Here is a 119268-nt window from a genome sequence, read left to right on the forward strand (position 1 = left end):
GCTCTCCCCCCCCTTAACCTCAGGGCTGTGGGGCCCTGGGGACCATCAAGCTCCTGAGGACTGTGAGTCAGGGGTAGGAAAGTGACCCCAGGAAGTATTCCCAAGGTAACTAGGGACAGCTTATCCCAGATCAACCAAAGAATTTCCAGGGAGAGCAGAGGGTCCCAGTGGGTAGCAGGAGGAAGGGACGTGCAGGTGTGCCAGAAACGCGTGAGTAAAAGGAGGGGGTGGGGCAGGACTACCCTTGAACCCCTTTCCACACTTCTGGAAGCCCAGCAGCTCTTAGAGGCGGCCGCGGAGTCCTCCCTGCTGTCCAACCAGCCCGCCCAGCCCCAACACGGCCACTTGCTCTGCCCCCCTCCCCCAAGGAATCAATTACAGCAGCATTTTTGGTGTTTCTGCCAGGTGCCCTCCAGGTGGGGCTGACCCAGTCCCTCCAATGAAAGATTGTTCCATCAGGATCCGGCTCAGGAAGGAGACTCCTGGCTTGGTCACTGACTCAGGAAAATCCCTTCTTTGGAGTCTCACTTTGTCCACCTGTCAAACTGGTAGATTCAGTATCTTTATCAACCCTCCTGCCCCTAGGCCAAAAAAGAGGCTTGGTATGTTTTATTTTTTCTTGGAGAAATCTCACCTTCAACGTGCAGGGCTTTCATTATAGACACTTAATGAAAACAACAGCAGTAGAAACTCACGGCTTAACTGCGATAGTTGGGAAGAGAGAGAAAGAGGGGGAGACCGGACGAGGTGGGGACGGGGCTGTTTATGTCCCAAAGTCCCTGGGGTTCCCTGACCTCCTGGGAAACTGGGGTCTAAACTCCTTTGCCACCAGTGCACTCAAGTCAGGGAATACCAAAAACAAAACAAAACCCTAAGTGGAGTTCACGGCACCGTAGTGGATTATAGGAAGCTAGGAAAGGGCTATTTCTGGGCCAGTGCTGGCCCGCAGAGAGTTCTTCCACACAGCTCACGCTGGAGGAGAGGAGGAGGGGGAAGGCTCTGGGGAGACCAGCCCTTCCTCTAGGCAGCCTCCAGGGGGGCCATGGTGCCCCCAGCGCAGGTACTGCGCTCAAATGAGTGGGATGGGAAGAGTGAGGGCTGGGCACAGCCCGAATTTAGCTGGCTTGCACGGTCACAGGGCAGAGTGGCCAGGGGACTCCCTCGAGAGGTTGGGGTTGGGCCTCCAGGGGCAGTACCGGTCCTGGAGCCTCCCTGGACCCCAGGAGCCAGCACCCCCCCCCTACTTTCCTCATTGCAGCCCTGATCCTCATCTCTGAGTCACCCTTTGATGAGGTTCCGTTTCCTGTCTGCACCCCGTTATTAAGTGGACCATTCCTTCTAGACTGTGTACTCGTTACTGCTCTGAGAAAACCATAGGCGCAGCCATAGGAAGGGTAAGGGTTCTGTCGCAGGCCCAGCCCTGACTCAAATTTAAGTTACTTCTTTACTGTGGACCCCGCCCACCATGAACAGCCCCAAATCTCTACACCCCTCACCCACCTGGCAAATCAGGGAGGGCAGAGCTGGAAGGGCAGGGCAGGAGACCTTGGGGAGGGGTCACAGTGGTGACGGCCCCAGCCCCAGCCCCTCCCTCCAGGGCTCCCGCTGGGGAAGAGGGCTGCCATGGGCACTCACAAACTTCTATCACTTGTTTGAACACGATGAACACATGTTGATTGCACAGAAATTAGGAAGTACAAATGGGCAGAAAAGGATTAAAAATCGCCGTGATTCTACCTGGAGATGATCCAGTGTTTCATACCCTCACTCTACGTACTGTTTTGTAAGCAGCTGTTTGCACTTTTTAATGCATTGTATCTTTAAGGTCAAAAGAGCCATTTCCACATCATTTTCTTTAATGACTACCCTGTGTGTCTTGTGAGATGCTCGTTTCACCATTTCCTTGGTGGTGGCGGCCATCGGCCATCGGGATTGTTTCTGTATCGTGAAGAACACTGCCAGAAACATCCCCCAACCATTTAGCAATACTTCCCCACAACCTGCTCAGCTCCAGGCACCCTCTGGGAATTGGGCATACAGCCACTTACAAAACAGAGACCTGTGTAGACACATCTCTGGCCATATCCTTGATTAGTTCTTTCGGCTGCTGACTGGATGGGGGCATTGCTGGGCCAAAGGGCACACCTTAGCTGGGACTCACCCTCCAGAAGGATTGCGCCTGTCCGAGTGGCTCCTCTGAAAGCCACTCTGGGGCAAAGCCTGGTGGCCTTTCTGCTCCAGATCGGCCTGGCAGCAGGCGCAAGCATGACCCCAGGGGACAGAGCAGGCCCCAGAGGAAGCTGGGGGGAGGAGCCCGGTTCCTGGGTCTGTGCCGCCGTTCCACCACCCCTTGGGCCAGCGCTTCGCTGGGTGGCTGTTTTCCCAGCCCCAGCCTGGGCTCTTGGGTCTGGGTTATGGAATACAATTTTTGAAATTGGGTCACCCCCAACAATCCAGAGCTAGTGAGGTGTCTCCCCTTCCCAGCTCGGAGGCAGCCCTCCTACGAGGATTTGGGGAGGGGAGAAGACGCCCTGGCTCCCACCCCAGGACGCTGGGGGCGGGTCCGGGCCAGGCCCTGCCCCCCTCCCCAAGGCCTCCGCCCCTGCCCTTCCAGCGCTGCGGGCGGGCGCCCAGGTAGCTCGGGAGCCCAAACCTGTCGGGCCGGTTTTGAGAGCCGCGGGGACACGGGCTGGTGAAGGATGCACGGCCTGCCCCGCGCTCCGTCCGCACCCCCGGCCGCCTGAGCCCCGTCCTGCCTGCCCCGCAGTCCCCCGGCCGACCCCATGAGGCGCGTACCCGGCCTCCTGGCGCCCCTGCTTGGCCTGGGGCTGGGGCTGGGGCTGGGGCTGATCCTGAGCTCGCTGGGGGCAGGGGCCGCGGACTGCAGGTCCTTCGGCCGCGCAGAGCGCCTGGTGTTCGCCCCGGCGGCCAGGGTCCGTTGGCTGGCTCCTCGCGACCGCCCGCCGGGGCCCCTGAACCCCCTGTACGGCACCGTGCGCCGCTTCCTCTCCGTGGTGCAGTTCAACCCCTTCCCCGCCGGTGAGTGCGCCCCTCCCTCGGGCGGGCCTCGGAGGTAGTGGGTTCCCCCTCGACCGCGGGGCGCGCCTACCCCGTCAGCGGGCAGTTGGAGGGCAGGGTCCCCAGCCTTCCTTCCCAGAAGTCCCCGGGGGCCCACGGGCATCACCTGGAAATCTTGCTGCGTGACCTTGGGCAAGCCCTTTTCCTCTCTGAGCCTCAGTCTCTCTGTCCTCAAATAGAAGAAATTACATTAGAAGTTCTCAAAGACCTGGCTAAGATTTTTCTCTGGGTCTAGGGGTGCTAGGGGTTGGGAGGACAGGAGGGGCTGCATGGCCCCTCCCAGCCTGTCCCTCACCTCTTGAGGGGATAGGCTGCTAGGCCGGGCCCCTTCTCTGCTTTAACCAGGCTTCCGGCTTCTCCACCGCTGGGCCCACCTGTCGGGTTCTGGAGGAGGGGTCGGCCGGGCCTCCTCTCAGCCACTCCCACCTATGGCAGCCCTCCCTCCTCCGGAGGCCGGGGCAGGAATGCACAGGGCTTCTCCTAGGGTGCCGTGGCGGTGGGAGGAGCCCTTCCAGAGAGCCCACCTTGGCCTGGCAGTGAGGGTGGACACAGGCGCAGGGCAGTTGCTGTCCTCAAACGCCCAGTTTGACTCTTTCCTCAGAGTTGGTAAAGACCTTGCTGAATGAGCCGTCCTCCGTGAAGGTGGATGAGGTGAGCCCTGGGGGGCGGGAGGGCGGGGTGCGGAGAGCAGTGTGGGGTGAGCATGAGGGGCAGAAGTAGAAAGGCCTCCTCAGCTCAGGCCACCTTGCTGGGTGTCCCTCAGGGTGGGGGTCTCCGGCATCCCGTCCCCCCCTTCCATTCACGCTGTAATCCGCGGGCCTAATTTCCAACCGCAGCTCTGCCATTAACTGGTCCTGGGGTTTTGCAGTGAGCAAACCTTGACTTCAGTTTCCTCCTCTACGAGATGGTAAATAACAACAGGGACACCACGCACTTTGCATGGGTTCGAGGAGACGTGTGCAAAGTGCCCGCTGTGGGCGCATCCCCTCGCCTTCTGGTTTCCCTGTGCAGTCAGACCGGAAGCCGCCGAGTTGGGAGGGTCAGGACAACCCCTCACCCTTGCCCCCTTGCCCAGGTGGTGCGGTATGAGGCTGGCTACGTGGTGTGTGCTGTGATCGCGGGCCTCTACCTCCTCCTGGTGCCCATCGCCGGGCTCTGTTTCTGTTGCTGCCGCTGCCGCCGGCGCTGTGGGGGCCGCGTGAAGACGGAGCACAAGGCCATGGCTTGTGAGCGAGCCACCCTCATGGCCTTCCTGCTGCTGACCACCCTCGTGCTACTGTGAGGGGCGCCCAGGCCAGGTGGGAGGTGTGGGCTGAGGTCCAAAGTGCTCGTGGGCATCCAGCAAGCCCCTGCCTCCTCCCCCATCCTTGCAGCATTGGTGTGGTCTGTGCCTTTGTCACCAACCAGCGCATGCATGAGCAGATGGCCCCCGGGGTGGAGGCCGTGCCTGAGACTCTGCTCAGCCTCCGGGGCCTGGTCTCCGATGTCCCCCAGGTCAGTGCCCAGTAACCCCTCACCCCCACGAGCCTGCCTGAGCACCAGCCCCAGGCGGGGCAGAGTAGAGTGGGACCTGCAAATTAGAAAGGGTGCCCCTTTCAACAGGCGCCTGACTGCCCCCTGCTGGAGAGTTGTTATAATACATAAGTGCACCCAGGGCATCCTCAGGATGGCCACCCAGCTGTGTGGGGAGTCCCGGGAGGGCTAGGGAAGGGACAAGAGGGGGGCTGTCAGGTGACAGGGAAGAGCAGCCTTATGACCCTGTGTTTGCCTAGGAGCTGCAGGCCGTGGCACAGCAGTTCTCCCTTCCCCAGAAGCGAGTCTTGGAGGAACTGGATGGTGAGGGTTATAGCTGGCTGACAGGCTGGCCAGCCTCTGGGTCCCCCTGCTCAGGCCTGCCTTGGGGGCCCTCTCACCCCTTCATCCTGGGCTCCACCTGGGCACACCCTTGAAGAGACAGGGATTGGGCCCAGCTGGGGAGCACAGTAGTCACCGCGTGACAGGACCAAGAAGCCAGGACCTCCCCTGCAGAGCCCAGTGCAGGGCCTGGGGAGGCTGGCTGGATGGGTGAAGAGGGCCCCTCGGCTTCTGGGGGCCAGCCCTGCAGACGACCCTGTGCTCCCCAGGTGTCGGCAAGAGCATTGGGAGCACGATCTACACCCAGCTCAAGAGCACCGTGTATGAAGTGCTGACCTCAGTGGACAGCCTGGGCCAGGGTGAGTGGGCCCAGTGTCCTGGGTGGCTGCCTCTTGGGGGCAGGCCCCACCCTCGCTCAGCCTTGGATTTCTCTCCCCGCCTCAGCAAGCCCGACCCCTGACTTTCTGATGGCTGTATCCTGGGATCCCTCCTGGCCTCCCTGCCCACAACCTGGCTAAATGTGCCCCAGGGCAGTTTCCATTAAAACTGCGGAAGTTAATGACCCACATCCCTTTGGCTGGGGGGAGGGGGGAGATGTTCTGTGCCAATAACAGTGGAGACTGCTCAGTCCAGAGCGGTGTCTCTCAGCCCTGCAGCTCTCTATGGATCACCTCCAAGCCCTGAATGCCACCTTGGTGGAGCTGCGGGAGGGCCAGCGGGACCTGGAGCCAGCTGTCCGGGAGCGCCGGGAGCACCTCCTCACCCTGCTGCAGGAGCCTGGCTGCCAGGACTGCACAGAGGCCCAGAGCCGAGCCCGTGCCCTGGAGCTGGGAGCTGACTTTGACCAGGTGCAGGCCCAGGACAGGGCCGCTTGAAACGGGGGTGGGGGCGCTGCTCTGCCTGCTGCTCCAGGAATCCCTGGATGCTTCCTGAGGCGGACTCCTGATCCCCTTCCTCGGCGGCTCCTCCCCTCTCCAAGGATTGACGATGGTCGTCCTGGCAACGGGGGCAAGAGCTTTCCTGGGCCACGCGCCGTACTGTGAGCTTCGTGTGTCTTAGCTCCTTGAGTTCTCCCTGCCACCTGGGGAGGTGTTCCCCATTTGCACACAGGGACACTGAGGGTTCCTCCCATCCTCCCTCAGGGACCCCCCCTCAGGCCTGTCTATGGACTTTGTCATACCACCACCACCCTATTTCAGGTGTCCCCAGTGGACGATGTCCTGCATCGGCTGAAGGGTGTCCCAGAGGCCAACTTCTCCAGCATGGTCCAGGAGGTGAGTGCCTGCCCAGTCTACCTGACTTCCCCATCACCTGGGAGCTCACAAGTGAGGGATCTCGTTTTCCCCCTTTGGGGTGGGAACCCAGCTGAACCTAAGACTTGGGTCAAATCAGGGCCTTACCTCCCATATGGCTCCCTGGGCTGGAGGCTCATGATGCCGGTTCTCAAGTGCACGCTCTCTGATGGGAGAGGCTGGCCTGGAACTCAGAAGGAAGAGCTGGGCCCCTCAAGGTGGGGGGGGGGGGTGGCTGGGGTGGCAAGGGAGAGAGGACAGAAGCCGAGCCCTGGAGGTACAACCTGTCATGCAGATGGGCTGTGGGGGAGGGTGCGGCATGAGTCAGCACCTGTGACCCAGGGCCTGGAAAATGCCAGAGTTGGGGAAATGGTGAGTCACCTGTGCTGGGCGGCTGGCGCGGAAGTTCCCGGGAGGAAGAAAATGGGAGCTGAGGCTAGGAAGAGTAGGTTGGGGCTGGACTGTAGGGACCTAGGCCTGGCATGCGTGGGATGGATGGAAGAGAAGAGCGGATGGCTGGGAGGCTGCCGCAGTCTCGGCAAGAGAGGTGGGGAGAGCAAGGAGGGGTCTTCCAGGAGCAATGTTTTGGGGAGCTGAGTCAGGCTGGGCTGAAGGAGGAGAGAAGAAGCCATTGACCAAGAGAACAAGGAGAAGCCTGTTTTCTCATTTCCTGAGCTGGGAGCACTAAGAGGGATGCCCCGCCTCTGGGCCTGGTGATGTCAAGGGTCCCTGAAGCTGGGACAGCAGGTGGGAAGTGGGAGGCACAGCTGCCTTTGTTCTGGCAGGAGAACAGCACCTTCAACGCACTCCCGCTCCTGGCAGCTTTGCAGACGGCCAACGTGGTCAAAGGTGAGGCCCTGTCCAGGGGCCACCCCCACCAGAGACTTGTCGAGAGGAGGAGGGGGGCAGTGGGGGTAGGGTGGAAGGGGAAGGCTGTCCTCCATCTGGGCCTGGTCAGAGAGTGGGCCCTCTCCGCGGGTCCCACATGTTCTTCCTGCCCCTCCCACAAGTCTCTGCTGCTTTGGGCAGAGCTGAAGAAGGTGATAGCCCAGAAGCCTGAAGGGCTGAGGACACTGGCCGAAGAGTTCCCAGGCTGGGAGGCAGCCTCTCGCTGGAGCCAGGCGCTGGAGGAGGTGGAACAGAGTAGCCGCCCCTACCTGAAGGAGGTGCAGAGATATGAGAAATACAGGTGCCTGGGAGTCCATGGGGTGGGGATGGGATAGGCAGCCCAGCCTCTCAGCCACTGTGGGCCTGATTTTGAGCCCCCATCAACCCCTGGCTGCACTAAGCATCTGCCTCCATTTAAGCCAAGACCCCTTACTCCTCGGGCCTCTGTCTCCACCTTGGCTGTGTGCCCTTGGGATCTGAGCCTGGGGACCCCGTAGGAGCAGTGGGGCCCCACCCAGCCCCTAGGTCCTATGCCAGCCCATCCTGGTGCCTCCCTTGTCAGTGACACCGCACCCTCTCTGCGGCAGGTGGATTTTGGGCTGCGTGTTGTGCTCTGCGGTCCTGCTTGTGGTGGTCTGTAATCTGTTGGGCCTCAACCTCGGCATCTGGGGGCTGGCTGCCAGGGAGGACCCCGGCCACTCGGAAGCCAAGGGCGAGGCTGGAGCCCGCTTCCTCATGATGTAAGAAGGGCTGGGGAGAGGGGAAGGGTCTTTCCCACTGGGCTGCCCAGATTCCTCTCATGCCCATGGACAGCTCCTAGTGTGGCTACAGAAGCAAGTCCTGGGGATCAAGAGGCTGAGCTCTACCTCTGCCTCTGGCACCGATTCACTGGATGACTCCGGGCAAATTATTCACCCACCCGGGCCTCCGTGTCCTCATCTGTATACAAGGGTGGACTAGAGCGGGAATGGCAAATAAGAAGCATTTCCCCCTTCCACACCAGTGGCAACTATAGTAACCAGCGGGCACCCTTTCCCACTGAGTCGAACGTAGCCTCAGAGTCCTTCTTAACCCAGTATCTAGGTAGTACTACCAATAGGAGGTGGCACCCGAGGTAGAATCTGCCTGACCCAAGGGGCGAGTGGAGACTGAAATGCAGCCTTTGTTCTATTCTCCAAGCCTCAAACCCTGGCTTGGGGCTGTGCCTGTCCCCCAGAGAAGCCCTACAGGGCAGCACTGGTCCTGTTCAACCCTTCTAAGTTGCGGCCCTTGCAGGTGGCTCTGTTGAGGGCTGAGCTCTGGAGCCAGTCTCCTCCATGTGCCTTAGTCTCAGGGGCGGGCAGTCCTGTCTCTTCCAGCGAAGCAGCTACCTTCTCCTCTAGGTTGCTAGGGCCAGCCAGGACACCCATGATGAGGGGAGTGGGGGAAGGGGGAGGGGAACAGCCAGCAGTTCTGAGCTCTCCCCCCTGGCCCAGGAGGCTGAGCCCTCAAAGGGCTCTGCCCTGGGGCCGACTCGCTGACCACGCTGGCCCCCGGATGTGGCGGGACAGAGGGCGTGGTCCAGTGCAGCTGGCCTCTCTCTCCCATCTCAACCCTGTCCCTCTGCCTTCCCCCAGGGGTGTGGGCTTCAGCTTCCTCCTTGCCGCACCCCTCATCCTCCTTGTTTTCGCCACCTTCCTGGTGGGCGGCAATGTGCAGACGCTGGTGTGCCGGAGCTGGGAGAGCAGAGAGCTCTACAAGGTGAGCCTGCCGTGTTCTGCAGCCCAGAGGGAGGTGGAGGGGGTTGAGGGCACAGCAAGGGGTTAGAACGAAGTGGGAGCCAGAGGGGGAAAGGGGAGGGAGGGACAGGAGGATGGCTGGAGATGGCCAAGGAAAGGCAGGAAATGACAAGTGGAAAAGGGGTGAGAGAGAGCAAACCCGTGAGTCCCTGGAATAATGCCCAGGCCCCAGGACAGGCATCCCAGGGGCTGCACCCAGACCCGAGTCTGTCTGTTCTCCTAATACTGAGTCTGCAAACTGGAAATCCTGGTTCTCCAGTGCTTCTAGTAGGTGAACCAAGGTGCTGGCCCAGAGAAGTTTCCCTGCAAGGAGTTAACGGCCCAGGGGTGATTTGAGTTAGAGGCAGGTTTGGGCTGCAGTCACAGGGTCGTGGTCTCTTCTGTGCCAAGGTGGCATGGGACCAGGCTCTAGGGGAGCTGGGATGGCCTTGCCCTCAGCCTATTTCAGGCCCATTCCTCTTTGCCCCTTTTCCAGTTTGCAGACACCCCAGGGAACTTGCCCCCATCCATGAACTTGTCTCAGCTTCTTGGCCTGAAGAAGAACATCAGCATCCTCCTGGCCTATCAGTGAGTGGGATGCTTAGGCTGGGGGACAGGGTGTGAGGAGCAGCTGAGGTGGGTGATGTCAGCCCCCACCTGCTGTCCTTTTCTCTTGTCTTCGATGCCCATTACTTCTCCCCAGGCAGTGCAAGGAAGGGGCCGCGCTCTGGAGCGTCCTACAGCTCAATGACTCCTATGACCTGGAGAAGCACCTGAATATCAGCCAGGTGAGGGAACCTCCTGGAGGGCTGTGGGGATTCTTTCCTGCAGAACCCCTTCCTCTGGCCTTGCCTCTGTGGTAGGCCCATCTTATTGAACTTGAGAAGTCTGCAGGAGCAATCGAGGTGCCTCAGGGACAGAGGCCCCAGGTGAAAGCTCAGAGCCTGACCCAGGGCGAGAGCCCAGGGAGGCTTCTAGGGTGTGTGGGTGGATGGATGAGGGCCTGGAGGCCATGACCGGCTCTGAGTGCTGTGCTCTGGGAAGAAGTGAACACAGCTGAGGTTGTAGTAGGAAAGGATAAGGAGAGTGAAAGAGGGCTAAGGTGTGCGTGTCCTGGCTGAGGACAGGCATTGGTTGGGACACTGCAGTCAGTAGTGGGGTGGTTGAGAATGGGGTATGACAGTGAAAATGACGGTGATGAAGTTGGGTGTCCCTGGGGGAGGGCTCACCAGAGGCCCTTGGCCAGGCTCACACAGCCAGTAGGTGGGCAGGGTTTGAGCCCTGCCCTTCAAGCCTGTTCCGTTAACCACTGGACTTTGCCAGAGCTTGGTGTATAGAAACCATATCCATACTGGCAAGAGACAATTCTAGGACAGAGAGAAGGAATGGCTGCTTCACCGGAGGGGATGTATTTTGAGAATGTCGTTTTTCTAAGGGTGCACAGAAGCTGTAACATATTCCTTCCTTACCTCTGTCTGCACTTAAGTGAGGTGGGGAGAGCCGCCTGGACTCCCAAGGCCCCTGGGGAGCCTTTCCCAAGCATGTCCTGGGAAACCCCGATGTCTCCCCCCTGCCTCTCCCCCTGACCCACACTCCTACCATGCTAACTCCTGATTCCTCCTCCTCTCCAGAAACCCTTCCAACTCCTCTTAAATCTACCAGCCCTTCTCAACCCACAGCGTAGCATAGCCAAATGGTTCAGATTTCAGTTCCAACTCCGTGTCTGAAAGTGTAATCTTGTGTACTTTGCACACTGCCTTAGCCGCCTCCCCTTTCTGCATCCCTGGCAGACGAAAGGTCCACAGAGCAGCCACATCCCAATGTGAGGCCAGAGATACTGCCCCATGGATGAAGGCTGGCCAGGGAGGACTGCAGCAGGGGACCCGGGCAGAAGGTGCCCCTGCTCTGCTAGCTGGACGTCATGGTTCTCAGGGGAGGTTCCAGCTCACAGAATAGTGTGGACGAGCTTCAGGTTCAAAAGGACTGGGCAGTCCTTCAGGGCCATGTGCAACACACCAAATGTGATCTTAAGAGCACTTGTCTTCAAAGGAGATAAGAACGAGCTGATGATGCAGAAATAAATATGACAAGGTGTGCTTTCCAGGGCACCAGGAAGGCTCTGCTCGCCTTCAAGACTCTCCTGTGTACCTGTCTGTTATGCTATACCTGTCAGGTATACCCTTGTGCCTGAAACACTGCCATAGGACCCCCGCCTCTTCAAGGATTAGAGGGAAGCAGTGCGGCAGGATAGGGAGGGGTGAGCGGGGCTGGGTTCTGTTAGCTAACTTGCTATGAAATCTTGGGCAAGTGAATGTTCCTCTCTAGCCTCAGTTTCTCATCTGTTAAACATTGGGGCTGAATTTCATGCCCAGTCTCTTCTAGCAATGGTTGGAAAATGCCAAGAGTCCCTTTTGTTTTTTAATGTTTATTTATTTTGAGAGAGAGAGAGAGAGAGAGAGAGCACTCAAGCAAGCAGGGAAGGACCAGAGAGAGAGAGGGAGAGACAGCATCCCAAGCAGGCTCTACAGCGTCAGGGTGAGCCTGACATGGGGCTTAAACTCACGAACTGTGAGCTGAAGTCAAGAGTCAGACACTTAACTGACTGAACCACCCAGGTGCCCTCAAGAGTCCCCTTAAACTGTGGTCTCTCTTGGAAATGTGACTGTGTTTCCCCACTCATTCACTCATTTGTACGCACTCAACAAACTTGTATTGTGCCTGCCACATGTGAGTCTCTGCTCTACACTGAGGGGCTGGTACAGAATGGGCAGACAAGTTGCCACTCTCCTGGAGCTGATGGCAATAAACAAGCCCACAAATAATTTCAGAACAACAGATACTTTGAAGACCTTAACAAGGGTGATGTGATAAAGTTGGGCCAGGGAAGCTATTTCATATTGGGTTGCCAGAGGGTCTGTGTTTCTGTCCGTGAGCCAGATAGATGCAGAGGAGAGCTAGGTCTTGGTGGGGGTGGGTTGGAGTAGGGATAGGTGGGAAGCAGAGGCCTCCTGGGAGACTGTCTGGGGCTGGGAGTAGCCAAGGTGGGGGCCTTGGATATCCAGAAGGAGGGCCCTGAGAGCTTGGGGACCCCTCACCTAGGATAGCAGCTCTGGGGTCCTGGTTCAGCAACTGGGCACGCCCTCACCCTGTCCCCCACCCCCTCAGTATACCGCCAAGCTGCAGCAGGAGTTGCAGAACCTTAAAATAGACATGAAGAATCTGGACCTGCTGAGCCCAGCCGCCCACCGGGACCTGGAAGCCCTGCAGAGCAGTGGGCTGGAGAACATCCACTATTCCACCTTCCTTGATCAGGTCAGCAGGAAGCACCTCAGTCCAGACCATGGAAGAACAGAGGGGCTTGCAGAGGAGCTGGGGTGGGGGGTGGTGTATTGTCTCATCACAGCCCTCCATGTTCCCTTCACCTCTCCACACGTCCCTGGGGCCTCTTCCTGTTCGGGGTGTCTGCACACCATGTGCCTCAAGCCTGTCCTGGAGCCACCATCTGGGCTGGGCCGGAAGGAACGTGCTCCCACCCAGCAGCGTGTGTCGCTGTTCATGGTCCTGAACCCACTGCTGTGGACAGTATGCAGGTGGGAGGAGGCCTCTTCGATGGGTTACACCAGAGGGCGCCTCGTTTTTTCCCCTTCTATCCTAATGGGAAATGCCTGATTTATTTTACAGTTTCAGGTCAAACCCACTGTGACCAACGTGTCACGATAGATTCAGCTCGTTTGGGGTACTTCTGAATAGACTGTACCCCAGTACAGGGCTGGAGGAGCCATAGTGCATCCCCTCTTGGCTTCTCCTGTCTATCTCCAGATCCAGAAGCCTGTGGTGAACACCAACGTGGAGAAGCTGGCTCAGGAGCTGGAAGGACTGGCCCGGACCCAAGTGAGAAAGACCCGAGACCCCACTGGGCAGGCAGAAGTCAGACAGAGAGAGGCCTGGGAGGAGGGAGATTGTGGGAGGGCTTGGAGGGCATGAAGGCAAGGACAGAAGATTGAGGGCTCCCACCAGTGACCTTTGAGGCTCTGGATCCCCTGGCTGGGCTTAAGAGCTTGGCAGAGTCGGTTCTGACTCAAGCTCTACCTACCACCAATGGCTGTGTGGCCGTAGGCAGGTCATTCAGCATTTCCAGGCCTCGGTTTCTTCATCTGCGAAGTAGATTATCTTCCACCTCAGATCACATGGAGTAACTGCTCTGACATCACACAGTTGGGCAAGCGTTTCTTAGTGCACACCGCTCAGGGAATCTGCTGGGACAGGTGTGAGGACAATGCGACGGACCAGATATCACGATAGTTGCCCTCGAGGAGCTTACACGCTATTGGAAAAAAATAGCATTTTGTATTTATAAGTATTTAAAGCTTAAAGAGTTCTCTTCAAAACATAGACCCCACACCAACTGTGCATGATGGGTAGACAAGGAGTATTCCTGTTTCAGCAGATGCCACTGCAGCTCAGACAACCTCTGTGGCTGACTTAGGAGCACCTAGTCAGCTCTGGGTGGACCAAGAACTTGGGCTTAGTGCCCCCAAACCTGGATCAGGCCCAGGAGCTTAAGGTGGCCTCGGTTTTCTGCCTCTGAGCCCAGCACTTTCCACATCTTCTCAGTATGTCTGGCTGAACAGTTGGGTAAAGAATGTGTTGGCGAAGGCTGGGCTGTCCCTGGCAGAGTGCCATTCCCATCCCTGTCTCCCCTCAGGGCAGTTCTGTGCTGGGGCAGCAGCTGCAAGAGGAAGCCCAAGGGCTCAAAAACCTCTATCAGGAGAAGGTCCTCCCCCAGCAGAGCCTTGTGGTAAGCTTGGAGGCCCAGGGAGCCTGGAACCTGGGGAAGAGGAGAGGCAGGGAGGGGTAAAAGAGGAAGGAAGGGCCGGGAACCCTCCTTTTCCACCCATCCCTTCCCTTAACCATCCCTGCTCTCTTCTCCACAGGCCAACCTCAACCTCACTGTCAGGGCCCTGGCATCCTCAGCCCCGAATCTCCAGGTGGCTGCTGGGGAGGGGGAGGGGGAGGGGGAGCAGGTGGGCAACAGAGGGAAAAAGGAAGTCAGGGCCTTGTTGGCTTGGGATGTCATCTGCTCTGCCCAGTCCCGCTGGAGGTTGAGGGTAGAGGGTGGGAAGAAATGGGGGTGGATGAGCGGATCCTTAAAGACCACCATCTTTTAGCCTCTGTGTCCTTAGGGCCTAACACCACCCCCCCCACCCCCACCCCCCGCCAAGGTGAGTATGTGTGTTTTACACGTTGAATGAATGAATGGGTGAATGAATGCATAGCATCTCGCTGAACGAGCAGGGCATTAAGTTAAGCCTCTCTTCTCTTCAATCCCCCAGACAGAGACCTCTCGTGTCTTGGACAATGTCATTTACCTAAAAGGACAGCTGCCTACCTGGGCCACCAGTATCTTGAGGAATGTGAGTGGTAGATGGGCAGAGGCAGCGGGGCTGCTTCCTAGTCAGAGATGGGCTGAGGCACTCAGGCACACGGAGCTTCTTCTCCATCCCTGTCCCCTCGCCGTGGCTCCCAGGAAAGCCAGCTCGGCCTGCCCTGTCCGGCATGGGGCGCGGGGTTGCTGGTTCCTGGAACACCTGCCAGTCCTGGACTCCTCTCTGTCCTGCAGGAAAGTGAGTGTTTCCTGACCCGAGAGATGGGTTACTTCTCCCAGTACGTGGCCTGGGTAAGAGAGGAGGTGAGTGGGGGCTCAAGCTCTCCTGGCCTCAAGCAGGTTCCCAGCACCACCGGCTCTTCACACTGTTACATCCCGCCTCTGCCCTGAGAGCCCTTCGGGGTGCCCTAGGCCTTCAGCATTGAGCCCAAACTCCCAGATCTGCACCCCTGCTTCCTGGCTGGGTTCTGTTCACCCAGCCTCTGCCACAGCCCCTCTCTGAGGCCTGAATGTGAGCTGGGCTGGCCCTGGCTCTCTAGAACATGCCCTCCACACCTTGTCACCATACCCTTCCTCAGGCCGGTCCCTTTGTTCAGCTCTCCAAGCGCACCTCCTCCTGCAGGCCTGGGCTGACCACAGCCTCTGCAAGCTATCTGGCACCCACACTAGGCAGGTGGGGTCTTGTTCAACCCTGAGTATGTGTGTGTGTGTGTGCACATGTAGCAGTGAGTGTGTGTGCGTGCACAGGGCCGGGCACACAGTAGGGGCTTAACAGAGGCTGGTGAATGGGATGGAAAAGATAAGAGTGGAGCAATGAGCCTATGTCAATGTGTCCTCGTCTCTATGTCCCTGCATCCATGTGTCCGTACAAACTGTGCAGTGGCTCCCTACGGGGTCCCTGGACCTAACTCTGTTCCTGTCAACCTCTTTCTCTGAATATGGGGTGTATACCTGTGGGTCTGAGTGTCTCTGCATGTACCTGCCTCATGTTGACCCCACAGGTGACTCAGCACATTGCCACCTGCCAGCCTCTCTCCCGAGCCCTGGACAATGGCCGTGTGATCCTGTGTGACATGATCGCTGACCCCTGGGTGAGTGCCTCAAGCTCATCAGGGCTCGTGGACGTGGAGGCCCCAATCGGAGGGGCGGCGTGAGCAGGGCACGAGGTGAAGCAGGACTCTTGCCTCCAGGCCTGCCCACCAGCCCTTCCCCTCAGCCCGCACCCCTCATGGAGTCAATGGGAGGACTAAGGGTACAGAGCAGGGTGGGAAGACTTTGCTGCCTAGCCACAGCAAGCTGACCTCACATCCTCTGTTCTAGAATGCCTTCTGGTTCTGCCTGGCATGGTGCACCTTCTTCCTGATCCCCAGCATCATCTTTGCCGTCAAGACCTCCAAATACTTTCGTCCCATTTGGAAACGCCTCAGGTGAGGAGGCTGCCAGGACTGAGGAGGGGACATCAGGGGTCCAGGAAGGCGTCCTTCTAGTTGCTGGGTTCTACCCCCCGGCACACCCCCTCCTGAGGCCTCCCAGGCTGAGGAGGCTCATGCCTAGCCCTGAAGAGACACACCCTCTGAGGCACTCCAGGTCCAGAAAGTTCTTTCGTATGTCTGCCCACATCCTTCTTGTTGCAAACACATCTACCCAGCCGCTGCTTTTAGGAACTCTTCCTACCCCCTGGAGAGCTTCTGCAGCCAGAAAATCAGGGCTCTGGGCTTGTCCCTGCGTCAGGGCCAAGGGTCTGTGCCTGGGTGCTCACTCACTCTTTCTGCGATGTCATAGCTCCACCAGTTCTGAGGAGACTCAGCTCTTCCGCATCCCCCGGGTCACCTCCCTGAGGCTGTAGGACCCCAGTAGGTGAGTGCCAGGAGTGGGGGGAAGAAGGGAAGGGAAGGGTGTGGGACCCGGGGTCTCTAGGGCCCAGGAGGGAGGGAATGTTCTGGGACTTGACAGGGTCCGAGTGTTGGATCTGGCCCACCCAGCCTGAGCCCTGCCCCCCGCCCCCGCCTCACCCGTTTGGCTCTTAATCCATAACAGGGATGTTTGCTGGCTGCTCGGTGATGCCTGATGCCGCCTGCCTCCCTCCCCTTTGACTCGGACTGGACCAGAGGACACCGTTGCTCTTGCTCTGAGCCCAGACTGGCATCAGGCTTGGATTGTCCCTCAACTCCAGTTACCTGACCCCATTTTGCCTATTTCTTTCCCACCCCCTTGCTGCTCATGGACCCCTTTTTTCATTATCAAATGTACACGTGACTTTTGGTGAGCTACGGGAGCCAACAGGTTCTTCCAGGTGTCGAGCCCTTACCCTCCTCGCTGCAATATATTAGCGCCAGGAAGAGCCTGTTCTCCATCTATTGGAACCCCTTCCTCAGCCCCTGGGGTGAGACGACGAGGCCCCGCCCAACCCCATTCTGTCACCATCTGTCCCGCCCCCTGTCCACTCCTCTCTAAGCTCCTGCTCCTTTTACTCATCTGACCCGCCCACCTGTCCCAGCTTCACTCTGCTCCAGCCCTTATGTCCTCTCCCCAGGGAAGCCCTTTTCCCCACTTTGTCCCCTCTCTACCTTATCCCGCTACCTTGCTGGTACCCAGGGACCCCCTCCTGCCCAACCAAACTAATCAGGTAAAGCCACCAAGTAGGCCAGGGGCCACCAGAGCTCTGCCTCACAGCTCTCGAGCCCTCCACTGCCCAGGGACCTGGACCCTCCACGGGTCCTGACCTGGATTTCTGGCCCCCCCAGTAGGGCGAAGGAGGTCTGTTTGAAGGCTGAGCCCCTTGCCCGTACCCTAGGTTGGAAATAGTGCTATTTGTCCTGCAGTTCCTCTCTGAGCACTGGTTTTCTAGGAAGGGACTTGGGACCCCAGAAAGTAGCCTCTTCGACAGTCCCCACCCAGCTTTCCCGGAAGAGATCTGGTGACCACAACAGGATTTTTCCCTGTGGCCCTTACTCCTTCTATCCTATGCATGTGGCCTAGGGTTATCCCTAGTCCATCCCTGTGCCCTCTCTGCATGCTGGATGCTGAGTTCTAGAAACAGGGAAAGGGAGGAGGAGAGAGAAGAGATGGACAAAACCTCGGATCCATGAAAGTGTTCTCACTTCCTAAGCCTTGGCCTTGGATCTTTAACACCAGCTTTCCCAGGCTACAGCCTGGTGTTTAGTGAGTTTTTTTGGAGAGGAGAAGCCAAGGCCTCCTCTGACCATAGACATCCAGGATCACCCCAGCAATCAGCAGGTGGGGAGTGGGACCCACTCTGGGAGCAGGCGGACCTGGGCGCACATCCTGGCTTTAATGCTAGGTGGCCAGGACACCTTGAACATGTTATGTGTGTTCCCTAGACCTCAGCTTCTCCATTTGTAAAGTGGAAAGAGTAGTCACAACCAGCTCCTAGAGCTGTGACGTTGCATGGAAAGCCCGTAACAGGAGTCTGCCACAAAATAAGTGCTCAAATGCTGCTTTTTTTTTTTTTTTTTTTTTTTTTTTTTTTGCGCCATGACTGTTCTGGGCCAGGGGCCCAGCTGGGTCTTGGCAGGTACGAGGGAGGAGGGAGATGGGTCCATGTTCAAAGGCGCAAAGCCCCTTAAGATTGTAGTCTGCTGAGTTTTGGAGGGTGTCTATGTTCAATTGCATCTTACAGAGCAGCAATGGATTGGCTACTAGAAAGTAGGACGGTGCATGCACAACGCGCTGTCATTATTGCAAGCACACTCCAGACAGGCATCCTTGAATGTAGCACAGTTGCTTCTCTTTGGCTTTTCCCCGAAGCTTCTTTGCCTTGTCTCTCATCCGTTGGCCTCTGCAGGGGAACCGTGGCACCCTGCATGTTAAGAATGAAGTTGATGGGATAAAAATAGAAAGAGGACGATTAAAAATCATTTCTGGTTCTCCAGCAAAGCTCTCTACCTTGTCCTTCACATATGTGTGCATGCTGCACATAGTTATTTTAATAACTCCCTGATACGGATCCTCTTTGAGTCTATTTCTAGTGTCTGTTGTTTCCCTTGGTTCTTGTTAGTTTTGTCTGTCTCCTCACATACGTGGCGATTTTCGACTGAACGCCACACATTCTATCGGAAAACCTGTAGAAAGAATCTGAGGCATAGAATGAAGTTAGTCTACCTCCATGAGGATTACGTTTACATCTGGCGGACGGCTTGGGATTTAGCAAACCACGGTTGTTTTAATCTACTTTCAGGACTGAGATGATTTGCAGTCCCTTGGAGTGCTGGTCTAGTTCCAGCTCATTTGTTTTCTGGGGGTGAATTCCCCTGGGGTCCCAACCCAAAGCATGAAAGATTTGCCAGGCACCCCCTCCTCTTGATGGGCCTAGTTTTTACCTCTTTAGTCCCAGAGGCTAACAGCTCTGCTCAGCACTTTTGGAGTGTCTTCTGGGGTCAGTGGTCCTCCCAAGGAGGAAGTAGCCCCAAAGCCACGTGTCTCTGGGTTTCCTTCTTTTCCCAGATCTTGTCTCTGATTCTTTACTCCCTTGTTTGTTCTCTGATACCCCCAATCAAACTTTTTTTTTGAAAAAGTATATTTTGAGTAGATTTTAAGTTGTCCTTAGTTGAGAATTCAGGCCAAATTACCTAGTTCACCCTGATCAGAAGTAGTAGTTCTGCAAAATTAACTGATTCCCGCCGCCCCCCGCCACGACTTGGGAAAGGCTGCATTTGAATTTAGAATCCAGAAACCTGGGCCCAGCCAATTGAACACTGTCCAAAGGAGATTAGTTTGGAGAATATCACTGTAGGCTCTGGTAACTGGGGATGGGGGTGGCACTCAGCAGGTGACAGAGAGACCAAAATAGCCACAGAGAACAATATATTACATATTCTCCCAGTTTTAAAATGCTGGGATCCCAAAATGCTAATCCTACTTTACGTGTGAAACAAAGCCCCTTTGTGGTCCCATTCTCACTTCTCACGATGTTCCCTGAAGGCGATGGGGACTTTCATCCTTGTTTCACCGTTGAGCAAATGAAGCTCTGGAAAGCTATGTGGCCGACTCAAGGTCTCACAAGTTGAAGCCAGACTTTGGGTTCAGGTCCCCTGATCCTGGTGGCCCTGGAGGTTTCCTTCTGGGCATGCTGCCGGTCCCCATTCCCCAAGGGTGTGTGTGGGAGGGAGGCCCTGTCTCCAAGGAGATTTGATCCAAGTGTCCTTGCTGTCCCTGTGGCAGCAGGGATGACAGATGGGAGGCCCTGGGAGTTCTGCCAGATGCTCCAGCCTGGCCATCCCAGAGCACAGGCCCCGTGGGCCACGAGTGCCAGATTCTGCCAAAGAAATGCCACATGGGCCAGGCCGTCTGAGGTCCCAGGTGGCTGGCCAGGACAGTTTCAGCTGGCTCCAGTGTGCAAAGGACGGCCCACATGGCTAGGGGCCAGCCCAGGCTACCTGAGGGGACAAAGAGAGTTAACATGTACTGAGTTTCTGAGTATGAACTAGGAAGTGTGCTAAGCACGTCACGTGAATCGACTCAAATGCAGGCAGTTATTGACCTATTTATGGGTGAGAAAACTAAGGCAGGGAGACTGGGGATGAGCTGAGTAGAGGGGGCACAGCTTAACCCAAGGCATCAACTGATGGTGGCATTTCAGGCAGTATCTGAATTCTCTGGGGTCAACCTGAGGCCCGGCTCCGGGGAACCGTGGCCAGTGTCCCTCTTCTCCACCCTCCCAGAGTCAGGACCTGCTTTTCTCTCCTAGTGCTCAGTCTGCCCAGGCCTAAACTCCACGGACTGAACTGGGAGGTCGGTGGCCAGCCTGGCCCACATACCATGTGCTACCGGATTGAAGCCTCTTCCTCCTGGTCCCCCATCCTTCCGTGCACTTCCTGACTGTGCCGCTCCTGGAGCAGTGAGCAGTCACACTCCCCCAGCTTGCAAATGCTGACCAAACACTGCTGTACCCGAGAGGAAAGTGGGGCGTGTGCAGAGATGACCCCACCCCAGCCCTGACCTCCGCCCACGAGTGATGCAGAATTTCGGTGACCCGAACCCTCGCCACACTGAGGACACCCAAGAGTCCATCGCTGAGGTTAGACCAGGGAGATTTTGAGGTGAACTAAGTCCGAGGAGGGTGTGGGATGCCCACCCTTGGCTTCAAGCTTCAGAGAGAGCTTCACGGTGTCCCCTGCAATTTGGGAAATCCAGTGGACTGATGTCTCGCCTCCACCTGCACACTCTAGAGAGCAGAAGACAGGCTGGCTGCTTTGCCCGCAGAGCCAAAGAGAGGCCTGCTGGCCCAGGTGACGGACCGTGCGAGGGGGTCAGTGTGGGCTCTCAGGCCAGGTCCCAGGAGGCTGCCTGAGGAGTGAACCGACCAGGGACGAGAGCCCCCTGGGGCCCACATGAGAGCCCAGTCAGGGGGGTGGCCCGGCTCTGGGGCCCCGTGGAGTTGCCTGCAGGAGGACAGGTACAGCTTTAAACCTCCCAAACCAGAGCGCAGTTCCAGGCCGGCTCCTGTTCCTGCCCAGTCACAGCCCCCGCCACCTGCCGACCACGGGCGCCACCCTACCGCCAGGTGAAGTGATGGAGAACCGTGACATCTCCCCACCAAGCAGCTTCCTGGGTCCCCTGGGTTTCCATCCCGCCGCTGGAGGGTGGGCAGCAGAAGAGATTTCAAGGACCCGTGGAAGACACAAATAAGGTGACGGTAGCTTTGCAATTCCACAGCTGTGCTGGCTCAGCGTCATGGTGACACCCTGAGTGCTGTGGCGACCAGGGGGGCAGCCGACGTTTCTAGAACGCCTGTGAGGTGGGGATTCCACAGGTGTGGCGAGACTCATCTCCACCCAGGGGGGCCTTGCTCACAGACAGAGGCTCTTGGTGGGGTGAGGGCCCAAACCCTGAAACTGTACTGAGGATCTCAATCTCTTTCTCTCTCTCTCTCTCTCTCCCTGCACCACCCCTTGACCAGGGGCCGGCAGAACCAGGGGCCCCCCAAAAAAGGGCCAAGGGAAAAAGATATAGACTGGGGGTTCCATGGAGTCAGGTTGGGAGTGCCCAGGGACGAGGGCTTTGAACTTGGGACTGGAGTGGAGAGAATTGTGAGCAACAACTGAGGAAGGTCCGAAAGACCCCAAGACTCCCGGGCGGAGGTGGGGTGGGTCCCTTGCCAAGGTGGGACTGGCCACCTGAAGGTGCTCACCACTGCCTCCTCTCAAACGTAACCCAACGAAGCAGCCTTCCCCAGGGCTTACAATGATCCCTTCCTTTCCCCCTTCCAAATTCCCCCAACCTTGGGTTCCCCCTCCTCCGGGCCAATGTGAGGAAAACCACAGCTGAAATCCGTCAGGCTGAAGTGTCTGCAGCCCACAAGGCGAGGCTGTCTTGCAACCTTTCTTCACCTTTTTTGGGTCTGATACACTGCCAAAGAATCTTTGGAAACTCCCAGACTCCCTCCTGGGGAAAATTTGCCGGTGCCCGATGCCCGCCAGCCCGCGCCTCGGCCCTGCTGAGGCCCAGTGAGGAGCCCTGCTCCTGGACGTCCTCCAGCTCCATTGCCTCCTGCCCTGTCTCATTCTTGCATTGCCCAAGGGTCCAGTGGAGGGGCCCAGCCGGAAGGGCCTGGGGCTCCGGAATAGCCCTCAGGGCATGGGGGGGGCGGGAGAGGGGAGGAAGGGGCACACGTGGTCCAAATGAGTGTTGTGTGAGGGACGCGTCCTTGCCAGCAGGCAGCTGCAGTGGGAGGTCCCCAAGGCCCGTGGGCATGGGGGCCTGGCAGGGGAGGGCAGCTGTCCTGTTTTGTTGCAGCTCAAAGCTCCTTACCTTGGAAGAAAGCATCCTGAGTAGTGAAAGTTCAGTGGGCGTCCCAGGTAGCATGTGGGTGATTCTGCGGAGGGCTGTGCTGGTCTGGCCAGGGGCTTCTTTGGTCCAGCCTCCTCACACGATGCCACGGGTAAGGCCAGGCCTACCCTGGACCACGTGGTAGGTGTTTCCTAGCTAATGTGTGGAACATACAAGGCGGGGCGGGATCCACCTGGTCACGTTGGGATGAAAGGAACAGGCTCCGTGTACCGGCTCTGTCACTTTCTAGCCTATGACCCTGGGCAAATCCTGTAACTTTTTGGGGTCTCTCTTTCATCATCTGCAAAGTGAGATAATGGCCTTCCTCCCAAGGCCACTGTGAAGACAGAATGTTCAGTGAGTCCCTGCTTGTGGGCGCTTTCTCAGAATACAGGTGGAGCGTGCAAGGACTTGGCCCCAGAGAGCCTGGCCCCTGACAGACAGCCTCTCACCCTCTTCCTGGGGCTCCTGGCCTGAGGTCCAGCCTGTCCGGCAGGGCAGGACCCCTGGGCTGTCTCCTGTGCCGGAAGCAGTCTTTCTTGCCTCAGTGGGTCAACAGCTCCAGACTATTTTCCTCCCCAGAGGATCTGAAAGTTGGAGCTAATTGGCTGGCTAAAAAAAAAAAAAAAAAAAAAAAAAAAGGAAAAGAAAAAAAGAGAAGGGAGGGCAAGTGCTCCCATGCATGCTGCAAAGGAGGGGGGTGTCTCAGGCTCTGTTTCCATGGGAACCACTGGCACAGGCTGACTCCTCGGGGTGCAGAAAAGGGAAACTTGGCGGAGGTTTTGGGCACCTGGCTCCTGGGTGGTTTCCCGGGACTGAGCAAGTGGCCAGGACTCTGCCCTCCTGAGGGGCAGGAAGGATCCCCTCCCCAACTCAGCGACCCTCACCCCCTTCCTCCACTTCCGCCATCTCGCAGTAGATCTGGCAAGGTCCCCCAGCCTCCCTGATGTGGTCCCAACCTCGGACCCAGCTGGAGACAGAGGACAGGCCCTGGAGAGACAGGCTGTCTTGGCAATATAAGGAGCTCAGGAGGGCTCCCCACTGCAAGGCCCCATGTGGGGTAAAAGGGAGGCAGTGGAAGGTGGAGGGACACACGAAAGAGCTGGAAGGACCCCTGTGTGTGACCCACATGATGTGGTCATGGTGGCTGTCACCCGTTCCAGTGATGAGCCCCCATCAGGGCGGCCACTTCCAACCCAGCGACCCAGAATGATGTCCCTAGAAAGGATGCCCCAGCACCAGGGGTGGCCGGAGGATGTCTGCAGGGCAGCTGGAGGGGCACCGGGAAGACCCCAAGCCTCGGTGGAGCCAGATCCCTCTTCGCAGCCCATATCCCCTAAGATGACCCGGGGTTGTCTCTGTGTGGGGGAAGCAGGGAAGGGAGGGGCTGGCCTGTTCTGGAAATGCCTTAGGGGAGGCTCTCCAGGCTCCCTGCCCAACACCCCGTCGGCGCTGGAGCTCTCCTCCCCACCCCCCCTCCGCTCCCAGTGGAGGCTCTCTGCACCCACCACTCCACCCCCCTGTGACCAAGGTAGGGGAGCAGAGGGTGTGTGCGTTAGAGAAAGAGATAGACAGCGGGGGAGGCAGAGAGAGAGAGACGCCAGCCCCGCAACAGGAGCAGAGGGGAGAGCCAAGAGCCAGGCAAAAGGGGCTTCAGCAGGCTCAGAGGGAAGGATTAGGAACCATTTATACCCAGAGTGGGACAGAGAGCCCGGGAGGGGGACTGAGAATTATCAGAGAGGGGTGGGGAGGGAGAGAGGGAGAGAGGGGGAGGGCGGGAAAGAGAGTGAGAGGGAGGGAGGGAGAGGGATTGAGAGAGGCAGGAGGCAGAGCAGAAGGGGTGGAGCGGGGAGAAGCAGGCGGGGAGGGAGGGGTGGGCAGGGGGCGGGCGAGGAGCCGCCCGTAGCAATTACGTCTGGGTCCAAGCAAACATGAGGCAGCTGCCAGCCGGGCCGGCAGTCCTGTTCTCAGCTGCGAAGAGGGGAGGCCGGCAACAGTTTCCTTCAGCGCCCAGGATGCAGCGGGCGAAGGTAGGCGCCGGAGGGGCTGGGGGCTCGCTCAGGGGTGGGGAGCGAGGGCTTCTGAGGGTGGCCCCGGACCGGGGAGCCCTGCTGTGCTTCCGCCTTTGACCTCGAGCCCTGTTGTCCCCTGTAGGGTCACTTTTGGAAAAGTAAATGTTGGGCTGTCCTGTCTGGGAGGCTAGACTTCTGGGGCCCCCTGTGGACTGGAGAGGCTTTAGGTGATTGTGGCATAGAAGTTGGACAGAGGAGGAGCTTGGGGTCAGGCAGGTGGCTGGTCCTGCTCAGTTGGGTCCCTGGGGCAAGTGCCAGGGCCGCTGACCCTGAGCCTGGGCCCCCAGCCCTTCGCCACCGGTGGGGGAAGGCTGAGCGCTGGGAGGGGGTGGCCTAGGCTTGAAGGCAGGGGCATGAATACATCTTTTAATTGTTCAAATAATTCATGAACGCCACTTCCCGCAGGGCTTAGGAGCCCCCTAACAGGGACACATGCTAATAGTTCCCACTCTGCGGGGCTGCTGGGAGGTTGGAAGAGAGCAGGTGAGGAATATGCCTGGGATAGAGCTCAAGAGCTAGTGGCAGAGTATTGGGAGGCTGAAGACTAAGTGAAGAAGAAGGAGGGAAAGGAAAACAAGCTGAATCCCAGAATCCCACACTCAGAAAAATCTGTCCTGATGCCTTACAAGCTCCTCACATGTTTGGGACAGTCTTGCTTGGGAAGAAGGAAGAGGCGTCAGGCTTGGATCTGGCCGCTCGTAGCGGAGCACCCCGACTAACAGAGGTTTGAACAGGGTTGGTCACGTTTCTCTCTCAGGCTCAAGTCCAGAGGGAGGCAACAGAGGGCTGGCACGGAGACCCCACGGCCAGCAGGGACTCAGGCTCCATCTGTCTCACTGGCTTCCATTCTTGAGGTTACCTTAAAGTCCAACATGGCTGCTGGAGCTCCAGCCAGCACATGTAGGCAGCAGGAAGTAGAGAGAAGGACGGGCAAAATGACTCAAATAAGATCAGGGTCTTGTGAGCAAGGGAGGATAGACATTGGGTTGACATCTTGCGCTCTCCCCCGACCTTCACCTCCCCCCCCCCCGCCCCGCCCCCCAGAGGTGGATTCCTGCCTCTCTTTCACCCATGAGGACAAGCAGCCCAGAGTTCCAGGCCACACTTCCCCAGAGCCGGGCCACCCCTGGCCTCTCTGATCCAGCTCCCAGGGGCGACAGGAGGACCAGCCGCGGTGATGACATGAAACCCTTCAAGCATGGCGACAGGGCGCGTTGAAAGATGCTTTCTCTCCTGTCATCGCGGATCCCCCCAGCAGCCTCCAGGGCAAAAGCGGAGAAACTTAGTGCCCTGTCACCGGCATATGTGCTCTGCACTCACCACACACACACGCCACAGCCAGCACAGGTCCTGTGCAGGCATAGTACGCACCACACAAGCGTGCCCTGTGACTGCGCCCACAGCTGGCTTGTGCCGCACGCACGACCAGCCCGCACACAGCGGGAGGGGTTTCTAGACTCAGGCCGCACACAGGTGCACGCAAGCCTGCTCCATCCACCAAACGGGAGACAGTCCTTCCTTTCCTCTGCTGGCCCTACCTGCCGGCGGTCACTCCCTCCCTTCCCCTGCCTGGTGAGCAGAGTCCAGCAGGCTCCCAGGCCCCTGCGGATCTCACTGTGCCTTATGCCTGCCGGTGGCCTTCCTGTGGATGGCCTGGCCAGAGACTGGAACGGGTGCCAGGCAGGGACAGAGGTCCCAAGGGAAGCCACCACTGAGTCCCTCACCAAGGTCAGCAGGGGGACTGGGGAAAATAATCTTCCTCTCTAGCCGGGACCGCAGTTCAGAGCACAGGCTGGTGTTGGCCCGACTCCTTTGCCCTCAGCTGCCTGTCAGTCATGGTCAGTGGCTGCCCCCAATAACACCCCATGGGTCCCTTAGCCTCTCCATGCACTACCCAGTCCTTTGTGGATCCTTACGACGCCCCAGGGGGGCAGGCACTGCCCCTTCCCCTCCTGCAGACACTGAGGCTCAGAGAAGGGAGCAGCCTATGCAGCGTGAACCCCGCAAGCTCTTAGGGGAAAGGAACAAACAGAACCACAGGGTCTCCCGTGGCAGGCACGAGCTGCCGTCCTAGGTTTTCAGGGAGTGATGTCTTCGTGGCCCGGCCTATGCAATAGGAACAGCTATCTGCCCAGCTTCCAACCTTCTTGCAGGCCACTTACGGGAGGTGGGCCCGAATTTGTTCACCCACTTTCAAAGATAGAGATCAAAGCCCCGAATTGAGATAGGGTTCGAAGTGCCTCTGACTGTTGCCCAAGTGGGGTCTGAGAGAAGGGCAGGTTGAGGGGCAGGATCGCTGAGGTGGCGGCTTCTCCCTGCCTGGCCTCTCCAGCAGGGCCTGCACCTGCATTATCTCCCTGGACCCCCGTGCAGCCCACAAGGTAGCTCTTGGTATTGTACCCACTTTATAGATGAGGAAACTGAGGCCTGCCCTAGATTGCAAGCTGAAATGTGTTATAGCTGGAATTCGAACCCTGCTCCCTCTTCCTCCAGAGCCTAGTTCCCTAGGGCTTGGTGGGAGGGCTGGGGACGTCCTGGGAAAAGACTACAAAGGGAGAGTGGCATTCTTGTAAGCAGGAAGCTGGGGGAGTGCCCCATCCCAGCTGGGGGCTGGCTCCATGGGTTTGTGGCCCATTGTTCCTTCTGAAAACTTCAGTGAGCACTCAAGCCAGACCCCACCCCTGGCCATGTCCCCTGGTTTAGCCATGTGACCTTGAGCCAGCCCTAGGTCCCTTTCCGGGCTGCAGATCCAGAACTGCAAAGGAAAGGATCCCAATCTTTCGAAATCAGGATCCCTTTTCTTATCAAAATCTTCCACAGGAGTGGGAGGTGCTCAGCTGATTCAGGCTGGCTTGGGGCCCATCTGCTCTCCCTACCCCACTCCAAGGCATCTCTGGTGACGCCCAGGAGCAGCTGTGGAGCCCTGAATGTGGCCTCTGTGAGGGAGAAGGGCAACCTTAGTTTCCAAGGCAAAGAAAGTAGAGGAGAGAGAACTTGGCAAGTCCTCTTAGCTGGTCCTCCAGACAAAGGGCCGGAAGGAAACAGGACAGGAAGGAGGGCATAATGGGGGGTAAGTCGCTGTGTACTGTGCCCCCACCCAGCTCCTCATCCCCAGCTGACTGATGTTTCCCTTGAACAGGTGCATCTGTCAGCTGCGATCAGCCCCCGTCCTAGAGTGCCACAAAGCAGCCACATGACAGGGAGAGAACCAAGGGGGCTGGCAGGTGCCAGAGTTGGAGAGGGGGAACTAAGCTGAGCTTTGGCGGGACAGCCGAGAGGGGGCCTGTCCCACCTCCCAGTTGGCCCAGCCTCTCTTCTCTGGTCTCCTGCCTCAGGCCTCTGTCCAGCACCCCCCCTCCCCCCCGCCGACCCCAAAGGCATGGGCCTGTGCCGTGCTCAGCCAGGCAAAGCCCACACGGGTCTTCACTGGCCTCATCTCCAGCTCTGCCCCCGCCCCCTGGCACGCACCTCCAGGGCAAGCAAGGGGTAAACCCGAGTCCACCTGCTGCTGGTGCCATGCCCCTGTGCCCAGCCCACCCTGACTCTGTTTTAAGATCCTCTCTCAAGATGGGCACTCTATGGCCAACTCCACCCTATTGACCCTGTGAGCTTGGGCGGGGTCCGTCCCCTCTCTGAGGTTCAGTCTCCCCATTTGGGCCTAGATGCACTCATAGCCTGTGCTGGGCCCTCCCCCGAGGTCGGTACCTTGTGCTGCCCAGTGGAGGCAGGGGGTAAAGGTGGGGGGGGCACTAGCAAAAGCGCCAGGAGGCAGATCTCATGCCCCATCCCATATGTACACACATATGCCCACTGGCTTGTTACAGAACAGAGCCCCGTCTCCACTATTTGGTATTCAAAGGGCCCTGGCCAGGAGACGATGGTGGCCTGGGGCGGTAACATGGCTGCACCTTGTTGGCTGTTAACCTGGCTCTGCATTAGGAAGAAAGACCTGGGCTCAAACCCAGCCCCTTCATGCATTAGCTGTGCGTCCTTGGACAAGTTAGTTAGGTGCTCTGTGCCATGGTCTCCTCATTTTCTTGCGGGAAATATCATCCACCTCCTAGATAAATGCGATCCTACACCAGCCTGTTTAGCACAGCCCGGGCATATAGCAAGAGCTCCATAAATGGTTGGAGTGTCAATGTTACTATTTTCTGAATCCCGAGCAGAGCCTGGGAAGGGCACTCCAGCAGGAGAATGCTGTCAGTGATCAGGTCAAGTCCACCCCTGGGTTAATGGGACACCCTCATTGCCTACACAGCAAGGGTCAGGTGGGGAGCTGGTGTCCTAGCCCAGGTGGCAGCCATCAGAGGAAGGGCAGGGACGACCCAGCCCTCCCCTCCCCTGCTCCAGTGCGTGCGTGCGTGCGTGCGTGCGTGCGTGTGCAAGTGTTGGCAGGGACTCAGGACAGTCTCAGCTCCCCCCTCACAAGGCTGGCTGCCTGGCCTGCATCTGTAGGTACCCAGGGGTGGGTGGAGAATCGAGGCTCCCCAAAGCCTCCCCACCCCAAATCCCTGGGGCCTGCACGACACGACGCCCACCGCCATTTCCTGCCATCTGTCTCAAGTGATGGAAATAGAGCAAGCAATGAGGAGTGGTTGCTCAGTGAGCCGCCTGCGCTGCTGTCCCCAGGACAGGGTTGGGGCGGGGGGCAATCAGCCCCACATCTGAGCAGCTCTCCGTATCCCCCCAGCTGACCCAGACTTTGGCCCTGAGGCAGCCTTCCTAGGAGGGAGGCGGGGAGGGAGATTGAGAACCTGAGAGCCCTTCCTCCCACAGACAAAGTCTAGAACTTCCCATTTGGTGCGATGAGCCCTCTAAATCTTGGCTGCACTGTCAAATCTACGGAGGAGCTTTATAAAAATAGAGCAGCCCAGGGGCGCCTGGATGGCTCAGTTGGTTAAGCTTAAGTGTCAGATTCTTGGTTTCAGCTGAGGTCATGATCTGCCCGTTCCTTCGTGGGTTCGAGCCGCGCATCCGGCTCTGCACTGATATCACTGAGTCTGCTTGGGATCTTCTCTTGCTCCCTCTCTCTCTGCCCCTCCCCCACTGGCGCTGTCTCTGTCTCTCTCGAAATACATAGATAAACTTAAAAAAAAAAATAGTGGGGCGCCTGGGTGGCTCAGTCGGTTAAGCGGCCAACGTCGGCTCAGGTCATGATCTCACACTCCGTGAGTTCGAGCCCCGCGTCGGGCTCTGTGCTGACAGCTCAGAGCCTGGAGCCTGTTTCAGATTCTGTGCCTCCTTCTCTCTCTGACCCTCCCCTGTTCATGCTCTGTCTGTCTCTGTCTCAAAAATAAATATTGAAAAAAAAAATTAAAAAAAAAAAATAGAGCAGCCCAGGCCCCACTGAATCAAATAATGTGGCCCCCAGGCCGCCAGATGTGGGAGAGGCTGCCAGGTGATTCTGATGTGCAGCAGCTGAGTAGAGCAAGTTGGATCTCTCTGGGCCATCGCTTGGCCCTGACCCTTGCCCTGGGCAGCAGACCTTACTCGGCATCAGAAGGATGAAGACTATCGATAACCGTGCTCCTGCCGGGGTTTTGTGTATGTTCCCCCACTTAACCTTCCCCACGGTCCTATAAAGGCATATTATTATCCCTATTTTACCGATGAGGAAACTGAGGCTCAGCACGGTCAAGTACTTTGTCCAGGGCTGCCCAGCCAGGAGGTGAGGACCTGGGATTCAAGTTCCTGTCTGGCTGACTGCAGACCTCTTCCCACTGTACTTGGTGGGCTGAAATAACATTAACCTCCCTGACATCCCTCTCCCTGGCTGAGCGTGCCTTCTAAGCCAGCATCCGGTGGGTCCCAGTGCTCCTTATGCGACCATTCATGCTATTTCTCATCCATAAATGTCTGTAAATATTTGGGGGTCTGCCTTTCGCCCGTGCATTTGCTTGTATGACATGACCTGGGAGGGAGGGAGCCTGAATGTTTTAACTGGGGTTTGCCTCCAGCCATGCAACCCCCCCTCCCCAACATGCTTCCCCATGCGCACAGGCAACCTCTGCCAAGCCGCCTCTGGGCTTCACTTCGGGGGTTCTCTGGAGCCCAGCTGATGAGAACCACGGAGACAGAAGTAGTTGCTTCAAGGTCTCACCTGGGTGCACCCCTAGTGGCTTGACCAGATGGGCTGGGCCCCCACAGGATGAAGCTGTGCCCCCTGTGCCCGGGGCAGTGAGCAGGGCAGCTGACCACAGGGAGTGGGGAGTCACAGGTGAGATGTGCTGGCCCAGGTTCTTGTAGTTTATTTAAAACGATCTGGCCCCTCTCTGTGGTGTGGTGAAAACTCTCAGGTGATGGTGTTCCTAGTGGAAAGTCCAGATGTCACTCTGGGGCAGCTGGAAGGCATGAGGGGGTCGGTCTGTTTCTTCGTCTCCATGGTGATAGGTGTCATAGTTACTGAGGAGTCACCTCGCCTCCCCCCACCACTATCCACACCTACAGCAGATCCTAAATACCCACTAATATCCCCCCCCCAACCCATTCCACTGCCTGGGCCTGGCTCAACATCCCCTCTTCCTCCCCCGGACTCGGGCAGCCCCACAAGTTGGCCTCCTCCTTCATTGTCCCCCAGCCTTCCTCCATACTCCACTGGGCCACCTCTCTGGAACAAATCTCACTGACCCTAGCTGGGACTTGAGAAGGAGAGAGGAGTTAGGATCAGGGTATGCCCTGGCAGGAGGAGGCTGTCCCAAAGCTTCCAACCGGCAGGTCTGAGAACCATCTAGAACAGTGCTAGCCAATGGGAACGTAGCGTGAGCCACAGGTTTGTTTTAAATGTTCAGGTTGGCACATTAAAGAAAGTTTTCTTTAAAAAGTGCAATTATTTTTAATGTATGTTATTGAACCCAGTGTAAATATTATCATTTCAATATATAGTTAATATAAAATGATTATTTTTAAAATGTTTATTTTTTGAGAAAGAGAGAGAGTGTGTGCGTGCACAAGCCAGCAGGGAAGAGGCAGAGAGAGAGAGGGAGAGAGAGAATCCTAACCAGGCTGTGTGCTGTCAGAGCAGAGCCCGATGCTGGGCTCAAACTCATGAGCTGCGAGATCATGACCTGAGCGGAAGTCAGATGCTCAACCCACGGAGCCACCCAGGCTCCCCTTGAGGGGGATCTTGAAATGGTTATTGTAAATGGAAAGAGGGTAGCTGTTGATGAAGTAGAAGGTAACCATAACATTGCCATGAAACAACAGCACCGAATTCCACTCCCCACCCCCACCCATCCCCATGGCCTGCTGGGACTCTGAGCTGGAGCCACACCTCATCTCTATAAAAAAGGAGGTAAAGGTAGAGGGGTGGTCTGGGTTCCCAGAGTCTAAGTCATCTCCCAAACCAGAGGGAAGCCTTTCCCAGGTGCCCAATGGCACAGCCCCACCCCCTGGAACCCGGGACCTCCGGCCAGAGCCACCAGGACAAGTTGAACAGTTAGGTTGACTCCTCATTGACCTTGAGCGAGAGAACACACACACACCGCAGGGAGCCAGGCAAGCTTGGTAAGAGGGTGTGAGAAAGAGCCTATTATGGGACTTGGCCTTCAGCGGGGTGATTTGGAGGAGGGTCTAAGGAACCTCAATAGGTTGATGTGAGCATCAAGTATGAGTCTCTACACAAACCCAGTGCCTGGCCCGTAGCAAGTACATGGCCAGCTTGATGTCCTCTCTGTCCCTCCCTTGCTCTTCACAGACTTGGACTTGGAAGTGAGCTAAGACCTGCTCCTGACCCATCTGGCTGGACAGGAGCTGTGAGTCTCAGCGCGGAGTTGTCAGGGAATGACCCTGCCCACCTGTGGTCTCTGCCGTTGAGGGACCCTGTGGACTTCAAATTAGGTTGAGGTCCCCAGGGCAGCTTAGGGCCAGCCTAGGGCCATTTCTGGGATGTGGCCCAGAACACCCACATGTGCTAGATGTGCCACTGGGGACTCTGTGTGACCTCGGGGCACAGGTCTTCTGGCTTCATTGGTCCCTGTCACCCAATCCTGGCCACCCCTGGGGGCCCGTGGAGGATGGAGGGATGGCTCTGTCCCCTATGGAAATGATGCCAGGATCAAGCAAGAGTGGGAAGAGAGAAATTCTCATGTGAATTATGAAGAGCACGAGGGGACTTTCACCCCAGTCATTTGTGAATATTTCTTGAGCTTTTCGTATACACACACGCACATATATATGTATTCTCTTTTGTATATATGGCAATATTTTTCAATTGAAGCTTTACTGACGTCACTGAAGAATCACGTGTGGTTGTGAGACATAACATGGGGAGATCCTGGATAGAAGGTGCAGGTGGAGGGGCCAGCGGTGCGAAGGTGGTGTGCGAACTTGCCCCGTATGTGTAAAGAGCACAGAGCACGGTGAGGCTGGCAGTGGGCAGATGAGACAGGAAGTCCAGGGGCAGGCAGGGCTCGGGCCTGAGTAGGGCTTTGGAGGCAGGCCCAAGGCACTGGGGTTTTGTGTGAAATGCAGCGGAAGCCACGGGGGAGGGGGGTGGTTCCTTAGCAGGGGTGGGAGGGGATTGAATTTGTGTTGGAGTTTCCTCACTGACTCAGCTCTCCTCAATTCTGTCACCTCTTAGCACAGAGGCAGCTTGGGGGTAAGGGTGGTAATATGTCCCCTCTCAGGGCTCCCTCTCTTCTGTGCCTGAGAGCTTCCAGATCCCAGGGTGGCCATTAACTTTCTTGACAGCCCGGTCGGACCCTCTCCCAGACAGGTGTCAAAGATTCATGGGGATGGCCTGCGGTCACTTGGGTCATTTGTCCCTCCTCCTGCCCTCCCCCAAGGTCTGATGGGCTCAGACCACGGCCTGTGGCCATACCCTGTCTCAGTCACTGTGGGCCCCTCCTCTCCTCCTTGCGAGGACCCCTCAGCCACTTCACAGGGGAAGGCCATCATAGGGCTCCTCCCTCCTAAGCAGGGCACAGGGCTCCTGCCACTCTTGTCCCCAACTCTCTGCACCAGGGAGAACACACACACTGGGGCTCCTCAGTCCAGGAGGGCATCGGGACATTCACAGACTTAGTCTGACATGGTGAGGTGGCTTGGGAATCCCTCCCCAACTTCCAAGGCCCTCCAGGACCCGACCCCAGGAAGCCTGAGCAGTACAGCCTGTGACCAATACCAAGACACCCCAAGGACAGTGTGGCCCTGGCATGCCCCCAAACTTCTGCTGGACTTAGTTTCTTCATCTTTATTTTTGTTTTTAAAAAATGTTTATTTTTTGAGAAAAGAGAGAGAGAGGAGAGAGAGCGTGCAAGCAGGGGAGGCAGAGAGCGAGGGAGACAGAGGATCCAAGCGGGCACCGTGCTGACAGCACAGAGCCCGACGCGGGGCTCGAACTCACGAACCACGAGATCATGACCCGAACCAAAGTCAGACGCTGGACAGACTGAGCCACCCAGGCGCCCCAGTTTCTTCATCTTTAAGACAGGAGTGGCGTTGCCAATCTCGTGGGATTTTCATGACCCCGAGGCCCAGAATGAAATGCACAAAGGGAGGTCTCAGCCCCGCCTGTGGCCCTCCCAGCCTTCCCTGGAGGACAGAACCCTGGGCCCCAGGCTGCATCTCTCCCACATTAGTTAGGCCTGGGCTGCAGGACAGAATCCCCGTGACTAGCGGGGGGCTCCATGAGGAGCCAGCACCAGCACTGTCCTGTCCAGAGACAGAGGGGGTCCCAGCAGGTAGCTCCTGATCCCAACAGAGGCTCTGATGCTCTCTCACTGCAGTGTTTCCTTCTGACGTTCTCCGCTGACCCCAGCTGCAGAGCCTACAGCAAAGAATTCATGAAGTAACCAAACACCAGCTGCCAATCTGCCCCCTCCCCGCTCCCGGACTGAAATAAAGACTTTATTCATCGAGGCCATTTCTCTCCTGAATAAGATCATTAATAATGGAGAGGATGCTTCTCTGACACAGCCTGGGCAGGACCTGTGTGTACATGGGCGTGTGCATGTGCATATAGGGGACCTCCCGCAGCATCCCTGGCACTGGGAGACCTCTGGGGACCCCTGTCACGCCCTCTTTCCGCCCCACCAGGATGGTGTGTGCTCACCCTTGCTGCGGCTCTGGGCACCACTGACCCCTCTCACTGCCAGGGCAAGCCTTGGAGTAGGGAAGGAAATGTAGGGGGCGTTGCTGAGCATGGGTGTTGGGGAGGTGGCTTGGAGGGTGACTATAAGAGACGGCACTTGCAACTGGGAAGGCTCCAGAAATCAGGATAAGGGGTGTGGATATCACCCTGTCTAGGCGGCCACTTCATCAAAAGCTGGCCGGGAGGCAGACTGTCCAGCCCTAAATATGAACGGGTCTCCTGGAGCCCTGAGCCAACCCAGCCCCTGGAGGGTTCTCCTGCCTAACTGGAGAATGTAGCACACCCCTTCCCCTCACCTGGGCGTTTGCACAAACTCCACAGTTTAGGGGACATTTGTGGGGACTTTCTTCTACCTCTTCTTCAGGAAAGCCCCTGCTGAGGACATGAGAGAGGCTTAAAGTCCAGATGCTTGCTTTCCTGGGTCCTCTCGTAGCCAGAGATTAGGCATACGATCTGGGCTGGGACAGTCAGATTCCTCCACTCCTGACCTTGAACTAGCGACCCAGCTGAGAAGGCCCCCCACAGCAGTCTCCAGGTCCTGGGGGCAGCAGTGCCATGAGGCCAGTGGGGGGTCCCAGGTCCAGAGACCCTAGGCTGGTGGGGCCAGCAGCAGGGGCCAGTGTATTCAGCAGCAGAGGCAGACGTGCTCTGGTTGACCTGGCTGCCCTCTTCCAGGGGGTGACTGTGGCTGAGGTCTGGCTGTCCCTTTGCTTGCTCTTTGCTCTGGTTTGTCTTCCAAGCCTTGCCCTCTGTCCTTTCTGGGGGGACTGTGGTTGGCCTGGGACCCTCCCCCCTCCCTCCCACTGCTGATTCCTTTCCAGTTATCATCAGCCTGGGTCAGTCTCTGCTTCTTACGCCTGACAGCTGACCGATGCAGGGGCCGTGTGGGGCCCTGTGTCTGCAGAACTTGGCCAGTTGCACATCTGTTTATTCGGGGAGACACATACTTTTCAGGACTGTCCAAAGGTACCACGCGTGAAATTCCACGACCCTGGAAGGATATCACCAACTCGCCACCCCAGTGGCCATTGTCCTGGCCACCTGCTCAGAACTAGTGCCCACCCAGGGGCGTTTCCTCCCACGACTGGCACTCAGGCCATGCGTCATGGGCAGAGTGAACCTGGGGGCTACCTATGGCAGTGGCCCAATGGGCCAGGCCGCACCCGTGGCACAGCCATCCCAAGCAGGAGGGCATCTCACAAAGGCAGCAAACTAGCCCCAGCAGATGTCCGGAGGGGCCACCGGGGCCACCGTCCCTTGCCGCACACGACAAGGAGCCCACTTCCCAGCATTCCCTCCACGGCTCCCCGCTCTAGGATTCCTCCAGACCTGTTCGAGTTCCTTCTTTCGACGGCTGCACAGCTTGGAGTAGAGGGCTCCATCAACGTGCCCCCTCACGGGGGAGATCGCCCGGCTCTCCTTTCAACCTCTGCTTGCCTCGAGGTGAAAAAGATGGAGGGCTCAGGAGCCAAGCGAGGAAACCTGACTTGGCTGTGTGACCTTGCATGGATCCACTCCCGTCTCTGGGCTCTAGTCCAGTGAGGGCTTTTGGACGATGGTCTCTGGCAACCAGGCCTGTGCCAGGATGGGGGGCTTGATGAGCGAGTGTGGACCCTCACCTCCCTCCTTCTGGGGGCCCCACTATATGCCAGGCCAGGGTGCAGAGTAGGGAAACCCCCAGCCCTGCCCTCGTCCGGGAGTTCCTTCAGCGAGTCGTCACGGCACAGCCGTGTTGTTAGGGAACTAGAACACAAGGACGGGCCAGATCCCCGAGTTTTAGAAGCTGGGGGGCTGCCTGGGAGAGGTGACTTGGTAGCTGGCTCTTGAGGTGGGGGTGGGGTTCACTGGGCTGCGCCGACATGGGGAAGAGTGGTGTCTTCCCCGAGTAGATCGGTGTGGCCAAAGGGGACTGTGCGTAGGAGGCACACAGCGCCCAGAGCCCTAGAGCGGCCTTGGATGTCATGCCGTCATCCTGGAGCACCTGGGCTGCTTTTCTCGTGGACACTGTTATGTGCCTGAAGCTGCCTCTGGCTTGCAGCGGCTGAGAGCTCCTGGAGAGAGAGGGGCAGGGGACGACCGGTAGCAGGGTCAGCAGTGCCCTGGGAGCTCTCCAGCTGAGCTGGGACCTCTGGGCATGCACGCCTGGAGGTCAAGACGCTGGCGGAGTTAAGGTCGACCTTGCCCGGGAGGCTGGGGCTGGCCCAGAGGTCCTCTCAGTGAGCAAGGGCTCAGGGCTGCTCTGCCTGTTCCTGCTGCAGGAAGTGATGAAGGTGTCAGATGGCAGCCTCCTGGGGGATCCCGGGCGCACACCGCTAAGCAAGAAGGAGGGCGTCAAGTGGCAGAGGCCCCGGCTCACCCGCCAGGCCCTGATGCGGTGTTGCCTGGTCAAGTGGATCCTGTCCAGTGCGGCCCCACAGGGCTCAGGTAGGGGCTGGGGCGGGCTGGGAGGGAGGGCGGGGGTGGGGGTGGGGCATCTGTTGTGCGCTCTGTTCTATCCGAGGGCTCAGACCACCCTGGGACCCCAACCTCTGCCTAGATTGGGAGATGGCGCTTTCCGTTCATTCGTGCTTTTTCCCCGTCAATCCAAGCAAGGCACTGAGCTCAAAGCAGGACCCGTGGAGGGGGCGACAGAGGATCGGGACCGCGCTGGGGTATTCCACCGAGGTCACTGGGAAGTAGAGCCAGGCGTCGGAGTCTGACAGGCCCAGCTCGCCCTGCCCACCCTCAGCGGGTAACCTTGGGCTGCTCACGCGTCCTTCCTAAGTCCTCTGTGAAAAGGATGGGCGGCAATGAGTGAGGAGGCCCAGTGAGGAGGAGGCCCCGCCCCAGCCCCTCTTTGGTCCTGCCCAGTGCACCCCAGGGGCTGGGGCCGGCTCTTCACGGGGGGGGGGGGGGGGAGGGGGGGAGGGGGTGCCGCACCGCGGGTGGTCCTGAGGGAACGCAGCAAATGGCTGCCTGGCGCTTGCCGGTGGTGATATTTGATGTTTGCTGAGCGTGACAGAGCAAGAGATGCGGAGGTGGCCTCACGCAGCCCCCCCCCCCCCGTGCTCTCACACGGACGGGCGCACCCACCACACGGTGCACACCGACCAACACACCTGTGCCTCCGCCACACACAAGCGTGCGCCCCCCCCCATGCACATGTGGGCGCACATACACACCCCTCGCAGCCACGCGTGCACACCCACACGCGTGTGATCACAGGCACGAGGCGTGCAGCAGAGTCTGCCGCTTTGCCTTTAAGGAAAAGGGCAGACTTGAGCCCCGACAGCCCTCTCTGCGTGATTTCCGGGGAGCCTCAGTCCCTCTGACCCGGAGAATGGGCGTCGATCATGGCCTCAGGCTCCCAGTCTAGATGGGAGGAGAGGGGAGGGGATGGCCCAGGTCTGTAGCAGGCAAAGCGGCTGGCGGTCACCTCCACGGAGTGTGTGAGGGGAAGGGGCTGCCACTTACCAGGCCCCCGTCCGTTACCTGCAACCCCACTCAGGGTGCTCCCGGCATGGGCCCAGCCCCTCCCTTCCGCTGCCCCCAGAGCCCCTGCCCATCTGTGCTGCTTGCTGCCATCTGCCTCCGGCCCTCCTCCCACCCCCCTTCCGCGCTCAGGCCTTTCACAGAAGCACGAGTGCACGTGAATACAGAGGTGGGGTCCACGTGTGCTCCCCAACTTCTCGGGGCAACGATGGGAGGATAGGTTTTTGCACGTGGCAGAAACGTGAAGTCGCCGAAAGTTCATGCAAACAGCTCACCTGGGAAGCTCGCATCGTTGTAGTGCTGTCTGTTCTGCAGCAGGGCAAAAACAACTCCATTTTCTGTCGGGATGGAAACCAAGGGCAGAGGTGAGCCGGGGCGCTACGGTGTGGCCAGCTGTGTGCACCCGCGGGGTCGGTCTGCTCCCACTGACACGGCTTGTGTTGCTTGAGGTTCAAAGGCCCTACTGGCCTTACACCCCAGGCTTCTCTTTTTTTTTTTTTTTTTTTTTTTTTTTTTTTAAGTAGGCTCCACACCCAAGGCGGGGCTGAAACTCAGGAGCCCTGATCCCCACCCCAGTTCAAGAGTCGCATGTTCTACCAACTGAGCCAGCCAGGCGCCCCCTCCAGGCTTTTCTTGGCATAGCACAAGACCAGCACCTCGGTGTCTCTCTCCCTGATCCTCTCCATCCAGCTCCCCCACCTCGCCCCGGGGCTTCACGCCTGCTGGGCCCCATCTCCAACTTGCAATTTGGAGGCACGAAGCATCAGGCTGGAGTGTGATGTGCCACCTCCCGGCTGAGGCTTTTTGCACCCATGAGTGTGGGTGGGCATGGAGAGAAGCAAGCTTGGAGGCGGGCTTGGTGTGTTCAAGGTCACAAGGAGAGGGGCTGAGAGGGCCGCACCCACAGGTCCCACCTTTAGCTGGGGCGGGTTCCTGGAGGCCAGGGTCTTTCAGGTTAATTGCTGTGCTGCGCTGTCAGGATGTGTTTGCTAAAGACTTGTCATAGCCGCGAGCAGGGGGGCAGGAGCAGGGGGGCAGGAGCGGGAGGTGGAGTGTTGGGGGGGGGGTGTGGAGGGGAGTGGAGCCGGGCCCGGGGCCCCACCCATGGCTCAGGCCCAGCCTGGTGCCTTCCCCTGCGTGAACCTGTTTATCAGACACCACGCCAGGCGCTCCGAGGGTATGTGAAACGTGCAAAAACAAGATCCTATTTCCTTGTGTGAGGAAGGCGCTGCGGACGCCTCGTTTTTTTACGAAAGTCGGTTGAAACTCAGGGAGGTCACGTGACTCCGCAGGTCACAGGATATTAGGGGCTGAGCGAGGGTTCTGGAGCTTCTTCCCTGTGCTCCAGGCAGGGTGCCCACCCTGATGTGTGTCTTCCGTATCTTTTCTCTCTCGGGGACCGTCAGGGATCTCTGGAGGCAGCGGCCACCCCCACAGACTGAGAGGCCGAGACCCCGGTGCACCCCTTGTCTCCACTAGGCGTAGCTCCCGGCCCCAAGCTCCTTAGTCCAAATACACCCTCTGTGTGTCCCTCCAGGATGCCACTACTGGGTCGGTCACACTGAGGGTTTCGTGTGCATGTGAAATGCTAAACCGTGCAGAAGTGAGACATTTCTGCTCCTTCAGGAGACTTCAAGGGCTCTGGGTGCAGAGAACAATAGGTGTCGCTCAGTGTTGCCCGGCCCCTGAGCTCAGCAGGGCCCAGCCGCGGTGTCCTGGGCAGCGGGTGCCCGTGGAAAGCGGCCACAAGGCCGAGACACTGCACCCTTGTTGTCAGGGGTTTTTCCACTCAGAAGAAGCAGGTCAGAGACACATTTCTGGGACAGCTTTGGGGGGAGAAGCCAAGGCCCAGTAAAACATAGGGATGTGCCCGAGGCTTAGGCCACCGTGTCAAGGAGGGGGTGGCACTCAGGGGCCAGGAGTCAAGAGGGCAAGGGCTAGACCAGCTGCCATTGTGCCGGGCCGTCCATCCCTCCTGGTTTGTGGAGGCCCCCGTGTGGAGTCAGGAGGGAGCCTGCAGTGGTGGCCTCTGAGATGGGCCCGGGAGTCCGGGAGCACAGGACAGGCAGCATGGAGGAGCCCCCGTCCCCAGCTGAAAAGTGTGCCCCTCACCAATACTGGGGGGCTCGTCCTCAGGGACCAGAGGACTCTGGGACTCTGACCTGCTCTGCATGTCTCCACAGCATCTAAACATCCTTCCTGTCAGGATACCAGAACAACCCTCCAGGAGCTGGGCTAGGCTACCAACTGGATAGACCCGTTCCTCAAGTGTGGCTCCCCATGAGGGCAGTAGGACTGGGATTCTTCAACTGTAAAACTGTCACAGTAATACCACCCACAGAATAACCTGGGGTCTTGGCCACAGACCACCGAGTCCAGGCTGGCCCGTTTTGTCCAGAGAGGCATTTACTCTAGACCGGTGGGAAGTTCACAGAAACTCTAGAAGACCAGAGAAGGAGACCTGGATGTGGCGAGGCCAGGGCCCTGCCTGTCACTCCGGGGAATGCCCCCACGTCCCTTGTCGTTCTGGTAGGGACACTGGAGAGGCAGCCACATGCGCCTGTGTGATACGTGTAACCGTTCCTCAAGCAAACGGACACACTCCTGCCCCCTCCTCCAAAGTGGAGACCCAACTCAGCCATTGCGTCCATCTCTGGGTACTCACTTCTGCCTCTGTCAAGCCCATGTGAAGTCATAAAGCTGCCATCACCACTGGTACCCCGATAAATGGAGTGGTGGTAGACAGACCTGAGGACAAAAAAAGTAAATTGATTTGTCTGTAATCTATAAGGATATCTAAATATATGCTGACAGAATTTTAATGCGTTTGAAGCACCAAGATATGCACAACATTGTGTTTCAAACTGAGATGCTAGGAATTATCTGGAAACCGGCCACGTGGCTCTTGAAGCCTTCACCCTCATCAAAGGTATGGAAAGTTGAGTGGTTGGAGTCTGCGGGGGAGACGATTGGCGAAGAGGATTTCTCTGGAGAGAGTGTGTTGAGTCCAAACCCCAAGTTGAGAGAGGGATGTTTCAGTTACCCTTTTGTCACCCAACAAAATAGCCCCAAATCCCGCCATTTTGTTTTCTCTCATTTCTGTGGGTGAGGCATGAAGGCGGGCCTCCGCTGGATGGCGCTTCTACTCCACTTGGCATTGATTGTGACGATTCACTTGCCTTTGTTTAGCCGGTGGTTGGGCTGGGCCAAGAAGGTTCCACTCACATGTGGTACCTCAGTGCCCGTCCGCCTCTCCAGGGCTGCTGAGGCTTCCTCACTGCACGGCGGTCTCAGTGTACAAGGGGGCTGGCTTCCGAGAGGGGCTGTTCCAATACGAAAAGACAGAAAGGTTCTTGAGGCCTAGGCTCCAGAACTCACATAGCATCATTTCCACTGAATGTTGTTGGTCAAAACAAGTCCCCAGCTCAGCCCAGATTTGAGGGAAAGGGAAACAGACTACCTCTGCACGGAGTTGTTGTAGGAAATTTGTAATAGTCTGGAAACCACCACAGAGGCCTCAGTTAAGAGTCCTTGGTGGACTGATCCAAACTCTCATCCCTGAGGCGACCTGAGCTCTTGGCCTTCCTGCCTATAACACCCCACTAACTTTTATCCTGTGTTTGGCAGTATGAATCAAGTCCCTGGAGAATTCACTCGATTTCAGACCTAGCGCTCCCCTCCCCCGCCTCGTGCAGCTGTAGAACCTTCTCCCCTGCATGATCAGGATCATTTGCCCACCCAACACCCACTATGTCAGTTGGTCTAAGTGGCGTGGGGAGCTCCAGATAGGTGGCAGCCTCAGCCTCCGGTCCAGCGGGTCCACTGGTGTCTCCCTTTAAAGAAGCATTCTTAAATTTTTTTTTTCAACGTTTATTTATTTTTGGGACAGAGAGAGACAGAGCATGAACGGGGGAGGGGCAGAGAGAGAGGGAGACACAGAATCGGAAACAGGCTCCAGGCTCCGAGCCATCAGCCTAGAGCCTGACGCGGGGCTCAAACTCCCGGACCGCGAGATCGTGACCTGGCTGAAGTCGGACGCTTAACCGACTGCGCCACCCAGGCGCCCCTTAAGGAAGCATTCTTGATTTGGGATCCAACACCTCTAACCCAGAGCCCAGAGTATTGGCGATGAGAAACAAAAACGCAGCGAGGGGGCATGAGGACCCACTGGTACCATTTCCCTTGGCTTCTGGATCCCTCGTTCTGCCGGAGAAGCAGCATATTCAGTAGCACGTCCAGCATCTGACGGGACAGCATCTGCATAACCGCGTGGCAGGTGCCGGGACCGGGTCTGCCGTGGCCTCTTCCACTGTTCGGTGAGGCCAGCGGCTCCGGGGCCTGGGCAACCGGATAAGGTCAGCGGGTCATGCAAACGCTGGCCTTTGGCCACACTTCTTTGTTGTCAGATGAGTCCCTTGGTCAGTGACGATGGTGTGTGGGACACTGTGAGGGGTGATGGTGTTGGCAGAAGCAGGGCGGGCAGGAGGGAAGGTCCATGCGCAGAATGAGTGTCTGCTCCAGAGAGGATAAGTGGTTTGTCCCTGCCAGGATGCAGGGGACGCGATGTAGCCGACCTGCTGGCTGGTGGCTGGCTTGTCACCTTGCTGGCAGGCTGGGTGCTTGGCGACGGCTGTAGCCACATCGGCCTGGTGAGAAGTTCTTGTACTGAACCCATAAGTAATCTTAGTCCACACGACACTTTGCTGGCGAGCAGTGCCAGGCAGCAAGGAATACGGGCCGACAGGCCATCTTGTCCACCTGACTACTGAGCTCCTTCTCGGGTCTGGGCGCCCTTTGGAGAACAGTCACCCCCCCCTGGCATCTCCTTTCCTTCTCCTCCCTGATCCCGGAACAAATGCTTAGCAACCGCCCATGAGCGATGATGCTCAGGCCATCTCTTCTTCCAGGCAGTGTGGGCAAGCAGTTGTATTCAACAGTCTGCCCACCACAAAGATTCCCCTTCCCCGTCACCCTTCCCTGCTGAGTGGGCCAGCAGGTCGGCCTCGAGTTGCGGCCAGCATTTCTCGCAGCTCCGTCTAGAAATTACGTGTGAACGTTCTTCCTCTTCAGATGGCCTTAGGGACTCCTCGCGGGGCCACTCGTGTGGATTGAGGGGAAGCTGGCCGAGGCAGCAGGCCCCAGGGGGGCCTGAGTCACTTCGTACACACTTGCCTGGGCCTTCCAGACCCTCCGACCCTGCGCTCAGGCATAGCGACATAGCACCTGCACGTGGTGATGGAACGCTGCACGCACACAGGCCTTCCGAGCTGGGGGAGAGGTCGATTCTCAGCCCCTGATGGGCACGGAGGTCCACGGCCACCTGGTGTCCCTCCGGCACGTCCTCTGTGTCCATGCGAGCCCAGTAGCGAGCCGCCAGCTGCATGTCAAAAGATCTTTGCCAAAGAAAACAGGGCTTTGCTCGAAAGCCCGGGGAGAGCAAGGAACGCTCCTACGGGGGCCTGCGCTTGGCCTTGCGGAGCGAGCCACCTTGCCTTAAACCCAGCGTGTGCCAGTGAGCGCGCAGGGTCATCAGGCAGCCTGAGCCGCTGCACAGCCATTGCTTACTGTCAGCCAAGCACACGGTCTGCCGCCGCACGCTGACCTGCGGTACCCAGGAAGGCCCATCCAACACTGCACGTCCTTTCACCCGCTGGGAGGGCAAGGTGCAAGTTCGTCTTTCACTTTGGAGGGAATGTTTTGACTTGGCTGTCCCTGCATATAACAGAAACCCCAAATAACAGTGGCCTAATGTAGACAGAGATATGAGAAATCTGGGCCAAGCAGTGGCTGGCACTCAGTTTAGCAGCTTGGGGATGTCAGAATCAAGGTCTCTGGGGCTCTTTGTGTTTTGTGGGGGTTGTTTGTTTGTTTGTTTGTTTTTGTTTTTGCCCTTTCCCTCACAGCCACAAGGTAGTTGCTTTGGCTCCAGCTATCATGGCCTTCGTTCTAGGCAAGAGGAAGGAGAAATTGGGTGGAAGGAGGAAACGGTAGTGCCTACATCAGGAAAGCAACACTCTCATAGAAATCTCTGGAAGATGCATGCCTGTATTTCCCTGGCCACAACTGAGCCACCTTGACTGCAAGGGAGGTGGGGGAGTGGTAGTTTTTTTTAAGGTGGGCACATTACCACCTCCAACAGAATCTGAATTCTGTAGGCGGAGAAGCGAAGGAGAACGAACACTCATGTGCCACTCTCGGCCACACGTACCTCGTAAGGTTGTTTTGACGACTGAATACGCTGGCGGCCGGAGGGACCTTAGAAAAGTGCCTGGCGCATAGCAGGTGCCCGAGGAATCTGAGGGCGGGGGGATTGTCAGCAGTTTCTGCTCTAGTCATAACTTGTCTTCCTCTACTTTCCTCATCGGAGGGACCCGTTTTCATCTCCCCATTCTCTACTCTATAGAGACACCGACGGGGCTGTGGTTTGGCGTCGTCGGTGAGCAGAGATCAGAGGTCAAGAAATAGCCAAAGGCCAGGGCTCTACCCATCCCCCAGCTCTGCCCAGGGCCCCTATCCCTCCCTCTTGCCCCCCACCAGGCAGAAGCTTGGATGGGAGCAGGCTACTCCCTTTCTGGCTGCAGAGAAGCCTTGGGATATGGGTGAGGCCCCTTTGCGGTGAGATCACACCCTATGCCAAATATCACACCAATGGCACCTCCTCCACTGGTGCTGGGAGCTCAGGGGCAATGCCCACCCCCACTCTCACCTCCTTCTCAGCCCAGGAAGCTGCAGGAGCCCTTCTGCCTCCAGGAAGAGTGAGTTGCGGGGTCGAGAGGAGCCAGAGCCAGGCACAAGGTGAAGGGCCTGGCCTGGGGGTAGGATTAGGGGCTGCTCCAGGAAGCCCACCCTGGCAGTGGGGCTGCCAGGTGCTGGCCAGCGCCTGGGGGCTCCGGGCTGAGGCTGAGTGGGCAGGAGGTCTTGGGAAAGGCTAAGAGAGCAGGAGGCAGAGACAGAGGACAGAGGACAGAGAAGGGAAGTTTGGGCCAGAGACGCCAAGACCCTGACGGTCAGGTTGCTCTCAACCTGGAGAGACAGACTAGAGCGGGGAGAGGGAGAGAATTCTAGCAGGAAGGCTCTGAGTGTCGGGGGAAGCAGGCAGGAAGAACAGAGCAGGCTGGGGGTAGCTTGCGCTGTGGCTGGTCAGGCAGAGCCGAGGGCGGGAGCTGGGGCCCCCAGGATGGGGCCAGGCCCAGGGGTGGCGGGGCACGGTGAGACCCCCGGACCAGCCCGGGGGGCTGCTCTGAGGCTGCAGGAGTGCCACCACGGCTGCAAGAAGCACCTGGGAGACATCATCAGCTTCTTCTTCCGCTTCATCTCTGGGAACCTGGCTCGAGGTGAGGGCTGCTTTGGCAGGACCGGTGAAGGGAGCGGCAAGAAGCAGGTTTGGGACTCAGGACCACTGCTCCTGCATTGAGTGAGGCAGGGGCCATCAGAGGGGGCGGTGGCCCTGAGGGCAGAACTAGAAGGGACCCCCTGGCTTGGAACCCTGCCGTCTGACCTCCAGCCAGCCACTGCCAAGCCAGGGCCTGGGGAGGGAAGGGAGGTGGGAGGGCGCTTCCTTTCCAAGGTGCACGGACTGGGCCCAGCCCGGGCTGGGAGGGAGCAGGGAGCTCTGGCGCCCGCCCACCCACCCGCCCGCCTTGCATACCCTGACCCCATTGCCCCGGCCTCTCTCTTCCTCCCTTTCCCCACCCGAGAGCCCCTTCCTCCTCCATCAAAGACATGTGACATCTGCAGTGAGGATTAAAGAAAGGGCTTGCTCAGTGACAGCCACCTTTCAAAATCTATAAATACCAACCAACCTGGAATTTCTGGTAGGGATACAGGGGGGCTGTCAGGCTCAGGCCTGGGGAGGAGCCCACGTGGGAGTGACAGCACCACGGGCCAGGCGCCACTTCTGCTCGACCCCTCCCCACAGTGGGCGCTCGAGGGCTAAGCGGGACCCCCAGGATCAGCCCTGGGGACCAGGAGGCAGGCACAGGGCGAGGGGCTCCGCGCGTGGGGACCTGGCGTTTTCTTGGCGAGATGCACCGGGGAAGGTGGTGTCAGGAGCTCCAGACGCTGAAAGGAGAGACCCTCGACAGCTCGGGGCTTCTGGACCCTTTTGTCTCATCCTGTGATTGGAGGGCTATGAAGGGAATTAGGCTAAAGAAATCACATGATTCTCTGAAGAGATACCAAATTAAATCCCTAAGACACGTACAGGTAGCACTGTAGACACGTGACATGTTGGCTTTTTTAGCTTAGCCAAAGATCAAAAATACTTCTGCTGCCCAAAGATGCTCATAGACACTGAGGGACAATGTGTCAACACTGGGCGGGACGGGCCTGAAAAGCCTGACTCTTGTCCCCTCTCTGAGGGCAGGGGAACTTGTCCTGAGCACCTGGTACAAAGTCTGTACACTAAATCCTTGTCCAAGGATAATATTTTAAGAAGAATAAAAACACAAAATTGCACATGTAATCAATCACGTCAATCATTTCAAAGTCGGTCGAATAATAATGGTTTAAAAAGAATTTTTTTAAATGTCTATTTATCTTTGAGAGCGAGAGTGTGAGCAGAGGAGGGGCAGACACAGAATCCGAAGCAGGCTCCAGGCTCCCAGCTGTCAGCACAGAGCCCGATGGGGGGCTCGAACTCGTGAACCAGGAGATCATGACCTGAGCCGAAGTCAGAGGCTCAACCGACTGAGCCACGCAGGCGCCCCAATAATGGTTTTAAATACTCAAAAGCAATAGCAGATCTGTAAGAGTAAGAAGACAGGACTCTGATGTAGTGAAGGTTTGCAGCAGGGGATGGGATGGAGGGCTGAGTCTAAAGCAGGGGTGGTGACCTCGGGGGCCTTTCGGTGGTGGGACTCAGGCCAATGTTGCTGCAGGAAATGGGAGCCCTGGGTCGTAAGCTAGCTTTTCGAAAGAAGTGGAAACTCTGGGCTCATGATGCCTCTTAGCCTTGTCTGCCAGCCGCTCACCTTCCCCGCCCCAGGCAGCCACTGTGGGGGAGGAGAGGACTTGGCAGATGGCGGGCCACTTCTCTAGGAGGAGAGACACCTGGGGGCCAGGCTTGGTGGCAGAGGGATGCGCCTAGAGTTACCAAGCCCCCGGCCATGACCCCACTAGCTTCTTATACCAGTTGATCCTACCTGGCAGCCAGCGATCGTGAGTACCTCTCCCGACCACACTCAGCCTTGGCTCCTCACCTGTCCCCGGGGGGACAGGTGTCCGAGTGTCTGCTACACAGGGCCAGCAGGAGAGTCAGCAAGACCCCTTGCTTATTGGGTTTCGGTCAATGGGAGTCTTTATTGCCTGGTAGCTTCATGCACCTTTTTCAAGGCTGATTCACTCGCAGGCTCATGGGGGCCGTTTCTCACTCCCTCTGTGTGTCTCTGCCTTGAAAGGAGGGAGATGCTGCACGTCTGTGTCACCCAAAGGTGCAGTCTGCCTCCCTAGTCTTGTGGTTCCTCATCTGGCAAAACAACAAAACCCGCAAAGGCTTAGCCTTCTGGCCTGCTTCTGAGCTCCTTCCAGCCCTAGGTGCTGGTTCTGGGATTCACAGTAAGTGGGGGTGCAAGGAGGCCAAGGGCAGGCTGGGTGTGAACGCTGCGATGCTGCTAAAACACAAATGCTCAATGTCAACGTAAGGAGCGAGCCAGAGGAAGCGGGGTTCCTCGGTCACCCCTGACCCTTTCGGTCTGCACAGTGGAATTGCGGACCGAATTGCGGACCTGATGGGATTAGGTGTTAGCAAATACTCAGGGAATCCTTTCTGGCCCATATCAGAGCTCCAGCTCCTCATTCGCTTTGGGATCTCCCCCCCCCACCCCCCCTGCTGACTTGTCTCAGGTGTAAAGGCAGGGCAGGAAGGCCAAGTGTAGGTGGGGTCCTGGGCATCTCCACTGCTTCTTCACCTTGCTTCCCGCCTGGTTCTGGGGGCCGGACCAATGCCGGCTCCCTTCCTTTGCTCAGGATGCCCCTTGACCTCATCTCCCAACTATTGATACTCCCCTCTCCAGGCAGGAGGAAGAGGGACATTGAAGATGCATTTCCCCAGCTCTCTTCCACAGGGTCCAAGGGTGCTTTGCAGAAACACATGCCCTACCTCCAGGGACCATTACCGGGTGGGTGTCCGGTTCCCTCTCCTCACTTGGCTGCCTCTGGCCATCGTAGCCACAGCCATCACCTGACCTCCTCCAGGGGTGGCTCAGACCCACATGGCCCCAGGGACCCATGCCCAGACCCAAACGGGTTTCTCAGAAGCCTCTCAACTGGACAGAGGACTAAAGCCCCCTGGGTGTGGGAGGAGGAAAAACAGCACGCCAACCACCTTTCCAAAGATGTTCCTTTCTCTGCCTCACCAACCTTTTCCTTCTCTGCCCCCTGGTGGGGGGAGAAAGGGTGAGTCACAGAGCCGGTTTCTTAATCCCTCAGTGTGACCTGTCTAGCTGGTCTTGGCTGTTGGCGCCTCTGCCCCAACTCAACGAGAAAAGTCGAGTTTAACAGCTGCATATGAGACGTGGAGTCCGCGTGAAGACGAGGGAGAGCGCTGTCTTCTGAGCCACTCGCCCCGCGCTGCAGCAGGTGCCCAGGCGGGGCTCCCAGGGACAAGGCATGGGGCAGAGGCAGAGGCAGGGGGACGGCCAGGAGCCAGGAAAGAGGGCTTGGGCTTCAGACTGGGACAGCAAAGACTCGAGGTTACAGACAGAGCTGGGTACAGCTGGCTTGTATTGTCAAAGCATCATTCTCTCTGTGTTAAAAATATCATTCTTCCACAAATAGACAGTGAACGTATATCAAGGTTCTATTGAAGTACTTAATGAGGAAACCAGAATGACAAAGCTGATTCAAAAGAGAAACACAGGGATTTTTAGAGAGGGTGGAAATAAAAGGAACACTGGGATATGACCTCTCAGACTGAAACTAAGAAAGATCCAGGGCAGTGAGACAGCCACCGGCAGGGTTATCTCCTCTGCCAGAGAGAAGAGGAAATCATCGCATCTTATCAGATTTATAGGCTTGTAAAATGTCCGGGACCTCATCAATTGTACCTCTGACTTCTGCTCCCCTGGAGAGTCAGATGCTCTGGGCAGACGTTGCATAATGCCCTCGCAGGCCTGAGAGGCCATGCAATGCTCTCTGTGCTCTATCTCCACAGTTTTTATTTATTTATTTATTATTTATTTATTTGCAATCCTCTCTGTGCTTTATCTCCACAGTTTTTATTTATTTATTTATTTGTTTGTTTGTTTATATTTATTATTTATTTATTTATTTTACTTTTTTAAAAGTTTATTTATTTTTGAGAGAGAGAGAGAGTGAGACAAAGCACAAGCGGGGGAGCAGCAGAGAGAGAGGGAGACACAGAATCAGAAGAAGGCTCCAGGCTCCGAGCACAGAGCCCGATGTGGGGCTCGAACCCGCCAACTGTCAGATCGTGACCTGAACTGAAGTTGGAAGCTTAACCGACTGAGCCGCCCAGGCGGCCTGCATTTTTTTTATGTTTTTAAATGTTTATTTATTCTTGAGAGGGAACACGCATGAGCAAGGGAGGGGCAGAGAGAGAGGGGGACAGAGGATCCGAAGCAAGCTCTGTGCTGACAGCCGTGAGCCCGACGTGGGGCTTGAACCCACGAATCATGAGATCATGACCTGAGCTGAAGTCAGTCGTTCAACTGACTGAGCCACCCAGTCGCCCCTCCACAGTTTTTAAACAGAATACTATCTCTGGCGCTCATAGCTGATAAAAGGTAAACTGAGGCATATTGAAAATTTCAAGGGTTTATTTGAGCACACTTCGATTCAGACACGGCAGCGCCTAGCAGGAGATGATTAGGAGGGCTCCACAGACAGGAACCAGGGGAGAGGTTTTATAAAGAAGGTGCCAAAGTAAAGCAAGGAAATGTTTGATTGGCCGCGGTTTAAGCGGTTGCCTCATTGGGGAAGGCCTAGTTGGCTGTTTGTGATTGGTTGTTCTTAACTTCCTGGACTCTGGCTTAAGTTTGGATTTGATTGCATAGACCTCCGTCCAGCAGCCTCCTTGTTAAATCTCTTTAACAGTTCTCCCCTTTTGGTCATCCTTTCCTACAAACTGACAGACAATTTGCCAGGACTGCTGCGGTCAGTCATCCTCAGGGTTAAGTTCTGATCTTGTGAAACTCACGAGATTATGACGTCAGGCTGTGGAAGAATCGTTTTGGCTGTTCATCTCATTGTTGATCTTGTGTGTTTTTCCGTGCATAGTGAGACCATCTGATGTACTTCTGATGGCCGTGAACATATATTTAAGACCGTTGAGAGAACACAGTGCACCAGGGAGAGTACGGTGATAACTGTCAGGAGGATGATAAAACCAAGAGATTGAGGTTACCAAGAGATTGAAGTATGCTTCTTCACCAGGGCACCCACGAACCCAGCCGGTTGGCATCACGTAAATCAAAGGATGTAACTGAAGAGGCATCAACCGATTTCAGCCAAGCGCCTTTTTGTTCATTTCCTGTATTTGAGTGTCTACTATCCCAGAGGTGTTGATCCAGGCGCAGCAGGAGATACGTGCTATGGCACAGATTCCTCCTTGCTCGGTCAACGAGCAATCCAAAGCAATTCTGTTACCTAAAATGACTTTATCAGCTTAAGATAATTGCTAGGCCACAGAGGCATGTTTTAGGGTGGCATATTTTGCTACCTTTTATTCCCTGCCTTTGAAATTCCTCCATGGCTTGGCTTCTTAGACCCAAACAAACCTGGGTTCTGAGCCCATGATTTTCATACATACAGTTAGGCAGAGTCCTAAATGGAGAAGTCCAGGACTTTTTGGACTTGAAGGAACCCATTTTCTCCTCTCCTTTCCTTAAAACAAAATTGTACTTGTGTGAGGCCTCCCCCTGGGCTCAGTCCAGTTTAAGTTGGACCCAGTCTGGTTTAAGTTGGAGAGCTCATCATGTTTAAGTTGGACGCAGTCTGATAAAGTAAATAAATGCTTGGGGCGCCTGGGTGGCTCGTTAAGTGTCCCACTTCGGCTCAGGTCATGATATGGTTCATGAGTTTGAGCCCCACATTGGGCTCTGCACTGACAGTGCAGATTCTCTCTCTCTCTCTGTCTCAAAATAAATAAATAAACTTTTAAAAAAAAATGCTTAAATAAAATTAGAGAGCTTATAATGCAAAAGCCGTGAAGCTCAGTTATCTGCGAGGGACTTCCCATGACCTTCATTCAGGTACAGCAAGAACGCAGTGAGTGCCAAGAGTCGGGGGTAGGGGGACAAGGTGGGGAGGGCAGGTGCCTACGCCTAGTTGCTTGTTGCTCCCAGGGACCATCAGGGCCTGCTTCGGATTCCACTTCTGCTGCCAGAACTGTTAAAAGGTAAACTGAGGCACACTAACATTTTCTTTTTCAAGTTTATTTGCGTATACATCTGCTTGAATTGGGTAGTGCTAAACCAAAGAGGGTTGGGAACACCACCCATGGGAGCCAGGGGAAGGCTGGGCTTTTTTGTTTTTTTTTTTTTAAGAATATGCAGAAGCAAGGCAAGGAAATGATTTGATTGACCCTAGCTTAAGCGCTTGCCTTATTTGGGCAAGCCTAGTTGGCTGTTTGCGATTGGTTGTTCTTAAGCTTTGTTTTCTCAGATTCAAGTGCACTGACTCTGGCATAGTTTGGTTTACTTGCATGGGCTACCAAGGCATCAGAGCCATCCCGGTCTAATGGCTTCCTTGTTTAAATACTTTAACATAGTTCTGCATGAAGCAAATTGCTTCTAACCTCTCGGTTTCTTCACCTGTAAAATGGTCCTAAGAATCAAATCACAAGGTCATTAAGAAGGTTGTGGTGAGATGCGCATGAAAGTCTTTGCATTCATGAGGTGGGCTTTTACCTTCTTCATTTTGCAACCACGTGGACTCCCGTATTGGCTTGCTTTATACTGGTTGTGTGACCTTGGGCAAGTTACTCGGTCTCTATGAACCTGTCTCCTCATTCACTAAACAGGTAGAATAGAGGGTGGTTTTGAGGGTTCTGCCAGAGTCTGTAATGCAAAGGGCTAGGGCAGTGACTCAGAGCTAGAATTTCCCCTTTTCTGGGCCTCAGTTTCCTTATCTGGGCAGTGAGTGCTGGAGAGGGCAATTTTCAAGGTTAAGGACCAACTGTAAATCCTGTGGTCCCTCCCCCCCTTTTTAACCAGACACAGAGACCTGGGGGCTTGAAGTGCATTTTGGGGGCCTGGATCCTTCCGCTTGGGGTGTATTTTGGGGTCCAAGGCCTGCCTTTAGAGCCACTGCCCCCTCCTGCCTTGTCCTGGCTTCTGCCTAGATGCCCTCCCCAAGTCCTGAGAGACCCTGTGCCCTTCCACCACTCATTCCCAAACCTCTCCCCAGAGCCTTGCTAAGGAAGTCAAGTTCATTAAGAGCCAACAGTGAGCAGCTTGATGCTTTAGTGGGGAGGATTCTCCAGACAGGTATAATGGACTGCTCAGGCCCCGGCCTCTGCCTCCCCGGCCTCCCCCACTGCCTGCCTCCAAATGGTCAGATCAGAATAGGCAGGAAAGGGTGGTCGGGGAGGCAAAGGGAGGGTCAGTGGAAAGGACACTAAGTAGAAAGGTGAACAAGGGGAGCCCCCCCGAAAGCTGTTTGGTAGCTACCTGCCCAGATACAGGGGCGTCTTGGGCCCCATCGCCACTTTCCTGTGCAGAACCCTTTCCCAGCGTGGCGTGTGTCGTGTCCCTGATGCTGTGGGGTCCAGGTCCTCGTCCTCTTGGGTGAAGGGGGATTGGGGGCCATTTGGGGTGGTGGGGAGGAAAGCAAAAGTAGCTTCCAAATGCTCTAGGATGGGAGAAAATGTTTGTGCTGTGCCTGGGGCTGCTCAGGGAAAACAGAACCTTGGTGGCTGAGCAACTGGGGGTCCTGGGCAGATGTTCACAGGCTGGAAAGGCTAGTGCCCATTGGCCTGGCCAACCTTCCTGCCTTCCTTCCTTCCCTCCTTGCCTCTCTGCCAAAGGGTCTCTCTTGGCTGGTATTTCCCCATAGGCCCACCAGGGGGCAGCAGGAACCAACACGTCTGCCACAATGGACCACTTGAATCTTTTTTCCTTTTTTTTTTTTTTTTTTTTTTTTTTTCCAAAGTAGGCTCCACACCCAGCGTGGAGCCCAATACAGGGCTAGAACTCACAACCCTGAGATCAAGACCTGAACTAAGATCAAGAGTCAGGCACTTAACCGACCGAGCCATTCAGGCGCCCCCTGGACCATTTTAATCTCAAACCACCAGCTCTGCCTTCTTCTGGCACCAGCTCTTCCCTCCTACCACCACATCTTTGGAGCACAGGGACACAGGGATCTGGAGTTCCTCCGCCTCATTTCCGGGACACATCCTGGCTTCTGATGTCCTGAGCTAAGCCCAGGACAGGCTGGGACCCTCTCCCCAGCAGGCCTCCCTCCTCTCTGCTGCCCATGATGTACCTGTCCCTGTTGCTGGGACTCAGTATGCCTTCAGGTGACAATGGTTCCTTCTTGGGTCACCCCCAGAGGTCTCAGGAGGGCAGGGTGAATCCTAAGTGTTACATAGGAAGGCCTTCTTTGATCATCCTGCTCAGATGTGGATGAGGGGAGGCTCAGACAGAGGCCATGTCCACACCCTGGGCTTGTGCCTGACGGCGGGGTGGCAGGTTACCTATAGTAATCTAACACGAATGCTTCCCAAGATGGACAGACTAGGCTCTTGACCACCAGCCTGTAGGCTGATACGGGTTTCCATCGTGAAATGAGGAAAGTGGTGAACCAACTTAGTGAACTAACTATATTCCCTTTCAATGGTTTACATCTTCATTTTTTTCCCCCTGGAATAATGCCCGAGAGACAGAGTAGTCACAATTTTTTTTAATGCCCTTGCATTGCAAAATAAAAGATGATACTTGTATGTCCCCTTCCACATTTGGGGGGCAGATATGGGAGGGTCTATAAAAGCCTGACCGAGGCTGGGCTGGACGCTGAAAAGGGGGCTCCAGTGGTGGGAATGGTAGGCAGAGGCCAGGGGCAAGGTGGGGAAGGCAGGTGTCCTGGCTGGGACCTAGGGAGGACGTTCTCCCCACAAGCCTGGGCCCTCCCACTCTGGCGGCCGAGAGCTGTCCCTCCCCGAGAAGGACAAGCTGAAGACCGAGCCTGAGCGGTGACCAGAATCCTGGTACCGGAGTGGGGAGTGGCAGAGACGGCACAGGCCTCAGAAGAGAGTGCAACCCGGAGCAGAAAATGAGTGAATGAGTGAGGGAGTGAGCGGAAGGAAGAAAGGAGCAACCGAGGAAGCAACTGTTCAGTAGTATTGACCTGCATCGTCCAGCAGGAGAAAGCCTCGTACGGCCTCTAAGTCTTCTAGAAGAAAACAGAGAGCAGTGAGTGGAAGGGTTGGCAGAAACCTGTAAGCTGTGAGCAGCCCGGAGCCTGGGTAGGGTGATTGCATGCGGAGGGTCCCTACCCAGGTGGGAGGCTCATGGGGCCAAGGCCACCATCATCCCCTGCCCCCTAAATAGAGGGGCTGCCCCAAGTGGGGAGCGAGGAGCCTGGGTAGGGGGCAGGTCAGGCCGATGGAGAGGGCCCGGGGCCTTGGGCTGGAGTGTGCACTCGCTGGGAGCACAGACTCCCCCGCCTCCTCAGCCAGTAACCCTGGGGGAGAGCACCAGAGGGTAGTCCTCATTACCGCCCATCCCTGCTTCCTTCTCTCATTCCTGCCTCCCGGCTGAGGTATCTCCCCAGAGGTGGCCCCCAGAGTGCAGGCTCCAGCCAGCAAGCGGCCAGAAGCAGCTTTGCAAAACATAAATAAGCCGTCCTCCTGCCAAAACCCTTCAGCGGTTTCCCTCGAACCTTAAATACATTCAGCGCCCCGCTCTGCCTCGGCAGGATGTTAGCACATGCTGTCCTCTCTGCCCAGAGCGTCCGCTCGGGTGGGCTTTCCCCCCTTTCGGGCCTCCGTTCACACGTCACCTCCCCAGAGGACTTGCCTGTCATATCACCACGGTGCGGGCACATACCAGGTGCTGGACCAAATGGTGTTGGGCAGACCGCTCTCTGCTTGGGGGATTCCGGCCTGACTGCTAAGCCTCGAGCTTTCCCACATGTGTAGAGCAGGACCACAGGAGGCTGCCCATCGAGTTCAGTTCTAGGGATCGATTCGCCCACCCCAGGCTCCCATCATCCCCCTTGCATTTAGGGATCCCACTCCGAAGGCTCTGAGGCGACACGTAGGAAATGTATGTGCCTGGAGCCAGGGGTCATTGTCTTTGTTTGCAAGTCTCCTCCGCAGGGGCTGTGGCCAGAGCACGGGTCTGGGGGAGGTGAGGAGGGAACTGCAGGCGACAGAGCATGCTGTCTGGGCCCCCGCAGCGATCAGGCTGATCCTTCTAGGTGGGCGTCACCGTCAACCCCACCTTCCAGGAGCACCCGAGGCTTAGAGAGGGAAAAGCTGTCCATCTGTGCGTCGGTCCGTCCGTCCGTTCAACACACATCCACGAAGTGCCAAGCCTGGCACAGGCTGGGAGGGAACGGTTGCTGGGTGACCTTCCTTTCTGCCGTCCCCTACCTTTCAGGGTCCTCGCTAAGCCCCCCCCCACAAACACACCTGCCATGGTTGGGCTTTAGGGCTAGGCTTGAGCTGGCAGTGTTTGGGGACCTGGTGCCAGCCTGTGCTGGGTAAACCTGGAGCTCCAGGAGCCCGGCTCCTTCTGGAGGGATGGGAGTAGAGGCAAGGGTCCAGGTGTGGTTTATCCTTGCGGTCCCCCGCCACTGGAGATCTCAAAATCCCGCCCCCCCCCCCAATCTTCCCTGGGCCCGGGAAAATGAATCAAATATAATGGCAGACCCCACCCCTCCCCCAGCCCCTGTGGCATTCCTCTTAGACCCGCTGAGTTCTCAAGGCACAAATGGGGAAACTGAGGTCTGGAAAGGAAGTGTGAACTGTCCAAAGGTCTGGGAACTCCCAGGTGGGTGCTCTTTTCTCTACTCCCCACAGCTGTCTGAGCTCCAGTGTCTCAGCTTGACAAGTATGAGGGGCCCAGCGAGAGAGGCTAAGGGCTCTGTCCCAGCACCTCGAGTTGGGCAGCAGGGTACTCGATGGGCGACTGAGCCATTTCCAAGCACTGAACTCACACGGGAAGTGGTTGAGTTGGGTCTGTGCTCAACGTGCTGTTTAAGCTGCACGCGTATGCGTGTCGTGAGCGTGCACACTCCCCATCCGCACATCCTCTGTGAACGAGGTGGGCTTTGAGACTGCCTGTGTGTTGGGGCAAGACACCAGGTGCTGTTCTGGAAGCAACATCCTCAGTCCACCATCAGAAGGACCCCTGATCCCTGGGACAGCCTGGCCCCTGCAGGCCCCCTCAGAGCCAAGCTCTCAGGGTGGAGGGGCTTCCGGGAAGGGCATGCCCTGGCAGAGGAGTGGCCTTTGCCAGTATTTAGATATGTCCTCAGGCAGGAAGGCTGTTGGCTGGGGGCCGGGTCACCGCTTGGTGGTGGGAGTGCCACAGCGGAGGAGGAGAGGGCAGAGAGGGGGTCCCAGCATAGCCTAGAGGTTTCCAGAAAGGGTAGGAGTGTGGTCCCAGCTTTGCTACTTAGCAGCTGTGTGATCTCGGGCAAGTCACTTCACTTCTCTGAACGTCAGTTTCCTCACCTGTAAAACGAAGAGCGATGTGTAACTTTCCTCCCTGGGCCCGCGGCAAGGAGCAAGTAAGATACAGACTCAGTTCAGGAGTGCCCAGCACACGACGAGTACATAGTAAATGCGCTGGCTCCCCACTCAAGGCTGAGCCTTCGTGTGGTCCCCCACCAGTCATGCCCTACTTATAGGGCTACAATTGGGAGCACCCCACTTCTGAGACTTAAGCTGGTCCTGTATTTTAACTAAGTACGAGTCCGAGGTAAGGCCAGGGCCCCTGGCATCTGTTCCCATGCGGATGTCCCCCCGGACCCACTGGGCCTGTGCCAGCAGGCTGAGCGTCCCCCACCCTGGGGGTCACGCTGCCAGTTCTCACATGCACTGAAGTGGGCTCCAGCAGCCCATTTTACAGATGAGTCCTGTGGTTCAGGGAAGCTAGCAGCCTGCCCAGGGAGGCCAAGCTAGGAGAGCCCAGCTGTACCTGACTCCAAAGCCCCGGCCCTTAGGGAGCCTCTGCCGCAGGGGACACGGGGAGGAGACGGAAGCTGCACCCCTCTGGTTGGCCTGCCTGGGGTCTGTTGGGCATGGACCCCTGTGTTAAGTGCGTGGCTGGCGCACACGTTCACAGTTAAGCCGAGTAAATATTTACAGCCATTATGGCAATTGATTGCCTTCGATCCCGTGTGCTGCTGTGAGAGAGCCCTGCTTACTCATGCTTTCTTAAAAACAGCCTCTTCTCTCACACATCTTTAATAATTCAGCTCCTAATTGTCTCCAAACGCAAACCCGAAAATGCCAACTCAGGGCCTTTGTCCCTGTGCTGGTCCACCTCCCCGTCCTCCCTGCTGGGGGGGCCGGGGGTGGCAGGGGCTCACCCTTTTCCCAGGCCTCCAGGCCCTGCCTGTGACCGCTTCCGGGAGGGGCTCGGGCCTGGTGGGTGCCCGTATGCCCCACCTCCGGCTGTTGGCAGCAGCGGTGAGGAAGAGAGCCTTGGAGTAATTGAGTCGCAGGGCTGAGTGGGGAGGAAGCAGGAGCAAGAAGGTGTGGCTGCTGCTCCCCGGGGAGCCCTGCAGTGCTGAGGAATGGGGAGGGCAGGGGTGAGGGCCTGGGGGCAGCTTGAGGTGACGGGGAAGGCCAATCCTGAGTGGGTCTCTGTACACACTGGAGGCCAGAAACTGCTCCTGCCCTGGGCTGGGGGTGGGGGGTGGAGCCTGACCGCTATTTACAGTGTCTCCCGGGTGCCAGGTCTCCTGTGCTGGGCTTCCTGGCTGGCAGTGCTTCCTGGCCTCTCCTGGGGACCATCTCCATATGGTGGGGGGGGGGGGGGAGTGGGAGGAGAGTCTGGGGGGAATGGACGGTGTCCAAGTCCCGCCCTCCTGGCAGGATGATGGGGGCTGCTAATAGAACCACTCTGGGCTCTACTTCCCTTCTCCGTCCGGGCCCAGTCAGGGTGCACGGGGGGCCTAGGGAAGAGTCGCCTGACCCTCCCTGAAGCACAACATCTGCCCAGTTAAATCCTCGTGGCCAGGAGGGCAGGCCCAGTGAGGCAGACACTACGGCAGGTGCAGCAAGGAAGGAACCAGTCTGTGGTGGCCCTACCTGGCCCAGCGGCTGCCATGGCAGAGGGCCTCTGGGCCAGAGCCCCAAGACTGTGGCTCCCAGTCCCTGTGAGGTCCCGGGGGGGGGCGGGGGATGTGGGTCCCGTGTAAACATCCAGGACTCCTCTGCCCTCCAGCTCCAGGCGAGGCTGAGACCATCTTGCTGTCCATTCACTCAACAAGCCATCAAGCTTGTCTGCCGGGCGCTGTTCTGGGTCCCGGGGACATAACAGGGATCTAAGACCAAAATCCCTTTAGTTTATAGGCCACAACATGAGATTGGTATATAAATATTATATTTGAAAGTAACAGGGCTCCAGAAATTACGCAGAGCAGGGAAGAGGGGTAGAGGGCCCAGGGAAGGGCTTGGAGGGAATGTGTGACATTTGAACAGAGACGTGAGGTGGGGAGAGAAGAGCCTACAGGAAAGCTTTTCGGGCAGAGGGACAGCACAGGCCAAAGCCCAGAGGCAGGGGTGAGCTGTTGTGTCTGGGAACCGGGAGATGCTCAGAGAGGTCACAGGGTAGGGGTGGGGGGCTTCAGTTGTTGGTGGGAGTGAGATGGGGCCTGGGGATTTGAGCAGAGCAGTGAGGGGTCACGGTGCCTCCTGTTTGGAGCCCACCCTTCCCACTGTTGTTGCCGCTGCTGTTGCTGCTGCTAAGGGAGCAGAATAAGCCACCGGCGCCGGGAGGGCGGTGGGGTCCTCGTGGTCATCAGGCACACAGGCTGGGCAGGGTGCAGGTGCCAGAGGTGGTGAGAAGCAGGCTGGTCCCGGAGGCATTTGAAGGTGGAGCTGAAAGGCTTTGCCGACAGACAGGTGGTAGCAGGGTGTAAGAGAAAGGGAGGAGGTCAAAGATAACGACAAGGTCAAAGGTTTTGTCCTGAGCATCTGGAGATCTGAACGATTGTTCGCCGTGGTGGGAAACGGAGGAGCGGGTCTTGTGTTGGGGGGGGTGGGTGGGGAGCTCAGCGGTAGCACGTTAAGTTTGAGACGGCTAAGGACTAGTAGAAGTGTTGAGGAGACAGCTGGCAGTTGGGATATGAGATACTTGAGGACTGGAGAGAGAAAGTTGGGAGTCCTTGGCACATACACAGGCTTTAAAGCCAAAAGACTGGACAAAAGTGGTCCAGGGCCGAGCTAGGCACAAACACACACACATGGAAAGGTCTCTGGCTCCTGTGCCCATCCCCTGAGCTTGGCCTTGATGTCTGCAGAAGGTTTCTATCGTCTATTCTATCAAGAAAAGCACTTCTCCGTGTTCCAGAAAGCAACCTCCGTCCTGTTCTAACTATTGGTTGGGATAAGGGCTCTCAGCTTGTCCATGCTTCTCAGTCTAGACGTGGTCCCTTTGACACTGCTGGGCCAACCACGGCAGGAGTACCCGCTGGCCGGGGCAGGCACCTGGCCCATCCAGGCCAATGAGATCCCTTTCCAGGTCCTTTGACAGTGAGTGGCCTTGTGTCTGGAGCGGAGATGCAGGGACACAGAGGCCTGGCGGCTTCTAGTAGCCAAGTACCAAGCCATGTAGAAGAAGCCATTTGGGTGTGAGAGGTGGAGAACGGTCTGAGAACACATTTTCTGGTCATTTTTGTCCCCTTCTCTTCCTGTGGTTTAGTTTAAGGGCAGATAAATCCCTTTGCCTGAGCCAGTTCGATCAAGAGAAATTTAATCTCAACAGTCAGTTGGAGGGAGGAGGCAGCAACAGGGGAACCTGGGGAGGTTCGGAACATAAGGGAAACACGCTGATTCTCCTAAGCCCTGGAAAGGCTACCCCAAGCCAGGCCCACGAGGAGCATGTGACAAAGTGATTACTGAGGCCAGGACCAGATGCAGTGCCGATTGGGGTCAGTACTGATTGAGATACTGTTGGGGAGCTGATACTACTGAGTCCATCATTTAAATATATTTAAATCATCATTTAAATATCTACATATAAGGCCTATATTGGTTCACTTGGACTCTCCACAGAGATTTGACTGTTAGTTTCCCTGTTTGTTGATTTCCTCCACTAAGAATCTCAGGGAAACAATGAATGTATGCAGCAGCCAAGGTGGTTGGTTTTGGGTTTGTGGTTCAGGGCCTCTCCCTTCCCATTGCATTCTGGGTATGCCTTGTATGCCTCTACAAGGTCCCTTGTTCAGTGCCCCGTAGCATCCCTGCCAGAGGATAAACCAGACTACGCACAACTGTGGGGCAGGATCCAGTGGGCATCTCTGCTCAGGGCAGGGCACCCACCAGGGCTTAGCGAGGGTTACCCTCATACTTACTTATCGCATAGGAAGGAGTTCCAGCGACTGAGCCACGGCTGGTGCTTTATTTACGTTGGGTAAGAGAGATTGGGCCAGGTGATCACAGTGCACGTCTGCTTCCAGTTCTCCCAGGAAGGACAGAAAAGATAACCAGAAAAGAATGAGGAAGGGGTGCCTTCAGAGAGCCAGAAATTGCGAGGAATCCCCAAAAGGCAGAAGGCAGGTGGGATCACCCTGAAGGAGGAATCTGGGGAACCCACAGCTCAAAGGGGCATAGGAAGTGCCACGGCTTTCAGACTTGGGTGAGTGGCAACAGATAGCAGAAGGGGTAGGGGACTAGGAGCACCTGGGGGAGGGCCACCTCCACCCTCTGTCTTTGCACAAAGGTTCGCAAGACATTCCAGAGCTGGGGCGCCTGGGTGGCGCAGTCGGTTGAGCGTCCGACTTCAGCCAGGTCACGATCTCGCGGTCCGTGAGTTCGAGCCCCGCGTCGGGCTCTGGGCTGATGGCTCAGAGCCTGGAGCCTGCTTCCGATTCTGTGTCTCCCTCTCTCTCTGCGCCTCCCCCGTTCATGCTCTGTCTCTCTCTGTCCCAAAAATAAATAAACGTTGAAAAAAAATTTAAAAAAAAAAAGACATTCCAGAGCTAAGTTTGGGCATGTGGACCTAAGAGGCCAAGCAGTCCCTGGGTTGACTGGTTGATGCCAAAGCACAGGGAGCCTAGTCCCAGAAGACGAACCACAGGTACACCCTACGTGTCAGCCATCCTACTCTGCCATACCCTCCCTGCAGGGGTAGGTCTACATGCCCTTTACACGCAAACACGGATCCGTACCTGAGAGCCATCCAACTTTTGAGGAAAACCAACATCGAAGACAAGCGTAAAGCTCAGTGAAATGAAGAAGGAACACCTGAATCCATAGAGTCACTAAGACAAAAAGAAAAAGTGTAGAACAGGAAAAGTATAATAAATATTCTCAGAGATCCAAGAGGACATCATATGCACACAAAAGAATCAACGATCTTGGAAGAGAAACTGTAATTGCTGAAACAGAGAACATGTCGTAGATGGGTTGAATAGCAGAATGGTTACCTGAATAAAGCAAATTAACGAGCTTGACTCGGTAGCCTAGAATTTCTATCAAGTCATATATAATGAAAGAGAAAGAGATGAAAATATGAAAAAGAATAGGGTCATGGGGCAGTTACAGACTTGCAACTAAAAAGAGTAAGCAGGCGTTGAGAGAACAGAGAGGAGGAAATACTCATTAATAGAAACCATTGTGAGAGTCATTTCGTTTAATCTTCCCAGCAATGCAGTGAGGAACCCTGGGGAGAACGAAGTGGGGCTTCTCCAGGGCCCTGCATCTACGAGGAAGATCTGCTCCTGGTTCAGCCTGACCCCAGAGCTAGGGGCCATGCTAACTGAGGCACACTGGCTACTCCCTGAAAGCTTATGTGGTGGAACAGTGTCTCTCCAAGGATGGCCCGTGGGATAGTAGTGCGTGTCATGTGACAAGCGATTCTGTGGTCAGATACGTTTGAGAAGTACCAGTCAGATGAGGTTGAACAAATTTTGTTTTTGTGACAGTTGGGAACACTTTTTGCCTCTCCAGACCTTGATTTTCTCATCCGTTCAATGGGAATCATAATTCCATCCCTGGCTGTCTTCCAGGTTTCAGGGGCCAAAGAAAACATTGGATGTGACACTGCATGTGTGGTCATATGAATCTGAAATACCTGGTTTCGTGTGAGTCCCGTCACTAAATCCTCTGTCTACTTGTGCTTCAGGCTGTGATGGGCAGCTCTATAGACTCAACTTCTCATATATGATTTGGAAATTTGGACCCCAGAGTCTGCTCTTTTGGTAAAAATGTTTGTGTTGAGCGGCGACCAGCGTTCTCACTCCAAGGCTGTGTGTGGCTGTCCTCGAGCCTTGGTCCTTGGGTATAGCACAGGACAGCCAGAGTTTGTGTGTCCTGTGTGGGGGTGTTCAGTGCGCCTCCCACCCCTCAGGGTGCTGCCCAGTGTCTTTTATATGTTCAAGTCTGGGGGGGATGAGGGCTGAGGAAAGAGCCTTGGCCAAGGAGTTGAGAGGCCTGGGCGTTTGTCCCCACTATGCCACTGTGTGACTTCACAGCCCCCGGCTGGGCCTCACTGTCTCCTCTGTGAAATGGGAGCTGGGAGGAAATCACTGCAGTCCTAATCTGGTCATGTAGCAGCTAAAGAGGTCTTTACAAGGAAAGGGGCAGGGCAGGAGGGGAGAGGTAAGGAGAGGAGAGAGGACAAATGCTTCATTGTCCTCGGAATAAAGCCTTAAATGAATGAATGAGTGAATGAATGAATGAATGAATGAATGAACAAACCCTTACCTTGACCTTCTGGCCCCTGCCTGGCCCTGCCAAGGCTCAGCTCTCTCCAGAGTCCATTATACCAGCTCACCTTCTGTCCCCACCCAGCCCCCACCTGCTCACTCCAGGTCCCACTCTCCTATCCTGGAGCTACTTAGTCAAATCCCCTTCACATCCTCTTTGCCTTCAGACCTGGTCTTGGAAATGTTCAAGCTCTCTCTGGGAAACCTGTTCTGGGCTTTGGGTTTGGGATGGTGCACTTTGCAGTATGTCTTCCACCACCAACGTTGGCCTGCCCCATCATAGCCGCCTCAAGGTCTGTCTCCCCCTCTAGAACATACACTCCTTGAGGCCAGTTGCTGTGTGTGCCACGTTTAATGCTGTATCTTCCAGGCATAGAGCAGACACTCAGTAAAATATATGTTGAATGAGTAAATGCATGAATGAGGCTCAGCTTCCTTCTAACTCTGAAATCCTACGTCTCTCTGGATTGAAGGAAGGTTCAAAAACCACTTTTCCTCCCCTGGGTCTAGCTAACAGACTCCTCTGGCCCCTGACCCCTCTTCCATGATGGCCTCGCAAGTCCTCCGAGAAGGGGAAATGTTTGAGTGTTGCCAAGGGCCGTCATGGGACACGTGCTCAGGTTAGAATCCCTTGCTTCTTGGTTTGTAGTCATGAATGGGGATAGTAACAGAGGTGCGAGGATTAAACAATATTATGCATGTGAGCGCCTAGGAGAGCACCTGCATAGTAAACACTCAAGAAGTTGCTACTATTATTAGCTCTCAATTCCCTTGCTTTACTGAGCTCAGAGAGAGGGATGGAGGCAAGGGCAGGTCTCAGATCTAGGATTTCCAACCCCAAGCCCAGGGCTTTGGCTTCTCCCCTGCTGCTTCCCATCTCAGACCCCAAGGTTTTAATTCCCAGGCCATTCATCCACATCTAGCTGACGCAGGGCATCTGTAATAAGCATACCTCCCTGAGCTGCCAGAGGCCACCACAAGAGCTGAGACACCAACACCAAAGTGTCCTGAATGGAAATTCCCCAAGACACCCTTGGGCCCTGGGCTTGAGTTCAAACAAAGAAATGCTTATGTTCAAACTTCTTTACAGATCAGCAGCAAGGATGTGACTTCAGAGCACTTAGCATCAGTGTCATAAAACATGAGGATTGATGACCCTGTGTGACTGGGGTGAATGCCAGGGAGAACAAGCAGACTCTGAGTTGGCCAACAATGTTTCCTGTGTATATTTTGTGCACAGGGCCCCAGCCTAGATTCAGCATGATATACTAGTTAACATGTGCATGGAGCCCCTTAGCATATACAACACTCTCACTTACATGGGTACACCTGATTATCACAACAATACAAGGGGGTGGGCCAAGGGTTAAGGAGTGTTTCCCCCCACTATGGACATAAGGAAACCAAGGCCCAAGGAGGTGAGAAGCAACATAGCTTAGGGCACAGAGCCTTTGATCTCCTGACTTCCCGTTACCCGGTCCTCTTGCCAACACAGAGAGGTGGGAAAGCCAAGTTCAGCCAAGAAAAATAAATTTACCCAAAGAAACTCACAGACTCACATGGTGGACATTGTACAAACTGTAAGTGTCTGCAGGGAAGTTGCTGAGAAGAACTATAGTTGGCCTCATTCAGTCCTGTCATTCTGGGGCTGGTTGGTTCCTCTGGACTGGACCTGTATAAGGGTAAGAAAAGACATAGGAAGAGATTAGAAGTCCTCCAAATGAGAGAGGGAATAGGAATCTTCTATCACAGGGACCTAAGAAGTGAGATAAGGGGAGGGGCTCTGAAGACAAGGTGGCCTCAAGTGTCCCTCTTTCCATTACCTGTTCACTATTCCTAGACTCTTATAAACCCTTGGAGTTAATATCCAAATTAGATGAGGATTTGGATATGCCTTGGGTGCAGATGGAGGTATGCAGAGATATCCTCTCTTCCTGACCAAGGTGTAAACAAACAAGGTCACTGGGCAAGCAAAAGAGAGTTTTCCATAAGTAGGCAGTGAGGGGCCCACTACCACAGTAAGAATTGGAGAATTGTCCACATATCAAGCAGCTCACTTTTCTCATGCCTTCCAAATCTTTCCAGACCATGAGAACCATGGGAGGCTGAACTGCTCAATTAAGGCACATGAAGTTCCTTTCCTTCCAGAGATCACTGGTCCTGATTCTAGGATTTTCAAGATGCGGTGAGATCCCATGATGCCTGTAAGGGGCAAAAACTTATTCCCAGAAGTTGATTCTGACCTCGGACACTTCATCTCTTTAGTACTTCTTGTGGAATGTATCACAATGATGATAAATTTTCTCAGTTTCTGTTTAATTCAGAATGCCTCAATTTGCCCTTCTTTTTTGAAAGACATTTTTGCTGGGTATAGAATTATAGGTTGGCCAGTGATTTCTCTTTGAGCACTTTGAAAAAAATGTTATTCCATTGTGTTCTGGCTTCTATGGCTTTTGTCACAAAGTCTACCATCATTTGTATTATGTCCCTGAATGTCTCTTTCCTCTGGATGCCTTTGAGATTTTCTCTTTACCATTAGTTTTCAGCAGTTTGACCATGATATGCCTAGCTGTGGCTTTCTTTGTATTTATCCCCACCTTGGTTTTGTTGAGCTTGTTGAAAATGTGGCTTGATATCTTTCATCCGTTTTGGAAATTTTTCTGCCATTGCTTCTTCAAATTCTGATTCTGTCCCTTGCTCTCTCTTTGCTTCTTCTGGGGCTCCAATTACACCTTTGTTGGGCTCATTTACACGTCTTCCTTATCTTCTTTTCTGTTTTTTTTCCCTTTGATATTCACTTATAATCCATTCACATTTACTGTAATTATTGATGTGGTTGGATTTCCATGTGCCATTTTGCTACTTGTTTTCTATTTGTCTCTTTTTTGTTCTCCGCTCCTCCTTTACTGATATCTGTTGTGTTAAATATATATATTTTTAGGTACCATTTTAATTCCTCTGTTGATTTTTAACACTGCATTATTTGGACTTACTTGCCTAGTGGATCCTTTAGGGGTTACAATGTACACTTTAATTCATAACAATTTACTTCAGAGTAATATTAACTTAATTCCAGTAAAATATAAAAAATTTCCTCCACCATATTGTCTTTTTTCTCTTCTCCTATATGCTATTATCATCACATATATTACATTCATATATGTTATAAGCCAAAGCATACAGTGCTATAATTATTGGCTTATGCAAACATATCTTTCAAAGAAATTAAGGGCTGAAATAAGAAAAAAACTGTATTCAGTCTTTTAAATTTATCCAAATAATTTAAATTGCTGCCATGCTTCTTTTTTTTTCCTATGGATTTGAATTACTTCATTTCAGCCTGAAGGATTTCCTTTAGTATTTCTTGTAAGGCAGGTCTGCTAGCAATGAATTCTCCTTGTTTATCTGGGATTGTCTCTATTTTGTCTTCATTTTTGAAGGATGGTTTCAGCTAAACAAAGAATTTTTGGCTGGGGCTCCTGGGCGGCTGTCAGTTAAGAGCCCGACTTTGGCTCAGGTCATGATCTTGCAGTTCACGAGTTCAAGCCTTGAGTCAGGCACTGTGCTGACAGCTCAGAGCCTGGAGCCTGCTTCAGATTCTGTGTCTCCCTCTCTCTCTCTGCCCCTCCCCTGCTTGTACTCTGTCATTCTTTCAAAGATAATGAACATAAAAAAAGAAAAGAAAAAGAAAAAGAAATTAAAAAAGAGAATTTTGGGCTGATGGTTTTTTTTTTCCCTTTCAGCACCTTGAGTATGTTATTCTACTGCTTTCCAGCTATTTCCATTATTTCTGATGAGAAGACAGCTATTAATCATATGGTTCCCTGTATGTGTTGTGTCATTTTTCTCTTGCTGCTTTCAAGATTTTCTCTTTGTCTTTTTATTTCAACTGTTTGATTGTGATGTGGATAGGTGGGGATATCTTCATGCTTATCATATTTGGAGTTCTTTCAGCTTTTTGGATCTGGATATTCATGCTTTTCATCAAATTTGGGAATTTTTGGCTATTATTTCTTCAAAAATTTTTTTTCTTTGTCTTTTTTTTTTTTGTTTTTGTTTTTTGTTTCTCTCTCTCTCTTCTATTCTTCTGGGAATTTCATCACATATATATTGGTATGTTTAATATTGGCCTAAAGGTATCTGAGACTCATTTCAATTTTCTCCAATGTTTTTTCTCTTTTCTTCATATTGGATAATTTCTATTCATCTATCTTCAAGTTTACTGACACTTTCTTCTGCTAGCTCAAGTCTGCTGTTGAGTCCTTCTAATGAGTTTTATTTAAAAAATTTTTGCAGGGGCACCTGGGTGTCTCAGTCGGTTGAGTGTCCGACTTCAGCTTAGGTCATGATCTCATGGTTTGTGGGTTTGAGCCCTGTGTCGGGCTCTGTGCTGACAGCTCAGAGCCTGGAGCCTGCTTCGGATTCTGTCTCCTTCTCTCTCTGCCCCTCCCCTACTTGTGCTCTGTCTCTCAAAAATAAATAAATGTAAAAAAAATTAAAAATTTTTTAAATGTTTATTTTTTAAATTTTTTTTAATGTTTATTTTTGAGAGAGAGAGACAGAGTGTGAGCAGGAGAGGTGCAGAGAGAGAAGGAGACACAGAATCGGAAGCAGGCTCCTGGCTCTGAGCTGTCACACAGAGCCCAATGCAGGGCTTGAACTCATGGACCGTGAGATCATGACCTGAGCTGAAGTTGGACACTCAACTGACTGAGCCACCCAGGCGTGCCTAATGTTTATTTTTGAGACAGAGAGAGAGAGAGAGAGAGAACAAGTGGGGGAGGGGAAGAGAAAGAGAGAGACACAGAATCTGAAGCAGGCACCAGGCTCTGAGTTGTCAGCACAGATCCTGATGTGGGGCTCAAACCCATGAACCGCAAGATCATGACCTGAGCTGAAGTAGGACATTTAACCGACTGAGCAACCCAGGCACCCCCCTTCTAATGAATTTTAAAGTTTCAGGTATTTCATTTTCCGTCTTCAGAATTTTCATACAGTGTTTTTATGTTTTCTGCCACTATATTGAGATTCGTCATCCACTAAGTCACCAGTCACACTTTCCTTTATGTCTTTAAAATGACTTTCTTTAGTTCTTTGAATATATTCATAATAGCTGCTTTGAAGTCTTTATCTGCTAAATTCAACATCTAGCAATGCTCAGAGATAGCTTCTATTGGCTATTTTTTTCCCCTTAAGCATGAGTCACATTTTCTTCTTTCGTGGCATGCCTTGAAATTTTTTATTGAACCCTTTCACAAAGATGGCGCCGAAGGTGAAGAAGGAAGCCCCTGCCCCTCCCAAAGCCAAAGCCAAAGCCAAAGCAAAGGCTTTGAAGTCCAAGAAAGCAGTGCTGAAAGGCATCCACAGTTATAAAAAAAAGATCTGCACGTCACCTACATTCCCATGGCCCAAGATACTGTGTCTCTGAAGGCAGCCCAAATATCCTTGAAAGAGCACCCCCAGGAGAAACAAGCTTGACCACTGTGCCATCATCAAGTTCCCCCTGACTACCAAGTCAGCCATGAAGAAAATAGAAGACAACAACACTCTTGTGTTCATTGTGGATGTCAAGGCCAACATGCACCAGATCAAACAGGCTGTGAAGAAGCTCTATGACATTGACGTGGCCAAGGTCAACACTCTGATCAGGCCCGGTGGAGAAAAGAAAGCATATGTTCGACTGGCTCCTGACTATGATGCTTTGGATGTTGCCCACAAAATTGGGATCATCTAAACTGAGTCCAGCTGGCTAACTCTAAATATAAATTTTTTCAATATAAAAAAAAAAAAAAAAGAGGAGTGCCTGCGTAGCTCAGTCGGTTGGGCGGCCAACTACATACAGCTCAGGTCATGATCTATGAGTTCGAGCCCCACATCAGGCTCTGTGCTGACAGCTCAGAGCCTGGAGCCTGCTTCCAATTCTGTGTCTCCCTCTCTCTCTGCCCCTTCCCTGCTTGCTCTCTCTCTCTCTCTCTCAAAAATAATAAACATTAAAACAATTTTTTAAAAAGAAAAAGAAAAAAGAAGTTTGTTATTGAATAATGGGTCAGACACATGTGCAGCTTCATGTCGTGGACAGCGTCTGCTTCTCCTGCACGTCACCTTTGTTGTCAGTGTTAAAGTCAGTAAGAGACAGATATGGGTTCCAGTTTGTTCTCACTTTTTCTCCCTTCATATCCAGCCTTTTCCCCTATATTCTGGTCTTGCTGACCTACAGCAACTTCAGGCATATGTGGAGGCAACAGCCTTCCATAGACTTCTTACCCCACTCCCCCAATTGTGTAAGGTCTCATTCTTATAATAAAGCCTTTATTCTATATCTCTCATAGTGGTTCTGCTTCCCCAATCAACCATAATGGTGCAAGATCCCAATTCTCTGTTAAAATTTAAACTTCATCTTTGGATTCATTTGGTCCATTTCCTTTTATATTTTTGGAAATATACTAATTGTAGTTATTTTGAAGTCCTTATCTGCTAACTCCAAAATCTGGGTCATCTCTGTAGGCTTCCATTAAGTTCATGATCAGCCACTTTTCCTTCTTCATATGTCTAGCAATTTTTTATTGCATGCTGAATGATGTGTTTGTTATGCATGTGAATGGTAAGTTGTAGAGGCTTTGGGTTACCTTCTCTCCCTCAAAAGAGTGTTGAGTTTTGTTCAGGAGTTAACCTCCTGGCAAATCACACTCCTCTTGTCCAAGCTTGCTTTTAGGCTTTGTTAACATACGTCTGTTTCAGCTTTTTTCTTATTTATGAAGTGTAGTTGTTCTCTTGAGGAATTACCTTAATCCTAAACTATGGCTTTTCTGGGACCTCAACAGAAAGCCTAAGTTGTTCACCAGTGTTTGACTGGGCTCAACCCTTGATATTTTCTCACAGTTCTAGGAGATTTAGTCCCCCCAACCGCTATTTTCTGTAAGCCCTCCTGGAGTCTCTCTCTGCTCATGAACAGCCTAACAATTGACCCGAGGGATATTTTCATAGATTTTGGGGGCTGCTCCTTTTCTGTGGCTCCCTCACTTCCAGACTCCTGCCCTCTCAAATCATGGCCACCTTGGCAGTCTCGAAGTCTTATCTCTATCTCCTGAATCCAGTGTGACCAACAGTGCTAGGATGTTCTGCTGCTCAGCATTTTGGAAAATATGCTCAGAAATAAAGAAGAAATGAATGTGGGGATCATTTAGTGTGATTCTCAAGGATCATTACCCTATGTTAATTGATGTCCAGTGTCTACATATAGTTGCTTTACATGTTTTGTCTAGACTTTACAGTTGTTTTCATTGGTAAGGTAAGTCTGATGCCAGCTACTCATCGTAACTGGAATCTTCCTTTTCTGCATTCACAGGGGCTGAGAGAGGTAATGTCATTTGTACGGTTAAAAACACAGATGTGGGGCACCTGGGTGGCTCAGTCGGTTAAGCGTCCGCCTTCGGCTCAGGTCATGATCTCGTGGTTTGTGAGTTCGAACCCCACGTCGGGCTCTGTGCTGACGGCTCGGAGCCTGGAGCCTGCTTCCGATTCTGTGTCTCCCTCTCTCTCAGCCCCTCCCCTGCTCACACTCTGTCTCTCTCTCTCTGCTTCAAAAATAAATAAACATTAAAAAAATTAAAGACAAATAAAAACACAGATGTATTTAAACTCACCTATGTTCCTGCTTGGTCTCTGAGTGTCAACAGGATGTACGATGAATCCTTTCTTTGTGATAACAACAGAAGCTTCATCCCCTGTTGGATCTCTCAAATGGGTGAAAGGCACTGTTCTAAGTGCTTTACATGCACTAATTTATGTTACCCTCATACTCACTCAGTGATATATGTATTATCATTCCCATTTATAGTTGCAGAACTGAGTCTTGTTGAGGCTAAGTTACTTGCCCAAGGTCACATGTCTAATAAGTAGAAAAGCCGGGATTTGAATCTAGACAGTCTGTTTTCAAAGCCTGCACTATTTTTTTTATTTTTTTTAACATTTATTTATTTTTGAGACAGAGAGAGACAGAGCATGAACAGGGGAGGGTCAGAGAAAGAGGGAGACACAGAATCCAAAACAGGCTCCAGGCTCTGAGCTGTCAGCACAGAGCCCGACCCAGGGCTCGAACCCACAGACTGCGAGGTCATGACCTGAGCCGAAGTCGGATGCTTAACCGACTGAGCCACCCAGGCGCCCCAAAGCCTGCACTATTAACCACCATGCTACACTGCCATTTAAAAACGATCTCAGTTTTTTTTTTGAGAGAGGCAGAGAGAGAGAGAGAGAGAGAGAGAGAGACCCAAGCAGGCTCCACACTGTCAGTACAGAGCCTGACGTGGGGCTCAAGCTCACAAACCACGAGATCATGACCTGAGTTGAAATCAAGAGTCAGATACTTAACAGACTGAGCCACCCAGGCACCCCTCAATATTTTTTTAGATTTTGTTAAAAATGTAAGTTATGACAAAATCATTGTTTGAGCAGACTATTAAAATCTATAGTTTTTCCTCCCAGGCTGCATTTGGAACATACAGAATCTGTCAGCTTCCTTCATTTCTCTCAGGGAGGTTCCCTCCTTTCTGCCACTACCTGGGTGCAGGCTACCTTCATCTTTCACCCCAGCTCTTCCCTGTTATCATCATGGGCTTCTCTGCCTCCAGGCTTCAGAGCACATTCAAACCCCAGCTCTGCCTCTTACCAATGTTGAGCACTTGGTGTACATTTCTGAAGCCTCAGTTTCTCCTCAGCTTCATGGAACAGAAAACCTAAGTAATGGTGATTTATTTATTTTTTTAATATACTCTGAAGGCAGTGTCACAGAGAGATGGGTGGTGTGCCTCACAACCCCTGCCTCCCCATCCACCTCCTGTGCTGACCGCATTGGCTTTTTGAGGTCCCTGCCTTGCCTGATGTCTGCCTGTTCCTTGCCAGTTGCCAGTCTTGTGACTGGGAGCTTCCTTCTAAAGGTTTAATCCCCAACTGAGGGCTCCAGCTGTTTGTTCTGCCCTTCTCCTCCCCACCTCCAGGTTGCTCCACCCTCCAGCCCAATGATTGGGCTGTTTTTCTTGGCCCCAGTCCTCACCATACATACATACATGCATACATACCACATCTTCTTTATCCATTCATTGTCAATGGACATTTGGGCTCTTTCCATACTTTGGCTATTGTCAATAGTGCTGCTATAAACATGGGGGTGCATGTGCCCCTTGGAAACAGCACACATGTATCTCTTGGATAAATGCCTAGTAGTGCAATTCCTGGGTAGTAAGTTAGTTCTATTTTTAGTTTTTTGAGGAACCTCCATACTGTTTTCCAGAGTGGCTGCACCATTTTTCATTCCTACCAGCAGTGCAAAAGAGATCCTCTGTCTCCGCATCCTCGCCAACATCTGTTGTTGCCCAAGTTGTTAATATTAGCCATTCTGATGGGTGTGAGGTGGTATCTCTTTGTGGTTTTGATTTGTATTTCCCTGATGATGAGTGATGTTGGGCATTTTTTCATGTGTCGGTTGGCCATCTGGATGTCTTCTCTGGAGAAGTGTCTATTCATGTCTTTTGCCCATTTCTTCACTGGATTATTCATTTTTGGGGTGTTGAGTTCGATAAGTTCTTTATAGATTTTGGATACTAACCCTTTATCTTATATGTCATTTGTAAGTATCTTCTTCCATTCTGTTGGTTGCCTTTTAGTTTTGCTGATTGTTTCCTTCATAAGTGATGGTGATTTAAATGAGACCAGGGTTTAGTTTTCTCAAGCAATGAAAAATCCAGAGGTAGGTAGTTGTTAGGTTTAGTTTGGCAACTCAAGTCATAATTTAGGAACCTGTGTCCTTCTCTCATGGCTTCAGGTACAGCCATCATAACCCATTCTAGAAAAGACTGAGGAGAAATGGCAAAAAGGCATATGTCAGCTGAGTCTGTCTTACTTTCTTTAAGGTAGTTTCCTAGAAATCACCCAATGATTTCTGCTTATATCTCATTGGCCCAGACTGTGTCATATGGCCATCTCTAGCCACAAAGGAAGCTGGGAAATGCTTTTCTTTTTTTTAGCAGAATACATTGTTGCCCCCAACAAAATGAGGATTCTGCTAGAGAGAAAGAAAGGAAGAACAGATCCTAAGTCTATGCAACCAGAATTCTCTGCCATAGGGGTAAATGGTCTCATTTCCTTCATAATTAGGGTTGACATGAGGATGATAATTCTTTTAAAGCATCTAGCAGATACCTGGCTCAGACAATGGCAGTGAATATTCTCAGCCTTGAGGAACGTTTCTAATAGCCCATCTAAGAAAGATCTTCACAAAAAACTATGTAGAATGCTCATCAGGACCACCCACAGAGTAAGGGCTCAATAAATATTTGTGGCATTGACTTGTTTAAGACCTACCCAAGGAGAGAGCATCAGTAAAGGCTGGTAAGACACAATCTAAAGCCTTTTTAAAGCCCTGCATTGGAGGAAGTCGACTCTCTTGACTTGATATCACTTTACTCAGTCGGTAGGGTGATAAGACTGTGGGCCTTGGGCCTAGATACTACAAAGAGACAGACATAGTAGCTCGTCTGTCCCAAACTACCCCTTACTTTGTCCCTCATTAGAGAGCTCTGGTTCTGGCCCCAGGTTCAAGTGTCTCCCTTCCTCCTTTAGCTACAAGTAGAGCTGGGCCTTCTCCCTTGCCCTGGTCCTGATTGATCTGAATCATCACGTTTGCATTAATTAGGTTAGATCAGGTGCTATAGCAATGAGACTCTCAAAACTCAATGGCCTAAGGACAAAGAAGTTTATTTGTCTCTCCTGTGACCATCCTGAGGTGGGTGTGCAGGTTGGTGAATGGCTCTACTCCACGCAGATATACAGGGCCCAGGTGCCTTCCACCTTGTGGCTCTGCCAACTTCTTCATATCTGAACTGAAGAACTGAACAGATTCAGATAATTTTCTGAAATACATTTCGTTCACGAATTCTCATACTTGTTATCTAAAACTCAGGAATCTGGTAGATTTGGATGATACAGTATACTGCCCATGCCCTGACATTACTACAATAACTTTCATATCTGAATTCAGATATGTGTCGATTTGGATAGTGAGGATCCTCGGGCTATCCACCCTGGCAGTGGGATGAGAAAGCTTAACTACCTACCTTAGTTCTGTTCTTTGGGTCCAGCACCTTGCCTGCTGTCCTCCATGGTCCCAGCCTTGCCTTCCATTCCCTGCCCATTTCCCTCTCAGCCACATTTCAAGTTAGGTGTTGGGAAGTGTGTCCTCCTTTAGGGCCATAGAGCTTTCCAGGTTTTCTGCTAGTGCAAGTTAGAAGGGCCCAGAGTTATTGTAGGTCTCGACTACTCACAGGCTTTTGGGAGCCGGACTTCTGGCTTCTACCACAATGTAATTCCCTCAAACACCTGGTCAGTTTCTGGTCCATTTACTTCTAGTCAGTTTTGTGTTCAGGAACCACTACCAAAGTTCTTTTCTGAATATGGTTCTCCCATAGCTGCTTTATTTCCTGGATTCCTTGTTGTACCTGTTGTGTCTCACTTGAGGCCATCTTTGTTTGGCTGATAAATCTCAAAGGACTTTTGAAAAATGCTTTTGGCAACAATCTTATTTCTATAGTTTGGCCCAAAAGTGTTTGCTTTTCCAACATTGTGAAGCCTTCAGTATATGGTGTCTCCCTCTTCCCTTCTACCTCTATTTTCAAAATAGCCAGCTCTCAACTCATTTCTCTCTTTCTTTAAGAGAGTTTTTTTAAGTTTATTTCTTTCTCCCTTAACATCTCAGGGTGAGTGTTCCAGGCTGGTGGGCAGTTCTGTTCCATGCGGTCATTCAGGGACCCAAGTCCCTTCCATCTTACGGCTCCACTCTCTCCTCCCCTTCCAGACTTGTTGTGATCTACATGGCTGAGGCTGGTCATTGACACGTCTGGGTTCTAGCCAGTAGGAAAAGAGAAGACAGAATGAGTTAGAGACTCACTCACTGACTTAGGGCCTCCATCCCCAAAGTAGCACCCATTACGTCCACTGGCAAAAATTTAGTCACATGGCCACACCTGATTACAAAGGGGTCAGAGAAATGCTGTCACCACTGGGCAAACATGTGTCTAGTTAGTACTTTTTTTGCTGTAGAAGAGAGGAGAATGAGTTTTGGTGGAGAGCTAGCAGACTCTCCTGCAGTGGTGGTCTCATTCCTCTCACTGACAACAGATTTAGGCATCGCATGTGAAATAATTCCAGCCATGAAACATGAGGAATTGTTCATGAGAAGAATTAACCCAGTTGTTAATTGGTAAGTCTTCTTCACTATAAAAAAGGAAACATAGGAAGAGATGGTCCCTTCTTTTTTCCCAGGACATTGTCATGTCAGGATGTGATGTATGGAATTAGGCATCCATCTTGTGGTCATGAGGGGAGCAGGAGTAAGGTTGATGATTTGAGGCTGGAGGTGTATGTAGGTAGATACATGAGCCCAGGTCCTTAATGATACTACTGGATCTGAGCTGATTGTCCCTGGTGCCACCCTCCTGCTGGACTTCTGTGTGTGACACTGTACAGTCCCTTATGGGTTAAGCTAAAGGAATGGAGGTTTTCTGTTACCTGTTGCCACAAACCTCCCACATTTCATCTGAAGTTGGGCCAGAGCAGAGACTGTGTGGATGGGTTCTGTGTGGCTCCCGGGAGTGTGTTTGATTGGAAGAGTTGGGCAATACCATAAAGCAAAGAGAAGTAGGCTCCTTTGGTGTCACTTCCTAGGTTGTCCTGGCTCTGAGGAAGGAGCATCTCTGGGAACAGGGCCCATCATGCCTGTCTTGGGATGTTTTCACATCCATCAGCTTGTCAGGTTCTCAGAGCTTACTGACAGGCAGGTAAATGTCATCAAGTGGCCACATTTTAAAAGAAGGAAAGGAAGGCTCAGAGCGGTGGTGTGCCTTAGCCAACTCTGCTGACAGGTTAGGGTTGGAACTAGGGACTTGGCCCTGGTTCTCTTGGACTCCCAGTCCAGTGCTCCTGCTAGTGACACCAGGATACCCTCTGCTAAAATAGTCGGAGGAAAAGCATCGCCTGATGTTCCATTAATTATTTCATAAATTCGTCGAGGCAGGTAATACTTATACCTTCAGGAAGTTTACAATCCAGTGGGAGAACAGAAACAAATAAATGAACACAGAAGGAAATAGCTAAACTCACACAGTGAGAACTATAAAGAGGGAAGAGGATGGGGGGGTGTGGTGGAGACCAATAAGGGCGAGCAGGTCAAGGAAGCTACTTGGCAGAAGTGATGCTTAAGCCGAGAACCAAAGGATAAGTAGGCACTAATTAGCTGGGTGAAAAGGAAGAGGAGGAGGAAGAAGAGCATTGATGGCTCAGGGAAGGGCATGCCCAGAGATGTAGAGGTGGGAGAGTGGGGCCCACTCAGGTAGCTGCAAGCATGGCTGGGGTCATGTGAGCAGGAAGGAGAGGACGGGCCCAACCACACTGGTCTAGTGGGGCATGGCAGGATTGAATTAAAATCGGAGGCTGTGGAGCTGGATCGTTTGGGTTCAAGCCCTGACGCTGTGTATTATCTGCTGTGTGCCCTTAAGCAAAGAATGAACCACTCCGTGCTTCGATCTCTTCCTCTTATCAAATCCCTACCTTATTGGGAGCTGCGAGAAATGAAGAAGCTGAGTGGTGTTGAAGTGCTTGGAACGTGGTAAGTGCTTAGTAAATGTCAGCTGCCCTTATGGGCCGTGTTAAGGATTTTGGTCTCTGTTCTGCGAGCAATGGGGGTTACATTGATCAAGACCCTTTTGGTTGCAAAGAACAGCAACCCAACTCACACTGGCTTAAGCAACAGTAGGGGGATTTATTAGCTCCTGTAACTGAAAGATACGGGTTTAGCTGTGCCATCAGGCACAGCTGGGTCAAGGCATATGACATTGTCAACTGAACTTGGGCTATTCATTCATCCTGCTTTCTCAAGAAATAACCTCATTCTCCAGCTCGCTGTCCCCACATGGTGGCAGGGTGGCCATTTAGCTACCATAGTGAAAGTGCCTCTTTCCTGCTTGTCCCAGGGCCACTCATGGAGGTCTGTCATTGTCTTGGCCCCCAGCTGGTACCCATTCTTGAACCAATCCCTGTGGCAGTGGAGGGGTGGTGTGCAGTGGGAAAAGAGGAACTGGTGGTGATTGACCAGTTATAGCCCCAAATCTCCGAAATCACTGGCCTGAGGCTGGCAGAAGCAAGGGGTTCCACAAAGGAAATTGGACGGCTGTCGTTGAATCCAGGCAAACATAACCAGGGTCGAGTCGGAGAGCCACTAGGGGTTGTAAGCAAGGGAAAAGCAGGCCCTGATGTCCATCTTGAGATGACCACTCTGGTAGCTGAATGGGGGGAAGAGATAGGAGGAGGACAGAGTGGAGATGGTCACTCTATTGATGGTTGGCATCACGAGTCCAGGAGAAAGGGACAATGGCATGGCCAGCCTGGGCGCACTGGAGCAGAGAGGGGTGAGAAAGGTGCACAGTGCCAAGGTGTGTTGGGCAGCAATGGGACAGGAAGATTCCGGTCTAGACCAGGGTTTTGGACTGAGCCCCTAGGACGGGGAGCTTGAAGGAAGGGCAGGTTTGGGGGAAGGTTGATACTTCAGCTTTGTAAGCGCTGCATCTGAAGAGCCTTGGGACATCCGTGGGGAGGAGTCCTAGAGGCGTTTCTTTGGGATGTGGAATTCCAAGGGCACTCTTGTCTGGTTCCTATGAAATATGAGAAGGAGAAATAAGTTGAGTGATGTCTGGTCTGCCCAGGAGAATGTCCTAGAACCAAGGGTGGCCTGCTCTCCGGGAGGGCTGAGACAGGAACAACTTGCTGGGCTGTTTGCCGGGAACAGGTCCCTCAAACAGCATGTGTGAAGTCCAATCCCTCCCTTAAAAGTCAAAAGACCTTTTGAAATCCTTAGGCAGCTAGGTAGTCAGTAGGCTGGGGCAACCAATGAATGTTGGTCAAACTGACAGGGTCCCAACCCACAGGAGCTGACAGTACAGCTGTGGTGAGAAAGGAGAAGCACGGGACGGCATGGAAGATGTCTGGGCAGACAGCCCAAACACAGCAGAGTGGCATGGCTCAGGCAGCAGAGGCCGGGGGGCTTCTGAGGAGAAGGGGGTTGATGCAGGGCTGGTATAATCTGGGGAGGCTTCCTGGAGGCAGAGCTGGAGCGGTATCAGTATTCTAGGCATAGGAAGACCATGACCTTAGGTGCAGGATGCAAGGCTTGGTTTGGGGTATGTCCCAGCCCACCCCAAAACAGCTGAGGCTGAATTGCTAAAAACTTTCTAAATTGGACCAGGACACCAGGCCTCTCAGAGCCTCCCAGACACCCTGAGGTCTTCAAATGAGGGCTCAGGACTCCCCAGCCTTCTACTATCATCTGGGGTAGAGCGACTGCTCCCTCCACATTGCCCCTCATCTTTCCCTACCTCTACAGCAGCTCTCAGCACCCTGCACTGCAGAGATTTCTCCATATGTGCCCCTCCCCTAAGCCTGCCCCATCCCCCAAGGCAGGGAGCCAGCAGGGAACACTGTCAACACCCAGTATGCTCCCGGCTGAAGGAGGCACTTGGGGGGTGTTAGGGATGGGGCAAATGACCCTCTAGAAGGGGAGCTACAGGCAGCTGGGAAAGGCCTGGCCTGGCACTTCGTGGGTGTGGGGAGGATGTATGGGGCCTGGGGGCTTGTCTGCCAGCTTCCCTGTCCAGGTCCTGTGGAAGAGGGGAGTGTGATAGGGCCATCAACCCAGCCTCAGTGGACCTGGTTGGCCCCAGAGCTGGCAGGCCCCAAGCTAGTGAGAGAGCAGGGGAGTCAGTTTCCCATCCATTAGGCCCATGGCCCAGGCTGCTAATGCCGAGCGGACATTCTGCTCTCATCCCTGGTATCCACTTAGGCATCGTTAATATTTTACACTGCATAGCCAGGGGATCGATGTCTCATTTATAGCTCAGTGTTTATGAGCAGCCATTGAAGCTTTCACAGGGAAGATGCTCAGGAACACCAGGGGAAACTGAGGCAGGGGAGCAGGGGTGGGCCAGCCTCAGGAGGACCCTCTTATGCCTTCCTTTGCTTGCCCAGTTCTCTGTTTCACACCTGGCACCCTGTACACACCCAGCTCCGAGAACACATCATAAGGGGCCATCAGAGCCTGTGACACAGGCCAGCCCTTGTCTCACTTGATCCCCTACAAACCCCTGGAGAGGTGGGATTATCATCCCCATTTTAGGAAACAGGCTTAGAGAGGTTAATGTACTTTCCACCAGACCATTGATTGAGGATTGGTGTCAACTAGCTGGGACACAGGCTAGATTTTGCTCAGCACGTAAGTGTGTAAATTAGAGTGCAGGAGGCTCTTGAGCCTTTCCAGACTTACACACTTTAGCAACTCATGTGCTCCAACAGCGCCGCGTTTCTCGGGCGATCATTAGCATCTCTGCTTGGAACTCTTGCCTCTTTGGTCAGTGAAAACTCACCGCATGCCCACATAAATGCAATTGAAAGCTGTGCGTTTACAGTTCTTTAGAAATGTCTGCAACAACAGACTTTTAACTAGGTGTGTTAAATAGTGAGATTGAACTACATAGGCCAGAAGACACCCGGCAGCCTCTCACCTCCGTTTCCACTGGAACCGTGCGTTAGGCTGCGTCAGCATCTGCTAGAATCCGGGAGGCCTGCGCTCCACCTGTGCGTCTTCCCCAGTCCGTCCTCTAGCCCTCGGTTTCCTGAACTGTAAAATGGGGAAGAGAAACGCCCAGGGGGAGCCCTTAAGGATTACAAGTAAACCTAAAGGTTTGGCTCACGGACGCCAGCTCCAGAAGGACCCTTGGCCGGCCGTGCACGCTGGATTTCCCACCCCACCCGGGCGCCGAGCTCTGTGCCTGGGGAGCATCACCCGTTCAGTATTTGTCGAACGAATGACCGAGTGGGTGGCGGAGGTTCATAAATGGAAGCTACCATTTTTCAGACTCTAGGTCCAAACAGGCGTGGAGCGGGGCTGGATTTCCTAAAGCACCGGGCGAACTGAGGAACTTGGTGTTCACAGCAGCCCGCTCTTCCCGCGGTCTCAGCTGGGGGTTGGTGAGGACACCTGGGGAGTGCAGCGCCCGCCGGAGGGCAGCAGAGAGCCACGGCTTCCGCCCTCAGGTCCGGGAGTTCGGATACTTGGTGGATCCCGGGCTCCGCCCTGCCACGCCCCCACCTCTCCCCTTCCTTTCTCCTTCCTTTCCTACACATCGCCCCTGGGCAGGAAGAGAGCGATCCACAAACGAATTAGCACTCCCGTGCACTTGGCAGCCGCTTAGCTCTTTCCCACATCCGGAAAGGCAGGCAGGCACCAGCCCCTCCGTGTGGAGGAGTCCGCAAGTCCGTGACTCGACCAAGGTCATGCAGCAAAACCAAGAGTGAAACTCAGTTCTGTAGTCTCTAATACCAAAGCCCACACTCCCTCCAAAAGTCTGGAGCGCACACGGGTTTCCAGAACTGGATAACTTTGGATACCAACTTTTCTATTTTCAACGGGGGGCAGACCAGGGCCAAGTTCAACCTCGAGCCGAGGGCTGATGGTGTGGGAAATACCCCAGGAAAAGAGGGCTTCCCCGATCCCCCGAAGGCCCGCTCTGCGCTGGCCCGCGGGGCGGTGAGCGGCGGAGGCCAGGCTCTGCACCCCTCCGCCAGGAGACTGGAGCTCCGACTCCCCGCACAGAGCGAAGCTGCGGCTCCCTTCCTCTCCGGCCTCCGGCCCCCCTCCCCAGCCACTCAGCCCCCACCTTGTACGGGCAGTTGGGTAAAACCACCGACCGCGCGGCCTCCGGGGGGGATGGCCGGGTGGCGATGGCTGTGCGCCAGGCTCGGTCAGGGGGCTGGGCTGTGAGGGGCGGGGCCACCTCCCTCCGCCCCTTCCCGGGCTCGCGCGGGAGGGGGGGGGCGCGCCGGGGACGCCTCCCCGGGTGGTCGCCTTGCCTAGGCCAATGAGCGCGCGGGGAGCGATGGAGGCTGGGGCGGCCGGGAGCACCCGGGACCCCCGCAGCCGCCGCGCCCCCGTGTCGCCGCGCCCCCGTGTCCCCGCGCCCGCGGGGCTGGAGAGGGGGCGAAAGAGGCGCGGCGCCCACGCCGGCCATGGAGGCGTCTCTGGCCCGCGCCGGCCGCCCGAGCTGCGCTCCGCGCCGTCGCCGCCGCGCCTCGAAGTTTGCCGGCTGACTCGGAAAGTTGCGCTTGGGCTCTGCCGCCGCACCGCGTCCAACCTCCCGGCCTGCCCAGTTCGCCGCCGCCGCCGCCCTTCGCGGGGCCTCGGCCCCGTCGACACCCGCAGCCCCGCCTGCCGGGGGATGTGAGCCGCGGCCTCCCCCAGAGGCCGGGCGGGCTGCACTGGCCCCGGCGCCTCCCGAGGCACGCGCGGGCGAGGGGCACGCCCCGGCCCCAGGCAGCCCGGGTCGCCATGGGCATCCAGGGCATGGAGCTGTGCGCCATGGCCGTGGTGGTGCTGCTGTTCATCGCCGTCCTCAAGCAGTTCGGCATCCTGGAGCCCATGTCCATGGAAGGTAACGCGTGGCCATCCGCCCCTCCGCCGGGGCCAGCAGTGTGTAGGGAGGGAGCAGCAGTCGCGCTCCCGGGCGCGGGTCTCCGGGGCCCCGCGAGGTGAGGCCCTCGGGCACTTTGCGCTCAGCGGCTCTGGCCTCCAGAGCCGCCGCCCCCTCCCGACTCCTGAGGGCTGGGCCTGGAACTAAGGGGATGGAGAGGCCTGGGGCTCCAAGGAGCACCGGAGGGGATGGACTGCGGCGCTAGGGTGGGCGTGAGCGAGATGCCTGCTGACACCCTGAGCCATTCTAGGCCGGCAGGTCCGGGCCACCCCGGGTGAGCACAGCCGGCTTGGGCCGCCCGCCCGTTGGTGGGGAGGTGGCTCGGGGTGTAGATGACAGGAAGGATCCTCAGCCCAGGGTGCCTTATGATGGCGAATGATAGGAGACCTCAGCCACATCACGGGGGTTGCCCCTTTCGCCCCCTGCCCACATCCAGTTCCCCCTCCCTAGGCAAGGCTCAGGCCCAGGGGCTCGGTAACCAAATCCTCGGCACCACATTTCTGTCCCAATAAAATATTAATTGAGGAGACAGACCTACTCTTAAATCAGACAGTGGGCAGTCACCCTGGGACCCCTGACCGGAGCCCTTCCAGCTGCTTCTCAACCTTTGGCACCTCCCTAAGACTTCTGGGCAGGTTAAGAGGAGAAGCCCCTCTAGGGCACACCCATTCTGAAGGGGACCTTGACCCCCCAGGGCTGTAACTTTCCCTCCCCCCCACCCCCATCCCCAGATCCAAAGAGGCGGTTGCAGCCCAGTACCTCTGCACGGTGGGGCCAGCCTGTCCTGTTCTGTCACCTACACTCCCTTGCTGTCCTCTCAGAGGAGGACGGGCATTCTGCCTGCCTCAGCACTCTGCTGACCTTGCCAGGCTCCAGCTCCTGGGACTGAAACTCAGAGACCCAAGCAGGAGAGGGAGGAAGAACCTGTCCTTGCCTCTGAACCACCCGGCAGCCTCCCCCCCCCCCCAGCCTGAGGATGTGCCCCCAAACTCCTCTGAGGGCAGGACAAGGCACAAGGGCTTGAAGCAAGGCCCTTCCTCCATTTTGCCTTCAGAGCCCAGAGCCGGCTCTTTACCTGAAGTCCATGGCTATGTGCCCCGAAGAAGCCATCAGGCTCCATCACACCTTTTCTAGGTGAGTTCGTGGGACCCAAAGAGAAGGGATGTGATCAAGGTGGTTCTGAGAGGTGCCACCTTGAGCTTTAAATTTTACTTGGAGAGGAAAATTGCCCACGCTGGGCCTGCACTTGTCTGGATGGTGACCCTGTCTGGGGAATCTGTGACAGGGGACTTAGTGGGAATGGGAAATGCCTTTGCTTGGGGTGAGATGGGGGCATGAGCATCCCCTGAGGACCCGCGCCTCCCACAGGCCACTAGCCTATCCTGTATACCCTATCTTTTGCCCACCTGGAGTCTTCGGTGGGTGTGGATGGTGGTTGGTGCTCAGGGAAGCCATAGCCCCTACATCCATCTTCCCCATTTCCTGGACCGTCGTGGGGCCACCAGGGGCCAGGAGGACTAGTGGCCTCATTCTACTTGGTACTGCAAAACCTTCCTACCTGATCCCACCTCCCAGGTGTGGGCCTGTGAAATTTGCCTTGGTGATGTCTAAGGCAAAAGGGATTTCTTTGCAAGGTGGATAGTATGCCCGAGACTACTGACGCTTTATTCAACCTGCTAAAAAAAAAAAAAAAAAAAAAACCCACTTCAGGCTCGAACGGAGTGCCTCCTTTCTGGTACAGTTACCCACCTGTGCCCTTTGGAGTTGTGGTGCCTTGTGGCGGTGGGAGGAGCGGAGCCTCCGTGTCCGCCAAATCTGAGCTGGGATCCTGCCACCCACACGTGCTGGCGGTAAAGCTTCCTTACCCTTTCTGAGCCTCGGTTTCATCACCTGCGAAGTGGGCCGTGGCAGACTTGTAACTAGTCAGCGGGGCTCTGAGGCCTCCAGCACCATTCTTGGCATGTAATAAATGTGCAAACTTTGTGAGCCATTGGCATCACCAGTGATTAGCAATGGAGTGATTACTGGCACTAACAGGACTGATTCGTGGTTGAAGACATTCTCTCACTGAAACAGGCCTCCCTTCCTGCATCAGAGGGCGAGGGTTAGACGTTCCAGATGTTCCGTGTTGATGGGGAGTGGTGTCCTTTAAGTGCCTGGAAGGCCCATTGGCCAGGCGGTGTCTAAGGGACTGTTAGATGGGGCTGCATGTCGTTGTGTGTGTGTCTCTTGTCCCCCCTGAGCTTCCGTAGTTCCCATCTGTGAGACACCAGAGTTACAATGCCCCTGGGATTGTTAGGAACTAATAGATCTGGGTTCCAGGGATGCAGCCTTCTAGAAGTAGCTGCCGAAGCTGAAAGGTCCTCTGTCTGTCCTGAGTCTCCTGTCAGTGTCTGTCTCTGGGTGACTCCGTGGGGGGAGTTCCAGCCTGGTCTGGCCACTAGCTTACTGGGTGACTTTGGCGCCTTTAACATTCTTGAGCCTTAATTTCCTCATCTGTAGAATTAGGTTAGAAGTATGTTTTCCCCTACCCGCTTCCCAGGGGTGTAGTGAACTAAAGCACTTTGGAAAAGTTAAAAGCAGAATTCAAATCTAAGGGACTCCAAGGGTAGGGCACCAGTAAAAAGTGACCCTGGGCTGGTAATCCTTGGTGCTTGTTTGCAAGCCTAACACCAGACCTTTTTGTCTACATCTGTGCCCCAAACTTGACTTTGGCTGCCGTGTCTCTTCTCGCAGTCCGGATTTCCTAAGTTCTAGACTCGTAGCTCTCAGCTGAAGGCAGTGTGGCACCTCAGTGGCCATCTGGTGATGTCTGAAGACGTTTTTGATTGTCGCAATTGAGGAGAGAGTGCTACTGGCATCTAGTGGGTAGAGGCCAGGAATGCTGCTGAACATCCTGCGACGAACAGGACGGGACCCACGAGAAAGAACGATCAGGCCCAAATGTCAGTAGTGAGGTTGAGAAGCCTTTCTCTGGAAGGAGCAGTAGGGGCTAGGTGGCCAGGGCCTAGAACAGCTGCTTTTCAGCCCTGACTTAGTCACTGACATGCTGTCATTAACTTGGAAAAGTCACTCTTCCTTTGTGAGCTCTGTTTCCTCGTCTATAAGTAGGGCGTTGGATTAGAGGCACCATCTCCCCTGGGAACTTTCCCTGACCGCTCTGGCCCCCTGGCCCTTGGGGTTGTGTTAGGTGACACTGTTCTGAAATTTTCTGTGTCCCCGTCCCCACCCCATATGGCCTTTCCAACGGTGTCAGTGACTTGCGTCTATACACTTATGGCCCCAAAGCGTGCCCAGCACTGCCTGGCAAACAGCAGGTGTTGAGTAAGTATAAACTATATGCCACGATCACCACACATTTAGTGAGCACTCTTTGTATGCCAGGCAGTATGAGGCCACCAGGAGCACAGGTGATGCAGGGGCTTGGCCCTCTCTTTAGGACATCCCTGGGCAGGTGCCCTCTGAGGGGAGACCCCTCTGGCTGGGGAGGGGACAGGGAGGCTGAATTGTGACATGGGAGTATAGGCGTGTGAAGAGACAGAAGTGTGAAGGGGAGAATCAGGGCGCCCAGATGGAGGTGTGCACGGCCTGACCTACTGCCCCTGCTCTTCCCTCTTTGAGGTGGCCTCGCAGCCCTGGCTGACAGAGGTGGCCTGGGAACTTGCCGGGTCCACGGCTGCCTCTTGGCTCTGAGCAGGCCCGAGGGGTGGCCATTCCTCCTACTCTTCTCTTGCTCTGTATCTCCACCCAGCGCCCTCTGTTGCCTTTGCCGGGGGCCAGCCGGCACTCTCCGTACCCCGGCTGGCGTCCTCCTTGGCAGGGTCTGCCACCCTTTGTCCCCAACAGCAGGCCCACTCTGTAGATGAGGAAACTGAGGCTTGGGGAGGGTAAGTAACTTCACTGAAGTTATCCAGCCAAGGAGTGGCAGAGCCAGGACCTATACCAACTCTGGCACGCCTGTCCTGGATGCGTCTCTAACTCCGCAGGGCCAAGGAGCCACGGACACGTCCTTGCCTCTTACAGTGAGGGCGCCAGCAAGGCAGAGTGGAGGCAGCCACCTGGGTCCAGATCCAAAGTGGGCAAAGCCTCCCTCATCGAGCTGCTGTAAAGACTAAATATGCTGTGTGTAAACTCTCGTAAAGCAACGCCCAGCACAGAGTAAGCACTTTAAAAGTCCTACCTCTTGTTATTTCTTGCCAAAAACGTGCTAGCCCAAATTCCCCCCAGCGTCACATGTCACTAACCATGTACTAGAAGTTAGTGGGAGAGGAGAACGCACTTAGCAGGCCCTTCATTGCGGTAGGCGCCCTTCCTTATGTGCTCTGTAGAGTCCTCGTCCTCCCCTCCGACAGGCCCAAGGCTCCTGGGCGGGGCTCTGGGAAAGGAAGGAGAGAGCCAGGCTCCTTGTGGGTGGCTTCTGTGGGATAGGAAGGCAGGACAGGAGCCTGAGGCCTGTTGTTGTTGCTGTGGGATGGGGGACTTGGGCAAAGCCCCCTCCCTCCCCAGGTCAGTGCCTCAACTGTTGCATATCTAGTGGCTTCAAAGCAGCTTAGCCACAATCTCAGATGGAGTCTTACCTCGAAGCCCAGGACCCCCTGACAGACAGAAGGGGCGTTTTGCCCCACAGCGGTCCCCACAGGGGCTCCTCAGTGAGACCTCCAGGTCTAGGGGTCACCTGGTCAGCAGGGACCCGGCGAGGGCTGAGATCTGCCAGCTGGGGAAGAGGGATTGGTGCCAGCCAGTGGGGTCCGCACTGTGGACAGAGTTTTGCTGCCAGAGGTGCCAAGATGGGTGCTGGCTGAGCAAAGTAGGCGCAAGGGAAGGTTTTGCAGCTGCCTCCAGGGGACCCTTGCACAGCCGCAGGGGGCTTCCCCGGGCTCTCGTACTAGGTAGGCAACAAACGCCCCTCACCCGGTACCTGGTGTGCCTTCGCTCAGTGATTTAAAGATTTGGACCCACCTTTCACAAGCCCCTCTGTGCAGGTGGGTCCTGCACAGAGGGGGCCGTGCAGCGTGGGGTCAGCATCCTGAACTGGAACTTTTACTCCCCTGGGAGGCAAGCCCAGTTTGTGATTTGTCAGGTTGCCGTATAGAGTTGGAACATTCAGCTCTTAGAATAAAATTTTTAAAGCCTCATGCCTTGGCTCCTTGGGCAAAAATGTTTGTTTGATGGAGAGGTTAGATCTTTTGTCGCTGAGCCCCTGCTAATCAGTGCAGTCGATGGGGTGGGGGATGAGTAATGTCCAGGACAAGCCTCTGGAGCAGTGAGAGAAGGGCTGAGGCCAGGGAGAGGCGGAAGGGAGGCTACGGACGCAGGTCGACTTCAGTTTGGCTGAGCAAGGCTACTCAGTGTTTTGAGGGAAGCTGTACAAAATGGCTATTTAGATCCATTAATTGCCAGCACGCCCCGTAATTGCACACGGTGGGCGTGATGCCTCTGGCGGCTCGTAAGAGATCTGGCTGCGTCTTGGCCGGAACAAGAAACAAACCAGAGGGATGGCCCCTTGGATTTCTCCCGTGGATACGCCAGGAGAGGGGTGTCCCCCGGTGTCCCCTGAGAGCATGTGGGGTGCCCAGGATGGGGCCGGATGCCGTGGGGGTCAAGAGGAGACCAGGTTCCCCGCTCCTGAGACAGTTCCAGACAGTTCCGTGGCCTTTCCTTGGAGCATATGTGTGTAGAGGGGGTGAAAGGAAGTGGGGGAGGGGAAATCTCTCTTCCTCTTCTCATAAGGCTACCAGTCCTATTGGATTAGTGCCCCACCCCTATGACCTCATCCTTACCTTCATTACCTCCCGGGAGCGCTATCTCCGAATGTAGTCACACTGGCTTTGAACTTCAACGTATGAATTTGGGGGAGACGCAACTCAGTCCAGACCACTAGTAAACAGAGAAATATGTGTCTGGCAGGGAATCATGGCCGAATGGACAAAAGTGGAACAGAGATGAAGGATAGATAGGAATGGGGAGGGGGCATCTCGGAGGAGGTAACATTCGAGGAGATGCCTGAAGCAGGTGTGGGTTCCGAGGGAAAAGCAGTAGAGCCAGAGAAAAGAGCAAGTGGGGGCCCTGCAGAGGGAGTGTGCCCGGTGGGCTTGAAGGGCGCAAGGGGGCCAGAATGGCTGAAGCAGAGGGAGCAAAGGCAGAGACCTGGGAGATGAGGTCAGAGCTGGGGGTGGGGGCACATTTATTGGCCATTTAAGGGCTTTGGTTTTTATATTCGGAGCTTGGGGGAGGTTGCTGAACAGAGGAATACACAAGGATATGTTTTCAGCAGCTTCCTTCAGCACTATTTGAAAACTAGAGCTATGGACCCAAGGCAGAAGGAGGGCAACATGCCTGGAGAGATGCCGGAGCCCTGGACCGGGGTGGGAGCAGCGGACGCGGGAGAAGGGGTCAGAGGCGAGATGTACGTTGAGAGTTAAAGCTGGCTGGCCATGCACGTGGATTGAGTGCTGGGAGGAAGATCTATGCCCAGAGTTTTGGCCCAAGCACTCGACAGGATGGAGTCTCTGTCCCCCGAGCTGGGGAAGGCTGTGGCTGAAGGTTGGGGAGAGGGAAGATCAAAAGCTCAGTTTGGAAATGCTCCATCTGAGAACCTCCTAGACATCCAAGTGCAGATGACAGGCCGGAGTCTGCCTGCTACTGGAGTCTGGAGGCCCAGGAAAAGTTAGCCCTCCTTCCCCAACTGAGTCTTGATTTTTAAAGTAGCTCTTCCATTCTGCAGATTTAATGAGTGTAACATTGTTTCCTCGTTGCTCTCAGACGCATTTTTCATACTAATTTTGTTTTTGTTTTTGTTTTAACGTGAAATTTATCGTCGGATTGGTTTCCATACAACACCGAGTGCTCATCCCAACATCATCCTAATGATTTTGACCACCTCTTTGCATACCTATTAGCCTCTTCAGTTTGCTCATCTCTAACTTGCCCGCCTGTATTCGTTGGTCATTTCTTTGGGGATTACTGTCTTTTTCTTATCTTCCAAGGGTCCTGTTTGGTCCAGACCAGCGGTGTTTTGTAAGGCTGCCATATAGAGTTGGACACTGTAGTGTTCTCTCTCTCATTTTCTCTTGTTCTGGGGACTCTAGTTACTTTTAACACTTTAATCTCTATTAAATTCAAATATGTATTTTATATGTGCCTTAAAATAATAGTAAACACCAATGAGCCTATCCTGCCCACCCCACACACACCTCCACTGTCCGAACTAGAACATCACCAGCCTGCCCCTCTCTTGACTTTCTCTTCTCCCTCCCCAGGGGTTACCACCAGCCAGCCAGATTTGCACTTGTCGTTCCTGGATTTTCATTCTTATTTACCATTTTATCTCTTACGTATCCCTACAAATTGTTTGGCTATTCTTGGTTTTGAATTTTATAAGAAATGGAATCATACTGGTCTCGTAGGACTGGTTTTTCATCTAACAGTATGTTTCTAACTCATCCACATTGCCATGTGTTCTAGTTCATTTCATCCAGTGGATGTCCCACAGTCTATTTATCTGCTCTATTGTCAGTGGGCCTGCGGTCAATTCGAGCTATTTTTTTTTTTAATGTTTATTTATTTTTGAGAGAGAGAGCAGGGGAGGGGCAGAGGGAGAGGAAGACACAGAATCTGAAGCAGGCTCCAGGCTCTGAGCTGTCCACACAGAGCCAGATGCGGGGCTCAAACTCACGAACTGTGAGATCATGATCGGAACCCAAAGTTGGACGCCCAACTGACTGAGCCAGTCAGGTGCCCCCAAGCTATTGTTATGGTAGAACACTGGGGTGGCTGCACTCTTGTTTTTCAAGCACATGCACCTAGGGGAGGGTTACTGCCCCCTAGGGTATGCAGATGTATGCAGCCTTAGCATGAAAATGCAAATACCCCCCCCCCCCAGTGTGTGCGAGTACCGGTTAGCTGCTCACAAGCATGCTTAAAAATTCCCATTGACCTCTGTTCTCTCCCTAGCCAGCTTTTAAGGATTGGCCAGCTTGCTTATTTCATTGTTATTATTTCCTGCCAATCTAGCTGTTGCATTCTCAATGTAATTTGCATTTTCCTGTTTATTAATGAGGTTGACCCATCGTTCATGTATTTCTTCATCTTTCCAGTTTCCTTTTTTGATGATTATCTATTCCAGATATTCTTTTTTCGTTGTTTGTTTTTTTTTTTTTTTAAACACTGTATGCTGTCTTCGTCCATTCTGTTGAGTTGTCTGTAACCAGCCACGGTGCCCTTTTTAAAACAGAAATCTTTCATTTTGATGTAATCGAATTCATCCACTTTTTATTTTCCTTTCTGGTTTTTGAACTTTGGAAGTCTTAAGAAGTCTTTCCCCATCCTTAGGATAGCAAGAGATTCTTTCACATTTTAACTCAATAGCTTATCTCTGACATTTGGCTCTTTAGTTCATCTGGAGCCCATTTTTGCACGTGGTATAAGAATGGGATCTAGGGGCGCCTGGGTGGCGCAGTCAGTTAAAGCGTCCGACTTGAGCTCGGGTCACGATCTCGCGGTCCGTGAGTTCGAGCCCCGCGTCAGGCTCTGGGCTGATGGCTCAGAGCCTGGAGCCTGTTTCCGATTCTGTGTCTCCCTCTCTCTCTGCCCCTCCCCCGTTCATGCTCTGTCTCTCTCTGTCCCAAAAATAAATAAACGTTGAAAAAAAAAATTAAAAAAAAAAAAAAAAAGAATGGGATCCAGATTTCTGTGCTGGGCCAGTTTTCCTAAAACCACCTACTAAACTATGTGACCCTTCCACAAATCTTCTGTGAAGTTCCTGCTATACCTCCATCTCTTTTTTGAGCTCGCTGGGTCTGGTTTTTTTTGGTGTGTTTGTCTGTTCTTGTACCCACCACACAACTTTATTATAGTGACTGTGACTGTATATTAATATTTAATGGGAAAAATTCCCTTTTCACTCTTCCTTTCTAGATTTTTATGGATTTTTATTCCTGCGTGTATATTTCAGAGTAAGTCTATTGGGGTCCTCAAAAAGTCCAACTGGATTTTTAATTGGAATTGTGTTGAATTTGTAGATTCCTTTGGGGGAGAAATAGTATCTTCATATTATACGGTCCTATCCAAAATGGAATGTCTCATTTGTTCAGATTACCTTTCCATGTAGAAGTCCTTTGAGTTTTGGTTACTACTTAGATACTTTTGAGTTTTTATTGCTGTCATGAATGTTATATATGTATATTTTAAGTGTTTTATTATTTATTTTTCAGAGAGAGAGAGAGAAAGAGGATGTGTGAGGGAGGGGCAAAGAGAGAGGGAGAGAGAATCACCTAGCAGGCCCCACCCTGTTAGCACAGAGCCCAACGTGGGGCTCGAACTCACGAACCATAAGATTGTGACCTGAGCCGAAATCAAGAGTGGAATGCTTAACTGACTGAGCCACCCAGGTGCCCCATGAATGTTATATTTTTAATTATATTTTCTAGGTGGTTATTACTGGTGTAGAAAATTGCTATTGATTTTTGTAAATTCATCTTGTATCTGGCAACCTTACTAAACTCTCATGTATATTGATTTTTTTGTCCCTGTAGGGACCGAACATCTACAAGTAATGTTAGTTTTATCCTTTACTTCCCAATTCTTAAATTGTTTCTTTCTTTTTTGAAATTTCCTTAGAGCACTGGCAGGATATCAATTAGTGGTAACTGTGGCCAACTTTGGCTTGTCCCAAATCTTAAAGGGAATTCATCTAAGTCTTTGCCATTAAATCTAATATTTTCTGTAAATAAATATGTTATTTGCAAATATAAGCTACATCAAGAAAGTTCCCTTCTATCCTAGTTTGGTTAGTGTTTGTTTAATTATAAATAGATGTGGATGTTTATCAAATGCCTTTTCTGTATTAAGGTTTTCATATGATTTTCCCTCTGTGTACTGTTACAGATAAAACCTTTTTTTTTTAACTTTCTAAATTTTTTATTTAAATTTTTTTAATGTTTATTTATTTTTGAGAGAGAGAGACAGAACGCAAGTGGGGGGAGGGGCAGAGAGAGGGAGACACAGAAACCGAAGCAGGTCCAGGCTCCCAGCTGTCAGCACAGAGCCCAGCATGGATCTGGAACTCACGAACCGTGAGATCATGACCTGAGCCAAAGTCAGACGCTTACCTGACTGAACCACCCGGACACTCCAAACCTTATTTTTTTAATGTTTATTTATTTTTGAAAGGGGGAGGGGGAACACAGTGGGGGAGGGGCAGAGAGAAGTGGGACAGAGGATCTGAAGCCGGCTCTGCCCTGACAGCAGAGAGCCTGATGTGGGGCTCAAATTCATGAACTGTGAGATCATGATTTGAGCTGAAGTTGGGCACTTAACCGAATGAGCCACCCAGGCGCCCCCAGATAAAACCTTCTTGATTGTGATGTACTTTTTTTTTTTCAGTTAGCCAACATGTTGTTTAAGGTTTTATATCTACATTCAGGGTGCCTGGGTGGCTCTGTCAGTTAAGCATCTGACTTCAGCTCAGGTCATGATCTCACGGGTTCATGAGTTCGAGCCCCATGTCAGGCTTTGTGCTGACAGTTCAGAGCCTGGAGCCTGCCTCAGATTCTGTGTCTCATTCTCTCTATGCCTCTCCCCCACTTGTGCTCTGTCTCTGTCTCTCAAAAATAAATAAATGTAAAAAAAAATTGTAAGGTTTTATATCTACATTCAAAAGTGAAATGGGCATGTAATTTTCGTTTGTTTTTCCAGCTTTACTGAGATATAATTGACATATAACATTGCGTAAATTTATGAGATGATTGGTATAATAAGGTTAATTAATGCATCCATCATGTCACATAATTACCCTTTGTGTGTGTGTGTGCGCGCGCGCGTGCGTGCATATGTGTGGTGGCAGTAGAACATTTAAGATCCGTTATCTTAGCAACTTTCAAGTATACAACACAGTATTGTTAACTAGAGTCTACACACTGTACATCAGATCCCCAGAACTTACTCATTTGATAACTGGAAGTTTATACCCTTTGACCAACATCTCTTCATTTCCCCTATCCCTCAGCCCCGGCAACCACCAACCTACTCTCTGTACCCATAAATGTAGTTTCTTTTTTTTACATTCCACATATAAGTGAGACCATACAGTATTTGTCTTTCTATGCTTAACTTATTTCACTTAGCATAATGTCCTCAAGGTCCAGCCATATTGTCACTGTAATTTTCATTCTTGTAGGTCCTTGTGTGATTGAGGAGTGAAGATTACTGGACTAGTAACATGGGTCTCCGGTGATTCTTCAGAAAAGCAGTTTGTATGGAGTGGTGGGGTAAACGCCCCCTAGGAGTAAGTTCATTCAGGGGAGACTAGGAGAGGAAGTAAAGACAGAGAGTTAAAGAAGAAGAGAAAAAAGAAATAGCTGGAGGAGATGGTAAGGTTCGAGGAAGTTTTGTTGTCTTGCTTTTTATTCAGTGGAAGAAATAGCAACAAGTTTAGGATATTTGTTTTGTTTTTATTTTTTGGCCCATAGGGGCCATTACCAGTCAACGGTAATGTTCATGGGACATTACCAGTCTTGGCCCATTTAAATTTTTTTAATGTTTATTTTAAAAAAAATTTTAATCTTTATTTTTGAGAGAGAGAGAGAGTGTGTGTGTGAGCGGGGAGGGGGCAGAGAGAGAGGGAGACACAGAATTCGAAGCAGGCTCCAGGCTCAGAGCTGTCAGCACAGAGCTCGACACGGGTCTCAAACTCACAGGCCGCAAGATCATGACCTGGGCTGAAGTCGGACGCTTAACCGACTGAGCCACCCAGGCTCCCCAGTCTTGACCCATTTAAAACCCCTCTCAGTCAGTTAAGCATCTGCCTCCTGATCTCAGCTCAGGTCTTGATCTCAGGGTCATGAGCCCTGCTTTGGGGTCTGTACTGGGCATTGAGCTCTGCACTGGGTGAGAAACCTCCTTTAAAAAAAGAGAACCCGTCTTTCATTTTGCTATTTTTTCCCCTTTTATCACATGTCCTTCTCCTGTAGGCAGTTACCTAGTTTTTATTTAATATGTTTCTACTCTACGTATAGTCCCCTTTATTGGTGCCCAGTTCTACGAATTTTGACAAATGCATAATAATGTAACCACTACCACAATCAAGATATAGAACAATTCTATCCCCACAAAAAATTCTCTAAGGCTGCCTTTTTTTTTTTTTTGCATTCAACACGTCCCTTGCTCCATAGCCCCTAGTAGCCGCTGATGTATCGTCTTTCTCCGTGATTTCCATAATTTCGTCTTTTCCAGATGTCATACATTAACCAGCCTCTCGAGTCTGGATTAGTTCACTTGCTAATGCACTCGAGGTTCATTCATGCTGCTGCGTATATCAATAGCTTGTTTACTTTTATTGCTGAGTGATATTCCACCGGGTGAATGTACCACAGATGACGTATCCACTCCCTGGTTGAAGGACATTTGGGCTATTTCCAGCTTTGGGTGACTGTCAATGAAGTTGCTCTAAAAGTTTGCGTAAAAGTTATTGTGCTATGTCTCTCTCTGTCTTTCAAAAATGAATAAACATAAAAAAAAAGAGGCGTGGAGTAGTATTTCCTTATGGTTTTAATTTGTATTTTCACAATCGCCAGTGGTGTTCGACACCTTTTTATGGGATTATTTGCCATCGGTATGTCCTCTATGGTGAAGTGTTTGACCAAGTCTTTGCCCACTTATCAACTTGAGTTGTTTTCTTACTGTTGAGTTTCGAGAGTTCTTCACATAATCTGGATATCCTTCATCAGATATATGCTTCGTAAATATTTTCTCCCAGTCTGGAGTTTACCTTTTTATTTCACAGTATCTCTTGTTGAGCAAAAGTTTTAGTTGTTATTAAAAAGTACAGTTTATCAACTTTTCTTTTATGGATCATGCTATTGGTGTCATGTCTAAGAACTCTTTGCCTAAATCCAGGCCATAAAGATTCCTAGTCTATGACTCACTTATTGGGTTTCTTAATAACTTTATTGGTTTTTCCTCCATGTTTATCTGGTTTTTTCCAATGATTTTTACTCTTATTTTTATTATATCCTTTCTTCTAATGACCTTGAGCTTCATTTGCTCTTCTTTTCCTGGATTCTGAAAAACTTAGATCTAGAAGTTTCTATCATTGACTTTAGACCTATCTTCCTTTCTAATAAAGTAACATAAAACTATAACTTTCCCTCTAAACACGGACTTACCTGCATCCAGAAATTTTTGGTTTGCTGTATTTTCGTTATCATTCAGTGCAAAATATTTCAAAACTCACCTTGTGATTTTCCTTCTCTGACGTTTGAGTTCATTAGAAGTGTGTTGTTTAAGGGGCGCCTGGGTGGCGCAGTCGGTTAAGCGTCCGACTTCAGCCAGGTCACGATCTCGCGGTCCGGGAGTTCGAGCCCCGCATCAGGCTCTGGGCTGATGGCTCAGAGCCTGGAGCCTGTTTCCGATTCTGTGTCTCCCTCTCTCTCTGCCCCTCCCCCGTTCATGCTCTGTCTCTCTCTGTCCCCAAAATAAAAAAAAAAAAAAAAAAAACATTAAAAAAAAAAATTAAAAAAAAAAAAAAAGAAGTGTGTTGTTTAATTTCCAAGCGTTTGGGATTTTTTTTTATTGTTCTTGTTTTTTTTGGGGATCTCGATTTAATACCATTGTGGTCAGAATTTTGCTTTTTATTCCAGCATCTGGTCTGTCTTAGTAACCACAGAATGTGCTCCTGAAAAGAATATGTATTCTACAGTTGTTGGGCAGAAGGTTCTATAAATATTAATTTGATCAAATTGGTTGAGAATGTCTTTCACGTCTTTTGTATGTTTACTTATGCTACCATTTACTGAAAAAGGGTGTTAAATACTTCAACTGAAATCGTGGTTTATCTGTATCGCCTTTTAGTTTTGAATGTTTTTGTTTCAGGTATTTTAAAGTTGTTGCTAGGTATATGTATATATTTCATATTGCACTATCTTCTTGATGAATTAATCCTTATATCATTATAAAACGTTCCTCTTTGTCTCTAGTAGTACCCTTTGCCTTGAAGTCTATTTTGTCTATCATTAATAGAGCCACACCAGGTTTCTTATTCCTTTCCACTCTTTTACTTTACATCTGTGGCTTTGATTTAAGGTATCCTTTTTGTAAGTAGCATATAGTCAGGTCTTGCTTTTTCATCCATTCTGAAATGCCTACCTCTTAGTTGAAGTAAGCAACCAATTTTTTTTTTTAATTTTTTTTTCAATGTTTTTATTTATTTTTGGGACAGAGAGAGACAGAGCATGAACGGGGGAGGTGCAGAGAGAGAGGGAGACACAGAATCGGAAACAGGCTCCAGGCTCCGAGCCATCAGCCCAGAGCCTGACGCGGGGCTCGAACTCACGGACCGCGAGATCGTGACCTGGCTGAAGTCGGACGCTTAACCGACTGCGCCACCCAGGCGCCCCAGCAACCAATTTTTAACATCTATTTATGCTGCTGTGTGTCCCTTTAACGCACTGCATGGTTCGCCTTGCTGTGTGTGCATCCCCCATTTTGTGGCCACCCGTCCTGCCTGTGTTGCCTCCAGTTCCCCGATCAAAGATACTATTGCCTTGAACGTCAATGTATAGTCCCCTTAGCTGGCTGAGATTCTGTTTGGGATGTTTATTCAGAGTAGAATCACTGGCTTCCAAAATTTACCGATACTAAACTTGACAAAGGATTGCCAGATTCAATAGTATGTCCACATGGTGAAGGGAATGATCCAGAAGGGAGAGGAAAAAAAGATGATGGGTGAAGAGGAAACAGTGGGGAAACTTGCTGCAGTCACATGCTTGAGACAGTGAGAGGGTCTGGGACCTACTGTGCACGCGGAAGGGTTTGCCTTGGCCAGGAACCAGGACAGTGGTTCCCAGAGGAGGAGGGAAAGAGGATGTTTAGGCCAATACAGGTAGACCAGTAGATGTGGGGAGAAATTTTCTTCTGTGGCTTCTGTTTTCTCAGGGACGTAGGAAGCATCCTGAGAGTAAGGATGGGGCAGGAGGCACTGGGAATTTAAACAGACGGAAGGTATGAAATGGTTATCCTGGAGATCAGGCATGTGCATGGACCAAGGCAACAGCCTGATTGCTGGGCACCTTTGCAGGGCACGGTGGCCCTCAGTGGGAGCCAGCAGTACTCATGGGAGAGGCCCAGAATGGGGCAGCCCAGCACAGGGCTCAGGGTGCTCCCGTTAGCAGTATTCCACGTCTGGCACTGCACTAGGCTCTGCGGGCACAGGGTGGGCAGTTCAGGGAGGCTCGCAGCCCTTACCCTGCAGTGGGGACAAGCAAGCAGCTTATGAGATCATCATGGGCTTACCATTTTGCTTTGCAGGATGCCAGGGGAGGCCAGGGATGCTGACAGTGCAGTGGGTGTGGATCTTGCTTTTCGTTTCGGTGAAAAGTTCTATAATTATGTGAGCATGCTGCTCAGCAAGGTGTAGGTGCTCAGTGCTGTTTTGTCTGTAGCTTTATTTTGTGTTGTAAGAGTGATGCATGCCATATCAAAGGATGTTAGAAAAATGTAAAAAAAAAATCATAAATAAGAAAGTAAAGATCACCTGAAATTTGCCTCCGCACCCCCCCCAAAGGTAACCATGGTTAATTAACATTTTGATGTGTTATTATTAAAGGCTAGGTCTGGTCCCTGCCTATGGGCCCTTGAGATCTGACCTCCTACCCAGGTGTGAATGACAGCTTCATACCAAATACAGCCAATGAGCAGCATGTTAGGCTAGATGGGCCAAGGGGGTGACCTCCTCATTCCTGGGGGGAAATCAGGGAGGGCAGCATGGAGGAGGTGGTCCAGGAATTGGGTCTTTAAGCCTGAAGGTCCTTTGAGCTGGTCTTGCGGTCTTTTTTTCCTCCCATCTCCCTTTGTTCAGTGTCTCTCTAGGATCAGACCAGTTCCTGCCCCCCCCCCATCCCACATGTGGCTGAGAGGGTGGACATGCTCGAGGTGAGGCAAGTGGGGAGAGCTAACTCTATGTGAGGAGCAAAGCAGCAGAGCAACCGTGAGACACAACTCCTGAGAATGTCATTCCCCCATAGCCCCACCTTTTGTGCAGTGCACAGCCCAAGGAGCCATACCTGGTAGTCATGTAAGGAGAGTTCCTCCACCCCTACTTTAGCCCATGGCCTGGTGCCCACAATAGAGCAAGAGAAGGAGCAAGGGCATTTGTTCCACCCTCCGGGGTCTGTGTCTCCTTCCAGACAGCAGCGACAGTGAGCTGGAGCTATCTACAGTGCGCCACCAGCCAGAGGGACTGGACCAGCTGCAGGCACAGACCAAGTTCACCAAGAAGGAGCTACAGTCCCTCTACAGGGGCTTCAAGAACGTGAGTGCTCCCCATCCCCTTGGGAGAGGCCCGGACCCACCTAGCCCTCCTGGCCCAAGCTCCAGGCAGGAGAGACCCTGGCCCAGGGGCACCTTCTAAAAACTTCTCCAGGGCACAGCAAATATCCCAGGGGCCTTGATGGGTCTCTTGTTTTGTGGGAGAGCTGTCTGGGGGTGGGTCAAGTCCCAGAATCAGTATTCTGAAGGCACCATCTTCCATGCTGTGTGTCTCTGATGCTGGCAGAGGGGAGGAGCATAGGGAGGGACCAACTTGGCATGAAGGGACAACCCGCCACCCTCCCACTCACCCCCGCCTGCATCACCCTGCCCCACCGCCAGGCTTTTTCCAGCTCGGGCCTCAGTAGAGCTCAGCAGTATCTCAAGCAGCAGGTATCCCCAGAGGGAGGGGCAAGGCCAGACCCTATGGAGTTTGGGGTGGGGGGGGGGGCGCTAGGGATGGCTGAGGTCACTGAGGGGGTGGCTTCCTGCTGCAGGAGTGTCCCACGGGCCTGGTGGATGAAGACACCTTCAAACTCATTTACTCACAGTTCTTCCCTCAGGGAGGTGAGTCTGAGGCCAGTCCCCCCTGGCTCTTCCCAACCCTCCCCGCCCGCCCCCCATGGCACCTCTACAACCAGTGGGTGTCACCTTTAAAGGGGAAGGGATCCTTGCCTCCACCCTTTGCCTGCAGCCTGGAGCTGCCTCTGTCCTCTTGGAAAGGTGGGGCACTCCAGCCCCGGAATGGCAACACACCCCAGCCCTTGCCCTTGCTCTCCCCAGATGCCACCACTTATGCACACTTCCTCTTCAACGCCTTCGACGCCGATGGGAATGGGGCCATCCGCTTTGAGGTAGGTCCCCGTTGCCCCCTCCCACACCCCCTGCCCCTCTAGCCTCTACAGTGGGGGCGGGGGATCTCCCTGCCCGGATGCCACCCTCTCGGGCCTTTCAGTGGCCCAAACATGATCCTGGGTGTAAACGATCCAGTGTGTCAGCCAGAGAATGGGTGGACTGTGCCCGGTTGGCCCTGGGCCTCGCTGAAGTTAGGGACAGTCTGGCCACTCTATTCTCATTCAGCCTTTGCTTCCATTCCAGGGCTGCCAAGCCCAGGGAGCTTCTAAGGCACACGTGAATTTGCATTTGAAAAGGGGGCAAGGATTAACTCTGGGGTCCGTGCTAATAGTGGGGGTTGCAGGCGCCCAGCCCCAGAATCTATCCCTTGCCACAAAACAGGGGGAGCACCCAGCCTGAGCTAGCTTGGTGAGTGACACCCGCCCCCCGGGAGGGCCCTGCCGGGCTCTGTCGGGGCGGGCGGAGACGTGGGCGGCACCTAGGCCGGCCACACGGGACCATTTGAGAGAGGCCCCGTCTGTGGAGCCCAGGCCCCAAAAATAGCTGCAGGCGAAAAGCTGAAACCTCTTTGGAGAGGAGAACCTTGCTGAGAGCTGGGCCTGATCGATAACCACCCTGCTCGGCTTCCAGGGCCAAGGGCAGCTGACAGGAAAGCAGAGGAACGAGCGGGCCGGGCTCAGAAAGCCCCTGGACGAGCCGGGGTGTAATAATAACCTGTCGGTAATGCTGCTCAGTTTATTTTTATGCCGCCAGCCAGCCGGCACGTTGACACAGGGGCAGACCGGGTGGGGTGGCCCAAGGCCACAGCCTTGCCCTGTGACCACAGGGGCCCCACCCTCTCCTAGCCACACTCTTGGGGCTAGTGCCTGTGTAAACCTACAGTGTCGTCATCTTTTTTATTTTAAAGGAATACCTGCACACAGTAAAAACCCCAGCATTACCAGGGCACGCAGGAGAAACTGATTGTCCTACCCTGTGACCAGTCTCTCGTGTATCCTTGAAGGGGCACCGAAGAGTTCTGGGAATAAAGTGTGAGAAGCACTCGTGTGATGGACCCAGCCAGGGCTCTGTGAGACAGTTTTTCTCATTCGGAAATCAGATGATCAAACAGCTCACCAGGGGCCCAGTGCGTGGTGGGGGCCAGGAAGGTCTCTGTCACCCTCCTGTGGTCTTTGCTCTCGCCCCCCCTGAGGGAGGGGTCTGGTGGTCCCTTTAAGGTGGTAGGCAGGTGGGGTGTGCTGTCAGTGGCTGGGTTAGGGACACTGGTGCCGAAGCCCCTCTGCTAGGCACCTTCTCAAAAGGTCCTACATCTGTGGCATCCTCCCAGGCCTTCCGCCTGCTTCTCTGCTCTGCCATGAAACCCTTTCCTCCGGTTTCCTATGGGTGTGTTTGTTTATCTTAAGGACCTTCTTGACTGCAGTGTTCTGCTCTAGGAAAGCTTTTTCAGAAAGAGAGGAGGGCACTTATGTCCCCAGGGACCTTTCAATCAGCAGGCCCTAATCCTGGGTGCGCCACAGGTTGGGATCCCCATGGCTGGAAGGACCTCAAGAGGTGGGGGTGACTCTTGACCCCCCCTCACTGCCTCAGACTGAATCTTTCAATGTGCCCTTAAAACAGAAAGTCAGGGGGCGCCTGGGTGGCTCGGTCAGTTAAGCGTCCGACTCTTGGTTTCGGCTCAGGTCACGATCTCACAGTTTTGTGAGTTCAAGCCCCGCATCGGGCTCCATGCTGACAGTGCAGAGCCTGCTTGGGATTCTGTCTCTCTCTGTCTCTCTGTCTCTGTCTCTCTCTCTGCCCCTCCCCCACTTGCACTGTCTCTCTCTCTCTCTCTCTCTCTCTCTCTCTCTCTCAAAATAAATGAATAAACTTTAAAAAAAAAATTAAGAGGGGCGCCTGGGTGGCTCAGTCGGTTAAGCGTCCGGCTTCGGCTCAGGTCGTGATCTCATGGTCTGTGAGTTCGAGCCCCGCATCGGGCTCTGTGCTGACAGCTCAGCGCCTGCAGCCTGCTTCGGATTCTGTGTCTCCCTCTCTCTCTGCCCCTCCCCCGCTCATGCTCTGTCTCTCTGTCTCTCAAAAATAAATAAACATTAAAAAAAATTTTTTTTTTAATTAAGAAAACAGAAAGTCAGGTCAGCTTATTGATAGTTACAATGATCCCAATCTTTTTTTTTCTATTTTTGAGAGACAAGACACATATTAATTAAAGTTGAACAAAACAGCACACAAGCAAACCTCATCTTCACCAAGCGGGAGCAGTGGTCCCGTGGCCCACCTCAGGGTCTGCCCGCTGCTCTGTTCCTCTTGGGTCCTCTGGGATTCGCCCACAGGAGGGAGCCTGGCGTTGGCCTCCCCAGCCCAGGCACGGGCCACGTGTGTACATTGCGATGCATCACAACCCTCTGTGCCTTCCAGGGCCTTTTGTATTCGACCCACTCATTGTACCAGCACGCTGCTGCTCCTTTGGAGAGTTAGGCCCAGTTGTGTGTCTGGAGGAAGGTGCGGCTGCCTCTCCCTTACCTCCCCCTGCAGTAACCCACTCCCTGTGCTGTTCACTGGCCAAGCCACATGCGACTGCAGAGTTATAGTTACTAGCTTATGCCTGCAAACCTCTGCTTCCCCCCTCTGGCTGAGCCCCTCCTGTGTGCTCCACTGGATGACGCTCATATGCACCCAGGGGCGCCTTAGCCTGGAAACCGAGGCCTCTCTGTGTCACTGTGCCACTGCAGAGACCCTCAGCCTCCCTGTGCTCTGCCTCAGGGACAGCCGCAGAGCAGGGGCTGTGGACGCGATGGACGTCATATGCCTCGGAGTTAAGATCAAGGAGTTACAGCTAGTGACAGTTCCACATGAGATTGTGCTGTGTGGGGCTGGAAATTAATAAACGTTTGTTTATTTATTTAGTGTGTGTGTGAGAGAGAGAGAGCGCAAACGGGAGAGGGACAGAGAGAGAAGGGGAGAGAGAATTCCAAGCAGACTCCGTGCTTTCAGCCCCTCGCGGGGCTCCAAACCACGAACCGTGAGATCGTGACCCGAGCTGAGATCAAGAGGTGGGATGCTTAACCGACCGAGCCACCGAGGCACCCTGGGGCTGGACGTTTGGAACTGCCAAGTACTCCAATGTGTGCTGGCGGGACAGGAGGGCGTCTGTGTGCTTAGGGAGGATGGATGGTCTCCCAGAGGACATTCCCACACGTCTCCCTCCTGGTACCGTCACCACTGTTCTCATACCCACACGCTTAGGGACATGGAACGGAGGCGTTCCTCGGTTGTGGCTGACCGTGAGGGCTTGTACACGGCAGACCTGGGTGTGTGCAGACAAGACGGGGGGGATGGTGTTGCCAGCACCCTCCGGCGGCCCGCACTCGAACGGGCCATTCCCTGCTGCCTCCGGTCGGACTGCACGCCCTTGCCTCCCACCGGGAAAGCCTGTCAGACCCCAGTGACGTGATTTCAGGGACGCTTCGACTCCTCACTAAATCACGCCCGAGCTTCAGTGATTATTCCCCACACTTGGGCACGTAAGAACTATCACCTTTCTCCTTTAACGTTTTCAATTTCTTCACTTATACACACCAGGCTTTAAGAGTCCAGTAGATTTACAGGATGTGCTCTGGAAAACCAGCTGTTAACCACCCACCCACACACCTGCGGAGGCAACCCCCTTCTGCTTTAGGGGATTTGCACCATTCGTCTCCATGTGTCCGCATAGTACGCTTGTTGCTGCTTCCTGGCTGCCCGGTTAAAATTTTGTTATTATTATTGGTTTTTGAGAGAGAGAGAGCACAAGTGGGGCAGGGGCAGAGAGAAGGATACACAGAATCCTTCTGCAAGGATTGGAACCAGGCTCCAAGCTCCGGGCTGTCAGCACAGAGCCCGGCATATGGCTCAAACCCACAAACTGTGAGATCAAGACCTGAGCCAAAGTCGGAAGCTTAACCGACTGAGCCACCCAGGCGCCCCACTGGCTGCCCAGTTTTAGACCACCCGCTGTCTGCTGTGGGGATGAGAGCTGGGTCTCCCATACGCATACACCTTTCCCATCCCCTGGCTTTCCAGAATGCTAGGATTCAGGTGGGACAAGGACCGTGGTTTTACTCTGATGACGTGAATTTGATGCCCTGCTCAGCCTTCTGGTGAGCGGATTATGTTTTTCTTTTCCGCGCCTTCTTATTTTGCCTCCAGTTAACAGTGGTCCTGGTTTTTCAGTTGCCCGGGGTCTGTGACCTCGTCATGAATTCACCTCCAGGCCTTTCTCCAGTCTCGGAACGAACGAACGAACAAACGAACGAATGAATGAACGGGCATCTCCCTGAGGACGCTCCTCAGCCTCCGACTGGCTCCACCCCCTCCCCTTTCCCCCGGGTGGGTCTCCTGGTTCTGGAATTCTTCATCTCCCTCGTCCTTGCTTTATTCTGTCTTTTCAGGGGCACAGCTTCCAGCAGCTTCCTATGAAAGAGTATGTGGGAGATAACTTTGGAGCCTGTGGATGTCTGGAAACATCTTCATTCTATTCTCCCTCTTGCTCGGTACATTGTGTGGGAGCAAAGCTACGGTGGGAAGCTGTCCTCCTTCCCAGCGGTGGTGGCCTCACTTCTTGCAAAACCTGCCCAATCCTGACCCTGTGTACAGGACCTGCTTTTGTGTTGTCCGTTTGGTTCTGTTTTTCTCTCTGGAAGCTTGTAGGATCCTCTTTTTTGCGCCTGGTTTACTGAAATGCCATCATGACCTGTGCCCACAGGCAACACTGTGGGCTGTTTCCATGCACACGTGTTTCCACGTGCTTGGCCTCGGCAGGACCTGGACGCTCCCCAGTCTTCCATCCTGGGGGGTCCTTCGTCTTCTCTAACCTGCTTTCCTCCATTTCTCGGTTCTCCTGGGAGCCCCTGGTGCTTGGGCATTGTGTCCTCTATAGGAGACCTCTCATTGTCCTCTTTTCTGTTTTTCAGCTCTTTTGCCTTTTCACACGACTTTATGGAAGATTCCACTTGCTCTCCCAAACCCTCTTCTGAGTCTGTCATTTTGCTTTTGTATTTTTAATTCCCAGGAGCTCTTTCTCGTTGTCAATTATTCCCTTTTTGTAGCATCCTATTCTTATTTTAGGGATGCCGGATTTCCAACCTTCACTTCTGGTCATTTTTGTTACGTCTTTTTTCCTCCTGGAATAATTTTTCTTTCTTCCAGATTGCTTTCCTCTGTTTCCTTTAGTCTCTCTTTCTCATGGTACAGGCCTCTTCAGATCCAGAAGATCTTATGTTTGAGTGGTAACCAAAACCCTTGGTGCACGGCCTGCCCCGCCCCTGCTCCCCCCGCCCCCAATCTGCCGTTCTCCACTTCCTGTTCCGGGACAGCCCTTCTCTGCTGCCTTCTTTCAGAATAACCTGGGAGGACCCTGTGGGGCAGAGAAGGCTCAACCTGCAAGCCTTCCGGGAAATGGAAGGGAGGGTTTGCTTTTCCACCAACTGCTAAGAGCAGTTGGAGTTTTCACACAGAAGCCACTGGAACATTTATGTCTTATAACATTGTAATAAATTCTCTGTCACACCTCAGAGGTGATTGCAACACACAGGTATGTCATGACCCCAAAGCTGAGCACTATTGGTTTAGCTTTTAAGCCATGAGTTTTCAAGCACCTTGACATGCAGATCCTTGGTAAACTAAAAGTAGAACATTCTCCTTTATTAAAAGAGCACCCAAGGTCTTCTCTTTCAGTAGCCGTGCATTAAATGGGTCTAAGACACCATGTATTTGAATATCTTTATTTGAGAAGATAAGCACCAGCCACCATGCCATTCCCGCCACATGCACACACACACACACACACACACACACACGCACACACACACGCACACACTCACAAGGTGTTGACCTAATGGACATCATCAGCCTGCTCTGTAATGAAGGCTCCTCACCTATAGAGGTGTGAAGGCACACAGCAAACCGGAAGTAAAATCTGGGCATCAGACTCCTCACCCTCCCCTCCCTCCACAGGACTTCGTGGTCGGCCTCTCCATCCTGCTGCGCGGAACAGTTCATGAGAAGCTCAAGTGGGCCTTTAACCTCTACGACATTAATAAGGATGGCTACATCACCAAAGAGGTACAGGGCGGTCGAGGGTGGTGGCCGTCTGCCCCTCTTCCTCTCTACTGCTCCACACTCCCAGCCTCTTTCCTCCACTCTCCTGCCACCCTGACTGTCCTGTCTCCCTTTCCTGTCCAGAGACATGGCTGTCAGCTCAATCCTGGAGGGGACAGCAGCCAGGGGGCTCTCCTCCTCTCCCAGGCTCTTGGTCCTGGACATCGAGGTGCAGGGGATTGTGGAGCTGGTGTGCCCCTCACCGGTTCAACCAGTATTCTCAGATCATTCTCTCTCACAGGGAGGTCCTGAGGGAGACACAACCGGAGAAGCTAGGGACAGGGGGAGGAGGAGTGGGCCTCAGCTCCCCCCAGTCAAGGGGGCAGTGTGGACCCTTAAGGCAGGTGGGGGACCTCACCACACAGGTCTACAGTCAGGTTTTGTTTTGCCCAAACATTTTTTTTTGTATATGAAATCGTCGCTACAATTTCAAATTTTGGAGACGGCACACCAAAATCTATCTCCAACTTCTGGAGAATCAGAGGCCTGCACTGAATAGACTAGATGGGGGTGAGCTCGTCTGTCTCCAGCTTGAACACCCCGCCTGCTCACTCACTGCTGCCCTGGCAGTGCCTTCGCCCTTTGGGGCAGCCCCTGTCCTGGGGCCCTGGTACCCCCCTACATCCTCGCAGCCAGGCTCATGCCTGGCCCTCTGGCCCTGCTCCAGGAGATGCTGGCCATCATGAAGTCCATCTATGACATGATGGGCCGCCACACCTATCCGATCCTGAGGGAGGACGCGCCTCTGGAGCACGTGGAGAGGTTCTTCCAGGTGAGTGCTCCAGCCCTGGGCCTGGAGGGGCAGGGCAGCCAGGGGAGGGAGGGGGCTCCTCCTCTTAGGACAACCCTGAGCAAGCCACTCCCCTCTCTGAGCCCCACTCCCCCCACAAGGAGGTTAAACCGGCACCCCCACCCGGCTGGTTGTCAGGATCCCCCACTCCCTGATCCCCTGAACCTCATCACAGGGCAAGCCAGGGCTTGTAGATTCCAGGGCAACTGACATACCAGGCCAGTGTTCCGGTGCCTTCCAAGAGCTCTCCCAGCACCTCCAGAAAAACTCCATAAGAGGAGTGGGGTTGTGGTGCCTTTGTTCTGTGTCCATGGGGACTAAAGGGCCTGAAGTTTCCACCTCCCGTTGGCTGGTGGCCCCTCCTGTGCCTCAGTTGCTCCATCTGCCCTGGCTGCCTGTCAGGGAGGTGAGGGGGTCAGAGGAGCATGGGGATGCGTTCTGGGAAGTGTAAGCCCAAGAAAGCTTCTAGGAAGTGGCTGGGTGTGGGGAACAGACTGGGGAGATGCCAGAGAGGTCAGCTGTGCCACGGAAGTAGCTAGGGAGGGCACTTTACGTGGCCTGGATCCAGGGTAGGCGATAGATGGGACAGGCCGGGATGGAGGCGACCCACAGACTCACTGAGGGCGTGGCTTGAATTACAGAAAATGGACCGGAATAAGGATGGGGTGGTGACCATTGATGAGTTCCTGGAGACCTGTCAGAAGGTAGGTGGCATCCGGAGCTAAGGACACCCAGGGTCCTGCCCCTGCCAGTCCCCGAGCTCCTCCCGACCTCCAAACTCCACGTTCACACTTTTGTCTGGGCCCCATCCCTTTGCCACCTGCTCCATGCCAGCCTACAACCCACAGCCCGTGGCCTCAGCATCCCTTGGACGGCCTTATAGTGCCTCACACCAGAGGGGACAGACGTGGGGCAACAGGAGGATGATTGGGCCGTTGGCCCTCCGGACAGGGTCACGCAGTGAGAGAGGTGCCTGGAGCCTCCCCCAGCGTTGCAGGTGACCTTCGTCTGCAGAGCAGCCTTGTGCGTGAGTGGGAGCGTGGCATGTGCCTCCACCGGCCTCAGCCATCTGCGTCGCTCCCAGAGTGGCCTCTCAGGTGCCCCTGGCCTCCATCTGAGTAGAGCCAGGGGACTTTGTCCGTCAGTGAGACAGCAGCCCCCAGATGGGCTTGCAGTCAGGCCGTGGGGCTGAAGACAGGCTGTGACTCACCAGCCGCCCCTTCACCCAGTGAGACAGAGTGGTCGCCGCAGGGTTCCGAGTCCCCGGCGAGAACCTGCTCAAGGTAGGACCAGTTTGGGCACTGTCCCGGCCTGCCCACCCAGGGTCTGACCAGGTCTCTCATCCTTCTCTCTCCACACAGGATGAGAACATCATGAGCTCCATGCAGCTATTTGAGAACGTCATCTAGGACATGTCGGTGGGGAGGGGTACTTGAGTGGCCATTGCCACCTCTGCCCCCAAAGAAACCTCAATCCTGCCAGGAGCAGCCTCCATGAGAAACTTTTTTCTAATATATTTGAAAAAGTGAACAGTTTGCTCTGGACACACGCATACACACACACACACACACACACACACAGCCCATTCCTCTGGGCTGGTGGGGGGTGGGCAGAGGTCAGGGCGGGGCTGAGTCTGGCTGGGAGCCGGATCCAGGTGATGAGAACCACATACCCCGGCCAGTCCCTGTCCCAGGCCAGCGGGGTGGGGCTGCCTCTGGACTGGGCACTGAAAGAGCAGTGTCTGCAGGCTGCTGGCCATGGGGTGCTGCCAGGGAAGTACTCAAGATCCCCTACAGAGGAGGCTCCAGTCTCCAAAGGCCCTTCTGATGTGAGCCCCCTCACCCCTCCCTCCTACCACCCTTCTTTCCCACCATACATGGGCCAGGCTCCGGGGGCTACTCTGGCCTTCCTGTCCCCCGGCCACTCCCTGCCCACTGACTACACTCCCAGAATGCCTGTCCCCACAGGACGCTTGAAGGGGCAGCAGGATCAAGGGAGGGGGGATTAGGAAAGAGGTGGTGATGGAGACAGCCTGCTGTTTCCTCGAAACGCTGCCCTGGGGTCCCAGATGCCTGCCACTCCACTGAGCTGGGCAAGCTCCAGTGATAAGGGGCCCGTGGACTCTCTTCTGTCCGTCCTGGGAAGGGGGATATTCAAGCTCGGGGGTTGGGCTTCTCGGTGGAGAATCGGAGGGGAACTGTCTGCCGAGTCCACTGAAATGGAAGAAGCTTTCCCTTGTCCCAGTCCTAGCTCAGTCGGAATGAAGTGGGTAGGGCTGCCCATTCGCCTCAAGCACTAGAGTGTTCAACCCCAAGGTCTTAATAGGTCCTGAGAAGAGGTCACAAAGATCAGGGACTGGGAGCCAAGGAGCCCAGGTGGCAGAACAGGCCTGAGAAGGGGCTTCTCCCTCCTTTCCTGTCAGCCTCTGTCTCCCTTGGCCCCCAGCTTGGATGAGCATCCCCACTACCACTTCCTGGTTAGGGTCCTGAAGCAGTGTGGCCACGCCTCCATACACAGGCTCACGCAGCCCCCTACAAAAAGCACAAGCACCCAGAGTGGCTCAGGTTGCAGCCCACAAGGGGAGCCAGGGACACTCTGCTTTTCCGAGATCAGGCCCTGCTAGTGAGCTGAGGCCTGGGCTGCAGTGGCCCCAGTACAGGCAGCCCTGGGGAAGAAGCATGGGGGTCAGTTCTGTGCCTCAGAGCAGTGGGGGCTCAAAGCCCATCCCCAGCCCAGCCCACCAACATTCAAAAGCACAAACCCCAGGGACTCTCCTTGACTGGGTTCTGCTCTGGGGATGGGGGCTGATGTCAGCCTGAAGACAGAGCCAGGAATGATGGCTGAGGGGCCTGAGGCTGAATCGTAGGCCAACAGAAACCTCCAGGAGAGAGAGATTAGCTGCTCCCACCCGTCCAGGGCTCCCCAAGAAGGCACCCAGTTCCAGGTAGCATGGGCCTTTCCGAGGAACATTCCCATACAATACATTCCACCGGCTGCCATCCCGTCTCTGCTCAGGCCTGGCCCTAGGGTGAGCAGGGCCCTCAAAGGAAAGGTGGGATGGTGGAGGCTGTGGAGACTGGCCTGATTTGGCCGCGGGCACCCCTTGGCACCCACACACAGGTGGTCCTCTCCCTCGGAGTTGCACTGACACCCCGTCTCCAGTTTGACTCGGGGGTCTTTCTTCCCTCCTCCAGGAGGGCATCAGCTTTCCCTGGCTCAGGGATCTTCTCCCTCTCCATCCACCGCCAGCCCAGCCCTCCCAGCCCATGTAGCTGTGCTTCTAAGGGGCTAAGGCCATAGGAAAGGGTCACCACCATGCCCCTGCCCCTCTTGGCCTTGGGCCAGACTGGCTGCACATCCAACCAGGAGGGGTCTGTCTCCCACGCTGGGATGCGGACTGGCCGCATGTCTGCATGGCAGAAGTGTCTCCCTTGGGCGCAGCCTGGGAGGGTGGTTCCTGTTCTCAGCGCCCACAAATATTCAGTCCTGTATATTTTAATAAAATAAACTTGACAAAGAAGAGGGACTCTTGTTGGCTTTATCCCAACTCTGAATTTCAGTACAGCCCTTCCCATCCCTGCTGCTATTAGCCATGGCTCCTGCCCAGTGCTGTGCTGGTAAATGTCTTTTGCATTCCCCGAATTGTAGCGTTTGCCAATTTCCACGCTCGCTGGATTTCAGGCTCTCACTGTGGTATCAATGAAGGCGGAGTCAGGAAGAAAGAGAGGCCCACAGTTGGGAAGCCTTTACGAGAAGCTCCAGTCCTGCAACCTATGCAGAGCCAGTGGGGCAGGGTGACTTCTTGAGGTGCTACTTGTATTTCATTCCCAGACCATTTTTCTTTTCCAGTTCCAGGAAGTCATTTCTGCCGTGTCCCCTTGGCTGGAGGGTGCAGGTCACAGGGCAGAAGTAGAACCTATCTGAAGGCATCTTCCTTTCCTGGTTTTATTTTCAAAAGTGTAAACTCTGGATTATGCCAGGGGAGGGGCAAGAAGTGAGAACCTGACAGGGAAGAGATGAAGGGATTTCCCCCACTCAAGGGTGGGGAGGAAGGAGGTTCTGGGGTCGTCTGCTTCAAGGACCAGACCCCAGGCCACGCGACATCACCTCCACAGTGAACACAGACCCACGCCTCCATGAGTCACCAGGTGTGGCCGGTGGGCATCTCAACAATAGTTGGGAGGAGAGACGACAGGAACCCACTTTTACCATCACACACACCAAAGGCTCCACTCCTCCTGAGCTCCAGGGCCTTGGCACAATCCAGGTAAGGAAGCCCTGACCTTGCTGTCTAGGATGGGATGTCCTGCATTTGCCATGGGCTGACCTCCATGCTGAGCACGTTCACTCTGGTCACAGCCTAAAGAGCTCAGGTGGGGAAGCTGGGCTAAAAGATGTTAGGTCCTCCCAGCTATTAAAAATGGGGCCAAGAAGTGGCTGTAAGCTGGGTGTAAGCACTGAATCACCTACTTCGTGACGGGCTACAGAGCTCAGAGTGAGGAAAGTCCACCATCCATCCATGTAGCCATCCATGCATCCATCCATCTATCTCCATCCATCCATTTCTACATCTGTTTTCCACTCATTGACTCAGTACCTTCCTCACCTGGACACCCAGTGCAGAGATGGTGACCAGGCTATGCCCCCTGTGTGGCTGGGTGGCAGTGAGGGGTTCAGAAGGAGCCCTGAGTTCAGGGACAGGAGACCTTAGTCGTGACCTGGGCCTGAACTTGGGACAAGTCCCATTCTCTCTCTTGTCTCTTTCTTTCTGTCTCTCTGGGTCTTGACGTAGAAGACAAGGAGGGAACACTTTCCAACTCATTTTAAAGACTGGTATTACCAGGATTTTTTAAAAATCAATCATAGGATAAGAAAAAAAATTACAGGACATTCTCAACTATGAAACAAAGATGTAAGAAATATCAGTAAACTCCTTTCAACAATGTTATATTAGATGTACATGATATATGCAATATATCATGACAGAGAGGGGTTTACCCCCCAGAAGTGCAAGGTTTAACACTTAAAAATATAGGCTTTTCAGTTTCCAATAACATGGAGTATCTGGGTATCTGGATTATTCCTTCCACCTAAAACAACTAAAAATCTAGAATAAAAGAATTTGTTAGAAGCATCATTGAACTGCCCAAATGGTAAAGCATTCTTGGACCAGGAACTGAGTGGATGTGGAAATTCAAGATGTAAGCAGAGCCCTGAAAGGATTTTTTTGAAACAGGTGAGATTGGCTGTGCTTCGGTTTCACATCCTGCCAAAGCCCAAGGAATAAGAGATAAAGCCCAGGATCCACCCAGGTGAGGAGTCTATCAAGAAATCCTTCCTCCCTAAAACTGGACCACCAGTTACACCCTTGGAGATAATGAAGGTGAAATAGAAGAAAACCCAGCCGTTCCCACATTCTCCCAGGAGACTGCAAGAAAAGTTGACTACCTCAAGCCCTCGATAAAACAGTAGGAAAATTCACCCCTAAAATTAGGAATCATGAGCTAAACCCCATGTGAATTTGCAGCCCAAATTCACACAGAAAATATGATTGGGAATTTAATTTGTAGTGATCCTTGTACAGTTAAGGAAAATGAACAGATTTCAGTCAACAATGACTAAGTATTCAAAGAAACAAGGCACCGTAATTGATATTTAGCAGAAACAACAGGTTGCATCAACAGACCCAGAGGGCTTCAGATAATGGAATTACCAGACACAACTATAAAATGACTCTATTTAATATGTTTATAGAAATAAAAAGCAGGGGCACCTGGTGGCTCAGTCGGTTAAGCCTCCGACTTTGGCTCAGGTCAGTATCTCACGGCTTGTGAGTTTGAGCCCCATGTTGGGCTCTGTGCTGATAGTTCAGAGCCTGGAGCCTGCTTTCAATTCTGTGTCTCCTTTTCTCTGCTCCTTCCACACTCATCTTCTGTTTCTGTCTCTCAAAAATAAATAAACATTAAAAAAAATTTTCTTTAAGAAATAAAAGGCATACTTGAAAAGGCATATAGAAAATACACTATACTGAATGCCTAAGCATATGTGAAAAAAGTAAAACTTCTGGAAAAAAAATACATATATATATCACATTTAAAACTCAAGGAATGGGGCGCCTGGGTGGCGCAGTCGGTTAAGCGTCCGACTTCAGCCAGGTCACGATCTCGCGGTCCGTGAGTTCGAGCCCCGCATCAGGCTCTGGGCTGATGGCTCAGAGCCTGGAGCCTGTTTCCGATTCTGTGTCTCCCTCTCTCTCTGCCCCTCCCCCGTTCATGCTCTGTCTCTCTCTGTCCCAAAAATAAATAAACGTTGAAAAAAAAAATTTAAAAAAAAAAAATAAAATAAAACTCAAGGAATGGGTTTAACAGTAAATCAGACCCAGCTGACAAAAGAATCAGTGACTTGGAATTCTAAATCTAAAGAAATTATTCAAATTGTAACTCAGAGAAACGAAAAAATAGAAACTACGATACAGGTAAATAAACAGAAAATAGAGTGAGAAAATAAACCTTAAATCTCAATGGGGTCCCTAAAGAAAAAAAATGGAAACAGCCGGGAAGTTCTAGACTTGACCAACACTATTTTAGTCATAGTTCTTCTGGTGGAAGAGGATTGGCTCACACGACCATGGGGACTGGCAAGTCTGAAATATGCAGGGCAGGGTGGCAGGCTGGAAACTCAGGCAAGAATTGAAGTCCAGAGTTTGCAATCTTGAGTCCAAGATTCATAGGGCAGGCCAGCAGGGCAGAACCTGGGGCAAAATTTCTGTGGTAGTCTTGAGGTAGATTCCTTCTTCTTCCAGGAAACCTAAGTTTTGGCTCCTAACGCCTTCAACTGACTGAATAGGCCCACCCACATTCTGGTGGGTAACCTGCTTTACTTAAAGTCTCCTGATTGTAAATAGCAAGCACATCACAAGATACCTTCACAGAGACATTTAGATTCGCATTAGGCCCCATAGCTTAGCCGAGTTGACACAGAAGATTAACCATTACAGAAACACATACACTGATTTAAGAAATTCAAACAAGTCCCAAGCAGGCTAAATGAAGGAAACTGTCACCTAAGACATATGATAGTGAAACTGCAGAACACCAAAGACAAAGATCACCGAGCCAGACAGACAGGAAAGAGCGACAGACTGACAAATGACATCTCATCGGTAACGATGATGCTAAAAGACAGTGGAATATCTTCAATGTGTTCAAAATAACTGCCCACCTGGAATTTTAGACTGGGCAACATAAAAATGTTTTCAGACAAACACAACTTTGCCATCAACAGACACTTGAGAAAATCCTGAGAGATTTACTTCACCTCCCCCAGCTACAAAGTCCGCGGTACGAAAGCATGAAGAACACAGACAGCAGTAAATATTCAGCCCGGTTCCCTGTTCCGGGCACTGCCTCTGTGAAACTTCCCTGGTGCGTGCAGTGTCCTTCTGCTACCAAGCCTCTTTCCCCACACTCTCATGGGCCCCAGGGGTACCAATTGCTCTGAAGACCACCCTTCCTGCAGGATGTGGCCTTTCACATACTAAGCCATCAGCAGCTTATGGATTAGCTGCCCTGGGAAAGGTGTCAGGGCTGGTCCAGTCAGCTGTGTGGGCCAGGATGAAGTGACTGGCCACCCAGTAATCAGAAGTCCGGACTAGAAGGGCTGCCCAAGGTGGAGGGGGTGGTAGGGATTGAGGGAGGCTTCTTATCTAAATCTCCTCCTCCCCTCCACCCTGCCCCAAGATAGAGAAGATACCTCTAAGGCCCTGTGACGTTTAGGGCACAGGGCCCATGCTTCAGTTCCAGAGCTTTCTGTTTCATCCCAAGCACATCAGTTTACCTTGCTGATCCTCCGTTTCCACGCTGTAAATGAACAGAAAAACAATCCTCTGATGGAATTGCTACAATGATTAAATATCAATATTTACTAGCCTCTTGATAAATATGCACATCTTTTCTTCTTACCCCATAGAAGTTTTCATGTATTTTTTTCCCCTTCTATATAAGGGTGACTCATACCAGTAAGTCACCAGAGAAAGGACAGATGTTTCAAAAGGAGTTTCCAGGTATTGGAATGAATTGGAAATAAATCAATCTGTTATGGTTCCCAGTTTCCCTGGAAACCCCAAAGCCTATGTGGGGACCAGTTGGCTAATGGGGAGCAATCTGTACCAGTGAGGCCATATTGGGTAACCCATAGTCCACATGCCCCACCCTTCTGCCACCACTCACTTCGTGGCCAGGTTGACTGATCTCGCTCGCTCTCCCTCTCCCTCTCCTCTCTCTCTCTTCCTCTCGAGAGACATGATACATGGCCCCAGACACGAGACATGGCCCAGAGCAAGTGCAGAAGTTCCTGTGGCCTGGCTTGTCTCATTCCCTCACACAGCCTATCCAAGAGGCTTCTTCTCTGGTGCCTTTACTGCAAGGAATAGGAAAAGTGAGGCCCAGAGACATTGGGTAAGGTGCCCGTACCCTTCCCTATCGTGTTCTGCTCCAGACTTTCCAAAGCAATGGCCAGTCTACGATTTAGAAGATGAATGGCTTCTCTTTTCCTCCCCACGTGGAGGTTTCATTGGAGACACCGTTTGCTTGTGGTTACAAGTACTGTGCTTCCCCGTTGACCACCAGGGGGCGACTGCGCTGCAACCGGGCCTCCTCACCGATTTCCCCGCCCTCCACAGGCTCCGGAGGAAACTATGCGGGAGGGAAGCTACTAGTCATTTCTTTAACAGCCCAAAGACATTTTCGTATTTCTGCCTCATTCTGCACATGGTTTCCCCCCAGAAAACCCAATTGATCAAGTAACAGTTCCACAAAAGTCTACCAAGCTGGGTGCTGGGAGAGAAGATACGCTTATCAGTCCCTATTTGATTAACTAGGACACACATAAGCACTCATCAGACTGCGTAACTGTTACCTCACTGAGCAGATTTCATTCCAGCCCATGGCAGGTAAGTTAACGTTTGGATTCCCCACTTAGGCTTACCCACTAGGCTTTTGAAAATCCTGAAGACAGCTTGAAAACCTCAATGACACCCTACAGGGTCTAAAAAGCCAGACAGGAGACAGTAGTTTGTCGCAGAAACATCTGGGCTGTCAGAGACCCTACGGGAAAGAGTCGTGTGTAGAGCACGCGTCAAACAGCTGAGGGTGTGATCCCGACAGAACCAAACTTTGAAACAACCACACCGTCCCGTAAAACACTTGTGGGGAAAGAGATATTTTTTTGCAATCTCTCAGCACTCTCCGGTCTCTAACCTTTGCTCGGTGCCCTGGAGCCTCAGCAACAGCCAAGGTCACGGGCGGTCTGTTCATGAGCTTCTAATCATTATGTGTCTACTCGGGGTGGTTTTCTGCCTCCTCCTCCACGCCAGGCAGTGACACTCCACTCATCCTCGTCCCTGCCCCTGCCAAGTTCCAAATTCCTGGGTCTACGCTAAGGGAGGCATCATTCTACCTTTATTAGATACCTTCTCGTACACTATGTGTGGGCTGCAATGTGAGACCACGGGGATAAACCACTGTCTCTGCCTTTGGGAAATTGAAGTCCGGGGACCCAGAAGGCAAAATGTCCATGGGAGTGATTCGGACCATGACAGAAGTTACCACGAGGCACATGCCAGGGTGGGGGACAAAGCTCATTGGGAAAGACTGCCAGAGGACCTGAACGTCCCACAGAACTGTGAGTAAAACACGAGGAAGCAGGCTCAAAGTGAGGAACTGAGGGGCCCGCCTCAGTATAAGTATTTGTGATGTCCGTTTTAGAGTGGCTGGGAGCCTTTTTTCCCTTGTCCGTCCTGCCTTCCCCTGACACATTCCAGAGGGGAGCTGTGCTGCAGTCAGTAAGGCTTTGAGAGCTAGTTGTGAGGCTCTCCTCGAGCCAGGTTCTGTCATCCTGGACATGGTTCCGTGTTCTTTTCATTGGTCCATTAACCTTCTCCATCCCAGACAAGCTTCCAAGGCCATGGACACTGTTGCCGGCCCAAAGCCGGTGCTAAGCCCCCTCTCCCTGCCCCCCTCACCCACTCACATGAACCCTAGCCCTTCAGGTTAGGGGAATACCAGAGGCAAGCCATCTGTGGTTTCACAGGAGCCAGCTCTAATCACATGGACTTTGTCTGAACTAGCTTGTTATAAAGAGAATGTGCAGAATCTAGCTGCCTGCAAAGTGAGGTCTGCAGGGTTCAGAGATTAGAGAAGAGGGCGGGGTATAGGAGGGTCAGTCTGCACAGGGAATGGTGCCTATAGGCCAGAACCAGAGACAATGTGGCCCAGACTAAACCTTTCCCTAAGCAGGGCCAAGATGAGGGATCTGTAAGAAACACTCTATCCATGTACCCACCACACCCCTCTTGAAGGGGAAGATACAGGTTTAATTAGACCCTGGCCAGAGCTGAGAGGTCCCAGAGAAGGGACAATGTAACAAGAGTCCAACCCACAAACTTCCCTCCGACATCTGTCCCGACTGCTGAGGGCCATCAGTCTTAGAACAGGGCTCCCTAACAACTGCTGTGTACTTTTTTGTTTTGTCTATTCCTCCACTAGGAAACCCCAGCTTCCCTCTAACTCATATATCTTTGCTTTCACACCTCGATCTGGACGCAGGGCTCCCTCTGTTCAGGTCTCTTAGCTGGCTTTGAACATTACCGAACCTTCCTTTAAATGCAGTATCTAAGTCTACCCCATCCCTTTGCCTGAGATGGCCCCTCCATTCGCTTGGCAACAAACGGCTGTCAGGAACTTCGCTCTCACTGAGGTCCCTGGGCACCATGGGAACGAAAGGCACCAGTCTTCCGCTTCCCCGCATCCTCCCCCTGCTCCTGGCAGTAGCCTCCCAATCTCGCCTGCGGAGCCCTCCTCCACGCTCCATTGGTGAAGCCCTGGTGGCCATACTACCTCTAAACCCAGATGAAGCTAATTGCGGCAACGCCTTTGCCTGTCAGTGATTGGTTGGGGGGCGGGCACCTGACCCGATTACAGCCAATGAGGCCCAGGGAGACATATGCTGGGCATGCTGGGAAAAGGCGCTGCTGCCTTACTCTCAGACACTGGGTCGTGTGAGTCCTAAAGTTGTTGCTGCAGCTTCGTACCTGCAGGGAGCCGCGGGAATGAAGCCGGTGCAGAAGATGGCCTGACTGAGGCATGGAGAGAGAGAAAGCAAGGTCCGGGAAGGCAAGCGGGGGAGGGGAAGCTCTTGAGCTCAAAATCAAACTGCACCTTAAGCAAGCCCCCTTCCCACTCTCTAGACTCTTCACTTAAGAGCCACTGGTTAATAGGATTCCCCTCTCCACCCCCACCACCATAAGCCAGTTAGACCTGGGTTGACTGGCACTTTTCCTGAAAAATTCTCAACTGCTGTGGCCCCGCATGTCAGGCTCAGCTGTGGGGTGGTGAACATGCGCTCCAGACTCCAGCGGGTCCTGAAGGAGGCGGGGGGAAAGGGGTGGGGTTAGGGGCCAGAGTGCCCAGTGCTGTCTCTTCGGCCAGATTGTGGGCGTCTTGCAAGTGGGAGCCATGGTGGTCCCTCCTGGGACCAGGACTGGCACTGTGGCTGGCACATTGGGGAAGGGAGTGGTCAGTAATGCTGCTGAACCGAAGGTTATAGGGAAGGAGGCCATGGCAGACAGCCCAGGGTGGGGCCAGGTGTCAGGGCCCTGAGCCTGATGGGTCATGGGACCCGCTTTTCCGCAGCACCAGGGTCAGGGTCTTTTTTGAAACATCTCTTGAAACATCTCCTCTGGCCTGCACTGTAGAGCACAGTCTGAGCACTCACCCCCAGCTCAGCCCCTCTTTTTTCTACTTTCCTGAGCAATTCTGGTTGTGTCCTGACCCAGGAGCACAGCACATGAAGCCAGGCAATGGTTTTTCCCAGTTTTGAAAAATTACCAAATACAGTAAAACATCCAGAAACTAAAAATAAAGCCCCAAAGAGCAGGCCATCAGTCAGTCCCCCACAGCCAACTGCCAGCCCAACCAGTATTGTGAAATCCTCAAGTTCCCTGCTTTGTTGACGAACTTCCCCAGCCCTGAGTGGAACTTTGTCCTGGGCAGAACGAATGGAGCCCAAAGGGAGGTGGCCCTGGTCTCTGACTTGTGTCCCCCCCCCCCCACCCCAGGCCATATCCCCTGTGTCTGTGGGACAGACATCGAGACTCTCCAGCCCCCATCCATCCCAGTCCATTACTTCACTATTCATTCATTCATTCATTCATTCATTGGGAAAAAAAAAAACAACAACAACCTTTGTACGCCCAGCACTCTGGGGGGAGTCTGAGGATAAAATCACAGAATATTTGCAGACCTCTCCCTGGTGGAGCCTATAATTTCTTGAAGACAAGACATTGATAAAGTCTTCACTGAAAAGATAAATCACTCAAAAGGGTGTAAATTTACAGCCAGTGCCACAGCCACAAAGGTGAGGTCTGAGAACCTTTGGACAGGCCACGTGACCTCAGGAGGCTTCCTGAGGGAAGTGGCATTTGAGCTAAACCTGAAGCATGAGTGGGAGGGAGCCAGGTAAAGGGTTGTGGCACAGGAGGGAGACAGCACTGCCCAGAACTGGGCTCGAGAGACGGGACTTGGAGCCCGGAATCCTGAGCGCAGATGGAAGTGAAATGGGGAGGTCCTCTGAAGGCTTGGGCCTCAGCCTGAGGGCAGCAGGAAGGCACTGATGAGTGTATTATTGTCAAATCATTGTTCTGAAAACGCCCCTCTGGCTGAAACATGGACTCCAAATTGGAGGGGCCAGAGAAGATGCAGGGAAACCAGAGAGGATGCTGTTGGGGTCAACTACGACAGCATAGCAGTCATTGATTATTATTACATCTCAGAGTGATGCTCGTTCATGGTCTCTCATGCACTTGCAATTAGACAGTGGCTGGGGTAGGAGTCATCTGATAATTGAAACTTATGGCAGATAGGGACACTATATGGAGCTCCTGGAAAGCACTGATAAGAGAATCATCACAGTTCGGGTTCTAGGACTGTAGAGCATGTCTATACCCTCTTCTCAAATATCTACTCTGACTTTGAAAAACAGCTCTGGCTTGCTGTTGGGTTTTATGTCCCACCATGGGATATTAGGTGGCCATGCAGTCTGAGCTGCCCAAAAACTCTGGGTGTTGTTGGATCCCTCAGTTATAAGGTTGGGCATGTGCAGCATCAGTCTGGCATCAAATGGAAATGGTAGCTAAGAGTCCGAGCTCAGGCAGGTGTGGAAGATACAACTAAGTTGAATGCGCAGGTGACTCAGATTATTTTCACACCAATTCCAGTCGCATTGCCTCCTCTCTCTCTCTCAACCCACAGGCAAGGCTTCCTGGGATGATCTTTAGGATATGTTTACAGAAAATGAAAAAATTCTGGGGCACCTGGGTGGCTCAGTTGGTTGAGCGTCCAACTTTGGCTTAGGTCTGTGGGTTCGAGCCCCGTGTCAGGCTCTGTGCTGACAGCTCAGAGCCTGGAGTTGCTTCAAATTCTGTGTCTCCCTCTCTCTCTGCCCCTCCCCTGCTCGTGCTCTGTCTCTCTTTCTCTCAAAAATAAACACTAAAAAAATAAAAATAACAAAAATATTCAAGCATGCTCTACAGATGGGTTTGCATGAAATGATGCTGATAATTCCCCAAAGTTACAAGGCAGCATGGCCATCTCATTCAGGGGTGACCTTGACCTCATTCAGGGATGAAGGTCAATGGTAAAGAAAAATCTCCCCTGTGGCTAGAACTTTGGGCAATGTGTTTGATTTTCTGGAGTGAGAGATGGCCAGAAGTATGAATCTACTGGTTATTGGTTCATGATCTGTTGTTAATGGTTTGGCTTTATGGTCAAGCACTTGGAAGGAACAGGAATGAAAGATTGGTGTAATAGGGTTCTCCAAAGAATAGAACCTAGATAGATAGATAGATAGATAGATAGATAGATAGATATTTTAAGGAATTGGCTTATGTGATTGTGGAGGCTTTGTGTGTCCAAAATCTAATGGGATAGGCCAGCAGTTTGGAGATTCTGGAAAGAGCTGCAGTTTGAATTGAAAAGCCATCTGCTGGAAAAATTCTTTCTTGCTTGGCGTAGGGTGGGTAGGTGTCAGTCTTTGTTCT

General features: G+C 53.4%; 3 protein-coding genes across 5 annotated transcripts; all 3 read left to right on the forward strand.

The window, feature by feature from the left end:
* The first annotated feature begins 2783 nt into the window (after positions 1-2783).
* On the forward strand, positions 2784-16101 carry PROM2 (prominin 2). The gene is made up of 23 exons (XM_047069791.1): positions 2784-3039; positions 3680-3729; positions 4154-4356; positions 4452-4572; positions 4851-4914; positions 5202-5291; positions 5581-5780; positions 6132-6206; positions 7010-7073; positions 7254-7413; positions 7700-7852; positions 8729-8852; positions 9366-9457; positions 9573-9657; positions 12035-12181; positions 12689-12760; positions 13575-13667; positions 13804-13857; positions 14203-14283; positions 14490-14558; positions 15257-15346; positions 15576-15682; positions 16038-16101. The coding sequence occupies exons 1-23, from the start codon at positions 2784-2786 to the stop codon at positions 16099-16101; spliced, it is 2514 nt and encodes an 837-aa protein (XP_046925747.1).
* A 7873-nt stretch (positions 16102-23974) lies between these two features.
* KCNIP3 (potassium voltage-gated channel interacting protein 3) lies at positions 23975-106582 on the forward strand. Of its 3 annotated transcripts, none has more exons than XM_047068742.1 (9): positions 23975-24073; positions 36467-36632; positions 97276-97400; positions 97894-97963; positions 98180-98250; positions 104240-104347; positions 105051-105155; positions 105815-105877; positions 106535-106582. In XM_047068742.1, the coding sequence occupies exons 1-9, from the start codon at positions 23975-23977 to the stop codon at positions 106580-106582; spliced, it is 855 nt and encodes a 284-aa protein (XP_046924698.1). The 3 variants fall into 3 exon arrangements, with proteins under 3 accessions (XP_046924698.1, XP_046924699.1, XP_046924700.1); XM_047068743.1 differs by lacking the exon at positions 23975-24073 and adding an exon at positions 33475-33489; XM_047068744.1 differs by lacking the exons at positions 23975-24073; positions 36467-36632 and adding an exon at positions 80953-81055.
* Positions 67789-68321, forward strand: LOC124503591 (60S ribosomal protein L23a-like). Its single transcript, XM_047068745.1, is given in 1 exon segment — positions 67789-68321. A coding segment is annotated over 1 exon segment (474 nt). The 3' UTR covers positions 68263-68321.
* Positions 106583-119268: the final 12686 nt, after the last annotated feature.

Source organism: Lynx rufus, unplaced genomic scaffold, assembly GCF_022079265.1.
Source record: "Lynx rufus isolate CCGP_SWC_20201006 ecotype Redwood Valley unplaced genomic scaffold, mLynRuf1.p SCAF_8, whole genome shotgun sequence".
NCBI classification, from domain to species: domain Eukaryota; kingdom Metazoa; phylum Chordata; class Mammalia; order Carnivora; family Felidae; genus Lynx; species Lynx rufus.

Excerpts from the sequence above, each read along its gene's own strand:
- PROM2 (XM_047069791.1), top strand. The coding sequence starts at position 2,784 with ATGAGGCGCGTACCCGGCCTCCTGGCGCCCCTGCTTGGCCTGGGGCTG. Across the intron at positions 13,858-14,202 it reads CCTCAGCCCCGAATCTCCAG|ACAGAGACCTCTCGTGTCTT; the intron begins GTGGCTGCTGGG and ends TCAATCCCCCAG. Across the intron at positions 15,347-15,575 it reads ACATGATCGCTGACCCCTGG|AATGCCTTCTGGTTCTGCCT; the intron begins GTGAGTGCCTCA and ends CCTCTGTTCTAG.
- KCNIP3 (XM_047068742.1), top strand. The coding sequence starts at position 23,975 with ATGAGGCAGCTGCCAGCCGGGCCGGCAGTCCTGTTCTCAGCTGCGAAG. Across the intron at positions 36,633-97,275 it reads TGCGGCCCCACAGGGCTCAG|ACAGCAGCGACAGTGAGCTG; the intron begins GTAGGGGCTGGG and ends GTCTCCTTCCAG. Across the intron at positions 98,251-104,239 it reads ATGGGGCCATCCGCTTTGAG|GACTTCGTGGTCGGCCTCTC; the intron begins GTAGGTCCCCGT and ends CTCCCTCCACAG.